Here is a 144,179-nt window from a genome sequence, read left to right on the forward strand (position 1 = left end):
CTGCCAGCGTTCAGTAGGTGTTCTGTAGGAGTTGTTCCACATATCAATGTATTTCTGAGGTATTTGTGGGGAGGAAGGGGATCTCTACGTGTGGAGGGGACCTCCACAGATGGTTCAGTGTTCACCCAACATTTTTCATTCTCTCCCTTTCACCGCAGCATCGCCCAAGCGCTCACCCTGTGAGCGACCCGGGGAGCAGACAAGCCTCACGGCCTCCTCTTTCAACTTGTGGCGGAGGGAGGTAGGGTGAATTTTAGTGGGTTGGCAGCTCCAGGTCTATTTTTTTGCTGGCAAGCATACAGGGTGAGTGAAGAAATTAGGAAACTTTGAAATCTGTCTGCACTCCTGGACTCACAATGAAAGATAAACATTTTTTCCTTAAAAGAAAGAAAGAAATAGAGAGAGATTTGAGCTCTCTCAAGAATAAGTCTAACTTATTATCCGTCTTGTTGCACACTGAAATGCCAGAGAGGAGGAGGGGGGTGGGAGGGGGAAAACTAGTTCCATGTTGAAACAGATCAACAGAGGCAGGCATGAGCAGTCTGCGCGGCTGTTTCTTTCCCTTGTAAAGCGCCGAGTTTCCAGCTGTGATTAAAGATGCCCACCCAGGCTGGGCCTCCACGGATTCTGCAGGAGGCAGGCTGGGTCCACTGCCTGCAGACACACACCAAGGGCTGCCTGCCGCCTGGGCTGAGCTGGCTTTGGTTTGTGCAAGGCTGCCATCGTGTGGCTGCCATGGGTATCTCCCTGGGAAAACTGCCCACGCTCTCTGCAAATCTAAGATCACCGTTTTCTGCCACCAGCCAGAAGGAGGGCTCAAGATATCGATTACGAGGAAAATCAAGTTCTAAGGTTCGCATCCAGGTCTGAATCTTCTCAAAAATACCAGATGCTGAGGCAGCCTAAAACTCTGAGGGAAAATCTGTCTGGGGTGCAGTGCATAGCAATGAGTGTCACCACCGCTGCCAGACATTGAACCCCTAAGGCAAGCTTCTGCATGACCCTGGGTCCTCAACGTCCTCTGCCCACCTTACATCTGGTTTTCTTTACTGAGCAGGATTTTAAGGTTCATCCATGTTGTAGCATGTATTAGCACTTCATTCCTTTTTATAGCTGAAGAATATTCCATTGTATGGATATACCACATTTTGTCTATCCCCCCTGCCAATTGATGTATTTTTTAGTTGATTTCAGTTTTTGATTATTATCAACAATGCTGCTATGAACATATGTGTACAAGTTTTTATGTGGACGTATGCCTTCAGTTCTCTTGCATATATACCCAAGAGTGGGATTTCTGGATCTTACAGTAAGTTTGGGGTGGAGCAGCCCACAGGGCACGGGCCCAGGATCTGGGGATAGCGTTCTGCCAAGTAATGACTTCCCTGTGAATTTTTCTATATATATTCATTGTAGAGTCAAATAACTTCCTCCCCGTTAACTCCCTATGGGAGTAAAAGGACATGCATTTATAAAACACAACTATTACTACTGCAACACTGAAAGCAACCAAAGGAAAAGCAGATAAACTGGACTTCATCAAAATTCAAAATGTCGCACTTCAAATGACATCACCAAGAAAGTGAAAAGACAACCCATGGAATGGGAGAAAATATCAATATTTGCAAATGATGTACGTGATAAGAGACTTGTATCCAGAATATATAAAGAACTATTACAACTCAAAAATAAAAAGACAATCCAATTAAGAAATGGGCAAAGAACTGAATAAACGTTTCTCCAAAGAAGACATAAAAAGGGCTGACAAGCACATGGAAAGTTGCTCCACGTCACTAGTCATCAAGGAAATGCACGTGAAAACCATTATGAGATACTCGTTCTCAAGCATTAGGATGGGGCCATAATCACAAAGATAAAAAGCAAAGAGTGCTGGCTGGGATGGGGAGAAACTGGAACACTCCCCTATTGCTGGAGGAAATGTAAAATGGTGTATCACTTTGAAAAATAATTTGGCAGTTCCTCAAAATGTTAAAAATAGAGTTACCATATGACCTGAAATTCCACACTTGGTTATAGACCCAAGAGAATTGAAGGCATATGTCCACATAAAAACACAATGTTCATAGCAGCATTATTGATGGTTGCCAAAAACTGACATCAACCCAAAAGTCCATCAATCAAGAAATGGATTTGTAAAAAGTGGTATATCCATACGGTGGAATATTCTTCAGTTATTCTGATACATGCTATGACATGGATGAACCTTAAAAACGTTATGCTAAATGAAAAAAAGAAAAGAAAGATGCAAATGACCACACGTTATATGATCCCACTTGTATGACATGTCCACAATAGGCAATTCTAGAGAGAGAAAGTAGAATTTGTGGTTGCCTAGGGCTGGGCAGTAGGTGGAAAGGGAGAGACTGCTAATGGGTACAGGGTTTCTTTTTGAGGTACTGACTGTGGTGGTGGTTGCACAACTCTGTAAACATACTAGAAACCACGACAGTATATACTTTAAAAGAAATAAACTTGATGGATTATAAATTATATCTCAACAGAGCTGTTATATAATAACAGACAAGAACATGGAGGAACGGAATAATAAATTTTAAAACAGTGATTTAATAAAACAACACACCAGAGAAGCAGAGTCAAGATGGCGGAGTGGGAGGACACAGAGTTCACATCTCCCCACAACTAGGGCATCTACCAGACACGGGTGGGGACTCCAACGCCCAAGGAAGAGGGAGGAACCCCTGAGTGACCAGGTAGGATGTGGGGGGGAGTGAGGAGGGAGGAGAAGTGGAGATCAGACAGGACTGGCACCCCTGAGGGGTGGCTGGGAGAAGGGAGGGGTTCCCACACCTGGAGGGACCCTCGGAGGCTCAGAGGATCAGGGGGTAGTGTGGCTAGCGTTTCTCCTGCCCATTTGGGCCCTGAGAAGCCTGCAGGGGTCCCAGGCCTGGTCCTCCACCCTCCGAGACCCCCTCTGGCAGCACGGGTCCTAGGGGCATAGGAGGGACAGAGGAGGGGGAAGAGGAGGAGAGGCAGATGAGGTGGGGGTACCCACCAGGACCAGAGGATCAGGGGAAGTGCAGCTGGTGTTTCCCCCACCCACTCAGGCCCTGGGAAGCCTGCTGGGCTCCCAGGCAAGGTCCTCTGCCCGCCAAGGCACCCTCCGGCCGTGTGAGTCCTAGGGTTGTGGAGGTGTGCAGGGAGAAGAGAAGAGGTGACTGGGGAGGGACCCTCCAGGATCGGAGGATCAAGGGAGATGCAACTAGTTTCCCCTGCCCACTCAAGCCCCGGGAAGCTTGCTGGGGTCCCAGGCCGGGTCCTCCGCCTTCCAGGGCCCCCTCCAGCCCCACTGGTCCTAGGGGCGTGGGAGGTGAGGAGGAAGAAGAGGAGAGGCAGATGGGGAGGAGCTCTCTGGGATCAGAGGATCGGGGGGAACGCGCCTAGCATTTCCCCTGGCCACTCAGGCCTAGGGAGCCTGCTGGGGTCCGGGACCTGATCCTCAGCCCTCTGAGGCCAGAGGCACTCGTGGGCCCCACTGGCTGTGCTGAGCCTAAGCCCCGCCCCTCACCCCCACCCCCAGGGCCTTTTCCTGCATGTGGGTCCTAAGCTTAGACCCCCTCCCACCGCCAAAGCCCTGCCCCCCACAGCCAAGGCCTTTTGCAGCTTTTTGTTTTTTCCTCCTTTTTGCTATTGTGGTTCTGTTTTACCTTCTGGTTGTTGTTTCATCTATATTTATTTTTTCTAACATATCTGTTAGTCTTCTAATCTTATTTTTTACTGTTTGTTATTGTTCTGCTTTTTTTTTTTGGCCGCCCTATGCAGCTTGCAGGATCTTGGTTCACAAGACGGGGGTCGGGCCTGAGCTCTGGCAGTGGGAGCTCTGAGTCTGAACCACTGGACTAAAAGAGAACCACAGACCCCAGGGAATATTCATCACAGTGAGGTCTCCTGGAGGTCCTCATCTCGGCACCAAGACCCAGCTCTACCCAACAGTCTACAAACTCCAGTGCTGGAAGCCTCAGGCCAAACAACCAGTAAGATAGGAACACAATCCCACCCATCAAAAAAAAAAAAAAAAAGGATGACAAAAAAGTATGTTACAGATGAAAAAGCAAGGTAAAAACCTACAAGACCAAAGAAGAGGAAATAGGCAACCTACCTGAAAAACAATACAGAGTAATGATAGTAAAGATGATCCAGAATCTCAGAAATAGAATGGAGGCACAGATTAAGAAAATACAAGAAATGTTTAACAAAGATCTAGAAGAACTAAAGAACAAACAGAGATGAACAACACAGTAACTGAAATGAAAAATACACTAGAAGGAATCAATAACAGAATAACTGAGTCAAAAGAACGAATAAGTGAGCTGGAAGACAGAATGGTGGAAATAACTGCCAAGGAGCAGAATAAAGAAAAAAGAATGAAAAGAATTAAAGACAATCTCAGAAACCACTGGGACAACACTAAAGGCACCAACATTCGAATTATAGGGGTCCCAAAAGAAGAATAGGAAAAAAAAAAGTGTCTGAGAAAATATTCAAAGAGATTATAGTAGAAAACTTCCCTAACATGGGAAAGGAAACAGCCACCCAAGCCCAGGAAGCGCAGTCCCAGGCAGGATAACCCCTAGGAGAAAAAAACCAAGACGCATATTAATCAAACTAACATTATATTCAAAGAAAAAATATTAAAAGCAGCAAAGGAAAAGCAAAAAATAACATACAAGGGAATCCCCATAAGGTTATCAGCTGATTTTTCAGCAGAAACTCTGCAGGCCAGAAGGGAGCAGCAGGATATACTTAAAGTGATGAAAACGAAAAACCTACAACCAAGATTACTCCACCCAGCAAGGATCTCAATCATATTTGACATAAAAATCAAAAGCTTTACAGACAAGCAAAAGCTAAGAGAATTCAGCACCACCAAACCAGCTTTACAACAAATGCTAAAGGAACTTCTCTAAGCAGGAGACACAAGAGAAGGAAAAGACCCACAAAAACAAATCCAAAACAATTGAGAAAATGGTAATAGGAAAATATCGATAATCACCTTGAATGTAAACGGATTAAATGCTCCAACAAAAAGACACGGACTGGCTGAATGGATACAAAAACAAGACCCATATATCTGCTGTCTACAAGAGACGCACTTCAGACCTAGGGACACATACAGACTGAAAGTGAGGGGATGGAAAAAGATATTCCATGCAAATGGAAATCAAAAGAAAGCTGGAGTAGCAATACTCATACCAGATAAAATGGACTTTAAAATAAAGAATGTTACAAGAGACAAGGAAGGACACTACATAATAATCAGGGATCAATCCAAGAAGAAGATATAACAATTATAAATATTTATGTGCCCAACATAGGAACAGCTTAATACATAAGGCAAATGCTAACAACCATAAAAGGGGAAATCAACAGTAACACAACAGTAAGGGACTTTAACACCCCAATTACACCAATGGACAGATCATCCAAACAGAAAATAAATAAGGAAACACAAGCTTTATAAATAAACAGAAAATAAATAAGGAAACACAACAGACCAAACAGATTTAATTGATATTTATAGGACATTCCACCCAAAAGTGGCAGAATACACTTTCTTCTCAAGTGCACACAGAACATTCTCCAGGACAGATCACATCTTGGATCACAAATCAAGCCTCAGAAAATTTAAGAAAATTGAAATCGTATCAAGCATCTTTTCTGACCACAACACTATAAGATTAGAAATCAATTACAGGAAAAAAACTGTAAAAAACAAAAATACATGGAAGCTAAACAGTACACTACTAAATAATCAAGAGAGTACTGAAGAAATCAAAGAGGAAATTAAAAAATACATAGAAACAAATGACAACGAAAACATGAAAACCCAAAACCTATGGGATGCAGCAAAAGCAGTTCTAAGAGGGAATTTTATAGCAATTCAATCTCACCTCAAGAACAAGAAAAATCTCAAATAAACAATCAAATCTTACACCTAAAGCAACTAGAGAAAGAAGAACAAAGAAAACCCAAAGTCAGTAGAAGGAAAGAAATCATAAAGATCAGAGCAGAAATAAATGAAACAGAAAAGAAGAAAACAATAGCAAAGATCAACAAAACTAAAAGCTGGTTCCTTGAGAAGATGAACAAAATTGATAAACATTTAGCCTGACTCATCAAGAAAAAAAGGGAGAGGACACAAATCAATAAAATCCGAAATGAAAAAGGAGAAATCAAAACTGACACCACAGAAATACAAAGGATTAAAAGTGACTACTACAAACAACTGTATGCCAATAAAATGGACAACCTGGAAGAAATGGACAAATTCTTGAAAAAGTACAATCTCCCAAGACTGAACCAGGAAGAATTAGAAAATAGAAAATTCCAGACCAATATCACTGATGAACATATACACAAAAGCAAAATACTAGCAAACAGAATCCAACAACACATTAAAAGGATCATACACCATGATCAAGTGGGATTTGTTGCAGGAATGCAAGGATTCTTCCATATATGCAAATCAATCAATGTGACACACCATATTAACAAATTAAGGAATAAAAACCATATGATCATCTCAATAGATGCAGAAAAAGCTTTTGACAAAATTCAACACTGATTCATGATAAAAACTCTCCAGAAAATGGGCATAGAGGGAACCTACCTCAACATAATAAAGGTCATATATGACAAACCCACAGCAAACATCATTCTCAATGCTGAAAAACTGAAAGCATTTCCACTAAGATCAGGAAGAAGACAAGGATGTCCACTCTTACCACTCTTATTAAACATAGTTTTGGAAGTCCTAGCCATGGCAATCAGAGAAGAAAAAGAAATAAAAGGAATCCAAATTGGAAAAGAAATAGTAAGACTGTCACTGTTTGCAGATGACATGATACCATACATAGAAAATCGTAAAGATGCCACCAGAAAACTACTAGAACTAATCAATGAATTTGGTAAGGTTGCAGGATACAAAATTAATGCACAGAAATCGCTTGCATTCCTATACATTAACAACGAAAAATCAGAAAGAGAAATTAAGGAAATAATCCCATTTACCATCACAACAAAAAGAATAAAATACTTAGGAATAAACCTACCTAAGGAGGCAAAAGATCTGTACTCAGAAAACTATAAAACACTGATGAAAGAAATCAAAGATGACATAAACAGATGGAGAAATACACCATGTTCTTGGATTGAAAGAATCAATATTGTGAAAATGAATATACTACCCAAAGCAATCTACAGATTCAATGCAATCCCTATCAAATTACCAATGGAATTCTTCACAGAATTAGAACAAAAAATTTTACAATTTGTATGGAAACACAAAAGACCCTGAATAGCCAAAGCACTCTTGAGAAAGAAACACAGAGCTGGAGGAATCAGACTCCCCAGCTTCAAACTATACTGCAAAGCTACAGTAATCAAGACTGTATGGTACTGGCACAAAAACAGAAATATAGATCAATGGTACAGGATAGAAAGCCCAGAGATAAACCCACACACATATGGTCACCTAATTTATGACAAAGGAGGCAAGAACATACAATGGAGAAAAGACAGCCTCTTCAATGAGTGGTGCTGGGAAAACTGGACAGCTACATATAAAAGAATAAAATTAGAGCACTACCTAACACCATACACAAAAATAAACTCAAAATGGATTAAAGACCTAAATGTAAGACTGGACAGTATAAAACTCTTAGAGGAAAACATAGGAAAAACACTCTTTGACATAAACCACAGCAAGATCTTTTTGACCCACCTCCTAGAGTAATGGAAATTAAGACAAAAATAAACAAATGGGACCTAATTAAACTTAAAAGCTTTTGCACAGCAAAGGAAACCATAAACAAGACGAAAAGACAATCCTCAGAATAGGAGAAAATATTTGCAAATGAAGCAATAGACAAAGGATTAATCTCCAAAATATACAAACAGTTCATGGAGCTCAATATCAAAAAATCTAACAACCCAATTAAAAAATGGGCAGAAGACCTAAATAGACATGTCACCAAAGAAGACATACAGATGGCCAAGAGGCACATGAAAAGATGCTCAACATCACTAATTATTAGAGAAATGCAAATCAAAACTACAATGAGGTATCATCTCACACCAGTCAGAATGGCCATCATCAAAAAATCTACAAACAATAAATGCTGGAGAGGGTGTGGAGAAAAGGGAACCCTCTTGCAGTGTTGGTGGGAATGTAAATTGATACATCCACTGTGGAGAACAGTATGGAGGTTCCTTAAAAAACTAAAAATAGAACTACCATATGACCCAGCAATCCCACTACTGGGCATATACCCTGAGAAAACCATAATTCAAAATTCAAAAGGACATATGTACCCCAATGTTCATTGTAGCACTATTTACAATAGCCAGGACATGGAAACAACCTAAGTGTCCATCAACATATGAATGGATAGAGAAGATGTGGTACATATATACAATGGAATATTACTTAGCCATAAAAAGGAACGAAATTGGGTCATTTGTAGAGATGTGGATGGACCTACAGTCTGTCATACAGAGCAAAGTAAGACAGAAAGAGAAAAACAAATATTGTATATTAACGCATATATGTGGAATCTAGAAAAATGGTACAAATGAACCTATTTGCAGGGCAGAAATAGAGACACAGACGTAGAGAACAGACATGTGGACACAGGGTGGAAAGGGGAGGGTGGGACAAATTGGGAGATTAGGATTGACATATATACACTACCATATGTAAAACTGATAGCTAGCAGGAACATGCTATAAGGCACAGGAAGCTCAGCTTGGTGCTCTGTGACAATCTAGATGGGTGGGATGGGGGAGGGAGGGGAGGCCTAAGAAGGAGAGGATATAGGTATACATATAGCTGATTCACTTCATTGTACAGCAGAAACTAAAACAACATTGTAAAGCAATTATACTCCAATAAAAAAATAATAAAATAAATTTTTAAAAAATAAAAATAAAACACACCATGCACAGCCTCTCTGACAGTCCTCGTGCACGCCTGCCACTTGGAAGGAACCCTGCAGAGAGCCCCAGGCCGACAGGGCTGTGTGCTGCCAGGGAGCGGCTGCTCTGAGCTCCACCATGCTTCCCTCTAATGCCATGTGATTTGTTCGTACATCTTTAAATGAATTACATCAACACATCAGTTTTTCTTCCTTGGGAGGATTCTCTTATTGATAGTAACTTCATCAAACCCCTGAGCCGCTTTGATCAGTTCATTTCCTCGTAAATAGAAAGCACCAGTGATTTATCTCAAACAGTGAAATGTTCACAGTTCACATCTACACCACATGTGAAAGGTTACGTCTGACGTCACACACAGCAGCCCCTCGGCTACAGACTTGAGACCACTTGTATGGCTGTGCCTCCTTCCCAGAGAGCCTACGTGCACTGCGGGACTTCACGTCTCTGTGTGGAGCTCTAAACTGTTTCTATTCAGTTGGACTCGTCCCTCTTTCTAACGAATGTGAGAGAGACAAGCGTATTGGAAGATTCCAGGACGGACCCTTCCAGAAAAGAATTTCCTTGAGTCCAGGGACCATGCTTCACTTATCCATATGTTCCCTGTGCCCAGCACAGGGCTTGGCCCTGAGCAAGCACACTGAATGTCTGTTGTACAGCAGGATGGATGGATGGATAGATGTGAACAGATGGGTAAATACGTGGGTGGGAAGATGAGCGGAGAGATGGAGGGAGAGAGCAAGAGAGGGACAGGGAGATGGATGGGTGGAAGGATGGAAGGATGGATGGACACATGGGTGCGTAAATAAGTAACAGAGGTCCCACCCCATGTACCCTTTAACCACTCAGGGAAGCAGCAAGTATCTTGCCAGCGCTCGGCAGCAGTCGTCTTCTTCCCACACCCAGCCTCCAGGACGGACTTCACTATGTCCCTAAAAGGTTGAAACTGTCCTTCCACCCACCTCTCCAGGGCCTAGCAGCAGAGGAACAGAAGGAAGGTGTCACCCCTCACTCCTGAGGAAGCTCAGGGAGGCCCAGCGAGTGACCAGTGCTTCGAGGCCACGTGGGAAGGAGGGGACACCTGAGCTGAAACCAGATATGTAAGCAGGAACGAGCCTGATGTGTGTGCGCGTGTGTGTGTGTGCATGCAGGAGGGAGTGGGGAGGGAGGGGAAGGCACAGACCCCCAGCAGACCCTAAGTGAGACTCTGGTGTGTCTGAGGATGGGGAGGCCCAGGCAGCCGGGAAACAGAAGACAGGGCGGGCGAGCCCAGAGGCGGGTGCGGCGTCAGCAGGGCCCTCTGTGACAGGCCCTGGGTGCTGCAAAGACAGTGTTGAGCCACAGTGGGGGTGGGGTGTCCTTGGTGATACAATCAGGTCTGCATTCTCCAGAAGTCAAGGCGGCACTTGGGTTGCCCGCCCCAAGACGACCTGACCAGCCTTCCCTGGAAAGAATCCTACTGACCCTGGGAGAGCCCATGCTGACTGCGGAGAAAGCCCATCCTGCTCTCAGGAGACAGGCTCTGAGACCTCGCGAAGCTGCCTGGACTGTGCCTTACCCTGTGAACAGGCAGCAGCACTGGCCACGGCCAGCCTCGCCTGTCCTCACTGAGGTCCGGGGCGCAGGAACCCTGACAGCGGCTGGACACGTGCCAGAGCAGGGCTGTGTAGGTATGTAGAAAGGGGGGCTGCTGTCACGTGCGGGCCAGGCTGTCACCTTTACAGTCACCTTTATTAGCACAAGCCTGTCCGCTGAAGGCACCAATACTATAGAAGGGCCATCAGCCCGAAGTCCCCTCCGGCAGTTCCCTTGGGAAGTAGGTGCTGCTATATCCTGGCGCCCGCCTGGGGCCCGCTCTGAGCGCCTCCTGCACCAGCCAGACGTGAGCCAGAGGCCTGGGTGTGCACCAGGCAGCCTGGCCCTGCCCTCAGGGAGCTTCCGAGGTGGCTGAAGCTTCTCCAGAAAGAAACGTGTCTCCTTGGAAACCCCTCTGGTGTCCGGGGTCTCGCAGTTACAGCAGGGCTGTCGTGGGCAAACCCCAGAGGGACTTCTGCAGTGTGGACGGGGCAGCCCTGAGCTTTCTTGTGCTGAAGAAAGAGGCGTAGTCATGTGGCTCCGGTGCAGTCTTTACAAATTCATCCTGAGCAAGAGAAACCACGTTAGGTTTAACGAATGGGCTTCTGAAACCTGAGCGTGGGAAAATGATTACTTGCCCCTGTACAGCGCTTTCGGATTAAATGAGGGGCTTCTCAGGCTTCCCATCACCTGAGCCCGCACATCAAGCCTGAGGTAGGAAGGTCTGTGTGGTCATTTGCTCCTCAAATGACAGCACGGCAAGGACAGAGGCCAGCTCCCAGCGACAGGAGCATGGAGTGGCAGGTAGCTCTCAAACCCATGTCCCCTGGACCCTAGGCAAGCCTCTCAGTGGACTCAGCTCAGCCTCTGCGAGTTAGGGGTTAGGAGCTGGGACGCATGTGCTTCCGCCACGACCCTGGGGGCAGCCCGGCATCCACCGCCATGCTCTTGGCTTCCTTCCCCTCCTGCTCAGCCCAGCATGCTCTCCCAAGCCACCCAGCTGCTTCTGTCACTGCGCAATCTCGATCATTCTTCTCCAGTTCTTCTCCACTGATCCTCTCCTGAAATCAGAAAAGAATCAACGTAGCATCCCAATTAACGCTGGCCTGGCTGCGCCCCGCACCGCGAGCTCAGAGTCAGAGCAGGCGAGCCAGGTTCACACGCCAGGCCAGCCACGGGGACACCGTGTTCTGTACATAAGATGCTCTGAGCACAGATTTACTGATGGGAATATATGTTTAGTGGTGGGACATTAAGTCCTGGCCCGGGGAGATCCAAGAGAGAACAAGGCAAGGAGGCACTACTACAAAAGTGGGGAAGCACAGACTTCCCCAGACACACGCCCGCAGGCATCAGGTCACACTGGACACCTCCTGCTTCCTCTAACGGCCTTCAAGGTTTAAAAGGAGAGTCAGAGATTAGCACAGAGGCAAAGCACACACTCGGTTCAGTAGCCTGACAGCCCATCTTTCCACTGTGACCCAAGGAACAGGAAGGCCCTCCTCTGCCAGATGGCTAGAACTGATGTCAGACACCAGTCAGCTTTTCTAAGATAATCCAGCACTTTCTGCGATGTTTTATGCCTTTGATGTTGAGTCTTCTATCCCAGAACCATCTGTTTTCCAAGATAAGCAGCACTCCCCACAAAATGCATTTGTAAGTTTTGGAGTTTAATGTCATTATCGATTCTTTAGGGATTCCAGAGCAAAGGCCCTTCCATGCCAGCAAATGGAAGTCAGCACAATCACCTTGGGTGGACAAGTGTCTGGCTTGGCCTCAGGAAAATACTCGTGGAATCATATCACTCCAAAATCTTATAAACTACTGAACGACAACAGGTCAGCAAGAAATATTCAGGAACCATCCTTACCCATGGTTCTATCTACCATTGCTCTGAACCATCTCATAACCTAATGCCCTATTCCATTTTCTAGCATCTGGGCTTGAGGGGTGGGGAAGGAAAGAAAGATAAATTTGTCCACACATAAGTTCTGCTTGAAAGATACTGGTCCGTCACAGAATCTGAAATTCAGATTTTTCAGTATTTCCTTAACGATGCAAAATTACGGCTCACTCCCATGTGTTCTCTGTTTAGTTTTGGCTTCGTCAGAGCTTGTCTAGCTTAGAGAAGAGGACCGTGAAAAGTCTAATTGCAATGGCCTCTCCTCCCGCTGCAGCTCGGAGATTCTGATCATAAATCAACGGCCTGCTGCCCCAGAGGATCCCAGAGCAGAGGTATTTAGGAAACTGCACTAGCATGACACAATGACTAGTCCTAGAATGACACACATTTGTCACTGTACCTTGCTGTCTTCTCCATTATGGGATATTCCGGGTCCACTGTCTTGAGAAGTGCGCCCATGAGCAGTCACTTCCTCCTTGGAATTTCCTGGGTGAGCTGCCCTCCCCAAGCAAGAGAGCAGGGTGAGCAAATGGGGTGACTCCCAAGGGACTGGACAGTCAAAAGATTAATAATATAATGGGGACACTTCCAAAAGCATGGATCCCCACGACCCAGTTCTATCCTTTTGACCTTCACCCTGACACCTGCTACATGCCCTCCAAGGACAGGAAAACCTTCCAGGTATTGGGAGAGTGGTTCTATTCAAGCATTTCTGAGCTGGAATTTTGATCTATTCTCCCAACTATTCAGGCATTAAATGCAGTCAGATTTCCCATTCTATTCCTTGGCCCTCCTCTTTGCTCACTGGAATTCTTACTCACAAGAGAGACCATAATCACACATGTTAATTCAGCCTCTCTCCCCCACCTCCTACCAAATCAGTACTAACTTGGAAGGGGGTGACTTTCTTATCCTACTGTGCACTTCCCCACACCCCAAAATCCATATGTGGAGGTGTGGTGAGGGGTTCAGATCCCTTAGGAAAAATATATGCAGTTTTCCATTTGAGCTGAAAATACAAATGAAACACATTTTTCGAATAAAGAATAAATGTATTACTTGTTACCTATGTAAGTAAATGTTTAAAGTTTATTTCCAGACTCTATAAATGAGCAAAATTTGGTTTGGCAAAATTGAAACATAAGCATCTAAAAATACCAGCCCTCTTTAGCCCTCTCTGATATGAAAGATTTTATATAATACAGTAGTAGCTGCCCATGTACTTTCCTTCACAAAAGCCATAAGCTCATAAATGAGCTCAGACACTTCTCAGCCAGCCTTATTGACTACTGTATCCCAATCACCTGGACACTTCCCAATGCTGAGAAATGCTCCGTTAACAGTAATCAACTGAATGAGTGAGTGAATGAATGAATGAGAGAATGAAGTAGATAATCCATTATCAATTTTCTCCCTTTCCTGATGTGTGAAACTTTGTTTTCATGTGTTATGGATGGAAGCATGTTAATAGCTATCAAACTTTCCCTTGTACTTTATTCCTAAGCAATGAAAGTGCAATACTTTTTTTAAATTAATGATAATTTGGACTCACAAGGATGAGAATCTGAGAAGCAGCCACACAGGTAGGTCAAAGGCAGATGCCTATGCGTTAGCATCTGATGTTGCAGTAGATAACAGTGGCCACTAGAGGGAGCAACACAACCTTTCAAAGAGCAGCATTAGACCAAAATGCCCATCCAGCACGGTGGTTCTGTTCTCTGCCCTTCCCAGCCTGGCTCACCCCCATATGCCTGCTCTTGCTACTTGTCTGTGTAATGCCCGACTCTCCAGAACAAGCTGAAACAAGTTAGAGCTGCAGTCTGCTAAGCATCAGGCTTTTAGAAAAATGACCCCACTTCCTCAGCTCAAATATTTCACATCTCTTTATGTACATTCCCTCTAGCTTTAAAAATTAAACACAAACAGAAGAAAACTATTTTCCCTGTGGATGACCGTTGAATCTATTAAAAATTCACCTGGAAAGAAAGCAAAAATATAACCTAAAAATGAAAAAAAAAATTCTTTTTTAATCTGTGTGCAATTACTTCCTGCCTCCAGCAACTTTTTCCGTTAAAAAAAAAAAAAAATTCAACTGTTGACATATTCAATTTCATCCGCCCCCCCCCCCAGTAAAGAAACTTAGGCATGTGCAAGCTAATGGGGAAGTCACATAGGACAGAATTCTGATCCTATTCGTCAAGTTTCAAAGGCTTCCTATGTAACTGAGTATAGGAAGAAAAAAGTTTCCCACAAACTCTTTCTCTCAAAAAGTCTGAATAACCCTGTAAATATTTTCAAGGCCTTTATAAGCCACAGATGTTATCAACAGTCAGGACCGTGCAAACTAAAATCCCCAGTCCACAAATGACACTGCTTCATAACAGATTTTAAAACATTTGAAAGGAGAAGTTAATTTCCTGCTGGAATGTTGTGGAATGTTGTAATATGTCCACACCTTAGTTAGAATGTGAAAAGCAACGGGCCCCACCGGGCTTCTGGCTTATAGTTCTATTTCTGTGGCCCATGAAACTGTAGGAAACCTCCTAAATAACAGTCAGAAATAACGGGACAAAAGATAGAATTTGAAAAACAGAACAATTCAAGAAAGCAACTCTAAGAATAACTGACTGATTAAAACTAAAATTAAACTAAGTGGCCTCGTGACATTTCCAGGGAAAAGAAGATTCCAGAATCTTCATTGTTTGGTGATGGGTGGGAAAACCCAGTGGGCTAACATTTGCTGATGTCCGTGAGGAGAGAAACAGACGAAAACAGAGAAACTGCAGAGCATCTGGGCTAATCTGTGATTGCATCTGTGGCCCCCACTCGCCGGCCTGGAAAAAACCTGAGTGTCAGCGCCGACTGACAAAATTGTTACAAAATGAAGCTGGTTGGCGGAAAACCTTCAGGAGTGAATTAAAATCCTGACTGCTGGCCCTGGGGGGAGACAGGAGGTGTGGGTGAAACTGGGAACTAGCCATGATTTACACAGGGAGTGAAAAGACCACAACTTAGAATTTTTCAAAAAATTATAGTTTCGGTAATCTAATTATATCCCTAATTATAATGATGACCCTTCTTCCTTCAAGGGACTCAAGCATGCTTCTGGAACCTTCTCTGTGAAAGTCCCCTCATTTGCCGTTTTAAGGAGAGAGTTGGTGCATCTCAGAGTGAGTTAAAGTGACAGGGCTGGCATCTGAATTCTAGCTCATTTCCTCTGACCAGACCACACCAACTCTCTCAGCTCTTGAAATAACCCCCAGTGGAATACTCCTCAGAGGAAGCCATCTCCCCAATTATGCAAAAAAGTCCTTCCCTGCAAACCCCCTCCAGCCTGTACAATTTCCACATGATTTCCACATTCTGATGGGCAAGCCATTTTTTTTTCCATTTCCAGCCAAGGAAGTGCAACGTCCAAGCCACAAAGGCCGGGAGGCATGGGGGCTGCAGGCTCCTTTGTGAAGCCCAAAGACAAACCCACACGGCTGGTCGGCCAAGGGCCTGGGACCCTGGCTGGCTTCCCATCATTTCCGACTTTCTACGCCACAGGGCAAGTCACTTAACTGCCTCATTAGGATGACAGTCACAGCCCTGCCACAGCCTCCTTCCCAGGCGCCCGGTCACCCCATTAATATCTGTAAAGACCCATTAAGCCTCCTAGCTGAAAGGCACCAGAGGAGCAAAACCTATCACCATCGTCATCAATAAACTCTCAGGCACTCTCCCCTGTCGCCACCTCAGGGGAATCAGTCACCCATGGGAAGAGAAAGCCTGGCACCTCAGCCTGCCCATCCATCCCCTAATGAGCTACCTGCAGCCTCGGAAGTGGCACTCGACCCTGAAGGGAGCTCAGCCATGCTTTCATCGTGGCCAGTGAATTTAAAGAGATGCTCCCTCGCCCCCATCCCCCCTGCAGCGCTGCCCCGGGTTGCACCTCCAGCTGTAGCTGAGGCCGGGCCTCAGTGGGCCGTCCTCCCCTACCTGGGAGAGGTGGAAGGAACGTGGACAGAAAGCAGCCTGGAGACCTAAAGACAATGTGTGTCTGCCACCCTGCTCGCCCCTCCGGCCCTCAGACCCACCACCTGGGCACAGACACCATCCATCAAAAACCCGCCACAAGCGCGTTGAAGACGGCCTGTGTGTCTGTAACAGGGCTGCCCACACAACCAAAAGCTCACCCGTCAGGCTTATCCTGCGCTGCCGTCAAACACATCAAACAGGACAAGAAGGACAAGGCAGGCCCTCGCAGACACAGAACAGGGGGCGCTGCCTCACACCCACGTGAACCCTCCCCGGAGCAGAAGGGACAGAGCTCGCTCTTCCAGCAAACCCTCGTGGGTCTTAGCAGTTTTACCAGATGCACACATTGCCTACGGGAAACAATGCTTTCCAGGGACCTTCTGCTAGACAGAGGCAATTAACCCTCTCGCATGTTTCAGTGATCCTCTCCGACTGGAAACAGGGAACCCTTAGTCCCAGGGAGTCTCTGATTTGGCTAAAGTGGGGGAGATCTATTTGAGCAAGAGGGTCTGGAAGGTATGGTTCGTTCAGGATGGGAGGTGGAGGAAGGCCAGGATGCCACCGCCCGGGTTTCACTCCCTCCTCTATTCCTGCAACGGCAACAAACAGAACGTCTGCGCAGCCTGACTCGATCCGCACCAGTGAATCTGTGCTTCCGTTACCGACACTGGAAATAACCAGACCAAAGGGCATGCTTTCACCCCGACTCACAATCTGGACGCCTTGCCTGTTGAAGCTGAACCTTCAGCCAGATGTTGACTCGCTGGCCCCAGGCTCCTGGGGGCTCCGCCTCCCACAGGCGCCCCCGCTCCTCTGGATGCGCCGCCAGGAACTTCCTACAGACTGAGGGGAAGTTGCACACAGGAGTCAGGGAGGCCCACGCAGCCCTGGTGCACACACGCCGGCCCTCATCTGCGTCCCCAGGCACGGCCACTTCCGTCCTTCCTGCAGCCTGGCCCGGCCCACCCCCAGCTCTCTGCTCTGCCACGGCTCCACGCCAACCCCCCCGCCCGCCATCCTCCTCGCCCGCCTCCCACTCTCATCCATCCCATTTAGCCTGCTCAGGCGGCCACAACAAAACACCACACACCCAGGGCCTTAAACAACAGACATTTATTGTCTCGCAGCTCTGGAGGCTGGAAGTCTGAGATCAAGGTGTTGGCAGGCTTGCCTTCTCCTGAGACCTCTCTCCTTGGCTTGGAGATGGCTCCTTCTTACTGTGTCTTCACACCGTCTTCCTTCCGCACCCTTCTGTGTCCTAGTCTCCTCTTCTTACTGGGACCTCCTCTTACCAGTCCTATTGGATCGGGGCCCACCCTTATGACCTCATCTAACCTCAGTTACCTCCTTATAGACCCCATCTCCACGTACAGTCACCTTGGGGGTTAGAGTTTGGGGGGGACCCAATTCAGCCCATAATGGCACCCCACCTGGTCCTCTCCACAGGCACTGTCCTTCCTCTTGCTGAGCCTCCACAGCCCTCTTCTCCCAGGGAGCCTTCCAGCTCATCCACAGACGCCTTGACTCCAGAACCCCCTCAAGGTTGTAGACTTTTATGCCACGTTCACAGGGTGAGCATTTCCACGTGGCAGGGCCCCGAATCCAGCCGAATGGGAAGCAGCTCCTGGTCCTGCAGGTGCTGGGGGCTCCATCAGGCCCAGGGCAAGAGCACAGATGGAAACCCACAGAGCATGACGCTAAGTACTCAAAAGGTGTAAGCCAAGCTAGCCGAGTGCTAGATAGAATGTTCTGCTCTCCTGTCTTGACAAATATAACTTCTTAACAGCAGGAAAAGCCAGTTTCAAATTTAGAATTCTTAGACTCCTTGGAGTTTTGCACCTGAATGTGGCAATGCCAAGAGCGCTGGCCCCCAGCTGGCAGCCCACCCCTTCCTCCCACCCCAGCTCCCAGCATGTGGCAAGGGGCCTGTGCATACAAATGTACACACCACACCCACACTCCACCTACATCCCACCAGCAGCTGTCCCAGGGCCTAAGGATGTGCAAATTGGTGGCGTCCTCTGCTCTTAGGGGCACAGATCCAGGATGGAGCCCACTTGGGCCCTTGGCAGCCCCTGACAGGAATCCTGGGGTTCTGGTAGCCTGAGCTGGTTTAGGAGTGGCCTGCGCCTAGGCGAGAATGTCCTCTTGGGCCCACAGATTCCTCATCCCGTGGAGAGAGGTGCAGCTTCAAGAGGGTGCTAAAGCATGGGGCCCTGGGCAGGAGGCCCTCTGGGCCATTCCAAGGGCAGGACTGTACCGGATAAAAGGCGGTCAGTGAAGCGTGAAGCAGCCGCACCCGGCCTGGCCTTGAGCCTCCAGCTGCTGCTTTGTCCTGCTTTGTCCACACTCTGCCTGCTCACCCATGAGCCCAGGCACAATCAGGGTGACGTAGAAGCTCAAGGCCCCAGCACCCTTGGCTGGGCAACTGAGACCCCAAGTGTGATTCAGAATCAGTACCTTCAGATCTCCCTTCCCTACCAGGTGGAGATACAGGCCCCTGCGAGGGTCTCTGCAGTGCTGGCCTGCGGGTGGTCCCCGCCCTTTGGAGCCTGCTCCTGCCCAGGGGAGACCAAGGTGGCTGCCCTGGGGGCCAACACGCTCAAACAAAGTCTCAGAGCTGAAATGAGAATGAGGGGAGGGACAGACAGCACGTGGGCATGGACAGAGAACCAGTGCCGGAGTTCCAGAACTTTCCAACACCTCCAAGTGAGCAAACCAGTGCAGCAAGCCTCCAGTATTCTTTGCACAAATTCAGGATCTTCAGAGTTTCGTGAGAGATGGAGAGTTTGAAAATACAAAGAAATGACCAAACCCACTTGAGGAAAATATGTTTTCGCCTGGTTTTCTTATGACTTCCGAGCAACAGAAGTTTCCTTGCCTTTCACAGCTTTTCTCTCCTATCTGTTGTTCTCACACCATAAGGACACTGGAAACTCAATAGTAAGGGTCCAAAAGTATCTGTACGACAAGAAGTGAGGCAGGGCCCAGTGTGGGGTGGGTGTGCTTCATGGGGGACCAGTGGATCCTGGGAGATGCTTCCCAGTATCTCCCACCCTTGCTGATTTGGAGTGAAACATTTAACATCAGGGCTTTCTGAATTTCCTCTGGCAAATACATATTAAGATTTCTTTTCCAGAACCTGGAGAAGGATTGTGGTAGTTCATGTTATATGTCAACTTGAGTGGGCCAGGGGTATCCAGACATTTTGTCAAACATTATTCTGGGTGTGTCTGTGGGGCTGTTTTTGGATGAGATTCACATTTTTTTTTATTTATTTATTTATTTATTTATTTATTTATTTATGGCTGTGTTGGGTCTTCATTGCTGTGTGAGGGCTTTCTCTAGTTGTGGCGAGTGGGGGCTACTCTTCGTTGCGGTGTGTGGGCTTCTCATTGTGGTGGCTTCTCTTTGTTGCAGAGCATGCTCTCCAGGCGTGCAGGCTTCAGTAGTTGTGGCATGTGGGCTCAGTAGTTGTGGCTCATGGGCTCTAGAGCGTAGGCTCAGTAGTTGTGGCACACGGGCTTAATTGCTCTGCAGCATGTGGGATCCTCCCAGACCAGGGCTCGAACCCGTGTCCCCTGCATTAGCAGGCAGATCCTCAACCACTGCGCCACCAGGGAAGTTCTGGGATTCACAGCTGAATCCACAGACAGAGTAAAGCAGATTGCCCTCCCCATCGTGGGTGGACCTCAGCCAATGAGTTGAGGGCCTGACTACAAACAAAAAGTCTGACTCTCCCACAAGTGAGAGGAACTCCTCCTGCCTGACTGACTGAGCTGGGACATTGGTCTTTTCCTATCTTTGGACTTGAACTGAAACACTGGCTTTTCTTGGGTCTCAAGCCTGTTGGCATTTGGACTGAAAACACACCATCAGTCCTCCTGAGCCTCCAGCTTGCTGACTGTAGATCTTAGGATATCTCAATCTCCACGTTGTCTGAGCCAATTCCTTATAATAAATCTCTTCTCCCTCCCTCCCTCCTTCCCCCTCCCTCCCTCCCTCCCTCTCCCTCCCCCTCCCTCCCTCCCTCCCTCCCTCTCTCTCTCTCTCTCTATATATATATATATAGATAGATAGATATAGATATAGATATAGATATAGATCCTACCAGTTCTGTTTCTCTGGAGAACCCTGACTAATACACGGACTCGGTAGGACAAAAGCAGGTGAGGGGAGCCATCTTCTGCAGTAAGAGCTACACAGGTGCCCAGAGCTCAGTGCATTTGGAGCTTGCCTTCCCTCAGCTCCTGGTCCCCCTGGGCCTCCAAGTTGGAAAGGTAAAGTGATGACTACCATCTTCCCGTGCAAGAGCAAAGGCCCTCTGAGGCCCAGCAACAACCAGCAGCACAGTGGGTTCCCTGGATTCTGCTTCTCTCTGACGCTGTGTTGATTTGGTTCTTATTATTTCTAAATCCAATTCTTTCTCAGGGACTGGGAAAGGTTCGCCCCTTGTGATCAAGCTTAAAGTCTCAGTGCTGAAGCAACAGGAGATTTCTCAGAGGAAAGAGAAAACTCACAGGTGTGTCATGGTGCCGGTGGCTCTGAGGGACCTCCCGCCCCAGAATCATCTGGAACCCACATGAGTTACCCATCCCCGTTACCCAAGCGCTCCTCCCGATGCAGTGATTACCTTGGTACATGGCAGGGGAGATGGGCCAGCTGATGCCCAGGGCCTCGTCCTCTCGGAACGTCTGGCAGAAGTCCCTCAGCATGGCCAGGCCCAGGCCCTGGCGGCGATGGTTCCTCCGGACAAACAGTGTCTAAGACAGGCAGCAGGTAGCACACACCCGTGCCATCACCACACAGGCTGCCTGAGGGGAAAGCAAGAGACACGTGCTGTCCCCTGGGCTGGTCTAGCCTGCCAGGACCCGGCGGGACTCCCACTTGCCAGGTCACTGGTACCACCTGGAAGCAGTGCAGCCTCACAAACTAAACCACTGAAGACCAAACAGCAGATAACCCTAAACCACCAGCTCTCCAGCTTACTGGGCAGCCCACACATTGTCAATTGCCGTGAGCAAGGCCACTAGGCTATTGCCCTGAAATGAAATGCAAACCCAGGTGACTGAGCAGAGCGAGGCCGTTGCGCACCCAGATCCTCACACCCCTCCCTCACTGTGCACAGTTCAGAGACCCCCAAAGCCAAGGAGGAGCATCTGGGCAACGTCAAAGTTCTCCCTGATGTGGGCTGGGAGACCCAGCCAACGCATCTCCACAGCATGGACTTGTTCAGAGTTCACCATGGCCAATTATGGCAAAGTACACTTGACCCAAACAGACTAAGTCCTGTTTCCCATAGAACATCAATGACCCTGCTACTGCAGAGCAAGAGAGGCTACAGCTGGCACCTCTCCCACTTTTCTACCCTGAATTTAACTTTACTGCAACCAGCACTAACACCAGCAAAGTTGCTGTTTCTGCAACAGGAACCTACCCTTGCAGTCAGTCACCTCTGTTGTCACCCTAGCTAGAAATGCCACACACACCCAACTATATCGCCTTCCTCACTTCCCAGCTGCACAGTTGCCTGTGCTCTAGATGCACTGGAATCCAGGAAAAGAAATATGTCGCGTAGTCAGTTCCTGTTGGAAGAGGTGGTATTTGTGCCTGCAAAGATTCAAAGGTGAGTAATTTCCCAAACAAACAAAAAAACGATTCTGAGTCTAATTAGCCAGGCTGAATTCAGAGCTACATGCTACTGTAGTGAACTGTTTGAAAAATGGCCACAATTATTCCCCTTCCTATATCCACACACCTTTGCATGTGATTTTGAAGGTCCTCCCATCAAGACATGGAGTCTATTTCCTCTCCCCTTCAATCTTGCTGGCCTGGTGACTCACTTTGAGCAACAGAGTGAAGCTGGCAAGAGCACACCCATTCCGAGCCTAGGCCTCTCGGGGTCCAGGGCCCCTCCATTCTTTCACAGATCCCTATCACTCACCACAAGAACAAACCCAGGCTAGCCTGCCACCAGGAGAGAAACATGGCCCAGGCACCCTCGTGGTCCCAGCCAACATCTAGCTGGTCTTAAGAAACAGGTGGGCAGGTGACCACAGACACATAGGCCAGCCCAGCCTAGGGCAGAAAACCACCCAGCTGAGCCTCACCAAAATCACCAACCAAAAGAATGGTGAGCTAAATAAATAGTTGGTTTTGTGCCCAATATGAATGAATAAATAAATAATCTGTGACCAACGAGCAACCCCAATTCACTTGAGATGGTAATTGTAAAGAATTTGGACTTTACCCTCAATGTGCCTGAAATGACAGCACCAACTGGGTTGGAATTATATAACTTCCAATTTTATAGACAACAAGAACAATGGTCCCCAAACAGTGAAGTCCTTCAAAGCTAAGAATGTTAAAAATTAAATAAAGATACAATTCCACTCACAACAGCATTAAAAAGTAAATACTCAGGAATATATTTAACAAAAGAAGCATAAGCCTTAAATACTGAAAAGCACAAAACATTGTTGAGGGAAATTAAAGAAGATCTAAATAAATGAAGAGAAATTCCATGCTCATGGATTGGATCAGGGTCCCCAACCTCCAAGCCACAGACCAGTACTGGTCTGTGGCCTGTTAGGAACCAGGCCACACAGCAGGAGGTGAGCAGTGGGCAAGCGAGCGAAGCTTCATCTGTATTTACAGCCGCTCCCCATCACTCATATTACCGCTGGAGCTCCACCTCCTGTCAGACCAGTGGCGGCAATTAGATTCTCATAGGAGCACGAACCCTCCTGTGAACTGTGCATGCGAGGGATCTAGGTTGTGCACTCCTTATGAGAATCTAATGCCTGATGATCTGAGGTGGAGCTGAGGCAGTGATGCTAGCGCTGGGGAGTGGCTGCAAATACAGATTATCATTAGCAGAGAGGTTTGACTGCACAGAGACCATAATAAATCAACTGCTTTCAGAATCATATCAAAACCCTATCAGCGAGTGGCAAGTGACAATTAAGCTGCATCTTACAGAATAGACTGGACATAAGCAACACACTTCAGGTGTCACTGTCTCCCATCACCCCCAGATGGGACCATCTAGTTGCAGGAAAACAAGCTCAGGGCTCCCACTGATTCTGCATTATGGTGAGTTGTATAATTATTTCATTATATATTAAAATGTAATAATAATAGAAATAAAGTGCACAATAAATGTAATGCGCTTGAATCATCCCAAAACCATACCCCACCCTCCAGTCCATGGAAAAACTGTCTTCCACGAAACCAGTCCTTGGTGCCAAAAAGGTTGGGGACCGCTGGATTGGATGACTCAATACTGTTAAGTTGCCAATTCTTCCCAAACTGACCTGTAAGTTTAACACTAGTCCTATCAAAATCCCAGCAGGCTCTTTTGTGGAAACTGACAAGCTGAGAGTAAAATTCAGGTGAAATGCAAAGTCTCTAGGATAAACAAACAGAAAAAAAAAAAAAAAGAAGAAGAAGAACAAAGTTGCAGGTTTTATATTAACCAATTTCAAAGCTTCTTATAAAATCAAGGTAATCAGACAGTGTGATAATGGTGCAACGGTGGGCATATAGATCAATGGAGCAGAAGTGAGAGTCCAGAAGTAAACTCTTACACTCCGAATTTCTACAAAATGCCATGGTAACTCAGTGGGGGAAAAGACAGACTTTTCAACAAACTGTGGTGGAATGATTGGACATCCATAAGCCAAAAATTAATTAATTAATTAAAAATGAACAAATTAATGAATGAAGCTGCAACAGAACAGAGCCCAGAATGAGACCCACACAAACACAGTCAACTGATCTCTGACAAAGGAGCAAAGCAAAGTGAATAGAGGAAGGACAGTCTTTTCAACAAGCGATGCTGGGACAGTTGGACGTCCACATGCAAAACCATGAATCTAGACACAGACCTTAAACCCTTCACAAAATGTAGCTCAAAATGGATCGCAGACACAAATGTACAATGCAAAACTACAGAACTAGAAGATAACATAGGAGAAGATCTAGATGACCTTGGGTTTGGCAATAAACAGCATCAAAGGCATGATGCATGAAAGAAAAAATTGTGAGTTGAATTTCATTAAAATCAAAGTTTTCTGCTCTGTGAAGGACGCTGTCAAGAGAATGAGAAGCCACAAACTGGGGGAAAAAAATATCTTCAAAAGACATAGCTGATAAAGAACCATTATCCAAAATATACAAAGAGCTCATAAAACTCAACAACAAGAAAACAAACAACCTGATTAAAAAGTGGGCCAAAGACCTTAATAGACACCTCACCAAAGAAGCTGTACAGATGGCAAGTAACAAATGAGAAGATGTGCCACATCATATATCATCAGGGGATAAAAATTTAAAAACAGTGAGATACCACCTATTAGAACCTATTAGAACGGCCAAAATCCAGAACACTGAAAACACCAAAACGCTGTTGAAGATGTGGAGCAAAAGGAACTCTCCTTCATTGTTGGTGGGAATGCAAAATGGTACAGCCACTCTGGATAACAGCTTGGTGGTTTCTTTTCTTTTCTTTTCTTTTCTTTTTTTAATTTCTGGCTGCATTGGGTCTTTGTTGCTGTGCGCGGCCTTTCTCTAGTTGTGGCGAGCGGGGGTTACTCTTTGTCGTGGTGCGCGGGGCTTCTCATTGCGGTGGCTTCTCTTGTTGTGGAGCATGGGCTCTAGGCGCACGGGCTTCAGTAGTTGTGGCACACAGGCTAAGAAGTTGTGGCTCGCGGGCTCTAGAGAGCAGGCTCAGTAGTTGTGGCGCACGGGCGTAGCTGCTCCACAGCATGTGGGATCTTCCCGGACCAGGGATCGAACTCACGTCCCCTGAATTGGCAGGCGGATTCTTAACCACTGCGCCGCCAGGGAACTCCCAGCTTGGTGGTTTCTTACAAAACTAAACCTACCCTTACCATAGGATTCAGCAATTGTGCTCATTTATATTTACCTGAAGGAGTTGAAAACTTATGTCTACTCAAAAACCAGCACACAAATGTTTATAATGCCTATATTCATAATTACCAAAACTTGGAAGCAACCAATATATGCTTCAATGGGAGAGTGGATAAATAAATTATGGTACCTCCAGATAATGGAATACTAGTCAGTGCTAAAAGGAAATGAGCTATCGTGCCATAAAAAGATATACAGGAACTTGACAGCATATTACTAAGTAAATGAAGCCAATCCACAAAGGCTACATAGCATACGATTACAATTATATCTTCGGGAAAAGGCAAAACTACGAAGGCAGTAAAAATATTAGTGGTTGCCAAGGGGTAGGGGAGAGCAAGGGATGAATAGGTGGAACACGGGATTTTTAGGGCAGTGAAGCTACTCTGTATGATGGTACAATGATAGAACATGTCTTTACACATTTGTCGAAACCCACAAAACGTACAACACAAAGAATGAACCCTAATGTAAACTATGGACTTTAGTTAATAATAATGTATTCTTACGGATTGAATTGTGTCTCCCCAAACCCCCAGTACCTCAGAATGTGTCTGTATTTGGAGACAGGACCTTTAAGAGGTGATGAACTCAAAATGAGGTCTTTAGATGGGCTCTAATCCAATCCACTTGGTGTCCTTATAAGAAGAGGAAATTTGGACACACAGAGGGACACCAAGAACGCACACACACACACAGGAAAACCGTGAGAGGACACACCGAGAAGATGGCCATCACAAGCCAAGACACAGGCCTCGGAAGAAACCAAACTTCCCTACACCTTGACCTTGGACTCCCAGCCTCCAGAACTGTGTGAAAATTAATTTCTGTTGTTTAAGCCACCCAATGTGTGGTGCTCTGTTACAGCAGCCCTAGTCGACTAATACATGCATCAATATTGGTTTATGAATTATAATAAATGTACCACACTAATGCAATATGTTAATAATAGAGGAAACTCTGTGTGTGTGGAGGGGGATGAGAACTCTCTGCACTTTCTGCTCAATTTTTCTATAAACCTAAAATTGCTTTAAAAAGTAAAATCTGCTAATTTTTTAATGTATAAGGTATTTTTAAAAATGAAGCTGGACCCTTACTTCACATCATATAAAAAATTAATTCAAGATGTACCTAGACATAAATGTAAGAGTTAAAACTGTAAAGCTTTTAGAAGAAAACACAGAAGGAAATCTTCACAACCTTGGGTTAGGCAAAGAGTTCTTAACTTTGACATCACTGGACACAACCAACTGGTAAATCTGACTTCATCAAAATTAACTTGGTACTTCAAAAGACACCACAAAGAAAATAAAAAGACAAGCCACAGACTGTAAGAAAATGTTGCAAATCACATTCCTGATGAAAGACATATCCAGACTATATAAAGAACCCTTATAATTCAACAAAAAGAAAATCAACAACCAATTAAAAATGGACAGATGATCTGAACAGACATTTCTTCAAAGAAGACATACAAATGGTTAATAATCAGTGAAAAGATACTCAACATCATTAGTCATTTAAAAATGTAAATTAAAACCACAATGAAATGCCACTTTTAACCTACTAAATGGCTATAATCAAAAAGACAAGCAAGTGTTGACAAGATGTGGAGAAATTGGAACCCTCATATATTGCTGCTGGGAATACATAATGGTACAGAAACTTCGTCAAATAATTTGGCAGTTTCTTAAAAAGTTAAAACATATGCTAACCAAAGACCCACCAGTTCTGCTCCTAGGAACCCACTTAAGAGAAACAAAAACATGTCCATACAAAGACATGTATGCAAGTATTTATACCAGCATTATTCATAATAACCAAAAACTGGAAACCATACTGGTAAATGCATAAACAAAATGTGGTACAGTCATACCATGGAACATTACTCAGCAATAAAAAGGAATAAAATACTAATATATGCTGTAATTTGGATGAACCTCAAAAACACCAAGCTGAGTGAAAGAAGCCAGACACAGAAGACCACATACTGTATCTTTCCATTTATATGAAACATCCAGGAAAGGTAAATTGATGGAGACAGAGAGCAGAGCAGTCGTTCCCTAGAGCTGAGGTGGAAAGAGACTGACACCAAAAAGGCAACTTTTGGGGGTGATGGAAATATCTAAAATCTGGATTGTGGTGCTGGCTATACAACTCTCTAAATTTGCTTTAAAAAAGTCACTGAATGGTACACTTAAAATGGGCAACTTTTATGGGATGTAAAATTATACTTCAAAAAAACTGATTTGAAAAGATACAATGAATTGTATTAAATTGTATTAGAAAGACACAATTAAGTAAGGAAAGGGAAAAATAATAACTTTACAGTATAGAAAGGGGGTAGACACCCCCTTGAGTGATCAGGGTGAATATCACCAGTAGTAATGCTGGCATCTTGTACCCCACACCTGATGTGACCACGTGAGGAGAAGCATGCTTCACTGTGCCCCAAACCCATAACCTTGGTCAAATCATGAGACAATATGATACAAACCTAAATTAATGGACATTCCATAAACCTCCTGACCAGTACTCCTTAAAAGTGTCCAGGTCACGAAAGACAAGGAAAACCAAGAAATGGTCCCAAATTGGTAGGGGAGGCTAAGAAGACCGGAAGATTAAAGACAACAAAGACTCCTGATCAGATCCTACAAGAGAAGGACATTGCTGGAAGATCAGCAAATGTTAGTTTCTCAGTTTTGACCATTGTGCCATGGTTATGTAAGATACTAACATTAGGGCAAGGTGAGCGAAGGGTGTAACAGGAGCTCTCTGTCCTATCTTTGCAACTCTTCTGTAAAACTAAAATTATTTCAAAATAAAAATCTGGGGTGGGGCAGAGGAACACTGCACCAGCCCTTCCTAAAGGCTCATCATACCTTCAAGTTGGTCAAATAAAACCCATCTCAATTCACAAAGCCAACAAATTGGCCTCTTAATAAGAATATTAATGAACTGTAATAAGAATAGTACAGCCTGATTGTGAACGGGGCTGAGACAGTAAGCTGGTTGCACACAAATGGACTCTCCATTCATAATCAGAACATAAAATCCCAGGAAACCTTCCCACATACAATAGCACAGAACAGTTAGTAAGAACCCTAGCCATGATTTCATCCACTCTACCCATTTTATAGACATGGCAGCTGACAGGGGCAAGAAAGGTTAAAAACATAGGACTTGGCTCCTTTTTGTCAGTAACAGCTGCCCAACTGGCTCTCATCAGCTCATGGGGAGTGTTGATACCACAGCAAAGAAATTAAAGGGAAGGAGACAAAAAGGATAGAAATGAATTAAAATGAAAACAAAGATACAACATAAAGTACTTTTTAAAAAATCCAAGAGCTGCTAAAGCCAGAAAGAAGACAATTCATAAAGCACATTAGGAATTAAAATAGACATATCACTATAGATGTGGCAGAAATTTAAAAGGTAAGAGAATACTGTAAATAACTATAGGCCAATAGATTTGAACAGATGAAAAGGACAAATTCCTAAGATAATACAACCCACCAAAACTGACTCACAGAAAAACAGGAAAACTAAACTATCCTATGACCATGGAAATCTGAACACAGTAGTTTAAATCCCTCCCACACTGAACACACCAGGTCAGGTGACTTTAGAGATAAGTTCTGCCAACTTTCCCAGGAAAGCCTTCCAGAGCACAGAAAAAGAGACATTAGTCCCTGACTCAGCCTATGAGCACAGTGTAACCTTTTCAGAGAAAAAGATAAAAAGCAGATGAAGATCAGATAATTAAGCAAATAACAGTAGTTCCTGAACATAAGACAAAAAACTTAAACCAATAGTAGCAAACCGAACTCAACAAAGTTACTCCACTGGTAACTGGTTTCTCTGCTCATGCCCCAGGCTGTTCTGGGGGAGATACAAATGATCAATAAGGTATCCAGGGTGAAACTACCACCCCCAGGCATGAACTAACACCACACAGAGGGCTTTTCCATCAAGAGCCTGGGAGGACCTGAAGAAGGAACCTCTGTGAGGATAAGACGAAGCCCACCAAAGAGTAAAGGAGGGGGCACCAGCAGGCTATCCCCCAACAATACGTACCCCAACAGATCAAAGACAAAGAGGAAGACAGTTACTCTAGGAAGAGAGGAATATATTCTTAGGATACCTAAGACAGACGGTGCACCATAGGGAAGTGATAGCAGCAGACAGCCAGAAAGTAGTGGAAAAAACCGTATCTGCTTCAAAAAGATTTGTCAGGAAGGAAGACGACATAAAAGACAAGTGGCAAGACAAACGCCATAGTGTATTTCCACTGCCCGGATGTCTTGACACCCAAGACCTGGGCACCAGGAAAGTTAAGGTGTGGGTGCACAGAACGCAAAAGAGCCTAGTGCCCGGCCAAAGCTCTCTTCACACTTCCTTTTGCAAAGCTGCATTGGTGCGGCTGTGAGCACCCGTCCGGTTTGTACTGCTAATTCCCAAAGGCAATATGCTGACAGTAGCTGCTGCAGACACTTGGCTCTGTGGAGCATTTTAAGAATAATTGCTCTAAAAATCCAAATGCAGGCCAAGTAGTCACGGTTGCCAGTCCAAGAGATTAAGTGCAAACTATAAAGCTATTTGGGATACTCTTAAACATGGGAAACTCAAAACAGTAGTAGCTAAAAGTGTTAACTTTTGCTAACCGTTGACACTATCTTTTCGTGACAGTCATACTGCATGCCTGTCATGAGCCCGCTTCACAAGGTTAGAGCCACACTCCCTGGGCACCTGGGGCAGCTGAGCATCTATTGACGATACCAGTAAATGGTCTGGATGTTCCCGAATTCTCCCCACCGAGGAGCATTACTAACATCAATGTGGATAAAATCATTTTTTTTAATATGAGACATTTAAACCGTATTCTCTAGAACAGGAGCTGGCAAACTTTTTCTGTAAGGGTCAGGTAGAAAATACTGTAGGCTTTGGGGACAACCACTCACCCCTGCAGTTGTAGAGCAAAATCAGCCATGCACAATACAAATGCGCGAAGCTGTGTTTCAATAAAATTTTATTTACAAAAACAGACAACAGGCAGAATTTGGTCTACGGGCCATAGCTGCCAACACCTGCTCCAGAAAAACATCACTTTTAACAAGCAAGACTAAGTGTTCAGAATCCTATTTGTATAATAATCGTCTTTTCTCAAAAACAACTGAAAATAATGCATTAACATGAACCACCCCAAAACTAGATATACTTGGAGATAAGCTTTAGTTATATTGTTTCCTCTTTGAAAAGTATCATTTCTTTCTATATGTTTGACTATTATAACAGGAATTTATTTATAAGGTGACATAAAATTAGATTCATTTTTAAAATATTGAAGAAAAACTTATTTGCTTAAAGGAAATAACCTTGGCCAAGTTGGATTTATCCAGGTGGTTTAACGTAAGAAAATTTGTATCAGTAATTCATCTCATTTGTCAATTACAAGAGAAAGAACTGCTTTGGTTTAATATAACACTGGACTCTGCACATTATCCAGTTCATATGACACAGAACATAGAAAAAAATTTTTAAAGCAAAAGAAACTACCACTGAAAATGCATGCCTTAGGTGAGTGGGTTTCAAACTCTAGAATGAAACATGACAATCACCTGGAGGGCTTGTTAAAACAGAGATTGTTGGGCCCCATTCCAGTGCCAGGTGTCTGGTGCCTGGGGTCTGGGGCAGAGCCCAAGAACTCCTGTGGCCCAGGACACAGAAGCAGCACAGAGTGTGCTGCTGGAACATTCTATCCACTAGGCATTATCCATTGTGCAGCAATGAAGGGCTGCCTAGTGGTCCTGACTGGAGGTATTCCAGCCCAGGCTGAGACTTTATCAACTGGATCCTCCCATGGATGATTATGGGGTGTCTACTCAGCCACGGTTTTCCTTTAAAACTGCCCCTACCACAGCCCCAATTAAAGAGCTGAGGCTAGGTGGCCATATCGGAAGCACGAAAGCCTGCCCACCAAGGTGGACCCATGATCCACAAGAACTCAATCCGCAGGCCAGCTGGACCAACTTGATTCTTTCAAGAGGTTCTGAATGAAGTGAAACTGGGACTATAATAGGTCTCAGCCCTTTAAGGCGGTACAGGTAGAGCCGGGTGGGCATCACGGCAAACTACAGTCAAGGTTACGAGGAAGCAGGAAACATAAGTGAGCAAAGGAAGCTGGCTTGCAAAGGTGAGAATGGAGCAGCAGCTGGGTACCCATCCCAGCATAGGAAGCCGGTCTGCGCCCCATGAACTTCCCCTGCACCCTTCCAATACGCCATCTTGCAAGCCCTTCTCTTCCTCGCAACAGCAACCCCTTTCTCATCGGACAGCAGAGCTGGTACCTGAACCTACACCACACTCCCACTACTCCACTTTTGCTGCTTATGTCTCCACTAAAGTCCAGAAGATGCATGAAGGCCCCCTGCTTGAGAGGACAACAGGGTAGGAGTGGCCTGTGACATGGAGTATCAGGGGGAGCGGAGAGCAGAAGGCCCTGGTGACCAGCAGGGCAGCTGAGGCCACTTCAAGGCATCACAGCCATCTCGCAGGTCACACGCTTGTCTAGATGGCAAATCACTTAATTGAACACTTTTAAGTGCCATTCCTGTTTTCATGATTTGCATTAGTGTTGGGCTTTCAGGAATCTGAAACACAAAGCTGTTCTTTATATTTTTTTATACAAAAGCAAAATACTTACTAGCTCTGCCTTAAATCGGCCGACTCTCCACTTAGCAGTCCAGTGTTTTCTTCCCTTGAATGCTGTCTTGTGGACTAATGGTTTGAGGGCAAAAGTAAAACCCCACTAATTTTGATTATCTAGGGAGAATTTCAGCATAAAATAATGAAATGATTAAAGTGTCAATATTTTGTAAGAAAGGCAATTATGGAACTATCAAACGAAGGAAGAAACTCAAACTGGCCCATTAACAAATGTTCCCAAAGAGAGGTCTGCCTGAAAAGATCTCATTCATTCTATACCAAGGCACCCACTTGTTTCAAAACTGAATGCTCTCCTCACACTAAAGAGGCACAAACTACTGACAGACACAATGATGTGGGTGAGTCGCAAAAGCATCTTGAAAAAGTGAAACAAGTCAGTCTCACAAGGCTACATACGGTATGATTCCACTACATGACATTCCAGAAAAGATAAAACTACAGTGATAGAGAAGAGATCAGTGGTTGCCAGGGGTTATGGGTGGGGGGCAAAGGGGTGGAAAAGATTAGAACAAGAAAGAGTTTTAGAGGGGGGTGGAGAAGTATCCTGTATTTTAATTATGGTTGTGATTATAAAATCCACAGAACTGAAAAGCCAAAAAAAAGATCAATTTTACTGTCCGATAATTTTTTTAATAATACTTAAAGTCACACACATACAAAAATGAATGTGCTTAGAAACAACGTATACTCTTAAAAAGGTGCAACCTGCCCCCCATGATACAGTTTATGCAATGAATCTGCATATTTTCTTTTCCTCACAGAATGAAATTATAAGCTGCAGCCTAGCTGAAACTACATTAACAGATATTCTGAATCATGTGGATCTAAGCTAATGAAGAGAAATTGTACTGCTGCAAAGTTGGGAAGCATGCCACGTGCTACGCCCATAACCTAGGTATCAACACAACATTACATGAAGCTGTGACAAGCACCAAGGACAGGGCCACGACTGAAGAAACACCATTAACTGTTCTGAACTTTTGAACTATAAACTCCTCCTATAGTCAATTAAACCACAAGTACTCACCAGTAATTTTTTTCACAAATCATATGTGTAAAATAATAAAACATTGTAAATAATATCTATTCACTATCTAAATTATTTTTTGCTTAATTTACCGGCATGTTGCTCATATCAACCGTTTTTAATTCATCAAAGCAAATCCCTCTCTCAACTTATAGAAAGGGATGGGAAAGCAAGGAATAAAATTCTATGATTCATCCCTGGACAGAGTCCCCATCAGATGATGATGGTAAATTAAGTGGTCATGCAGAGTCTCAGATATAATAACTATTTTAAAAACAAAGTTTTAAAAATCACTCACAGATACCATAAGGCATTCAAAAGCACATAGAAACCAGAAGAAATTTTAATTTCAGAAAACTGCAAATGAAATAGGTTAAAACCTGTGAGTTTGCAGCTTACTGGCCACAGGGTATAACTCAACCCACAAGGCTACAGAAAATATTGGTGGGAAACGCTGCAGCCTTACCAGCTAAAGGCGTCAAAGATCAAATTTTAGGACTAGGAAAGTAGCTGGAAATTTAAAGGCTCGGTGGCAACATGGAAACCACAGAATGAATGAAACCTTAATTCAGAGCAACTGCCCAAATCCCTGGCTCATAAATAATCTACACATGAGTGAAGGAGAACCCAGAGGACTCAACCAAAAGAAGTCAGAAACCAGAGAGATATCCACCCTTGAAAGATGGAACTACACATGATCAGATCTGTGACTCTGGTGCTTTTCTTAATCAAGTACATTCTTCAACTTGGGCAACTCAACTGGCAGAAAGCTGAAACCAAATGGGTTTGACGGGTAAGGGTACAGAGCCCAAAACCAGCAGACACAAGGAAACCACAGGGATCAGCAACGTCCATACCCAAATCTTTGTCGGGCCATCAACTTTGCAGGCACAGGGAAGACCTCTACAGAGCCAGGCTACAGAAGCAGCCATGAGACATCGTACTAACACGTGTCAGCAGCTACATATCAAAGGAGACAGAGTTTGTGATTTCAATCCAGGCAAGCTAAATACCTCCCAGATCAAAAATCCTCAAAAACACACACATAAAAAGTCAGAGTTGCTGCAATATATCTGCAACATCTAGTCTTCAAACAACACATGCAAAGAAACAGGAAACTGTGACCCACACTCAGGAAAAAAAAAAAAAAACCAGATATAGTCAATATAACTGATTTTATCTTTTTCTTTTTTCTTTAGATTTATTTTTTATTGAGGTAACATTGGTTTATAACATTATATACATTTCACATGTACAATATATTTATACTTTTGAATACCCTACACTGTGCTCATCACCAAAAATTTAGTTTTCATTTGTCACCATACAGTTGATCCCCTTTACCCATTTCACCCTCCCCCTTCCACGCCCTCCCGTGGTAACCACTACTCTGTTCTCCGTATCTAGGTGCTTGTTTTATTAGGTTTTGTTTGTTCATTTATTTTGGGGGTTTGTTTGTTTGTTTTTATATTTCACATATGAGAAATCATGCAGTATTTTTCTTTCTCCATCTGACTTATTTCATTTAGCATAATGCCCTCAAATTCTGCCCATGTTGTCAGAAACAGCAAGTTTTCGTCTTTTTTATGGCTGCATAGTATTCCATGGTGTATGTATGCCACATCTTCTCCATCCATTCATCTGCTGATGGGTATTTAAGTTGTTTCCATGTCTTGGCTGTTGTAAATAATGCTGTGATGAACATATATCTTTTTGAATTAGTGTTTTCATATTCTTTAGAAACTCAGATGTAGGATAGCTGGATCATATAATAGTTCTATTCTTAATTTTTTGAGGAATCTCCATACTGTTTTCCATAGTGGCTGCACCAGTTTACATTCCTACCAACAGTGTATGGGACCATACAAAGGTTCCCTTTTTTCCACATCCTCGCCAACACTTGTTATTTCTTGCCTTTTTGAAAACAGCTATTCCAACAGGCATGAGGTGATATCTCACTGCAGTTCTGATTTGCATTTCCCCAAAAATTAGTGATGTCAAACATCTTTTCATATGCCTGTTGGCCATCTGTATGTCTTCTTTGGGAAAATGTCTATTCAGATCCTCTGCTCATTTTTTTTAATCAAGTTGTTTATTTTTCTGTTGTTGAGTTGTATGAGTTCTTTAAATATTTTGTATATTAACATTTTATAAGATGTACATTTACAAATATCTTCTCCCATTTGGTAGTTTATCTTTTCATTTTGTTGATGGTCTCCTTTGTTGCATGGAAGCTTTTAAGTTTGATGTAGTTTATTTTTGCTTTTGCTTCCTTTGCCTGAGGAGACAGATCCAGAAAGATATTGCTAAGACCAATGCCAAAGAGTATACTGCCTATGTTTCCTGCTAGGAGTCTTATGGTTTCAGATCTTTCATTCAAGTCTTTAATCCATTTTGACTTGATTTTTGTGTATGTTGTGAGATAGTGTCTAGTTTCATTTGTTTGCATGTGGCTGTCCAGATTCGTCAACACCATTTATTGGAGAGACTATCCTTTCCCCATTGTATGCTCTTTGCTCCTTTGTTGTAAGTTAATAGTTCATATATGTGTGAGTTTATGCCTGGGTTCTCATTTCCATTCCATTGATCTATGTATGCTTTTCTGCAAATACCATGCTGTTTTAATTGCTATAGCTTTGTAAAAGAGTGTGAAATTAGGGAGTGTGATACCTCCAGCTTTGCCCTTTTTCTCAGGATTGCTTTGGCTATTTGAAGATTTGAAGTCTTTTATGGTTCCACATAAATTCTAGAATTTCTTTAATTTCTATGAAAAATATCCTTGGTATTTTGATAGGGATTGCATTAAATCTGTAGATTGCTTTAGGTAATATGGATGTTTTAACAATTTTAATTCTTCCAATCCATGAGCACAGACTATCTTTCCATTTATTTTTGTCTTCTTCCATTTCAGGTCTTGCACCTCATTGTTAAATTTATTCCTAGGTATTTGATTCCTTTTGTTGCAATTGTAAATGGTATTATTTTCTTAATTTCTCTTTCTGCTAGCTCATCGTTAGCATATAGAAACATAACACATTTTTGTATGTTGATTTTATACCTTGCAACTTCACTGTATTTGATTGTTATTGCTAAGAGTTCTTTGGTAGAGTCTTTAAGCTTTTCTCTATATAAAATCATATCATCTGCAAATAGTTTTACTTCTTCCTTTCTAATTTGGATGCCTTTTATTTCTTGCCTAATTGCCCTGGCTAGGACTTCCAATATTATATTAAATAAGAGTGGCAAGAGTCAGTACCCTTATCTTGTTCCTGATTGTAGAGGGAGAGCTTTCAGTTCTTCATGACTGAGTATGATGTTAGCTGTGGGTTTGTTATATATGGCCTTTATTATGTTGAAGTATGTCCCTTCTACATCACTTTATTAAGAATTTTTATCATAAGTGGGCGTTTAATTTTGTCAACTGCTTTTTCTAGATCTACTGAGATAATCATATGTTTTTTATCCTTCATTTTGTTTATGTGCTGTATCATGTTGACTGACTTGTATATGTTGAACCACCCTTGCATCTCTGGAATAAATCCCACTTCATCATGGTGTATGAACCTTTTAATGTATTGTTGGATTTTGTCTGCTAATATTTTGTTGAGGATTTTTACAACTATGTTTATCAGAGATATTGAACTATGTTCATCATAGACATATAACTATTTTCATCACTGTGTGTGTGTGTGTGTGTGTGTGTGTGTGTGTGTGTGTGTGCTGTCTTTGTCTCATTTTTTTATCAGGATGATGCTGTCCTCGCAAAACAAGTTAGGAAGCATTCCCTTCTATTACATTTTTTGGAAGAGTTTGGGAAGGACAGGCATTAAAGCGTTGAATATTTGGTAGAATTCACCTGTGAAGCTGTCTGGTTCTGAACCTCTGTTTTGGGGGGAGCTTCTTGACTACTGTTTCAATCTCTGTACTAGTGATCAGTCTATTCAGATTTTCTGTTTCTTCATGATTCAGTCTTGGACAGTTGTATGATTCTAAGAATGTGTCCATTTCTTCTCAGCTGTCCAATTTGTTGCATATAGCTAGTTGTTCATAATATTCTCTTGTAATCCTTGGTATTTCTGTGGTATCTGTTGTTATTTCTCCTCTTATGATTTTATTATTTCTTTCCTCCTACTGACTTTGGGCTTTGTTTGTTCTTCTTTTTCTAGTTCCTTTTAGTGTAAGTTTAAATTGTTCGAGATTTTTCTTGTATCTTGAGGTAGGTCTGTTTTGCTATAAACTTCCCTCTTAGTACCACTTTTGCTGCATCCTATAAATTTTGGTATGTCATCTTTTCATCTTAATTTATCTTCAGGTAATTTTTTACTTCTCCTTTGATTTCTTCATCAATCCAATAGTCGTTCAGTAGCACTTTGTTCAGTTTCCATATATCTGTGATTTTTTCCAGATTTCTTCTTGTAGTTGGTTTCTAGTTTCATACCATTGTGATCAGAAAAGATGCTTGATGTGATTTCAATCTTCTTAAATTTACTGAGACTTGTTTTGTGTCCCAACATATGGTCTACCCTTGAGAAAGTTCCATGTGCACTTGAGAAGACTGTGTATTCCGCTGCATTTGGATGGAATGTTCTGTACAAATTTATCCAATACATCTGGTCTAATGTTTCATTTAAGACCTCAGTTTCCTTGTTGATTTTTTTGCCTGGACGATCTATCCATTAATGTAAGTGGGGTGTTATAGTCCTCTACTATTATTATGTTGCTGTCAATTTCTCCCTTTAGGTCTGTTAATAATTGTTTTATATATTTTGGTGCTCCTATGTTAAATTCATATATATATATATATATGCATTATACATACATATATATATCAATCACTGAGTTTTCTTGATAAATTGTCCCCTTTATTATTATATACTGCCCATTTTTGTCTCTTGTTACCTTTTGGGGCTTTAAGTCCATTTTGTCTGCTGAGTATGGCTACACCCACTTTCTTTTGACTGGTATTTGCTTGGAGTGTTATCTTCCATCCCTTCACTTTTAGCCTATGTTTGTCTTTAGAGCTGAGGTGAGTCTCCTGTAATGTATGTTTGTTTCTTGTTTTTTCATCCATCCAGCCACTCTGTGTCTTTTGATTGGTGAATTCACTCCATTTACATTTAGGGTAATTATTGGTAAATGAGGACTTACTACTGCCATTTTATCTTTTGTTTTCTGGTTTCTCTACATCACTGTTGTTGCTTTTTCCTTGTGTTTCAGCCTGTCATCTTGGTTTGGTGGTTTTCTATGATTTTTTTTCAGTTTCCTCCTTTTTTATGTTTATTGTCTCTGCTCTAGATTTATGTTTTGTGGTTACCATGAGGTTTGTATAAAACGTCTCGTAGATAAAATGGTCCTTTTTCTGCTGATTGCATCTTATCTTCATTTACCTATAGGGTTTCTGACCTTTTCCCCTTCCCCTTCTGCATTTTTGTTGTCTCAAATTATCCCTTTTCATGTTGTGAGTTTGTTGCCAAATTGAAGTAGCTATAATTATTTTTTCTGATTTTCCCCCTTTAACCTTTATGCTATAATAAAATGTTTAATACCTATTCTGATAAAGAGTTACAATTTTCTGATTCTATGTATCACCTTACTCACAGTTTTGTGTCCTTTTACCTTCTCATTTCTGGTAAAAGATCTCCTTTCAACATTTCTTGTAAGGCACATCTAGTGTTGATGAACTCCCTCAGTTTTTAGTTACCTGGGGAAGTCTTTATTCCTCCTTTATATCTGAGTGATAATATTGTTGGATAAAGTATTCTTGGGTGACGGGTTTTTTTTTTAATATTTATTTATTTATTGGCTGCGTTGGATCTTCGTTGCTGAGCGTGGGCTTTCTCTAGTTGTGGCGAGCGGGGGCCACTCTTCGTCGTGGTGCGTGGGCCTCTCACTGCAGCGGCTTCTCTTGTTGTGGAGCGTGGGCTCTAGGTGTGCGGACTTCCGTAGTTGTGGAACAGGGGCTCAGTAGTTGTGGCGCACGGGCTTAGTTGCTCCGCAGCATGTGGGATATTCCCGGACCAGGGCTCGAACCCGTGTCGCCTGCATTGGCAGGCAGATTCTCAACCACTGCGCCACCAGGGAAGTCCCTGGGTGATGGTTTTCATCTTTCAGTATCTTAAGGATGTCATTCTACTCCCTCCTGGCCTGTCGACTTTCTGTTGAGAAATCTTCTGATAGCCTCTGTGGGTTCCCTTGTAGGTTACCATCCTTTTTTTTCCCTGGCTGCCTTTAAAAATTCTTTCTTTGTCATTGACTTTTGACAATTTTAATATGATGTGTCTTAAAGAAGGTCTTTTTGCACTGAGGCAATTAGGTGTCCTCTTAGCTTCATGGACATGTATATCAAGTTTCTTCTGCAGGTTTGAGAATTTCTCAGCTATGATTTCTTTAAATAATCTCTCTGCTCCCTTTTCCCACTCTTCTCCTTCTGGGATACCCATAACCCTAATATGCACCCTTCTTAAAGGGCTGGATAGCTCTCATAGAATTTCCTCATTTTTTATATCTTAATTCTCTTCCCTCTTCTACTTGCATCATTTCTAGATTTCTGTCCTCAAGCTCACTAATTCTCTCTTCCATGTGGTCTGATGTATTTCCAGTGCTTTCTAATGCATTCTTTATGTTGTTTATTGAGTTCTTCAGCTCCAGAATTTCTTCTTGGTTCTTTCTTAGAGTTTCAATATCTTCAGTAAAGTATTCCTTCTGATCATTAATTTTATTCCTGAGCTCACTGAACTGTCTTTCTGAGTTTTCTCATAGCTCAATGAATTTCTTCAGGACACCTATTTTGAATTCTTTGTCAGTTAAATTGCAATATTCTTTGACTTTAAATTTGGCTTCTGGAGAACTGTCATTTTCTTTTCGTGGCATGGTGTTACTTTGGCTCTTCATGGCACTTGATGAGTTGTTCCTCTGCCCGTGCATTTGAAGTAGCAAATATCTTTCTGCTTGATTCTAATGATTCAACAGGTTAGAAATTAGAGGTCTTTCTTCTGTTTTCCAGTAGGTGGCGCTATAGCACAAGTTAATGGTTTTCCTTACCTGAGCTGCCTCCAATTATGTTTGAGAGTTGGCACATTCTACCCTCCACCACCTCTGTCAGAGGTGTGGCCCGTGTCCTCATTATTGCTTCTTTTGTCTCCAGGGGTCAATGATGCCTTCCTGCTGCTAATGTCACTGGGATGATGGGCTCTTCCCTGGCATCCAGGATCCCCTGAGTTGTAGACTCTGCTGCCACAGGGGGAGGATGAGGGTGGGCGGAGCAGGGGTTGCACAGGCACCTGTGCTATGCCCAGTGTTGTAAGGTTCACAGACTCCATCACTGTGTGTGGAGGAGTAGGGGGCCTGAGTGTGAGCGCGTCAGTGGCTGGAGGAATGGGGTCTCAGGCCCCACTGCTGCTGCTGCCCAGTTACCTGTGGCTGCAGGCACCACTGTGGCTGGGAGGCCAGAGTTGTGCTCACTGCCTCCCCTGCTGTTATGTGTTCTCTGGGGCTATGGGCTCAGCTTCCATGGCCAGAGAGCTGGGCTGCTGTTCCCTCAGTTCTGCCTCCCCTATGTGTTCCAGTCCACCCACCTTTAAATGTGCAGATATGTGGAAATCTCTGGCATCCCAGTGGGTTGAGCAGAGGCACCTTTGTTGAGCTGTGGATGCTTTACTGGTTGTAGACTGAAGGGGAGCTTTTCACTGTGTCATGTTGCTGATGTCACTGTAATATAACTGATTTTAAATAGGCCCAGATGTTGGATTTGGTAGACAAAGAACTCAAAATAGCTTTACAAATATGTTCAAAGAATTAATTTTTCAAATTAAAGGGAAATATATGCTCAATGAATAGAGAATCTCAACAGAGAAACAGAAACTATACATAACAGAAATTATACAGCTCAAAAGTACAGTAACTGAAAATTTTAAATAGGTTCAACAACAGTTTGGAGATGGCAGATAAAGTTGAATATGGTTCAACAGAAATTATCCAGCCAAAAAAGAGAAAAACGTTTGAAGAAAAATGAACAAAATTTCAGAGACCTGCAAGACAATGTGAAGTGCCCCAAGATACATATAACTGGAATCCCAGAAAAAGAAAAGAGAAAATAGCACAAAAATTTGAAGAAATAATGGCAAGAACTTCCCGAATTTGGTAGAAAACTTTAAAGATTCAGAAAGCTCAATAAACTCCTAAAAAGATAAACAAAAATAAAATCACTCCTAGACAAATCACAGTTAAACTGCAAAAAAAAGCTAAAGAGAAAGTCTTAAAAGCATTCAGAGAAAAATGCCACGTCATGTATGACAAACAACAATAGATTAATTGCTGACTTCTCACCCAAGACTATGAAAGCCGGAGGATACTGGAACAACGTATTCAAAATTCTGAGGGAAAAAAACTAACACTAATTATTCTACATCCAGCTAAACAACCCTTCAAATATGAAAGCGAAATAAAGGCATTTTCAGTAAACAAAACCTGAGAGAATTTACTGCCAGCAACTCCACTACAAGAAATGCTAAAGGAAGTACTTTAGCCTGAAGGGCAACTGGGACCTATACAAAAAAATTGTAATGGTAAATATGTGGGTAAATATTTTTAAACTATTTATTTTTTCTTAACATCTTTAAAAGATATAACTACTTAAATTAAAACTTATAAGTCAGTAGCGACAGATTTATAACAAACAGATCTAATATATAACAATAGCACTATGTAAATAAAATGATGGGTACATAAAAATACACTATTGCAAAGTTTCTATATTTTACCTTAAGTAATTCAATATTCACTCTAAGTTAATATAAGTTTAAGTTTAAGATGCATATGTAATCTCTAGAGCAACAACTTTAAAAAGTACAAAAATATAAAGTTAGAAAGCCAAGAGAGAAATTAAAATGGAATAGTAAAAAATATCTGATTAAAACAAAAGAGACAGGAAAGGAGGAACAGAGAAAAACAAAAAGAAACAGAAGACACAAAACAAACTGCAGCAGAGAAGATCTAAGTACAATCATATCAATAATTAAATGTAGGGGACTTCCCTGGTGGCGCAGTCATTAAGAATCCGCCTGCCAATGCAGGGGACATGGGTTCAATCCCTGGTCTGGGAAGATGCCACATGCTGCGGAGCAACTAAGCCCACACACCACAACTACTGAGCCTGTGCTCTAGAGCCCATGAGCCACAACTACTGAGCCCACATGTCACAACTACTGAAGCCCGCATGCCTAGAGCCCATACTCCACAACAAGAGAAGCCACCACAATGAGAAGCCCGCGCACCGCAATGAAGAGTCGTCCCCACTCGCCACAACTAGAGAAGCCCACGAGGAGCAACATAGACCCACTGCTACCAAAAATAAATAAATTTTTAAAAATTAAATGTAAATAGACTAATGTTCCAATCAAAAGGCAGAGATTATCAAATCCAGATTTAAAATCCAAGACCCAGTTGTATGCTGTCAACAATATACATGCTTTAAATATAAAGATATAGACTAAAAGTAAAAAGCTAGAAAGAATATATTCTGTGCAAACAGTAAGCATAAGAAGATGAAGTGGCTGTATTAATAACAGACAAAATAGACTTCTTAACAAGAGATATTACTGGAGACAAGTGGAGGGACACTTCATAATAACAAAATGGTCAATACATCAGGCAAATATAGCAATTATAAATTAGATGTGACTAATAACAAAGCTCCAAAATACACAAAGTAAAAACTGAAAATTAAAAGAAGAGATGAGTCCACAATCATAAAGACTTTAACATACTTCCCTCAGAAATTCATAGACTTAGACAAAAATATTAGTTAAGAATATAGAAGATCTGAATGACACCATCAATCACTTTAACCTAACCAACATTTCCAAAACGTGAAACCCAATAGCTACAAAATACACACTCTTTCAAGTCCATATGGAGTGTCTACCAAGATAAACCATATACAGGGCCGTAAAACAACTCTCAATAGTTTTCAAAATATTAAAATGTTACAGACTATATTATCTTATTGCAACAGAATTAAATTAGAAATCAACAAAAAATAAAACATCTGGAACAGCTCACAAATACCTGGAAATTTAAAACTCACTTTTAAAGAAACCATAGAAATCACAAAGTAAATTGGAAAATATTTTGAACTGAATTATAATGAAAATTGGTAAATGATAAATTAGACTTCACTAAAATTTAACACTTCTGCTCTTTGAAAAAATTATTAAACCAAAATGAAAATGTTTTCAAAATATATCTGATTAAGAACCAATATCTAAAACACATAAAGAATGCTCAAAGCTCAATAATAAGAAAACAAATAACCCAATAAAAATAGGCAAAAATATTTGAACAGACACTTACCAAAGAAGATATAGGACCATAACAAAAGCACATGAAAACATGATCAATATCATTAGTAAAATGCAAATTAAAACCAAAATTAGATACCACTTCCCATCTTGCAGAACGACTAAAATTAAAACTACAACACCAAGTACCGGCAAGGATGTAGAGTGATTGGAACTCTCAAACATTGCTGGTGGCAAGGTCTATATAATTATTCCATGGAAATGCTTTTATTCTGTCTCTCCAAAAATAAGCTAATCCAGAAACAGGCAGTAAAAAAATGTTTTTAATTGGCAACGTATACCTGAAAAATATATTTTATTTATTTAACTTTCTCATTTGATACTTTTTTAATATATTTATTTATTTATCTATTTATTTATTTTTGGCTGTGTTGGGTCCTCATTGCTGCGTGTGGGCTTTCTCTGGTTGCGGCGAGCGGGGGCTACTCTTCGTTGTGGTGCAAGGGCTTCTCATTGCAGTGGCTTCTCTTTGTTGCGGAGCATGGGCTCTAGGCACGAGGGCTTCAGCAGTTGTGGCACGCGGGCTCGGTAGTTGTGGCGCACAGGCTTAGTTCCTCCACAGCATGTGGGATCTTCCCAGACCAGGGATCGAACCCATGTCCCTTCATTGGCAGGAGGATTCTTAACCATTGCGCCACCAGGGAAGTCCCTCATTTGATACTTTTTAAACTAACTCAGTTGTTGAGTAACTAACAGTCAATTGCCACTTAAAAAAAATCAGTTCATGGATGAAAACAACAATACCTAGTAAGCAGCTTCAGAGAACTTTCCATCAAATTCGTGGAATTCGTCAGAAAGGAAGAGGAGGCAGAAATCCAAGCACCTAGACTGATCTGCCTCAACTCAACACCGTAATATCCTCCTTCCACTCCAAGATTCTGGCTCTGCCTTGGGAAGAATGAGGCGGCCACATCCAGCCTCTGCTTAATTCTCACAGAACAAAGTCTGGGGTATCGCTGCAACCAGGAGCGACAGCAGCAGTGGGCGAGACCAAGGTCAAGCTCTTTCTGCCCTTAGCTGTGGTTCTCACACATCAGGTTGGAATCTGTTAACAGTTTTTGTTTCTATTAGTAGGACATCTACAGCACAAATGATTTAGCTACAGATTTAAGACAAGCCATTTGGTAGAAAATGACAACAAATGAGTCTCCCAAGAAAGAGGAATTACAAAAATACTTCCATTTCAAGTATTCTCCAGATCCTTGGTCTATCTAAATAATGACTAAAGAATACAGCCACCCCAAAAAGTGAAACAGTACATCAAAACAAAGGACAAAGGGCTTTCATGACCCAAGACCCAAGGAGCTGAAAGACACAGGCGCTTCAGCCTCTATGACTGACCTTGATGAATAATTAATTACATGACTTGCTTGCGTGGGAAACTGGTCACCTCACACCACACCGAGGGAAAAATTGAAACGCAGGTTTACTCCATCCTGGACAGGTGGAACACGTACACAATGTGAACACAGCTCAAAACCATAATCATAGCCTTTTTACCCCCAGAGAAAAACACTCAACTCAGACAACAGCATATCTATGGTGGTGTACCTGGAAATTTTATTTTTGCTAAAATTCAGAACTTTGTAAGAATTAAATGATGGGGCTTGGACCAGTTGGGTCAGAGATGTTGACAGCCTTTCAAAATCAAAGAAGCTATTAAAGAAAGCAACGTTAAAGAAGAGACTGATCTCTTAGACAAAATAGTACAAGTTCCACACTCCCTGCTCATCACAGCCCCTAAAAATAAGTCCCAGGATTTTACCCTAACCTCGTTATCGCGGCCGACCTCCCTCTCTTCTGAGGTAATGTCTATAAATCTTGGCATCCAGTGTGCCTTTGCACCACATGTCAGCTATTAGCAATGGCATTTTTCCTAACAGCTAATTGGTAACATTAAAGAAAAGAAACGAAAAGCATTGTGCTTGCAAAGTCATTTTACAACCATTAACAGCAACAAGTATTTTACAGGGGACATGGCACTGCCTGGGAATCCAAGGACCATGATGAATTTTCATTCTGTTTGCCAGTAAAACGAGCAATGTGGTGAAAATGAAATCCATACCTTCGGCTTATTTACATGACAGCTGAATTAGTGATACTTCTAGTGCCAGAAGATTCTCTCCAAGTAACATTTGGGCTCAGGGAGTCCTCCAAGGCAGGCAGACACCCAGAAGCCTCCCCACCGGAGCCTGAAGTGGCAGTGACCCCACACGGCCGAATGGCCCTTACCTTTCCTTTTGGTTGTGTAAAATCCAACAGCTGCTCCGTCTCTCCACAGAATTTTAGCCTCCTCCTTCACAGAGTGAGGTAAAAAAAACATGTCATCATCATCCAAATTCCTCTCCAGTCTTCCAAAAATAACGACGTTTAGAATGAAAAGCACAATCCTTTCCCCAAATGACTGAACCTTTGAAGGAAAAACAAAAAGAACATCTAAGTGAGACAAGAGGGGAAAATCAGACACAATAAATTCTATGCTTGGAATCAACCCACACGCCGGGGCCAGGTGTGGGCTCCTCCACCATACAGTTCTTCTCATGCTCAAGATCCAAAATGCGGACCATAGTTTCTCACGGAGGTTTTCCCACCCCTGACCTTTCACATGCACTGGCCTCCAGGAGCGAGGAGCATGGCCAGAGGGGCCTCCTGGGTCTCCAGGACCACAGACATGGAATGTGAAGAGACAGAGAACAATCAGTCACATGCCAGTGAGACAGGAGGTTACATAGAGGCAAGCCATTTCAGCAGAAACCCTGGATGTGTCCAGAGATAAACCCAGTCTGCCATTTTTAACAACAGCCCCAGAATTCTGACCCTCAGAAGGAGGGTAAATAATTGGGTATTATTATTGGTGTCCAGTTGCTACACCAAGAGCAACTGATTTTCAACGGCTTGTGACAGATTTTGAGCACATACTAGAGTCCCAACCCCAGAGAGTTACTGGGACTCAAGGCCTAGCCCATCCTAAGGCTACAAAATGGAACTGTCTCTCACCCATTGCAATGTCATGACAATTGAGGAAACTGTATTCTGGTCAAGGTCAGGCCCACAAAAGAGCTTGACCATTATTAACAAGTCAAAATGATTTCCTGCTCCTGCGTGTTCATATTCTCTGCATTCGTATAGCCCACAGATGGCACAGGTGTGGCAAAAATGAAGGCCTCCCACTCCTGCACCCACAGCAGACATAACTAATCCATCCCCACTCTATGTGGCTGAGCCTGGATATGGTCTCAGGATCCTCCTAAATGCAGTCTCCCGGACAACTACAAGCAACCGCTAAAATGTGGCACTTGAGATGAAACCTATCAGCTAGTGACAAAGTGACGGTATTGTTTTATTAGCTTTTACTTCAACAACATTGCTGTGTGACAGCCTAAGGGTGTGGGTGTTTGTCGCCCCTTCCTATGCAGCACCATGAAATCAGCAAGAGTATTACCTGGGCTGAGACTGCCACCCACCTGCTACCATTCGATTCTTACCACCCGCCAGAGAGGTCCTGGTTTACAGGTGAGGAAATTGAAGCTCAAAGAGGCTAAGCAATTACATGTACTGATTTCCCTGCCTTGTTCCAAAGAGGCCTTAAGACAGCTGGACAAGGGCTCTATCAAAGGCAGGCAGGTTTGCAACACCAGACCAGGACTTCTGAGTCCCAGGCCAGGGCACCTGCTGCAGCCCAGCCAGTGGCTCCCTTCTGCATTTTCATCCATTAGAGGTTTGGAAAAGGGAACTTTGATATAAATATGAATGTTTGGTTTTGTATTTAATACTGGACCCTTAAATGTTTATTATCATCACCATCATCATTGTGGTCATGGCTTCTTGGCCTAGATTTGCTGGGAGACCTTCAGCAACTCACAACGCCTTTTCAGTTTCAGTTTCCTCCACTAATCAAGGGAGAAGACTGCCTAAGTGGTCTCTCAGACACTTGTATGTTTTTCAAATGCTCCAATAATAAAAATAAGTCAGCTTGCAGCCCTCTAGCAAATGGCACAAAGTGTTCAGTGCCAATAAACTTATTAATTGGCCCAGAATGCAAAATATTTCACCTTCATCTGGAGCCAAATCTTAGATGAGAAAAAGATTTGCAAAAGCCACACCAGCTTAACTCTGAGAAGCCACCTCAATTTTGTATCTCAGACAGTAGCAGCCAAATCAAGTTCAGACTTTAAGAATAACTAGTTCATCACAAAACCCAAGGGGTGTAATGTGGGAGGCTATATTTTTCAACTTATAAAACCAAAAAGTTCAGAGGAAAGCCAGAAGAGAAAAACAGATTGCATCTGGCAGAAGGGAAATATCCAATCAAAAACTGGCAGGAGAAAAAAGGAGAAAAAGAAAATGCACTTAATTTGTCCAATTTCATTACAGGGGGAAAAAACTGTGTGACATGTGATTCTGACTTAGAAACGTTTCTGAAAACACAAAACTAAGAACCAGTTCTAATCCCTCAATTAGGACCACTAATTATGTTAACAGAAAGAACACTAAGAAAGTTGGTTTTTTGTTTGGTTTGGTTTGGTTTGGTAATTTGTAAAGAAGAGCTGGCTAAGAAACAGAATGTAATTAAAAGAAAAAAAAGTCAAGACACCAAGTTCTGTAAATGGAGAGGGAAACTATCCCTACATACAGCTGGGGCAGATAGATCTTTACATCCTGGTTCATTAAGTGGAATTAACATCCAAGTATCTCTCTGTTCACAACATAAGCCACATTTTCAGAAAATGTGAGGGTTTTCCTCACCTAAATTTAGAAGAATTGATACACGAGGGAAGTGACCACTCTTGTTCTAAAAAATATATATATATTTAAAAAGCAAATCAAACTCTTCCTGGGATTCAGAACACCCAACCGCTCATACCACCTGCTTCATCCACAGACAATGACACACACAGGCAGATGTGTGTGTGTGTATGCCAGGCAGCACCCATTTGCTGAATCTCCAGCCATCGTTAACTTACTGGAAGAAAACCCTTTTCAAAATAATATCTATCGGGCTTCCCTGGTAGTGCAGTGGTTAAGAATCCGCCTGCCAATGCAGGGGACACAGGTTCGAGCCCTGGTCTGGGAAGATCCCACATGCCGCGGAGCAACTAAGCTTATGCGCCACAACTACTGAGTCTGTGCTCTAGAGCCTGCGAGCCACAACTACTGCAGCCTGCATGCCTGGAGCCCATGCTCTGCAACAGGAGAAGCCACCACAATGAGAAGCCCTCACACTGCAATGAAGAGTAGCCCCTGCTCGCCGCAACTAGAGAAAGCCCACGTGCAGCAACAAAGACCCAATGCAGCGTAAAATAAATAAAATAAATAAATTTTTTTTAAAAGTGGGCCAAGGATTTTAATAGATATTTTCCTCAAAAGGACATACGAATGGCCAATAAGTACATGAAAAGATATTGAACATCCTTAGCCACAAGGAACCATCACCCTTGTCATCCTAGGTCTCTATAAAGCCACAGTGCTTCAAAGACCACCAGGCCTGCTGTCGGAGAGACTAGCATTTGTGTCCAGTTAAATCACTTACAAGCTGTGTGGCTCAGCTTCAATTTCTTTGTCTGAAAAACAAATACCTTAAAGATTCTGAAGTCAGATAATCCCTGTAAAAAGTCCGGGTAATACACAGGCTAGCATCTAACATAATATCTACCTCATAATAAGTACCAATAAACATTACTGGAATGCAATAAACAGAACTTCCCTACACCCTAGAGAGAATGATGTGGATTAAAGTTTCAAAATTAAGATGTGAGAGGCCACTCAGGAAGGTAAGAGAGATTTACCAATAGCCAGGTATCTGTTGCATATAACCATTTACTACTATTTTCCTTGCTGGCGGGGTGTTATAGATTGAACTGTGTCCCCCAAAAAGATGTTAAAGTCCTAACCCCCAGTACCTATGAATGTGATTTATTTGGAAATAGAGTCTTTGCAGATGATCACGTCAAGATGAGGTCATTCGGGTGGGCCCTAATCCAACATGACTGCTGTCCACATGGAAAAGGGGAATTTGGACAAAGACAGACAGACACAGAGGGAAGAGGATGGGAAGACACAGGGAGAATGCCATTGATAAGCCAAGGAAAGTTGAGGCCACCATAAGTTAGGAGAGAGGCCTGGAACAGATTCTCCCTCACGGCCCTCGGAAGAAACCAACCCTGCCAACACCTTGATTTTGGACTTCTAGCCTCTGGGACTGGGAAATGATACACTTCTGTTGCTTAAACCACCCAGTTTGTTGACATTTTGTTACAGCAGTCCTAGAAAATGAATCCACAGGGGTAGACTGCTTTAAATTATTAACATGATAATAAGTACACTGACCTTTAAAACCTGTTTTGCAATGTCCACTTAAATTTGCAATACCTCACCTTCATCAGACCTTCTCTTGCAGGATCAGAGGTTCTTAGTACATCTTCAGTGGTCCACCAGGACTCCTTCACGTAAACAGCCACAACTAAAGAGGAAGCCAAGAGAAAACAATGTTGTACACATGGCCAACTGGCCACCAAAGGGGCAATTTTAGCAACATACAGCCACTGTGAAGGTGCAAAGGAAAGTTTATGTGCGGCAAAAGCTAGGCGATGTTTCTAGAGCTGAGTTGTCTGAGAGCACTGACCAGGACAGAGTGACCACTGTCACCTGAAAGGACTTCACAGCTGTCTGCAGAGATGGCCTGTTGTTGACCCCAACACAGGATGTACCCCAATGCTATTGAGCGCAAGAGGCTACACACCAATATTGACAAATTCAATGGGTGAGAATTATTTTTTTTTTCAAAGCCCAACTATGTGACACAACTTGGAACTCCGCAAATTTAGTCAAACCCAACATTATCTAAGGGCATGGAACAAACCATCTTCTTATCACCCTCGGTGCTGGGTTTGGCGCTGGCTTCTTTTACATGCTTTTCTTTCATTCTCACGATGAAATTGTCATCTGCATTTTTCTGAGGACGCTAACATTCTGAGAGGGGAAGGCAAACAGCTAGGAGGGCTGAGGTCGGGTCCAGCCCTCGGCCACTGGACTCCAAGTTCAGTGCTCTTTCCAAGAGGCCAGAGATGGGTCAGCTGTTGATGGGGCAAATCATGCAGGGGTGGTGGGGGGCGGGGTCTTTGGATAAGAAGACTCTGGGGCTGGGACCTGCAAGAGAGGAAGGGTAGACACATCTCTCCTACCCCACTCATGCCCCACCCTTGTCTAGACAGTCACTGAGGCCTGTTGATTCCACCCACTCTGAGTTTAGACATGGGTCCTGCTGCTTAGTAGAGGTGATCCTGGAACACTCTCAACCTCACCAAGCCCCAGATTCCTCATCGGAGCTGCCCAAACTGATCACCCAAGGTGGCTAACAGATTCCAATGAGGATCAGGTGTGAAACACCCAGCACAGGGCCAGGCAGGTAGGATGCCCTCAGCACCTGCTAATTAATGCGTCAGTTCTCCCCTGCTCATGCTGCAGTTGCCAGGTCCCATCATTCCACCTGCTGCCCCAGGACAGGATCCACTCCCTCCCCAACCCTGAATGCCACTGGTCCATCTCCACAGGTGACTGTGAGCACTCCACCTGGTCCCCTGTCCCCCAGTCTCCCCTGCCAATCTATCCCTCCCAAGGGGCCACCCCAAAGGCAAATGCAATCATGGCCTCTGCCTCTTGTCTCTCCTTTCCTTGCTTAAAAATTACATTTTAGGGGCTTCCCTGGTGGCACAGTGGTTGAGAATCTGCCTGCCGATGCAGGGGACACGGGTTCGAGCCCTGGTCTGGGAAGATCCCACATGCCGCGGAGCAGCTGGGCCCGTGAGCCACAACTACTGAGCCTGCGCGTCTGGAGCTTGTGCTCCGCAACAAGAGAGGCCACGACAGTGAGAGGCCCGCGCACCGCGATGAAGAGTGGCCCCCACTTGCCGCAACTAGAGAAAGCCCTCGCACAGAAATGAAGACCCAACACAGCCAAAAATAAAATATTTTTAAAAAAAAATTACATTTTAAAACACTAAAGTCACTTTGGTTATTTTCTGGTGTCTTTTTTTTTTTTTTTTAAGACTGTTTTCAAGAGAAGTTTTAGGTTCATGGCAAAATTGAGAGGAAAGTACAGAGATTTCCCGTATTCCCCCTGCCCCACACACATCCCCCACTATCATCATCCCCCACCAGAGTGGTACATTTGTTACAACTGATGGACCTACACTGATACATCATATCACCCAAAGTCCTAGTTTACATTAGGGTTCACTCTGTGGGTTTGAACAAATGTATCATCACATGTATCCATCACTATGATATCATACAGAGTATCTTCACTGCCCTAAAAACTCTCTGTGCTCTGCCTGTTCATCCCTCCTCACCACCCCTTACCCCTGGCAACCACTGATCTTTTTTCTGTCTCCATAGTTTTGCCTTTTCCAGAATGTCATATAATTGGAGTCATCAGATTAGTTTCTTTCCCTTAGTGAAATGCATTTAAGGTTACTCTATGTCTTTTCATGGCTTGATAGCTCAAAATTCTTTTCAGCACTGTATTTGGTACTAAAATATTCCATTGTCTGAAGGTACCATAGTTTAGTTCTCCTCCACTATCTTTTTATACCCCTTTAATTGCCATTTTTATACCTGTTTCTCAAGCCAGGTATCTGAGCCCAAGGGGTCCAAAAGCCACAGATAAAAAGATACATCTTCCCAGTCAAATCTTTTTGGCTGAAGAGTTGAAGGAAAATAACACAGAGTAGAAAACAAAAGTCCCTTGAACATTTAATATAAGGCTCAAGACTTTAAAACAAATTTTGTGGGGCAATCAAGTTAAGCTGCCACCACCTTCTTCCCTATTCCTCTCTGCTCTTTGAGGAACTTTCATAGAGGACCCTGTGAAGACCAGGTGATGACATTAGCTATTGTCAAGCACTAACTCTGCACAGTCCCTCCCTCCTCTCCAAAGACCAACAGCATCTAACTCACTGTCAGTTTCATATCATTGGTGAATTTTGTCTTCTCCAACAATAGTTCCAAAATTGATACAGCCGACTGAGAGAGAAGTGCCAATTAAATGCCTGACATCTGCCTTCACTTATTCAACTAAATTCATGTTCCAAATGGCATCTACTAGAACTTGCAAGAGGCTTATAAAACCATAAGGATTATTTCCCTGCTTAACAAGGTGAATCAATAAAAGATGTTCAATTTACTAATACAGTGTATTACTGCAATACAGATGTTCAATTTACTAAGACAGTTTCAAACAGGAAATGTGTTATGATTTGGTGTTTGTGTGGTGACTTGCAAGTTTCACGGTGCACTGCAGAGCATTAATTAGCCACACAAGTTGTCACAAAATAGACTGACTTTTTTTCAAAACTAATCTTAAGCTGTTAAGTGTACATAACAATGAAGGTGAAGTCTGATCAAATGTAATAGGCTTAAAATGAATTGTCCTCAAAAACAACTCTTGAAAAAGAGTCAGCCTTCCAAAGAATAGCAGCTTTTGATCAGAAAAGCCTGCTACCTAGTCAAGAGGAAACAGGCAAGAGGAATGGGGCCAGAGTCCTCGGAGAGAGGCTGTTTCCAGCTCAGCAAGGACAAAAGATGGACCTGGGGGACAGGCAGGCACTGAAGAGCCAGCCTTGGGGCATCGCTTCTGAGACCCTGGAGTCAGCAGGTTCCAAGAGTTAGAAAGTGGAAACTGGGGCCTTCCCTGGTGGTCCAGTGGTAAAGAATCCGCCTTCCAATGCAGGGGACGCAGCTTCGATCCCTGGTCGGGGAACTAAGATTCCCACATGCAGCAGGGCAACTAAGCCCACGCACCACAACTACGGTGCTCGCATGCCTCAACTAGAGAACCTGCGTGCCACAAACTACAGAGCCCACGCGCCCTGGAGCCCACGTGCCACAACGAGAAAGAGAAAATCCCGCACGCCACAACTAGAGAGAAGCCCACGCTCCACAACGAAAGATCCCACATGCCACAATGAAGATCCCATGTGCTGCAACTAAGACAGCCTAAATAAATAAAAAAATAAAATAAAATAAAATGAAAGTGGAAACCACACATCCATACTTTTAAAAGAAAAATACAATCCTGATCAGTACCCTCTGGCTCTCCACCATCTAGGACCTGGGAGACTGGACCCCTGCAAAAGGCTGAGCAGTGGTGACAGCAGTCGACGGGGCATTGTGGGTCACAGGCCAGCCTTGCTTCACTGACTTAATTCCCCTCTCCCCCTGAGTGACATGTAACCACAAAGAAGATGCCAGTAATGGATTTTATTCTATGACACCCCAAGGTTTTCCAAACAAGTTAAGACAGTGAGGTCCCTAAGGATAACTCCCAGTGGCCTGGCTTCATCAAGGCTCAGCAGGATGAACTGAATTCAACTACCTGGGGCTGAGTTCCCGAATGCATGAATGGCCCTGTCCCAGGTCCCCAGAGGCTGATGAATAAGTCTCCATCCTTGCCCCTGGGAGTTGGTAGCCTGCAGAGAAGAGAGAGCTAAACAAGCTGATGTGATATAGGGCAGGACATGATAGGTGCAGGAATCGAGCTCGGAGCCAGAGTCCAGAGGACCCAGAGGAGGGGGTCAGTTCTGCTGAGGGGTTTGGGAAAGCATCCCTGGGGAATTTGCCAGCTCGGGCTCTGGATCACTGTGTAAGGCTTCAAAACAGGCAGAGATGACATGCGAGGGCAGAGTAACCCATGAGCAGAGGCACAGAGCCCTACAAGTCCAAGGCCACACTCAGGGTACCCCAAGCATTGGGGGTAGCTGGGCAAGGCTTAAACAAGGGAGAGGCAGAGCTGCAAACATCGATTATAGCAAGGTTGCAGGATACACAGCTCATATGCAAAAGCCCACCACTTCCCTGTATGCCAGCAATGAACAAGTAGAATTTGAAATTAAAAACAATACCATTTACATTAGCACCCCTCATAAATGAGATACTTAGGCTTATACAAAATGAAATACTTAGATTTATACAATCTAACAAAAATATATGTAAGAGCTATACAAGGAAAATTACAAAACTCTGATTAACAAAATCAAATAAAAACTAAATAAAGAGATATTCTATGTTCTCGAATAGGAAGCCTCGATATTATCAAGATGCCAGTTCTTCCCAACTTGACCTATAGGTTCAATGCAATCCCAATCAAAATCCCAAGAAGTTATTTTGTGGATTTCACCAAAATGATTCTAAAGTTTACATAGAGAGGCAAAAGACAACACTGAAGGAGAACAAACTTGGAGGACCGACACTACCCAACTTCAAGACTTACTATAAAGCTACAGTAACCCAGACAGTGTGGTATCAGTGGAAGAACAGACAGATCAATGGAACAGAATGTAGAGCCCAGAAATAGACCCTCGTAAATGTAGTCAACTTCTATTTGGTCAACTTTGACAGAGAAGCAAAGGCAACACAATGGAACAAAGATAGTCTTTCCAACAAATGGTGCTGGAACAACCGGACATCCACACACATAAAAATAAATCTCAACACAGACCTTTCACTCTTCACAGCCATCTCAACAAACATAAACCAGTGCTGGTGGAGAGCAAGACAATATAAGGCATTTTGGATATGTCCCTATGGACCTGGTATAGGGAGAACACAGACTTCAGAGCCAGGTGGGGTTCAGATTCCAGCTTCTTCAAAGCGTGACCTTCACCCTTCCCCCACCTCGAGTCCCCCACCTGTCACATGGAGCCCATGACATCCTCTCACCTGGCCGTTATGCAGATTTGATGAAAGAGCTCATTTCACCAAACTGCTTTGCCCAAAGGGGAGGTTTTCCAAAAGCTTCCTCCACCTGCTTCAAGTGTCGCTCTGGGATTCTAAAAAAGTATGAAAAGCCCTTTGTTATTTGCTGGCTTTTGTCAGTGACACAATGGAAGCTGCTTGCTAACACTGGGTTTCTTCCTGGGAGCTCCCTCTCCAAACCTTCTGCTCCGGTTTGCAGGGAAATGTCTGTCTTTCTTCACCAGCTTGATTGCTGCCACCCTATCTGCTACCTCCCAACGTGAGTGGGGACACATTCCTACTCACCACGTTTGCTCACGACTGGTCCTTTTCCATCAGGGTGCATTAAGCCACCCATCATGTTCCTCACTTCCTCCTTCCAGGGCTGTGGGGAAGCATCACGCCTGATCAAGGCACACACTTTCACCTGCCCAGAACCTCCCAACAAGATTTTTAAACCTTTCATCTTGCCTAAGATTTCTTAATGGAGCTAATACCTTTTTTATTTAAATATTTTTAAATCAATCAATACAACAAACATTTTTTAAAAGTTAGTGTGGGGCTTCCCTGGTGGTGCAGTGGTTGAGAATCTGCCTGCCAATGCAGGGGACACGGGTTTGAGCCCTGGTCTGGGAAGATTCCCACATGCCGCGGAGCAACTAGGCCCGTGAGCCACAGTTACTGAGCCTGCGCGTCTGGAGCCTGCGCTCTGCAACAAGAGAGGCCGCGACAGTGAGAGGCCCGCACACCGCGATGAAGAGTGGACCCCACTTGCCACAACTAGAGGAAGCCCTCGCACAGAAACGAAGACCCAACACAGCCAAAAATTAATTAATTAATTAATTAATTAATTAAAAAAAAAAAGCTAGTGTGATTTTTCCAAAGTACAGGTTCAGGAAGAGCTGATTGTCACCCGTTACCTTGGATGGGTGGGCTGTGGCAGCGGGGAGCTGTCCTGAGAAGGACTTAGAGGCCATCGTCCAGCTCAGCAAGGAGGAGCACTGCAAGGACCCACACCCAGCGGGGGACAGTGGCTTGTGTGGCCGTGCTTGCCATCCCTCCTCATCTGCCCAGCACCAAGGATGCAGGAGGCAGCAAAGTGGCTCAGGACCCTGCAGAGGTCACAATTCTGAAGCACACGGTGCTCATCCAACCCACATGCTGAGCAGCTATTATGTACAGAGCACATGATAAATCCACTGGAGGAATTAAATTTAGACTCTGGCTTAAGACACTTACAGCTTGGAGGAGGAGACAGCGCCTGGGATGCGAAGCACCTCTGGCCAGGGAGGGGTTGGGGGCCGTACCCTGCAGACCACCAGCGGCCACCATGCTTCAGAGGAGAGGGACATGACCCGATTACTGTTTTAAAGTAATAATATTCACCAGAACCACATGTCCAAGCATCCACCAAGCGTCTGGCTGACTTTTTTTCAGGTGAGGCTCAGAAGGGTTAAGAAACTCAAGATCAAGTGCCTGTAAACAGCAGTGTTGGGACTGGATGTGAACCGGCTCTCACTGACTCCAGAGCCCCTGCTCTAACCTCTATACTCCAGGTGAAGAATGGACAAAGAGACAAGGGGACAGAGCTGGGCCCAGACTCCATGAAGGCCAACAGAGTAGGGAAGACAAAGATGAGAGGAGAGACGAGGAGGCAACAAGCCAAGACACCGATGAGAAAGGAGAGGCCAGCACGGGAAGACCTGAACAGAGTGGACCTCGTTTTGCGCATCAAGACGGGGAGGAGGGCTGCCATTTATTCAGCAAACACTGACAAGTTCAGGCACTGTACTTGGCACCAGGGATCTAGGGCAGAAGACACTGCCCAGCAGAAGTGAGACAGGCCACCAGGCCAGGACCACACAGACCATGACCAGCGCCCAAGACGTGAGCAGCATCAGGCACCTACTCAAGGGCTGTGTCTTCATCCATTCATGATGCTGTGACAAAATACCATAGTCTGGGTGGCTTATAACAACACAAATTTACTTCTCACGTTTCTGGATGCTGGAAGTCTAAGATCAGGGTGCCAGCAATGGTCAGGTTCTGATGAGAGCCCTTCTGGGTTGCAGACAGCTGACTTCTCACGGTGTCCTTATTCGAGGGGACTCCACCCTCATGACCTAAGCACCTCCCAAAGGTCCCACATCCCAACCCCATTACGTGGGCTTAGGATTTCAACATATAAATTTGGTGGGTGACACAAACATTCAGACCATAGCAAGCTGTCTGGAAGGGCTAGGCAGAGTTCCAAGAATGGGCCTGAGCCAGACTGGGCTCCGGTGCTGGGGTCTCTGGGAACCAGGTTGAGGTACTAGCTTTGTCAGTCTCTGGAGGAGTCCAATCAATGCGAGACATGATCAGAGTGGTGGTTTAGAAAGAGAACAGTTGGGTTATGCCCAGGTGGGAAGAATTAGTCCTTTTGAAATTAACAAGAAAAAAAAGAAAAAGGTTATTTGAGAAAGATCACACTGGATTCGGGTGCGGGTGAGGCTGGAGACAGGGAGGGCAATGGGAGCCTGTGGTCATCCAGCCAAGAAGTGAGGAGGGGCTGAGTGAAGCAGTCATGCTGGCAGGGAGGGAGATACTCGGGGGGCAGAAAAGACCACCTGGGTATCAAACTGGTCCTAAGGCAGAAGAGGGAGGGAAGGCAGGACAGCAGCCAGCTCCCAAGCTTGAGAAGAAGGAAGCAGGTGTCTTCACCAGGAGGAAGTGAGGACGAGGAAGAGGTGTGAGGGTTTCAGTTTCGAAATGCCTGTTAGAGATAGCAAGGTCAGGGTGGCCAGCAGGTGCCTGGATACACAGCCCGAGGTGAGCAGGGACAGAGAAGGCCCATTCCCCACACCATCACAGCAACCAAGGAGGGAGGAGCTCTCATGCGCACGCGCGCGCGTGCACACCACCCCCCACACACACACACACACACCCTACCTCCCCACAATAACTGCAAGCTGTTCACATACTGGCCCATGGTTTACACACTTCTTCAATCACAACCGAAGGAGCTTCAGGTCTGCCTGTTACCCCCCACCAGCCTCCCCCACTTGCTCCCCTGGAGTCTAAGCCACCACTGCCCTGTTACAAATCTAAGAAATATGTACTTCCCCCAAAAAAGAGCACAGTTAAACCAAAGTGACAGGCCATCTTCCCAAAAGCAAAATACACGTAGGAAAAAAATGCTGAAAAGTTCTGGCAGAGGACAGCACATAAACACATTCCAAGGCATTGCATGACTTTTATGCAACATTGACTGAGCCGGTCAATAATTTAAGGGGAGGGGAAAAATACGCAAGTTGACATAGCAACTGTCATATCGCATTACTCGGGCTACCATTTCCATACAGATGTCTTCCTTAGAGGAAAACGCTTCCCCAGATGCCCTGTGAACTTGGGCACCTCTTTGCCGGGGAGAAGGAAACATCTGGTTTGTAGTATATCTGCATCAACTTCCCTGTGGTTCTTAGGCCCTTCTTGCCTTCGGCGACTTTGTTACCGTGAGTGGAGATTTTAACTCCAGGAAGATCAGGTGAGATGAGGTGCCTGGATCCTGAGGCACAGCTGGACGGCAAGGTGTTGGAGGCAGAAAGAAACCCACACCAGAGCTAGTCTATCTAGGAAAGGCATCTTAAAATCACAGGCCGCAACAAGGCAAGTACAGCAAGTTTCTCAGGGTTGGGGGAAGCAGAGAGAGGTGCAGACAGCCCAAGCTGCAGTGGTAAAACCCTAGGATGCCTCAAAGAAGCACCCCCATCCCCGCACATCCGTGACGCTCGGAATATTTTCCTTGGAGCTTCTCTGTTTTCCAAATACCATTAGTCCCTTGGTAAGAATGACATGTCTTTGTTTGTGGGATGCTGTTTTCCCCTACATTGACATCCAACTCACAGTAAGTGTCATAAATTAATAGGGAATAAAGAAGGAAATCCCAAACAATAGCCAACATGTGCTCCCAAACACACAGTGCTGTCACTGCAAATAGCTCTTCAATCTGCATCCGTCACGGCCCACGGAAAACAGAACTCTCTTGGTTTCTAGCATGGAGCTCTCTTAGCTTATGTGAAGTCGGATCCTACTCAACCTGGGGGCCACCTGACACCGGCTGAGCTTGTACAGCCACACGGGCACCTTAGCCACCAGAAGAAGCAGGTATTTACATCGAGGCTGAATTTCTGGCCAGAACTCTTTTCCCCTAAACTGTCAAACCCACTTAAGCGGGACTCCCCCATGTAGAAGGGGGGAGGATGGGACCCATTTCAGGCTAATGTCTACCTCTCCTTTATTCAAAACGCAAGCACAGACTTAAACGTAAAGATTCAACGTCCATGGGATCACGGGAGGCTGCACCAACGAGGCTGCTGATCAGGTGGTCCCTGAGCCCTTGGGGCTCGTGAGTCCACGGGGGTCATCACACTTCAAAGCCAGGAAAACTGTAATTACTTCTCCACATGCTGAAACTCAGACTTCACCAGGGCAACAAGCCTCTCCTCCACTCCTGCCATATTAGCTTGATTTTTACCAGAGATACAAAAACCACTTCACTGACTCAGGTCCACAGGTTCATCCTGCTAAACAGAGCTGGGTTTAGCCCCATCCATCCCACTCACCGGGAGGCCTGACCTCTCCCTTCAAGGCAAACAGGGGACCAGGAGCTGCTCTAGCTGGGTGCCCCCTTCCTGAAGGTCAAAAATTCACAGCGCCTCCCCCTACCCCATCTTCTGGCCTTTCCCCCAACCCCTCCCCCAAATCTGGGCAGCCTTCTCAGGGGTGAGGAACGTCCCAGAAAGGGCCTTTCAGTTCTGCAGAAGTTCTCTGGGCATCTCAGGGCATCTCACTTTCCACCCACCCACCCCTCCTGAACCACCACCCACCTGCCCCAAACGCAGCCCAGAGAAGGCCTGGCCCCGGGCCCGCTGTGTCACAATCACCCCTCAGCCCACGACAGCCACCAGGAAGGCGGCTACACAGCGGCTCTGGTTTCAACTGAATGTTTGCCTTGGCTCTTGCTGTCACTGCAGGCCTAGAATGGGCACGCTTTTCCAGGAAAAAATCATCATTTTTTGATTCCCTGCTTGTTTTTCTCAGGGTGCACATGACACGCAATCACCAAATGCCATAAATAAATTAGCAGCAATTTGAAGGATGAGTGTTATGCTTGGTCACAAAACATCCTGGAAGCAAGCTGGGGGGATAGATGTTCCAATCAGGGAAGCCAGCATGTGGTAACAAACACAAACAGCCGTCCCCCTGTCCTCTCTCTCCGCAAGGACCCTGCTTTCTGTTTCTCAGCCTCGCCACTTCCCCTGCACAGGGAATTCACAACACACCCTCCAGGAAGAAAGAGCCAGGAACGGCTGCAAAGTGATGTACACCTGGGGTCCAGGTCCCTGCCCGGACCCCTCCTTCAATTTGACAGCCCACAGACCCTGCAGAGGAGCTCAGATTGCCCTCGCCCCAAGCTTCTCCTTTCAGATCACCCAGCACTGTTGGCCCGGCCAGAACCCCAGTCATTCCCAGGCCTCCCTCCCTGGCCCCTCCAATTCATCCCAAATCCTGTCGTTTCCACTATTTCACCAACCCGAGTTCTCCCCACCGGGCGAGGCCTCAGCATCTCTCCTGTGGGCGCTCCCAGACTCCTGGACACTCAACACTTGTCCTCCCTTCTCTCCATCCTTCTTTCCGATCATGACTAAGGCATTCTTCAAAGGGCTGAGATCCAAAGGCGCACCCCTCTCCAGCCCCAGTCCCCACCCATCCTCCATAACGTCACCAGGCATCTGGCCAGCTCCCCTCAGCATGGCCTCCCCACCAGGCAGAGGCCAGGAGTGTAGAGAAGGCTTTATGAAAGGAAACTTCAAAACGTTCAGAGAAGGGGTCAGTAAGACTCAGGGCCAGAGTCTGTAAGGTGGGGCACTGCCTGGGATGAGCGGGCCTACTTTCCAGGTTCCCTGTGCCTCCACGGGTACTGCTTCATGTCCAGAGCACCCAGCCCTGCAGGGCAGAGGAGCAGCTGTGTGACCACTGTGTGACCACCAGTCAGCCTGGACAGTGGGAGAGGAGACTAGAGGTCCAGGTGAGTGGGCAGTGGAGAACTTCTCAGGCCTCCTACCCCGTATGCTAGCCAGACGGGCACTTCCCTGCCAAGAACTCGTGCTCCTCCTACACCCAGCAATACCGAAGAGTCCCCTTATTCTGGAAACTTCCATAGCACTGTGGCATTAGGTCTCTTACATTTGACTCAATTATAAATAGACATTTTAAATCAGCCTCTGGACACTCATTGCTCTGCCCTCTGATCATCAACCACTAGGTTTTATGGAAGAAAAAAAAAAAAGATCAAACAGATATTTTCATAAGGAGAGCTGAAAAAAACCTGACAAGTTTCCTGACAAGGAAAGCAGGAAGAGATCATCTAGGAAAAGTATCCACGTGGCCTAGGAGCTTGCCGAGAGGGCTTCCATCAGAAAGGGTCAGATGTTAAAAGGACGAGTGCAAAGGGTGGAAGAGGCCTCCCCACAGCCAAGGTCCCCAGGCCGAGCACCATCCTGTAAGACCAAAGTAGGAAAAGCCGGGCACTGAGGAAGTTCAGGCAGGCTGGGAAGACGTTCAAGGAAACAGGACAGCTGCCTGGGTAGGCTGGTGGGACTCGGAGGGGAGAGCCCGAGGAAGAAATACAACTTAGCCAGAGGCTCTACTGGCCACAGAGAAGGCAAAGGGCCTCCAAATTAGGAGCAAGCAGCTGGAAACAGTGGAAAAGCAAAGGAGTGCATTAGCTACTTTTAGAGAGGCATAAGCCTCAGTGAATGTACATCCCAGAGGCCAGAAGACCTGCAAATGTGATCCTGAAGTTGTAACCTTTAGTCACTGAGAGCATGAGATGCCGGAAGGGGCCAGAAAGACACATGAGCCAGTGCCATCCTGGTGTGTGTGGGGAAGGTGCAGGTCTTGGAACTAATGCCTGGTTCCCTGAACATCCCTTCCTAATGGTGGCCTAGAGTGAATTATGAAAGATGATCTGTAAGTACCCTAGAAAAGAAAGACTGGACTTAAAATCAGCATGAATTCACCAAGACCAGAAGAGACAAATTGGCCTCACTCCCTTTTCTGACGAGTGTTCTAGCTAGTGTTAGGAGAATAGTTAAACATAAGTCATCTTAATTTCAGCAGCCAGATTTCCCTCCATTCTTAACTGTAGGCATGCATTTCATAAAGTCTCTTGACTTGCATTTTATGAAAGTCTCTTGAAATCTCCAGAAATGTATGCTAAATAATGGGTTAGGTGTGTGTTTTGTGGTATAATAATTGCATGAATTTTTTTAATAAGCATTTTTAAATACTTGTATTAAAAATAAAGAATGCACACCTTCAGAACTTCAAATGATATTAACTACATAGCCAGAAGGAAGAGTTAACATAACTGGATGAAAGGACTTACTCTTCAAACAGGCAAAGTTTTCTTAGATTTAACACCAAAAGCACAAGCAACAAAACAACAACAGATAAACAGGACATGATAAAAATTTTAAACTTTTGTGTTTCTAAGGACACCATCAAGAAAGTAAAAAGACAACCCACAGAATAGGAGAAAATTTTTATAAATCTGATAAGGGATAGTATCTAGAATATATAAAGAATTCTTACAACTCAAGAAGACAAATAACCCAATGCAAAAATGGGTAAAGGATCTCAATAGATAGTTCTCCAAAGAAGATATTAAAATGACCAATAGACACTTGAAAGGATGTTCAACATCATTAGTCACCAGGGATATGCAAATCAAAACCACAAGGACCCCTTGACATTGGTCTCGGTGATGATTTTTTTGGACTTGACACCAAAAGCAAAGGCAACAAAAGCAAAAATAAACAAGTGGGACTACATCAAACTAAAAAACTTCTATACAGCAAAGGAAACTGTCAACAAAATGAAAAGGTAACCTACTGAATAGGAGAAAATGTTTGCAAATCATATATTTGATAAAAGATCCAAAACATATAAAAACTCATATAACTCAACAGCAAAAAAAACAATGTGGTTAAAAAATGGGCAGAGGATCTGTGTGATACTGTGATTTACATTAAGAAATATATATATTTGGTCTTCTTCCCATTTCTGGCATAGTACTCCTAAAACCCTTGGAATTTCTTAAGTGATGAGAGCAGGGAAGGTGTCTCTTGTTATGTTACTGAGGTGATTTTTGGACCCACCTAAGGATGGGGGCTGGCTGCCAGGAGAACCAACCACGTGATTAGAGGGTAGGAATTTTCAGTCCCATCCCCCTGACCCCTGGGGAGGGGCGAGAGCCTGGAGGTTGCATCAGCTGCCAATGGTCAGTGATTTAATCAATCATGCCTTTGTAATGAAGCCTCCATAAAAATCCAAAAGGACTGGGTTCAGAGAACTTCTGGGCTAGTGAACATGTGGAGGTACTGGGAGAGTGGTGAGCCTGAAGGGGGCACAGAGTCATGGGAACCTCTGATTTATAGCCAGTTGGTCAGACGTACAGGTAAATCGTGGGCTTGAGACTGGCATCTGAAGTGGGGGGCAAGGGAGTCTGGTAGGACTGAACCCCTAACCTGTAGAATCTGATGGTATCTCCAGGTAGTGTCAGAATTGAGGTGAATGGAAGGACATCCAGCTGGTATCTAGAGAACTACTTGGTGTTATGGGAAACCACCCCCTTCCACACATTGGAAATTGAATCTCAGAATACATTTACTCTGAATAGACATTTTCCAAAGACATATGGATGGCCAACAGCTACATTAAAAAGTGTTCAACATCACTAATCATCAGGGAAATGGAAACCAAAACCACAATGAAATATCATTTCACATCTGTTAGAATGGTTATTATCAAAAAGACAAGAGATAGCAAGTGTTGGTGAGGATGTAGAGAAAAGGGAACCTTTATGCACTATTGGTGGAAATGTAAGTTGGTGCAACCATTATGAAAAACAGTATGGAGGTCCCTTAAATGTTTTTAAACAGAACTACCCCTACCCCATGATTCAGCAATCCCACTTCTGGGTATTTATCTGAAGAAAACAAAAACACTGACTTAAAAAGATATGTGCATATATATCTACACAAAAACCTGTACAAGAATTTTCACAGCAGCATTACTCATAATAGCCAAAAGGTGGAAACAACCCAAATGTCCATCAATCGGTAAATCGATAAACAAAATGTGGCAAATCCATACAATGGAATAGTATTCAGCCATAAAAATAAATGAAGTACTGAAACATGCTTCAGAATGGATGATTCCTGAAGGCATTATGCAATGAAGGAAGCCAGACACACAAGTCCACACACTCCATGATTCCATTCATAGGAAATGTCCAGAACAGGCAAATCTATAGAAATGCAAGAGACTGCCTAAGGCTGAGGAGGATAGGGAAGTGGGGTTGGTTTCCTCTAGGGGTAATGAAAATTAGGTGTGGTGACAAACGTACAATTCTGTGAATATACTAAAAATCACTGAATTGTATGCTTTAAATGGGTAATTGTATGATATGTGAATTACAGCTCCATAAAACTGTTTGTTTATATATATATAATGGGAATAATAGTTGTCCTTCCTGTGGGTTCAAAACATTGGAGGACAGAGCCATGTCTTGATAACAAGTTTGTGATAAAAGCCCAGGGGCCGGGCATGCATGGTAATGAGCTGTCAGCTAGAGGTGAGTCAGCCTTGGGCTGGTTCTAAGGAAATGCCAAGGTAAACTGAGGCTAACTTTGTGGAAACAGAATGTCCAAGAAAAGTGAGGAATGCTCTCACCAGCCACCACTCTCCTCTCACGGTTCTCTAGAGCGCACTTCTCAGATGGCTTCTGGAGATCTTGTTAAAGGACAGATTCTGACTTAGTGGGTCTGGGTGGGGCGCAAGCGCCTGCATTTCTAACAAGCTTCCCGGTGCTGGTGCCGCCCACGGGCCACACCCCTGAGTAGGAAGACAGGAAACTGAAGCTCAGAGGTGCTAAATAACTTAACCCAGGCCACCCACTCATAAAGGGCAGAAGATCTGAACTCAGGTCTACTTGACTCCAAAACCCAGCTTCTTTCCACCAGACCATCCATGACGTGGTGTCTGCACGCCATGTTCCAAGAGAAGCCAGATCTGAAAGAAGGATCCGGGATGTGATGGGCTCTGGAGCCCACAACAAAGGAGGGACAGCTAGAGAATGAGAAACGTGTGAGTGATCTTAAAAGAAGACTCAGGGGGCTTCCCTGGTGGCGCAGTGGTTAGGAATCCGCCTGCCAATGCAGGGGACACGGGTTCGTGCCCCGGTCCGGGAAGATCCCACATGCCGCGGAGCGGCTAGGCCCGTGAGCCACAACTACTGAGCCTGCGCGTCTGGAGCCTGTGCTCTGCAACGGGAGAGGCCGCGACAGTGAGAGGCCCGCGCACCGCGATGAAGAGTGGCCCCCGCTTGCCACAACTAGAGAAAGCCCTCGCACAGAAACGAAGACCCAACACAGCCATAAATAAATAAATTAATTAAAAAAAAAAAAAAAAAAAGAAGACTCAGGAAACATGGCAGCTGGCCTCAAGCCTAGGAAGGTCTGCCCTGTGGGGCAGCCATGCCCACCTACCTGGATGGCCCCTGTGGGGGCACTAGGCCAATGAGGAGACACACGAGCATATCAGTTTGGGCTCCTTAAGAAGAACGTTCTAATAGAGCTGTCCCGGAACAGACCAGGCTCTCCCAGACTAGAAGCCAGTGCCCCAGACAACACCTTCGTGATTCTGATATATCTCTATACTACCTTCTTAGCCCTATCATAAAAGAGGCATCATTTGCTATGATTATAAAAATAAATCTTACTATGATAGATCTTTAAAGTCTAGCTAAGTGTGCTCAGCTGGGAGACCTATTTTCTTTCTTTTTTTTTTTTTTTTAAAGGAGATTAACAAGTGTTAGCTAAGTGTTAAAGCCATATTAGTAGGAAACAGAATCTCTTTCCTTGATATATTTAAAATTGAAATAAAATTCAAAAGATCATCCTTTTTCTCCTTCTGAAATTCAGCTGTACCACCTAAAATCATCTTGGAAAGCACTGGACCTAATGATCTAAACACCCTTTCAACTGTGAGCTTCTGGACCCTTGTCTCCCTTTTCTAAAGATAAATAGCCCTAGTTTCCTCGAGCCTTGTTCAAATGGTTTCAAACCCTCTCAACCCCCATGGCTGCTCTCCACGGATAAGCACCAGTTTGTTTCAGCTGCATCCTGAGCAGCAACCAAAGAGAATGGGGCTGTAATTGAGCTGGAACATTATCCTTCCATTAAGGCAGCCCCAGGTTCCATGTGCTTTCCAGCAGCCCACTGCAACGTCCAGGCTCACTGCGCTTCCAAGGATGAGAACTGCCACCTGTTTCTTTTTATCCAGGTGGTGTACAGGTGCATCCTCCCCGGCCCATCCTTGATCTCTGGCTGCTTTTGGATGGACTGCATGACATTATCCAACGAGGCAGTTTTGGATTAGTAGAAAGAACAATGGTCTTACCATTAGAGTGGTTCAAAAACAGACTAGATTGCCCTAGTGTGGTGTTACCTTCCTCTCCAAGAGGTTTGCAAGCAGAATCCATCAGGGAGGTAATTCAGCTGCCAAAGTTTGGCCAGCAGTTGACAAGAAGGTCTCCCATTCTAAAACCCTGTGCTTCTATAACACAGCACTCAGAGACAGAGAAGAACATGCAAAAGTGCACCATGATGGAAGAATACTTCTAATTTCATGCCTACTCTCTGCCCTAGATGGTCCAAAGCATCAGATTTTCTGCCACAAATCATTTCATCCTCACAACTACCTTGTGAAGTAGCTAAGATGCCCCCATTTTGCAAATGACCAAACTGAGACTCGGAGAGGCCAAATCACTTATCCGGGTCACTCAGTCAGTTGTCAGAGCCAGGATGCCAAGTCTGTTGAATCTGATGCCAAAGTCCAGGTTCATCTATTCTATTCTGCAGGTCCCAGGAAGAAATGAGAGAAGCAAAAGGCCATCAGTTGATGGGAATCTGGAATGCCAGGATAAGCAGTTTTGATTTAATACAGGAGGTAAGAAAGGACTACTTTTTTGATGAGGGGAGTTATTTTTTTAATCTTTGTAAACACTTGAATTCAGTTAATAATTTAAAAATAAGAGGAATAGTAAAACAAGGGGAAATAAATGAAAGATAGGGCCGTGGGGAGGTACAAAACAACTTAGGAAGGGAGGTTCTTGGCAGGCTTCGGCTGTGTCCCCTCGGTGACAGAAACCAGCCACTGATTAGAGAAACAGTCAAGCATGAGCCCCGCAGGGAACAGCCAGACAGAACGAGGGCACGTACTTCACAAACCACCTTCACGGAAGGCACATCCCCAGTTTCGTACAGGGGAAAGCTGGACAGCTGCATTGCAGGCAGACCTCATTTTACTGTGCTTCACTTTACTGTGCTTCACTTTATTGCATTTTTTTACAAATCGAAGGTTTGTGGCAACCCTATGTCGGCGTCATTTTCCCAACAGCAATTGCTCACTTTACGTCTTTGTGTCACATTTTGGTCATTCTCGCAATATTTCAAACTCTTTCATTGTTATTACATTTGTTTTGATGATCTGTGATCAGTGATTTTTGATGTCACTATTACAAAAAGGTTACTATGACTTGCTGAAGGCTCAGATGATGGTCAGCTTTTTTAGCAATAAAGTATTTTTAATTAAGGTGTGTACATTGTTCTTTTAGACATAATGCTACTGCACATTTAACAGACTACAGTATAGGGTAAATATAACTTTTCTATGCACTGAGAAACCACAGAATTCGTGTGATTCTCTTTATCGCGATATTCGTTTTACTGCAGTGGTCTGGAACCTGCGCAATGTCTCTGAGGTCTGCCTGAACTCACATCCTCACGGTAGCCCACCGGGAGTATTAACTACTTGCCGCCGGGGAATTCACAACTCCAGGATGTTTTTCATTTGCTCACAGGGTTATTGGAAGTTATTATGATGGATTCAATCAGCTTACCGATAATTAACTCATACACAGGCTTATCAAACAGCTCTGATCCCTTTAGCTTCCATCTAACCACACATACACACAAACACAAGGCCTTCACAAATATAATTGGAAACTTATAAAGGAACCAGGGACAGCCTTCTCAATGGTCACAGCTAAGCACATGACTGAAGTGGCACATGTGTCAAAGCTGTGAAGAGGCTCTATGGTACCACCAGCTGCTTCGGAGTCCACATTTTCAAGCCACAAGAGGTGCATTTACGTATCGTGCCTGCTTCAAAATACCAGACTAAAGAGCATGAGGTGTGGATAACACCTGAGCGCTTTTTGGAAATCACACAAAATTGCAGCAACCATAGAGCCCCAAGAGCAGGAAAACATTTGGAAACTTTATTTAAAGCTCTATGAAATATAAAGAAAGGTCCAGAGTGAGATTTCTTGGAGTTTATGAATATTTATTATAATACATTCTTGAAAACAATCAAAAAATTAAGTACAATAGAAATAGGAAACAGATTTATAAGAGTCAGTCATATATTTACATTATGCAAATTGCAGTTAAAGACCTATAACCAGAATATTGTTAAATGCCAAAAAAAAGGCAGAGGAGAGGGCTGCTGATATTTGGACATTTTCTTAAAACTGGCAAATGATATTTTCAGAGTTTTTTGACAATCTGTTTCCCAAGGAGTGCACATCCTGTTACTTTCACTAACCTTGTGCCAGCTGGAGTCGCAAATTCAAGGCAATGTCAAAGGCCTGGGGTTATCATAGTCCCTTTGTTCAACCAGGGCTTGACCTGACAGGAATAGGAGATGTCCTGAACCTTGATCAGAAAGCTCTCACACACAGCTCAGCCACTCCCAGCCCTGGAGCAAGGAGGCGGCTTCGCCAACATGCCCAAAACTCCCAGACAGCTAGCTAAGCACATTCGTGTCTCAGGATTAGTAACAAGAGAAGCGTTAACAACAGTCTACATGGTGAATAACGTTCCCCAGTCAAGGAGGTCACCTTGGGCTTTGTGACACCCATCAAACAGGGCATCCTCTGACTACAAACCCCAGATGGACATGCGGTGTTTAGGGCAAAAGTCCATCTCCAGGGGAGCTGGAGAGCTGAAGGAGGCCCCTTTGCAAATTGTAGTTAAAGACCCATAACCCCAAACTTTCACCAGACACCACAACATTGAAAGAGGGCTAACTCACTGAGGGTTTGTTTTTTTAATTTCTTATTAGGAAAGCAATATATGGGAATTGTAGGAAATCTGTAAAACACATTAAAGTATAATAAAGGAGTAAATTTCTAAATAGGATTGAATTTGAATTGGGACTCCCTTGAGGTCAGAGACGAGGAGTTTGCTTCCAGCTCACTGGTGGCCTGGGCTCCAGGTGGACTGATAGGCTGGAACGCTCTCCAACCTCACACTGCTCACTGCCAACAGCCCCAGACCCCTGCCCTATATGCAGCTGAGCACGGCCATCCACGTGCGCTCAGAGCACTCACTCCAAGAAGCTGAAATTGGTCAAAAGCAGGCTCTTCATAATGCAGAGGGAGAATAAATGAGTTACAGATTACATAAATTTCACCACCAGAAACAAAACCCCACCGGATAATCACCTTGCAAAAATCCCCTACCCTACACCAGCTGACCATCAGAGGCCTCATTTCCTCACCTATCCGGCAGGGATAAGAATGGTCCCTGTGCTTTGCAGGGCTGCGGTGACACTCCAACAAAAGGGCTCCACCTTGTGCATACAATGTCATTAATAAGAACAGTAAGTGTTACCCTTAAAAGCAGCTCTGAGTACTGTCACTATGGGCAAGAAGGTGTCTGGTGTCTTCAATACAACAATCAATATGTGTGTCAATAAACAGAAATGATAATGCCTTACCAGATCTCTAAAAGCTGAAAATAAATCAGTTCTGCCTTGATGTCCTTCTAAGTCCAGCCGAAGAGTACAACCATCATTTCTGAGGTGTTTGATTCCATTTGTTGTAAACAAATCAGAATCCTTGTTTATTAAATTGATTAATAGCTACCAACCTGTCTTTGTGTCCTGGGGATTAACCAAGACCAAGATTTTATGTTGAGGTTCATCACAGTGCACAGTGCAAAAGCAAACAGACGAAGCTTCAAGTTTAACCTGAAAAAATAGTAAAATCACCATTTTGTTCTGTTACCACAGTAAGGGCACAAGAAATTGCTTAACAATTAAATTAGCACAATATTCACTGAAAGAACACTGTTGCACAGAAGTTAATTTGACAGGACAGGGCTTCCCTGATGGCGAAGTGATTAAGAATCTGCCTGCCAATGCAGGGAACACGGGTTCAAGCCCTGGTCCAGGAAGATCCCACATGCCGCAGAGCAACTAAGCCCGTGCACCACAACTACTGAGCCTACGCTCTAGAGCCCACGAGCCACAACTACTAAAGCTCGCGTGCCTAGAGCCCGTGCTCCGCAACAAGAGAAGCCACCGCGATGAGAAGCCCGAGCACCACAATGGAGACCCAACACAGCCAAAACTAAAGTAAATAAAAATAAATAAATTTTTTTAAAAAATTGACAGGATGGAGGCAACATGAAAATGGAAACCTTACCCACTCTGAGCTAAACACGAGGGCAATCTGACAACGGCCCTTCCTCTATCTCCCACCCAGCAAACCTGCTCTTCCCCTTGCTCACCTGTCTGTCTATCCAAGTAATGACTGAACATTTCCTCAGCTGACCCCCTTGCGGTCTCTGCTTCCATTCACTTCCTGCCCCAGCAGCCTTCCCCACCCGAATCCCCGTCGGGCCTCCGCCTGCCAAAGCAGAAGGCCACATCCCAACCTCAGGCTGCACCTGCCAAGCCAACCTCAACTGTCCCCCTGCAGCCACTCTACGCAAACAGCCTAGACAAGCCTGCGTCCACCCGCAATGCCACTCAGGCTGCCTGCTGCCCTGGCTCGGATCCCTGCAAGCAGCCTCAAGAAACCCACACCCTCTCTGGGCCCTGTAGTCTCAGCTCTGGCTCTGAGGCAGCCCCGGGGTGAAGATCCTCAGTGCCCAGCACCTGTTTGCTCATGACCACAAGGAATACCAAGCAGCACATGCGGGGTCTCTGATGCTGGGCTGCCCCAGAGCCTTCTCTCAAGCACCCACTTGCCAAGTTCTGTTCCCGGCCATCGAACCCACTGGCCTCAGCTCCCAAAGCAAAAGGACAACACGCTCCACTCCGAAGTCTGTTTTGAAAACCGAGGAGAGTGTAAGAAAATGAGAAAAGGACGTGTCGGCTGAGTGAGGCAGGCAGGCTGCTTGTAAAAGTTTACAGCAGGCCTCCGTGGTTTCAGAGAATCGTTTCTTAACAAATCCTGAGACCCATAAACATCTTGGTGGCTCCCAGTCTTCAAGTCACCTTAACGAAGAGTCCCCAGCTGGCTCTCCGTGGTGGCGACATGAAGCACAGTTCACCCATCAGACGGCCACTACAAGGCCATTAAAAACAATATGTAAAAAGCATTGTATCAACATGGAAAGATGCTTATTATAGACAATATTGTACTCCAAGTGTGATCTGAATGTTAAAAAAGCATGCCCAGAAATAAAATCCAATGGAAACACATCAAAATGTTCATAGCAATTAACATGGGTGATTTTATTTTCTCTGTCCTTGTCTACAGTTCCCAAATAGTATCCCCTGAGCATATACTGTTCTATAACCAAGAAAAATCAGTAAGTATTATTGTATTTTAAATATGATAAGACAATTTCAAGACTGAAAACAGAGTTAATTATGAAAAGACAAGACTTTGAGGAGGACCAGAGTGATGTGGTGTGACACATCCTTGTCTTTTTTGTTTGTTTAAAAAAACTTCTCTGGTTTCAAAAAGAAAAGTTAAATTTGCTAAAAGCAATGAGGAGGTCCATCATCACCGCAACTCAGACTATTTCAAAACCTGCTAAATGGTAGGAAACTGCTACTATTTCTTAATTAATTGTTAAAATCGTAGGAAACCAAACGATTACTTTCAGGACTCTTTTTTTAGAAGGGGGAGAAGCAAATAGGTAGAAAGACATTTCAGCATTTCTATCACATTAAAACAACTTAATTTTAGTAACTGTCTTATTTTATTATGTTTTTGCTAATAACACTAAAATTATTCCCTCTGTGAGCATACTACATATTGGGGGGTTTTGTTGTTGTTAAATGACGTAATCCATAAATAAATGTGAAATAAAATCAGATAGATGACTGAAACTGCACCCTAAAGTACTTCAGCGCTAACTCTTGTATTTCACCACACTTCTCAGATTACCTAGCATTCCCCCCGACTCCGTCCAACAACCCTGCAGCCCACCAGCCCCGCAGTCCCCCAAGAGTAAGCCCCTAGCCTTGACTGAGAGCTTGCTTGCTTTCTGGTTTAGCTGTCACTAGGGGGCGCTGAAAGCGTGTGAGTACAGCCACCTCCCTCGGCAGATCAACAATAAGTAATCACCCATGGGAGCTGGATTCTTCCAGGAGTTGATTACAAACTAGCATCTCCAAAATCTCAAGGAAGCCACACTATATAAACTGTACAAGCCATTGTTTTAATTAACTCTGGATCAACTTCAATACAGCAAAATAAAACCCTGTCTTCCTCAACCAACTTTGCCTGCCAGAGAGCAATGATTTCTGTTATGAGTGAAATCTTATTCGTATAAAACAAGAAAATTTTGCCTCTTTCAACAGATCAGCCTCAAATCTGAAAAAAAAAGGTAACAAATTTAGATACAGCCCAAGATTCACATATTCTTTTTATTTACTTCAGGGGAGGGGGGAAGGCCTTAAAAACAACACAATTATTAAATTTCACCCACAGTCCCACTGTCCTAACAAATAGTTTTCATTTCTGTTTTCTTCCAGTCCATTGAATTCAAAATTCAATCTTATCATTGCTAAAAATCGTAATTGATATAACTTCATTCCCAGTCAGAAACTTTTAGGACTAAGTCAAACCTTAGAGACTAAAGGTCAGTCAATCCCCTCACTTACAAATGGGAAAACTGAGGTCAGTCAGGCAATACACACAGCATCTCATTTAATCCTCATAACAACAATATGAAGTAAGCACTGTTATTGTCCCAACTTCTGAGATGAGAATAGCAAGAGCAGAGAGGTAAAGACGCTTGCTCAAGGTCACACAGCTATTAAGTGGTAGGCATGGGATTCACAGCAGGCTATTTGGCTGACTGCTTTATAGAACTGGACTTATCCTCAAGACCTCAGAATCCCAATCCAGGATTCCTTTTGCTTCTCAAAGTGGAATTATTCTAGTATTCACTCCAGAAGGATTTTTTTTAATCTGTAATGCTCTTTCACTAACATTCTCCTTTTTAATAATTTAGATTTTACAGAACTCTCCACCAATGAGGAAGATCACACATACCTGCTCCCCAGTGGGAAGAGAGATAACCTCTGGTGAGGGCCATGCTCCTTCCCCAAGAGTGGCACAGTAAGCCAGAGCCGCTTCCCGATGCCCAGCAGGGTCATCTTCCAAAATATCCACTGGGTAAATGCCTGCTAGGGGAAAAAGAAGGCAAGAAATGACATGAGCTTTACTCTCTCATTGAAATAAAAGTCACTTATTTCTTGAATATGAAAAGAAAAAAGCAGCCAATTGAAACTTGCTTTAAAAATTATGTTCACCTATTTTTTTTTAAGTGAAAAAGAAAAGAGCAGTGTAGCAGCAGGAACCAAAAGAAAATTGAGGACATTCCTGATGGTGGGGTTGGCACCAACCCTAAGGAGACATGAGGTTCAATGTGAACCCTCTTAGACCACTGCAGAAACTTCCTTTCATACCCCCTATCAAATGGTTTCCCAAGTATTTTCTAGTAGTGTCCGCCACCGCGGCCACATGTACAAACAGGTACCCTGAGAGCTGACCCCAGCTGCTTAGAACCTTGCTAACTTTGACAAAATCCAGCCTGAGTTTTTAGTTTGCCAGCTTACATTTGCCACGAAGTTAAGATTTGTCAATTCTTCTCCTTTAATTGGACTGCTTTATTGTAAGAGAGTTTAAACGTACTAGTTAGTATGAACTATAAAACTACATGTGTAAACCGACATGGCCATTCACAGATAGACTATTTTTTTTTAATTAATTTTTGTAAGTGAAATAGGGAGCATTTTCTTTTTTCTTTAATTTTATTTATTTATTTTATTTATGGCTGTGTTGGGTCTTCGTTTCTGTGCGAGGGCTTTCTCTAGTTGCGGCAAGCGGGGGGGCCACTCTTCATCGCGGTGCGCGGGCCTCTCACTATCGCGGCCTCTCTTGTTGCGGAGCACGGGCTCCAGACGCGCAGGCTCAGTAGTTGTGGCTCACGGGCTTAGTTGCTCCGCGGCATGTGGGATCTTCCCCGACCAGGGCTCGAACCCGCGTCCCCTGCATTGGCAGGCAGACTCTCAACCACTGCGCCACCAGGGAAGCCCCACAGATAGACTATTGCACAGATTAATTTGCAAGTTATCTCCCAGCTCTACTCAGCATCTCTTTCTTAACAGCGCACTTTTAGAGGAAAATTATATCCTCGAATAATCATACAAATTGAGAGCATCCAGTTCAGCTTGGAAATGGCAGTTGGTTTTCCCTTGAGATGCTGGCTCATCTCTGGCTGGCACATCCCTAAGTGGGAGGGGGCTCTGTAGCTTCTGCCCTTCCGTGGTCCCCTCCTCTGATGCATTTCTGGGCCTCCTATGGTGGGAAGGGTGCCAAAGCAGCTGTCTTCTCCCCCTCCCCCTCCTCCCCTCCCCCTCCCCCCTCCCTCCCTCTCCTCCTCCTCCCCCCTCCCCCTCCTCCCCTCCCCCTCCCCCTCCCTCTCCTCCCCCTCCCCCCTCCCTCCCTCTCCTCCCCCTCCCCCCTCCCTCCCTCTCCTCCCCCTCCCCCCTCCCTCTCCTCCTCCTCCCCCCCTCCTCCTCGTCCCCCCCCTCCTCCTCATCCCCCCCTCCTCCTCCTCGTCCCCCCCTCCTCCTCCTCTGCCTCCTCAAGGAAGATAAGCCTGCGCATAAACACCCACTGAAATATCAGCTTCCTACTTTCTCTCAGAATCTCCATTCCTTCTGCAGTCACTTTTCAGGGAACAGAGACTGCTCCTAGCAGCAAAAAGTTTCATGTCTCCAGTTCACCAAGCTTGCCTATGCTGAATTTTACTGCTGTTGATCGGGGGCAGTGCTCATAGAAAACAGAGGATGTCAAGAGCAGGGGTGGACTAGGCCTCAGTCCTGCATGAGCCCCTCCCCCTGCCCCTGACTTTTCATGGTGAAAACGTCACCAGCACACAGAGTGGCAAAGAGATGAGTAAATACACTCTCCCGCTATTCAATTTTTTAAGTATTTATTTGAGTGTGAAATGCATACCAAAAAATTACAACTATAAATGCACTGATTAAAATGTTTCAAATAAAGACATGAAAAATTAACAGTCCATTCAGTGACAATGAACAGTCAATGATGAACTCGGGGGTCTCTTTCTAAACAAGGTTGTGCCTCTAGGTAGCAGGGATATTCTGCTGTTCAAGGCACACACTTGTGGTGTGTGTGTGCATGTGTGTTTTCTCTCTATACACACACATTCAAGGAAGCCCAGGCTCCTTCTCACTGTGATGGGCCAGGAAGACCCCAGCAACTGATCAGACACAGCCCTCAAGCTGAACCTCTACGCCCTCCCTACTCCTTACTGGGCCCTCCAGGCATACAGCTCAAAGCCGATGGATCCAAGACAAGCCAGATGGTTCCTTGCTCAGGGACCACTTCAAACCTGCCACCAAACCCTCAGCCTGCATCATCTCTCTCCAATCGTCCTGATGCTCTCAGTTCAAGGCCTCAGCATCTCACAATAACCTCTGGCCTCACCCCTTTCCACCCATCCTTCCTCCATCTGTCACCAATAAAAATATTGTAGCTATTCCCTGGCCCCAGGTGCCAGCAGGTTGCTGAGTGCTCCACACCTCTTATTTCACTGAGTCCAGCCTAACTCCAATTTACAGATGAGAAAACTGAGGCCTGAAGAGGAGACCATTTGGCTAGTCAGTGGCAACACCAGGGCATGAAGGTCCATCTGATTTCAGAATGTGTAAAACACTCAGATAATGTTAGTGACCCCATCCAGACAGTCTCCTCTACCAAGCCTCGAAGGCCCTTTACAATCCCATGCCCCCTTCCTCTGCAGCACCCCTACTCCCCAGCTCCTTCTGCCTTGCCATCTTCAAGGCCCATCTCAAACTCTAGCACACCCAGGGGCCTTCCTGGAGCCCCAAAAGGCAAGGGTTCTGTGGGTTACTGAGTCCCGTGTTCGAATCCAGCTTGGCTTAGGATGGGAATTGATACACCTTGGCCACTTCCCCTGTGCTGCAGGGCCTTACTCACCTGAACTCGGCCTTTCACATTGGTCAGCAGGTGAGGCAGCCTCACCCCACCAGGAACGTGAAGACTCCCTCCAGGCACACTTGAGTTCTTGTTCTCTCCTCTCCTGGCCCCAACACCCCTCGCCAACAAAGGCCTCTCCCTATGTCTTTCTCATCCTGAGCACTTCGGAAATGTGGGTGGTTGTTTAGCTGAGCTCTCTGTTCAAACTGCTATTCATCCAGTTGGTCTAGTGGCTTCCCACAGGTATGAAAAAAGATTCAGTGCACGTTCAAATAAATTAAGAAAAACATACTGGGAAGTGGGCTGCTTCAGCCCTAGGGCACCTGACTCATGCTGCATGATTCTCCCATGAAAGCAACTTCAATAGCTACCTTTTCTCCAGACGCCCCCAGGAATGCCATCTTAAGGAGCAAGTAAAAATCCCACCTGGACTTTTACTCTCTGGCGCTGGCCCTGTGTCTTGGGACAGATATTTGTCAGAGGCAAGCCTTCAGTCCACTCCAGTGAGGTTGAGGGCTGACTGACAAGCCTTATCAATGACCCCCCACCACACACACACACACACACACACACACACACACACACAAGCTGAGACCTCTGGTGACAGGGGACTGGGAGGACAGCGTAATCGTCCACGTTTTGCGGAGGGGCACAGGGCAGGGTACCTCACCCAAGACCACTGGGCCTAGGGGCCTCTGCCTGGTTCCCCCAGAGGCTGCCACAGCTTGCCTGGCATTGGCTCTGGCCGAGTGTGGTCAGAAGAAATGCAGTGAATGTATTTTGCTCCTTGTACACCATGAAATCATCTCCCTGGCCGGGTATGCTGCTGGAGCTGTGAGAGCCCCTCAAAGAACCTGACGGACAGTATCCCCAGGGCACCCTGGCCCCTCAGGGCTCTCCTGCCTTGCAGCCCAGGGGCGGGTCCCTGGGGGTCTTCTCAACAGAAGCCCAGCAGAATCCATCAGCCCGATAGCGTGAGCATGGGGGCTGCATCAGGCCTGCCTCTGGGGATAAATTAACCCTCCACGAAAAGGAATTTCCAAAGATCTCTTAAAGGTTCCCTTTTAAAACCTTTAAGCTGGGCCAGACCCCTGCACCCCAGGGAACGGGCCCCCCAAGCTGGCCAGGGACAGGAGGAGTATGCTCCAGCCTTTGGGGTTTTAATTCCTTCTCTTCTCTCTGGGGAAACTGCCCCATCAGAAAAGTTCGGGCCAACTCCTTACACGGAAAATGTTTGCGTTAGCGTTCTGGAAAACTGGGTGGGAGTGAAAAAAAAAGGGAGCTGCTTAAGGCAGGAGAGGGGAGGGGGCATCCAATGCTGGTTGGCAAGGGAGACCCCCTCCCCAACCCAGGACGGACACACACACACACACACACACACACACACACACACACACAGAGACACACACAAGACCCCGCCTCCATTGCAGAGAGGAAAGAAGCCCCGCCCCCGCCCCGCCCCGCCCACCCGCCAACCACAAGGGCACATTTGGGCCTTGCAGAGGGGCCCTCGGGAAGTAAACAAGTCTGGGGCGTCTTCTGCACGCGCCGGAGGCCAGCCTGGCCGCCGAGCTGCTGATGGAAGGCAGACTCGGGCAGGAGCTTCCAGATGTGAAATGCTAACAGGCTTTAATGGTTTGAACCCAACAGGAAATATTTTTCCAAAGCCAAAAGAATGTAATCTTTTCAGTACAATGCAAAATGCTTTTATGAAAAACGGCACACAGTTGAAATGATAATTCATTGCAGACAGTAAAGAAACTGAAATCCCCCAACGAACCCCGATTTTAAGAATTCACTTTAAGGATAAGTTGGTTGTGGTCACCCGAAAAACAAAAGCAGAGGTCTATCTTAAAGCATTCTTCCAGGGAAAATGCTGAAATCATTCAGGATCTTTGTACCAAATCTTGAGTTTCCAGGGTACAGAATTTTTTTATTTTTGCTTTTCTTTTTCACATAAGCTATCTGGTTGTTTTCTTCACAAAGTAATTTGCTTCTAAAAGGAAATTATTAGAAGAAGGAATCCTTATTATAGAAGAAATATGCTGAGGAGGGTTAAGCGCCTAATTCTGAGCTTAGCAGAGAGCTTGGAGCCTAGTTTCTAACCGGAGAGAGGGCATCAGACAAGAAGTATCTGAACCCAGGTGTTTTGCACACCCACGGTGGTACGGTAGTGCCTAAAGGGAGATTTCCAAACGCCACCTCAATGGCTCAGAATTCAGCACCAGAAATTCATCAGGGTCCCTGATTTCCAGTGAGGCACGCACTTCAAAGCTGCCTGCTTTAAGAAAATTCAGTATTCACAAATGCAAACTTCATCCTGACCCTCCAAAGCATTCACCACAGGATGCCTTAAAACTGAGAACTATCTTAAAGTATGATTACATTTAATTTTTTTTTTTAAGAGCGCCAAAGAATCCAAGGTTCCTGACTTCCCTTGTATCATGCATTTTCACACATATATTCTGTGGAACACTAGCTTCACAAGATATGCTGTGGAAGGAGGTTTCTGAGGTCAGCAAGTTTGGAAAAGGGGACCTGCTGTGACGCTCAGAGCTCACTGCTGGGGGTTCTATGTGCCTATCAGCAATCTGGACATTTAGAAACCCTGCAGCAATGAGATTTGATTAATCCAGCATTTATTTCCCAAACTTATTTAACTAGGGACCCCCGTCCCAGAACACTGATGGACAGATGACAAACAATATCTTAAAGAAGAGTGCTTTGACATAATGTCAGGGCAAAAGGACCCATCACTATCAGACAGATAACAAACATGCAAATACCTGGAGCTCAAGGACCACAGGCAAGGGGGCCGTGGTGTCAGCAGAACAATCCTCCACATAGAGGAGGAGAGAACAGAAGGTGAAGCAAATACACACTTGGATATTTTTGTTGGTTTTTGAAGAGCATCTGATTGCCAAAATATTCTTAGCAAAGAATTGAAAAAAATGTTGGAAGACAGAATGTAGAAAATGTTAGAATTTCTGAGCAGATGAGCAAAGTTGTCAGGGAACGGAGGAAGCGCTGGGAGAGGTCTGCAGGTGGTGGCAGGGTAGGTTTCTTTACTGGTAACTGACAGGGAGCCTGTTGCTCTGTTATCACAGATTTAGTACTGGCCAACTTGCAACTTGTCATTGCCTTGGCTGAGAATAAATCACTTGTCCCAAATCTAAGATGGTAAAATATGCAGATGACTTTGTGTGCCACCCACACAAAGATTTATGTAATCCTAATTGCTTTTAATATGAAGGTCTCATAATCTGAGCATTGGTGCATCTTACCCTTAGGCAAATGATACAAAGATTAAACTATTTTTCCCCCTGAATCATTCAAAAGGATATGAAGTGGGTCTGAAACATACTGTTCCTTTTGCATTCAAAGAGGTGTCATATTTGGGGACAAATGTGGAGCCCTATTTGGGGCAGACAGGAGGAAACAGCATCTCAAATGTCTGCTTCCTCATGAATGGTAACAGAAGAGGGGTCCTCATCTGATACAGCTGCAGGAAGCTCTGGCCTGCCTTGAACTTGAACTCCTCCACCCCATGTGGTCATCATTACGGTGCCCTATTTGTCTAACCTTTACCAGAAGGAAGAGAGCTTTGGCACATACTCAGAAGTACATGGAGAGCCTGACTCTTTGTATCCTGAATTTAACTGACCAGGAACTTGTAAAAATATCAAATCCCAGTGTCAGTAACACCACCACAAGATGTGGTGGTCCTTAAGCTGGTGGGAAAAGGCTGGGCGGGGTGGGGGGGGCAGTTGACCAGCAAGGAAGCAGAGCCCTAAACCACACAGCACACGAGAGGAAGAAAAATAACTCATCACCATGTTTTACCCATTAGTCACAGAATAACATTTCTCAGAACTTACCCAAAAACTGTGGTTGTTAATAGACTTTATAAACTTTCATCCAGAAATCACATCCCTATATGTCCATCTATTACACTGCTAACAATAATATTTCTAAAGAGGACAAAAATTAGGTCTCTATCTGGCATGCTCAGCCCTGTGCAAAGCAACAAGGAGAGCTGAAAGTAGACTAGTCCTCAGTCTCCATGACCCAATTCTAGATTAAGCTGGTGCCCCCTGTTTAAGCACTCAGCCTCATCACCCGGACTACCCCACATGGAGAATGAATGGAGAAGAATGGGATTACCTTAAACCTAGACAATGAGTCGCTTAGGGAAAGTGTAGTCACTTCCCAATATCTAGAAATGTGTTGAGAAAACTACATTTTATAAGGGCACTGGTCTCTTCTGGGTAAAACTGAAAAGTAGATGAAGAAGTACCTGCCGAATAGAAATATTTGCATCCATGTTAGTACCAGCCCAGTTTTAAACTGAAGGCATATAAAAGAAAGTTAACATTCTGCCTTCTGTGGATAAACAAAGTTTCTCAAGTACTAGTTGGGAGAGAAAGCATTAGAAAAATAGTGATACGTTCTCACATTAAAATGTACCCTTTTATACCTTACATTTGTACAGTATTTTCCAGATAACAAAAGGGCTGTCACACTTCCTCGTTTGTTTGAAACTTACATCAACCCTTTGAAGTCAAGAAAGAACAAAGAACTGACCCCATTTTTCAGAAGTGGAAACATTCTCAAAAATGGAAAGTTAGTAATGGGGCTGAGATTCAAACCCAGATCTTGAGATTTCCAGAAGTACTTTCACCAATTTGTGTACTTACTAATTTATATTGTGTCAAGGACCACACATTGTGTACCAGCACCAAAAGGCAGCTAGTGCTCAGTATAGTACTGTTTAAATTACCTGCCTTTTTAAGGCTGAATAATACTCCATTATATATATACATACATGCCATTTTGCTTATCCATTCATCTGTTGATGTTCACTTGGATTGCTTCCACCTTTTGGCTATTGTGAATAATGCTGCCATGAATATAGATCTAGAAATATCTCTTCTAGTCCCTGCTTTCACGTCTTTTGGGGATATACCCAGAAGTGGAAATGCTGGGTCATACGGTAGTTCTACGTTTAATTTTTTGAAGAATTGCCATACCCTACAGTGGCTGCACCATTTTACACCAGCAATGCACAAAGGTTCCAATTTCTCCACATTCTCACCCAACACTTGTCATTTTCTGCTTTTTCTGATAACAGCCATCCAAATGGATGTGAAGTGGTATCTCACTGTGGTTTTGATTTGTATTTCCCTAATGGTTAGTGATGTTGAGCATCTTTTCACGTGCTTACTGGCCATTTGTGTGTCTTTGGAGAAATGTCTATTAACTCTTTTGCCCACATATTCATAACTTTTAACAACTACTTTGAAAGCCTGTAAGAATTAGAATGACATGAATTCACAAAGAGATAAGTGGCAAGGCTGATGTGGTCTAAATGGGCTACCTACACAGGATTCATCACAGCAGCTGCATCACAGGGCAATGATGCCACCTCTGCCCACTGTCCATCTGAGCCACACTCCCAAGAAAGAGGCAGAAGCTGGGAGGTGGCAGCAGTGAAAAGAGGACAGACTGAGTGCGCATTGTCATTTGTACTTTAAGGCTTGGAGGAAAAAAACTACTTTTTAAAAAATATATATATATATTTTTTAAATAATAATAGTAGTAATAGTAAAATATAATAATAGTAGTAATAGTACTGTAGTGGTGGTGGTGGTGGTGGTGGTAGTAGTAGTAGTAGTAGTAGTAGTAGTAGTAATACCCTGAGGCTTCTATGATACCTGCTCCCAGGGTCCCTGCCCAAGGGTGACCTCAGCTTAGACCAAGGTCTTCCTGATACCCTATGGTCCTGGAAAGAGGTCTCATCAGACCCTGATCACATTCAATACCAACACCACAGCAAAGGTTTGAAAAAACTTTCTGCTATAAAGCTATTTTATAAATGTATAATATAAAACAATCATGGTCATCATTTAGGAACTTTCCTACTATTGCCAGAGACTGTGCTAAGTGCTAGTCGATACAGTGGTGAAAAAGCAGAAGTGGCCTCTGCTCTTATAGAACTTACCGCCTGGGCGGGAGACATAAAAACAGTTAATACCCCCATGGCATGGAGGGAGGCGAGTGACAAGGGAGGTGGGAGACAGGACAGGATGACCAGCGAAGGTCTCTCTAAGGAGGTAACCTTTAAGCAGAAGGACTGAAGAATAAAATGTTCGCCTCATGCAGAGCAAGATCAAGAGCCACCCAGACTGAAGGTACAGCCCCTGCTGGAGGAAGAAAGGAGCGGAGGGAGTCCAAGCGCTCACGGGTGGCCAGTGTGCCTGCAGCATGGCTGGCCAAGAGGAGAAGGGCAAGGTCACAGGAAGCAGGCAGACAGGGGCTGGAGTAATAGGATGCTGGCCAAGTTCCAACTTCAGGTTTCAAGAAGAATGCAGTAGGAGGATGCTGAAGGGTCCCCAGCAGGGCATGATAACTGGAGTGTGTGTTTACTGCCTCCTCCAGATCACACTGCAACAGGAATCCGAACCAGGGGCAGTGCAAGTTGAGTCAAGTGATGATGATGGCTTAGGCTAATGGTGGCAGTTTAGATGATGAGAAGGAGATGGCAGGCTTGAGCTAGATGTTAGCAGTGGACACGGCAGAACCTGCTGCTAGATGGATGTGTGGGGTGAGGGGCCAAGCTGACTTTCTACTTTAACCCCTCCACTTCATATAAGTCAATGAAATTCAACTAGTAGCTTTCATATTGTGACATTTATAAACTAACATTGGAAACAGTCTAATTTCTGTTAAGATCCCAGGTCTTTCCAAAGGGGGAAATTGATGAACCTGCCAACAGAAGAATAAGATGTACATTATTCAAAAATACGATTTTCCTTGAGGTATTACAAACTGAACCAGAATAAAAACACAGATGAAGCACCCACAAAATGATGCCACCTCATCAGACCTCCCCAACATCAGGCCACATAGAGAATGAGGTTTGGGCACGAGGGCAAGAGCTTTGGGGTCATTCAGACCTGATTTCAAAAATCTCTAACATATGATGAAATAAACTGCCACAAAAGAGCACAAACTATAGACTCAGACCCATTAAGACTGCAGATATTGAAATTATCTAATACAGAAGATAGAGATATGAAATATGTTTAAAGAACTTTAAATAGGGAATATAAAGGGCCAAGATTTTTTAAATTGCCCAATAACATTCTAGGGGGAAAGAAAGTAGAGCTTCTAGAAATTTATGTTTGAAATAGCCAATGAACAGAAAAATAGATCTGAAGAAATTACCCAGAAATGCAGCACAGAAAGACAGAACAAGTGGAAAACATGAAAGGCAGGTTAAGAGAGATGGAGAGTAGAATGATAAGGTCTACCAACAATGTAATTGAAGTTCCAGAAGGAGAAAAAATAGTAAGGAAGAGTCAAGATTTGATGAAATTTGTTTGAAATTTTTCCAGAATTAATGAAAGACACCTGTCCTCTGACTTTGGGATCCCAACCAACCCCAAAGGAGGAAAAATAAAGAAAACTCCCCTCCTAAACACACTGTGGTCAAGCTGCAAAACAACAAATATTGGGTTGGCCAAAAAGTTCCTTCAGTTTTTAAATAAAAATAAAAGACACATTTTTCATTTTCACCAAGAAATGTATTGAACAACCTATACACCGTTTTGTTCCACTACCTTCTGCCATTTTTCAGGCAACTTCATAAGTCCATCTTTCCAAAATTTTTTATCTTTTTGAGCAAAGAACTGTTCCAGGTGCCTTTTACAGTCTTCCAGGGAATTGAAACTTTTTCCATTAAGAGAATTTTGTAAAAACCGAAATAAATGGAAATCTAAAGGTGCAGTGTCTGGTGAATACAGCGGATGAATCAGAACTTCCCAGCCAAGCTGTAACAGTTTTTGCCTGGTCATCAAAGAAACATGTGGTCTTGCGTTATCCTGATGGAAGATTATGCATTTTCTTTTGACTAATTCCAGATGCTTTTCATCAAGTGCTGATTTCAGTTGGTCTACTTGGGAGCAGTACTTGTTGGAATCAATCATTTGGTTTTCCAGAAGGAGCTCATAATAGAGGACTCCCTTCCAATCCCACCATATACACAACATCATCTTCTTTGGATGAAGACCGACCTTTGGTGTGGTTGATGGTGGTTCATTTCGCTTGCCCCACAGTCTCTTCCATTCCACGGTTATTGTACAGTATCCACTTTTCATCGCCCGTCACAATTTGTTTTAAAAACCGGAATGCTTTCGTTACATTTAAGTAGAGAATCACATGTGGAAGTACTGTCAAGAAGGTTTTTTTCCGCTTAACTTATGTGGAACCCAAACATCAAAGCCATTAACATAACCAGGCTGGTGCAAATGATTTTCAATGCTTGATTTGGATATTTTGAGTATGTCAGCTATCTCCCGCATGGTATAATGTTGATTGTTCTCAATTAATGTCTCGATTTGATCACTATCGACTTCAATTGATCTACCCGACTGTGGAGCATTGTCCAGTGAGAAATTTCCAGCACAAAACTTCACCAACCACTTTTGACACGTTCAATCAGTTACAGCACCTTCTCCATACACTGCACAAATCTTTTTTTGTGTTTCAGTTGCTTTTTTACCTTTCTTGAAATAATAAAGCATAATATGCTGAAAATGTTGCTTTTTTTCTTCCATCTTCAATATGAAAATGTCTATACAAAAATTCACCAATTTTGATAAGTTTTTTTAAATGCATGCTGGTACCACAGCTGTCACAATACAATCTAACAAAATTGTTTCAAATGAAGTTAAAGCCAACTAAGTGCTACTAGAGCCATCTTATGGAAAAAACTGAATGAACCTTTTCACCAACCCAATACAAAAAGATGACCACGAAAGCAGCCAGAAGGGAAAGACACATCCTCCCAATAGAAGGACAGCTTCATTGACAGCTGCCTTCTCAAAAGCAACTATGGAAGCCAGGAGACAATGGAAGAACATTTTTAAAGTGGGAAAGGAAAATAACTTTCACCCTCCATCCAGCAGAAGTAACTTCCAACAATGTGAGTGAAATAAAAAACATTTTAGAAAAATAAAACCTGAGTTTACTACCAGCAGATCCTCCCTAATGTTATTTCTAAAGGATGCCTATTATCAAGGGAAAGGAAATTGACCTCAAAAGGAAATCAGTCAAGAAGGAATGGGAGGGACTTCCCTCATGGCTCAGTGGTTAAGCAATGCAGGGGACATGGGTTCGAGCCCTGGTCCGGGAAGATCCCACATGCCGCGGATCAACTAGGCCCGTGCGCCACAACTACTGAGCCTGTGCTCTAGAGCCCATGAGCCACAACTACTGAGCCCGCGTGCCACAACTACTGCAGCCCGCGTACTTAGAGCCTGTGCTCCACAACAAAGAGAAGCCACTGTAAATGAGAGGCCCGCACACCGCAACAAAGAGTAGCCCCCGCTCACCACAACTAAAGAAAGCCCATGCACAAAAACGAAGACCCAACATAGCCAAAAATTAAATAAATAAATTTATTTTTAAAAAAAAGGAGAAGAAGGAATGGGAGCAAAGAAAATGAGAAACATGTGCATAAAAGCCAAGCCAAAGCTGACCATACAAAACAAAAACTTCTAATTTAAGGAGATTAAAAAAAAAAAATCATAATAGAACTAAGGTGTTACATAACACATAGCACAGAAATTGGGAAGGAAGTAATTTGAGTGAAGGCATTTCAAGGCCCTTATATGATTCCAGAGAAAGTTTAAAACTAATTAATTTCAGAATTAATTAGAATTAACATGCACATTAAAATGTCTAAGTTAGCCCCTAAAAGAATAGAAATATAGATATTAAATTTCAAAATAGGAGAGAGAAAAAAATGGAATTAGGGCCAGGGTGGGGGAAATCTCAATTTAAAAAAAGGCAAGAAATGAAAACAAGATGATCTGTCAGTATTCATATTTAATTCTTATGATTAAAAACATATTCATCAAATTTCACAATTTGTATGGAACCACAAAAGACCCCGAATAGCCAAACCAATCTTGAGACACAAAAACAGAGCAGGAGGAATCAGGCTCTCTGACTTCAGACTATACTACAAAGCTACAGTAATCAAGACAGTATGGTACTGGCACAAAAACAGAAATATAGATCAATGGAACAGGATAGAAAGCCCAGAGATAAACCCACGCACATATGGTCACCTTATCTTTGATGAAGGAGACAAGAATATACAATGGAGAAAAGACAGCCTCTTCAATAAGTGGTGCTGGGAAACCTGGACAGCTACATGTAAAAGAATGAAATTAGAACACCTGCTAACACCATACACAAAAATAAACTCAAAATGGAGTAAAGACCTAAATGTAAGTCCAGACACTATAAAACTCTTAGAGGAAAACATAGGCAGAACACTCTATGACATAAATCACAGTAAGATCCTTTTTGACTCACCTCCTAGAGAAATGGAAATAAAAACAAAAATAAAGAAATGGGACCTAAGGAAACTTAAAAGCTTTTGCACAGCAAAGGAAACCATAAACAAGATGAAAAGAATGGGAGAAACCTCAGAATGAGAGAAGATATTTGCCAAAGGAGCAATGGACAAAGGATTAATCTCCAAAATATACAAGCAGCTCATGCAGCTCAATATCAAAAAAAAAAACAACCCAATCCAAAAATGGGTGGAAGACCTAAATAGACATTTCTCCAAAGAAGATATACAGATTGCCAACAAACACATGAAAGGATGCTCAACATCACTAATCATTAGAGAAATGCAAATCAAAACTACAATGAGCTATCACCTCACACCAGTCAGAATGGCCATCATCAAAAAATCTACAAACAATAAATGCTGGAGAAGGTGTGGAGAAAAGGGAACACTCTTGCACTGTTGGTGGGAATGCAAATTGATACAGCCACTATGGAGCACAGTATGGAAATTCTTTAAAAACATAAAAATAGAACTACCATATGACTTAGCAATCCCACTACTGGGCATATACCCTGAGAAAACCATAATTCAAAAAGAGTCATGTACCACAATGTTCATTGCAGCTCTACTTACAATAGCCAGGACATGGAAGCAACCTAAGTGTCCATCGACAGATGAATGGATAAAGAAGATGTGGCACATATACACAATAGAATATTACTCAGCCATAAAAAGAAACAAAATTGAGTTATTTGTAGTGAGGTGGATGGACCTAGAGTCTGTCACACAGAGTGAAGTAAGTCAGAAAGAGAAAAACAAATACCGTATGCTAACACATATATATGGAATCTAAAAAAAAAAAAAAAAAAAAAAAAAAAAAAAAAAAACATGGCTCTGAAGAACCTAAGGGCAGGACAGGAATAAAAATGCAGACATAGAGAATGGGCTTGAGGACAGGGGGAGGCGGAAGGGTAAACTGGGACGAAGTGAGAGAGTGGCATGGACATATATACACTACCAAATGTAAAATCGATAGCTAGTGGGAAGCAGCCGCATAGCACAGGGAGATCAGCTCAGTGCTTTGTGTCCACCTAGAGGGGTGGGATAGGGAGCGTGGGAGGGAGACGCAAGAGGGAGGAGATATGGAGATATATGTATATATATAGCTGATTCACTTTGTTATACACAGAAACTAACACACAATTGTAAAGCAATTATACTCCAGTAAAGATGTTAAAAATATATATATATATTTGCCAACAAGTAACTAGACTATGCTTTTGCACAAGGACAGATTTTTATTAGTGTTTTGACCAAGCATTTTTGAATATCTTAATAATATTTTTACTCAATTATCATGTATTCTGAAGAAACACAGAGCAATTCTTTTCCTTCTGCATAGCTTACAAAAATGTTTTTCCAGGACGTTCTAATAGCCCAAACGTGGGCAACACACATGCATTAAAGAAATCACTTGCTGGAAAACATAAAGGTCAAAATGAACAACCAAGTATAATTCACTGTTTGAGCCTATATGCCTCTCCCCACATACATACACTCACCAACCCTGGTCCACTAAGCAGCATTTCACAGAGCACAGTGGGTGGGGAGACAGCACTGTGAGCAGAAGTCTCTGCAATGATGGCATCCCCACAACTTTGACTTCTCAAGCACTTACCACTGAATGAAACACTCAGGGACTCCAATTAGGGGTTATTTCAGCAAAATGCACTGAGTAAATGAATACAGCTTTCTCTCTGTCAGTGGAACTTGCGAGTAGTGGTTAGAGACTCGGTTTCCAAGAAAAACACATTTGTCTTAATTTCTGCAAGACAAGGAAACCAAGCAGTCTAGGAGGGTTTGGGCCTTGGGAGCCCCCAACACACACATGGACAGAAGCTTCCCCTCTGCCCTCCCCGGGAGCCCCCAGCCCTCAGCCTCAGGCCATTCCCAGTGGCCCCCGTGGCTGCCCAGATTCGGAGGAGCAAAGAAGCATCGAAATGATTCTGTGCCTCGACAGATAATAGGCACTGGTTTAAGCAGGAAGCGAAGCCACTGCCTGGGCACAGGGCATGCAAAGGGTCTGCTGCGAAAGGGTTCCCAGTGGTCCAAAGAAGCAGGGAGAGAGACATGCCTGGATTTCAACAGACAGTGGCCTTTGGATACACATGCTGTGCGTCCCACCCCCACTGAAGCTTGCTGATCATCGGCCTTGGAAAAGGAAACACCCACAACAGAGGATGGGTGCACTAAAAGGCATGGAATTTGTAAACCACAGCTGTTACATCCTAACAAACGTTATTCAAAGGCCCTGGACCTTCAGTTGCTACTGACAGTCACTTAACCCCCACAATAACCCTGACTTTAAAAGTCACGTGACACCAGGGGCATCTGACCAACAAGTGTGCTTGAATTTTGCCCTAAAATTGCTTTCTATACCACACAACACAGCAGAAAACACAGCCCTTTTCTATAATCCTCTGTTTGGAATTTCCCAGAGCTGAGCTACAAATAAGAATGTCATCAGAGGAGCCAGGAGCCAGCTGCTGTCAGGAACTCAGCTAAGGCCAGTCAGCCGGTCACCAGACTAGGGTTTCAAAGGTCAGAAAGACAACACCTCAGTGCCCACTCCCTTCCCACTGCCCAGCCCGAGTCCTGGACGCCTGGTCATTCACTCCATCCTGCCAGGCCACGGCAGGAGCCGGAGGTCAGGACACCAGCCATCTCTGGCCTGGCCTAGTATAGCAGAGATCCCTGTTTAATACAGACATAATACACCCCTTGATGTCTAGAGATGGGGGTGAATGACGACCATCTATAGGATGGATTCCATTATATGGCAAAGAATCACAACCAACAGACAGGGGACATACAAAATGCCCAGGCCATTAGGAGGACCCACTGAGGACCAGGCCTTCCCAAGAAGAGTGGGACCCCTAGAAAGACATTCCCCAGGGGATGGGCTGACCAGTGGCACTCATCCCAAGGGTGGCAGGCCAGCTTGAATCACCCCACATCCTAAAACACACAATCTGCAAAATCCTCCCAGCAACCCTTCCTGTAGCCAAGGAACCAACAAAGGTCTTCACCAGCACCTGAAAGGAAATGATTCCTCCATCCAAAGCTCACAGGGCTCCGACCATGTGCCACCAGTGAGCAGGGCACTAGGACAGAAAGATCAGTAAGGGTCCTGCCCTCAGTAGGATTACAGTCTGGTTACAGTGACAGGAAGTAGCTGACAAACTTCATGGCCGAGTGGAGTTTTTAGAGACCATCTTATCCTTTCCCCTCCCTCCTGATGAAGGAATGGAGACTCACCTGGGGCACAAAAGCACTTAGTGACAGGAGTCCTAGTGCCCAGCCCAGCCCTCTGTCATAACCCCAGTGAGGCCCTGCCCCTCAGGAGCTGAGATTCCCCCAAGTTGCCAGGTCCCTGTTCCTCCAAGAGGACACTTCTACACCTTGAACTAGAGAAGATCCAAAATGGCTGATAAATATTTGATTTTTTTTTTTTTGAAGTGTTATGTTAACATGAGGTCATCTCTGAGGAGCTAGCTCATGGATTATCACCTTCCTGAGCCTCCACTTCGGTTTGGGGCAGGGGGAAGGGGGGCGCGGACATCACCCTCATTATAAGTCCCTTTCTCTGGGGAGTCAGACCACCACCACCAATCACCCCCCAATTGAAATCCCAGCACTACCACTTACTAGCCAGGTGATCTTAGGCAAGTTACTATATCTCTGTGCCTCAGCTTCCTCACCAGTAAAATGGGATAATAATAGTATCTACATTTACTATTTACTATGAGGATCAATTAAGGTAATGCTTAGAAAGGGTTTAGAGCAATACTTGACAGGCAGAAAAGTGCTCCTAAGGGTTAGTTTACTAAAAGTGTCTTCAAGTCTCCTCCACCAAAAACGCAAGGGAAAATCCACCTCCCCACACTCATACCACTACCTTAAGCTCAGCCTTCTCCCTCTTCTTGTCCCTGAAACATCAGCTATGCTTGACCCCCTTCAGGGTCATGTGACATGCCGACCCCCTTCCCTTCTGGCCTCTCCCTGACCCTCTTTCTGAGCCCATGCAGTCAGCACCTGCCTAGGCCTCCCTCAGCCCCAGGCCCTGCCCCCATGGGCTTCTTTTCTTTTCAGTCTCTCCTCCTTGGGTCTCAACATCAGGTTCTCAGAGCTTCTCCCTCCCTGAGCCTTTGGGCTGTGCCCTCAGCTCCTCCCCACCTCCCATCTCCCAGGAGATGCCCTCGCCATGCCTCCATCTGCTCTGCTCCTTCCACTCAGTAAAAGGGGTCCCCAATAGAGCCCCAAAAGGGCCAGCACTGGCCTTTCTAGATTCCTCCTCTGCTCCAGAGTCAGTGTTTCTGACGAACTCTTCAGTGTCTCCAACGGGAAGCTACTGAAACATTTTGAAGTCACTGTGTTTAGACTGCATCATGTTTTCCCCCTCCCAGAGTCAGTTTCTTTAGTGGCATCACCACTGTCCCAACCCAAGCTTTGGAGTCATCCGGATTTTCCTCCTTGCTTGCTAGCTTTCCTGTCTATAAAGCTCTGCTTGTATTACCACTGCAAACTGTCTGGCCCTAACTTTTCAAAATTGGAACACTAAACTGACTTCCTAAATGGAGATCATAAAACAGGTAATTCTCACAGACGCTTCCATTTGCTGTGTAAACAGAAGCAGGGGGGTGGGTGCAAAATAAAGGGCCTTCTCTGAGTCTACTCAAAATTTCACAAGGGGCCCAGTAGTCCGCTCTGATGAACACAAGGTCTCATCTAATCCTTATGAGGCAGGTCAAGACCTTATTTTATAGATGAGGGAACTTCAAGGTAAAGGATGAGAGGAGTAACAGAACTGGGTCGTGTCTGACTTTCTTCTTCCTTTCTACTATACTCCAAGCTGAAATGACAGCAACTGATGGTCTGGTGGAACCTAAGACAGTCTTCAGTATCAGGAAAATTAAAAATACATACAGACTCAGAGAGAGAGAGAGAGAGAATGTGTGTGTGGCCCTGGGGTATGTTTTGAATTATTGAGGGTACCCCCGCCCAGACACACCAATATTGAGGAACCTCATCTAGATACAGAGGCAACTCCCACGGGAATGTCATGTGCCCTTTCCCTACCTTTTGGTGCTAGAACTAAGTGGGGATCGGGACACAGCCTTACCTGAAAGCACAATTCTCAGTTTCATGCTTCCTTGCTGAAAGAAAAAGGATTCCCACGTAGGCATGGTTGGCTGAAGCCCTTTTTGGAAATGGGCTATCAAAGCTCAGGCATCGATTCAGCTATGTAAAACTCCCATCCATTAGGATCTAGCACATGTGGAAATGATTAATGTGCAACTGCTGTGTGTCATCTGGGCCATCAGCAACCATGAAAGCCACAGCAAACGCCGACATAAATACAGGAAAATCCTGAAACCGTTTAGGCCAACTACACTTTTCCAGAAGATGAAATTACCATTACTTTTCCCATTAAAACAGAGTAAAGCTGGGTAGAATAAGCACAGCTCTAAGGCACTAGTTGGGAGGAACTTTCTGACTCATGGTACCACTCTGAGGGGGAGGGGAAGGGAGAAAGCTAAACTGAGCAGCTTTGTGTGCAGACCAGCTAAGTGTTTAAAATATATGAGATATTTCTGTACAGTAAGTCCCGAAGTGGGCAAAGTCTTCTCCGTTTTGCAGGTGAGAAAGGTGATAGCAAAAGAGCAAGTCACTTTTTCTTCTTGCCCCAGTTCTCAAACAATAAACTGGCAACAGCACCCACTATTAACCAACTTTCCAGAAACGACCACAGAAAAATAAAAATCGAAATAGTACTTCTCCCTCTAAAACTAGAGACAAAACCCTTTCTCAATCCCTAGACCAATGAAAACTTTGACGAGGAATGTAACTAATTCATACAAGTGGCAGTGGCCACCTTCTCTCCTTAACTCCCTCACTTGAAATCGGGAAAAACAACTCAAAGTCACAGTTTTTGAATGCAGATCACAATAACAAGTAATCCGCCGTCGTTGGCTTCTAATAAAAGGCAGAGGAGCCTCTGTAAGATTGAGTTTTTCCTTAGAGATGAGTGGTGGGAGAAAGTGGCCAATCTGCGGTTTGACCGCACGTGGGCGCAGGGCTCTAGCGAGGGCCCTACTGGACGTGAGCACCCAGCCAAGGGGCCCTACGTGCCGCGGGTCCCCGGGGGAACAAAGGAAAGATGCAGGAGGGAAGAGGCACTTTCTCGGCATCAAACGCCCCTATGCCTGCTCCCATCCAAATACTCCTTCCTTTGCAGGACTGGTGGAAACTCTTTCGGGGTTTTGTCCCACGTGCTTTCAAATTCAGAAGTCTCACGGTTTCACCCGGTTCTCCGGAGAGGGGGCAGGCAAGGGACGTGAGGGAGGTGGCGGGCTCCCGGGCGCGCCCGCAAACCCAGGCTCCCCGGCTGGCCTGCAGGGCCCGGGGCGGCACGCCCGCCGCGCACCGGGCCGGGGGCCAGAACTGGCAGTCCCCGAACAGGGGCAACAGGGGCACCCGCCGTCCCCCGAGCTGCTTTACTGAACCCTCCCCACCGTGCGCTTCCCATTTCACAGACAAGACCACCAAGGCTAAGGGAAGGCAGGGAGTTCGCCAGGCCAGGCCAGCTGGTCCCGGTTGCCGGGGGCCCTAGGGACGGCCGGGAGGGCGGTGACCGAGACCCCTCGGGGGTTGCCCCTCCCGGGGGTGGTCTCGCCCCTGACATCCCGGGCCGCCCACTATCTCGTTCCCTGGCGGCAACAGGTGCGCGGCTCGCGGCGCCTTGGCGCCGATTCCGGGGGAAGTTTCCCTGGCCGCGGCGCGCTATTTACAGTCTCATTTTGCAGCGCGGGGGCCCGGAGCGTTCAGGCCAGCCCAGCCATTGAAACCCGACACGTGGGGTGGGGCCCGCGCGGCTGACCGCGAGGGAAGCGGGCAGGCTCCGGGCCGGCCTGGCCCCAGCTCCCCTTACCTGCAGTCCGGCCCGCGGCCTCCGCCTCCATGCTCCCGCTTTCTGGGCACCCAGCCCCGCCCCGCCCCTCTGCCCCGCCCGCTGCCCCGCCCCGCCCCGGCCCCCTCCTCCAGGAATGGCCCTGCACCAGCAGCGCGGCTGCCCAGCCCGCGCCCCGGTGTTTTCCCTGCCCCGCCTCCCCCGCCCCGAGCGCCGGGGTCTCCGCCCTGCGGTCGTCGCTAGCGACCCCTGCTCCCTGTAGACAGTTTCCAAAGCGAGCTCACCACTTCCGATGAGTAGTTAGTATTTCTCTTACTACTCCTGTTGGAAGAGAAGCTATTCGCAGCCCGACGCCCTAGCCAACGCCCCTCGGCCTGGCACCCCACTCTCTACGCCCCTTCCCACTTCCTTCTATTATTTCTGTTTCTATGGGCAAGAATCGCTTGTATTATCCCTTTTCGAAAACGTATACAGTTGAAAACTAGCTCAAAGACAACGAATGGCCCCCATAACGCAGGGCCCCCAGTAATCTTTTCTGCCCATTTTTTCAGTCTTTTCAGTTTTTTTCCTAACAACTGTAAAGTGCTTTTTCTGATAACTAATACCTTTTTTTATTAAATGTTCAAGCTTTTACTCACTTGAAGTAGCAAAATTCAATGAGAAGCAATTGTTTCTCTACTATTTCTTTTTGGCCTGTTTCAAGGTGTTTTTTACAGGGGAGAGAGGGAGCAGGGGTAGTTTTAAAATGCCAATGGCCTTGGAACCCAAAGGCCTGTCAGCTGGCACCTACCCTCTTTGGTTGGCAGCTCTGAAGTTTGCCCTTCTGGACCGGCTCCCTCAGAGCTGCATCCTCAGCCCTTCTGATCGTCTGCCCCCAGGATGGGTGTAGAATTCATTTGCCTGCTTTCTCCCTGCACCCCAGCAAACAGTGGCTCAGGGGAGCCTCTCAACTACTCCCCATCATACAACCTCACCTTTGAAGCAACCCACCTGAGGAAGACCAGGGCACCCCCAAGCAGAGGAAGAAAAATGCTCCCAGTTTCACTTCCATGGCGCATTGCTGCAGTATTTACTGTGTCCGGAGCTGGAGGCTCCCCTTAGAGCTGAAACAGGAGGGAAGGGGGCAGGGCAAAGCTTTTGAAAGAATGACATAGCCCGAGGACATGACATAAACTGATTAGAACCAAATGGGCCCAAGATGGCAGACAGGTCCACTTCCACTAGAACTTGAGGCTCAGTATACGCTCACTGTAACGCATCTGCAAGCTAAATGATACACCCACAGGCGCCATGACAGTTCCAAGGCCTACCATAAGGATCAAAAAGTGGGCGGGGGCTCAATTCCTGGAAATCCCCACCCCTTCCTGAGATAGCTGGAATACTCCTCCCACTCAGTCTATGAACTTACCACTCCTATAAAAACTGACAACCCCATACCCTGGTGCCTTTCTCACCTTCTGAGATGGCCCACACTCTGCCTGTGGAGTGTGTTTCTCTCTAAATAAGTCCACTCCTTACCTATCACTTTGTCTCTCACTGAATTCTTTCCACGATGAGACATTAAGAACCTGAGCTTCATTAAGTCCTGAAACCAGGGGTGTGATCTCAGTTGGAAGACCATAGGTTTTGGCCGGGTTTGAGTCCCGGCCATGTGGGTTCAAGTTCCAATCTGAGGTGCACGTTTTCAGAGCCACCCTGAGTCATCTCTTGGAAGTGTGAGATTTCATTTTCTACAGTGATAAAAACACAGAGCTCCTTGGGTGATAGCATTCCAGACACTTAACTCCTCCAAACACCTTATTTTCATTCAACACATATTTGTTAGCTTCCTACTATGTGCCCTATATGTTCTAGATTCTAGGGATTCAGCAGTGAACAAAATGGACAAAACCTTGCCTTCATGGAGGTTACTTTCTGGGCAGGAGTGGGCAGGAGATAAAGAGAACATAATAGTATGTTAAATAACAGCTAAGGAAAAAAATAAAACAGAGAAACGGGATGGGAGGAGGCTTTTATAATTTTAAATAAAGTGTTAATTGTAAGCCTTGTTGAAAGGATGACATTTGAGGAAAAACATGACGAAAATGAAGGAGCTAAACATGTGGGAAGGGAAAATGGCCAAGGCTACAGCAAGTACAAAGGTCCTGAGGTGGGAGGAAATCTCTTTTTTGGCCCCTGTGCCTTTGTGGAGCCCCTGATAATCGAGGGTGCTACTTAAGCTGTTGGCACATAGGGCTAAAGATTTATTCATCTCTGCTGCAAAACATAATTGTTCAAAGGCCTTGATACATTTTTTTTTAATTACTCACATGGTACCTGAATACATGTTCCTTTTAAAAAAAGAAAGAAACAGCAATAGACTGAAAAGTTCCTTGCTTCTCAGCTGCTTATTCAACTCCTGTCCCAAAGTCAGAACTTTGTCAAATACTTCTTCTTTTCCTTTATAGTTTCTGGGTTTTCTGTCTTGCTTGGGTAGTCTGAAACCACCCCCAAATTAGAACTAAACCCTTCTACTTTTGCTTTCAGTGTTTGTAGTGTTTTGGTCTTTAGATTTGAATTTAAATCCAACTAGATGGACTTCCCCGGGGGTCCAGTGGTTAAGACTCTGCATTTCCATCACAGGGGGTGCGGGCTTGATCCCTGGCCAGGGAACAAAAATCCCACATGCCACATGGCGTGGCCAACAAATAAAAATAAATCCAAATAGAATTTATTTATGTATACTGCATAAGGAATAGATCTCACTATAGCCAATTATCCCCACACCATCAAATGGTCCATTCTTTCCTCCACTAATTTGAGTTACTTCCTTAACCATATTTTAAATCCTTCTATACATTATGGCTCTTGTTTTATTGCCCTATTCCTACAATACCACACTATTTGAATTACCACAGCTTTATCATATATATGGAAATATAGGAGGACAAACCACCCTCATCAACTATTGGAACCAACTAATTAAGGATATTGAGGTTTCATTGAGATTCTGTCTAGTTTTAAACATTAATTTGCAGAATATTAACATCTTTAAAGTTTTGAGTCCTCCCATCAAAGAACATAGCACACCTTGGTTTAGTCAGGTCTTTTCTTTTTTCTTTTTTTCTTTTTTCTTTTTTTTTAAACATCTTTATTGGAGTATAATTGCTTTACAATGTTGTGTTAGTTTCTGCTGTAAAACAAAGTGAATCAGCTATATGTATACATATATCCCCATATCCCCTCCCTCTTGCACCACCCTCCCACCCTCCTTATCCCACCCCTCTAGGTGGTCACAAAGCACCGAGCTGATCTCCTTGTGCTATGCAGCTGCCTCCCACTAGCTATTTTACATTTGGTAGTGTATATTTGTCAATGCTACTCTCTCACTTTGTCCCAGCTTACCCTTCCCCCTGTCACCATGTCCTCAATTCCATTTTCTACATCTGCATCTTTATTCCTGTCCTAACCCTAGGTTCATCAGAACCATTTTTTTCAGATTCCATATATATGTGTTAGCATACGGTATTTGTTTTTCTCTTTCTGAATTACATCACTCTGTATGACAGACTCTAGGTCCATTCACCTCACTACAAATAACTCAATTTCATTTCTTTTTATGGCTGAGTAATATTCCATTGCATATATGTGCCATCTCTTCTTTATCCATTCATCTGTCGATGGACACTTAGGTTGTGTCCACGTCCTGGCTATTGTAAATAGAGCTGCAGTGAACATTGTGGTACATGTCTCTTTTTGAATTATGGTTTTTTCAGGGTATATGCCCAGTAGTAGGATTGCTGGGTCATATGGTAGTTCTATTTTTAGTTTTTTAAGGAACCTCCATACTGTTCTCCATAGTGGCTGTATCAGTTTACATTCCCACCACAGTGCAAGAGGGTTCCCTTTTCTCCATGCCCTCTCCAGCATTTATTGTTTGTAGTTTTTTTTTTTTTCAGGGTGTCCACCTTTTATTTTATTTTATTTTTTTTAACATCTTTATTGGAGGATAATTGATTTACCATGGTGTGTTAGTTTCTGCTTTATAGCATAGTGAATCAGCTATACATATACATATATCCCCATATCTCCTCCCTCTTGCTTCTCTCTCCCACCCTCTCTATCCCACCCACCTAGGTGGTCACAAAGCACCGAGCTGATCTCCCTGTGCTATGCGGCTGCTTCCCACTAGCTATCTATTTTACATTTGGTAGTTTAAATATGTCCATGCCACTCTCTCACTTTGTCACGGTTTACCCTTCGCCCTCCCCATATCCTCAAGTCCATTCTCTAGTAGGTCTGTGTCTTTATTCCCGTCTTGCCCCTAGGTTCTTCATGACTTTTTTTTTTTCTTAGAGTCCATATATATGTGTTAGCATATGGTATTTGTTTTTCTCTTTCTGACTTACTTCACTCTGTATGACAGACTCTAGGTCCATCCACCTCACTACAAATAACTCAATTTCGTTTCTTTTTATGGCTGAGTAATATTCCATTGTATATATGTGCCACATCTTTTCTTTCTTTCTTTTTTTTAATGGCTGCATTGCGTCTTCATTGCTGCGTGCGGGCTTTCTCTAATTGCAGCAAGTGGGGGCTACTCTTCATTGTGGTGTGCGGGCTTCTCATTGCAGTGGCTTTTCTTGTTGTGGAGCACAGGCTCCAGGTGTGCAAGCTTCAGTAGTTGCAGCTCGTGGGCTCTAGAGTGCAGGCTCAGGAGTTGTGGTGCATGGGCTTATTTGCTCCGCAGCATGTGGTATCTTCCTGGACCAGGGCTCGAACCTGTGTCCCCTGCATTAGCAGGCAGATTCTTAACCACTGTGCCACATCTTCTTTATCCATTCATCTGTCGATGGACACTTTGCAGATTTTTTGATGATGGCCACTTTGACCAGTGTGAGGTGACACCTCATTGTGGTTTTGATTTGCATTTCTCTAATGATTAGTGATATTGAGCATCCTTTCATCTGTTTGTTGGCAATCTGTATATCTTCTTTGGAGAAATGTCTATTTAGGGCTTCCACCCATTTTTGGATTGGGTTGTTTGTTTTTTTGATATTGAGCTGCATGAGCTGCTTGTATATTTTGGAGATTAATCCTTTGTCCATTGCTTCATTTGCAAATATTTTCTCCCTCTCTGAGGGTTGTTTTTTCATCTGCTTTATGGTTTCCTTTGCTGTGCAAAAGCTTTTAAGTTTCATTAGGTCCCATTTCTTTATTTTTCTTTTTATTTCCATTTCTCTAGGAGGTGGCTCAGAAAGGATCTTGCTGTGATTTATGTCATGGAGTGTTCTGCCTATGTTTTTCTCTAAGAGTTTTATAGTGTCTGGCCTTATATTTAGGTCTTTAATCCATTTTGAGTTTATTTTTGTGTATGGTGGTAGCAGGTATTCTAATTTCATTCTTTTACATGTAGCTGTCCAGCTTTCCCAGCACCACTTATTGAAGAGGCTGTCTTTTCTCCATTGTATATTCTTGTCTCCTTTATCAAAGATAAGGTGACCATATGTGCGTGGGTTTATCTCTGGGCTTTCTATCCTGTTCCATTGATCTATATTTCTGTTTCTGTGCCAGTACCATACTGTCTTCATTACTGTAGCTTTGTAATATAGTCTGAAGTCAGGGAGCCTGATTCCTCCTGCTCCATTTTTCTTTCTCAAGATTGCTTTGGCTATTCGGGGTCTTTTGTGTTTCCATACAAATTGTGAACATTTTTGTTCTAGTTCTGTGAAAAATGCCAGTGGTAGTTTGATAGGGATTGCATTGAATCTGTAGATTGCTTTGGGTAATATAGTCATTTTCACAATGTTGATTCTTCCAATCCAAGAACATGGTATATCTCTCCATCTATTTGTATCATTTTTAATTCCTTTCATCAGCATCTTATAGTTTTCTGCATACACGTCTTTTGTCTCCTTAGGTAGGTTTATTCCTAGATATTTTATTCTTTTTGTTGCAATGGTAAATGGGAGTGTTTTCTTAATTTCACTTTCATATTCTTCATCATTAGTGTATAGGAATGCAAGAGATTTCTGTGCATTAACTTTGTATCCTGCTACTTTCCCAAATTCACTGATTAGCTCTAGTAGTTTTCTGGTAGCATCTTTAGGATTCTCTATAGTATAGTGTCATGTCATCTGCAAACAGTGACAGCTTTACTTCTTCTTTTCTGATTTGGATTCCTTTTATTTCTTTTTCTTCTCTGATTGCTGTGGCTAAAACTTCCAAAACTATGTTGAATAATAGTGGTGAGAGTGGGCAAACTTGTCTTCTTCCTGATCTTAGTGGAAATGGTTTCAGTTTTTCACCATTGAGAACGATGTTGGCTGTGGGTTTGTCATATACGGGCTTTATTCTGTTGAGGTAAGTTCCCTCTATGCCTACTTTCTGGAGGGTTTTTATCATAAATATGTGTTGATTTTTGTTGAAAGCTTTCTCTGCATCTATTGCTATGATCATATGGTTTTTATCCTTCTATTTGTTAATATGGTGTATCACATTGATTGATTTGCGTATACTGAAGAATCCTTGCATTCCTGGAATAAACCCCACATGATCATGGTGTATGATCCTTTTAATGTGCTGTTGGATTCTGTTTGCTAGTATTTTGTTGAGGATTTTTGCATCTATGTTCATCAGTGATATTGGCCTGTAGTTTTCTTTCTTTGTGACATCTTTGTCTGGTTTTGGTATCAGGGTGATGGTGGCCTCGTAGAATGAGTTGGGGAGTGTTCTTCCCTCTGCTATATTTTGGAAGAGTTTGAGAAGGATACATGTTAGCTCTTCTCTAAATGTTTGATAGAATTCGCCTGTGAAGCCATCTGGTCCTGGGCTTTTGTTTGTTGGAAGATTTTTAATCACAGTTTCAATTTCAGTGCTTGTGATTGGTCTGTTCATATTTTCTATTTCTTCCTGGTTCAGTCTCGGCAGGTTGTGCATTTCTAAGAATTTGTCCATTTCTTCCAGGTTGTCCATTTTATTGGCATAGAGTTACTTGTAGTAATCTCTCATGATCCTTTGTATTTGTGCAGTGTCAGTTGTTACTTCTCCTTTTTCATTTCTAATTCTATTGATTTGAGTCGTCTCCCTTTTTTTCTTGATGAGTCTGGCTAATGGTTTATCAATTTTGTTTACCTTCTCAAAGAACCAGCTTTTAGTTCTATTGATCTTTGCTATCGTTTCCTTCATTTCTTTTTCATTTATTTCTGATCTGATCTTTATGATTTCTTTCCTTCTGCTAACTTTGGGGTTTTTTTGTTCTTCTTTCTCTAATTTCTTTAGGTGCAAGGTTAGGTTGTTTATTTGAGATGTTTCCTGTTTCTTAAGGTAGGATTGTATTGCTATAAACTTCCCTCTTAGAACTGCTTTTGCTGCATCCCATAGGTTTTGGGTCGTCGTGTTTTCATTGTTATTTGTTTCTAGGTATATTTTGATTTCCTCTTTGATTTTTTCAGTGATCACTTGGTTATTAAGTAGTGTATTGTTTAGTCTCCATGTGTTTCTATTTTTTACAGATCTTTTCCTGTAATTGATATCTAGTCTCATAGCGTTGTGGTCAGAAAAGATACTTGATATGATTTCAACTTTCTTAAATTTACCAAGGCTTGATTTTTGACCCAAGATATGATCTATCCTGGAGAATGTTCCATGAGCACTGGAGAAGAATGTGTATTCTGTTGTTTTTGGATGGAATGTCCTATAAATATCAATTAAGTCCATCTTGCTTAATGTATCATTTAAAGGTTTTGTTTCCTTTTTTATTTTCATTTTGGATGATCTGTCCATTGGTGAAAGTAGGGTGTTAAAGTCCCCTACTATGATTGTGTTACTGTCGATTTCCCCTTTTATGGCGGTTAGTATTTGCCCTATGTATTGAGGTGCTCCTATGTTGGGTGCATAAATATTTACAATTGTTATATCTTCTTCTTGGATCGATCCCTTGATCATTATGTAGTGTCCTTCTTTGTCTCTTGTAATAGTCTTTATTTTAAGGTCTATTTTGTCTGATATGAGAATTGCTACTCCAGCTTTCTTTTGATTTCCATTTGCATGGAATATCTTTTTCCATCCCCTCACTTTCAGTCTGTATGTGTCCCTAGGTCTGAAGTGGGTCTCTGGTAGACAGCATATATATGGGTCTTGTTTTTGTATCCATTCAGCCAGTCCGTGTCTTTTTGTTGGAGCATTTGATACATTTACATTCAAGGTGATTATCGATATGTCCCTATTACCATTTTCTTAATTGTTTTGGGTTTGTTATTGTAGGTCTTTTCCTTCTCTTGTGTTTCCTGCCTAGAGAAGTTCCTTTAGCATTTGTTGTAAAGCTGGTTTGGTGGTGCTGAACTCTCTCAGCTTTTGCTTGTCTGTAAAGGTTTTAATTTCTCCATCAAATCTGAATGAGATCCTTGCTGGGTAGTGTAATCTTGGTTTTAGGTTTTTCCCTTTCATCACTTTATTTATTTATTTATTTATTTAACATCTTTATTGGAGTATAATTGCTTTACAATGGTGTGTTAGTTTCTGCTTTATAACAAAGTGAATCAGCTATCCTTTCATCACTTTAAATATGTCCTGCCACTCCCTCTGGCTTGTAGAGTTTCTGCTGAAAGATCAGCTGTTAACCTTATGGGGATTTCCTTCTTTGTTATTTGTCTCTTTTCCCTTGCTGCTTTTAATACTTTTTTCTTCATATTTAATTTTTTATAGTTTGATTAATGTGTGTCATGGCATGTTTCTCCTTGGATTTATCCTGTATGGGACTCTCTGTGCTTCCTGGACTCGACTGACTATTTCTTTTCCCATGTTAGGGAAGTTTTTGACTATAATCTCTTCAAATATTTTCTCAGACCCTTTCTTTTTCTCTTCTTCTTCTAGGACCCCTATAATTCGAATGTTGGTGTGTTTAATGTTGTCCCAGATGTCTCTGAGACTGTCCTCAGTTCTTTCCATTCTTTTTTCTTTATTCTGTTCTGCAGTAGTTTTTTCCACTATTTTATCTTCCAGGTCACTTATCTGTTCTTCTGCCTCTGTTATTCTGCTATTGATTCCTTCTAGAGAATTTTTTATTTCATTTTTTGTGTTGTTCATCATTGTTTGCTTGCTCTTCAGTTCCTCTAGTTCCTTGTTAAACGTTTCTTGTATTTTCTCCATTTTATTTCCAAGATTTTGGATCATCTTTACTATAATTACTCTGAATTCTTTTTCAGGTAGACTGCCTATTTCCTCTTCATTTGTTTGGTCTGGTGGGTTTTTACCTTGCTCCTTCATCTGCTTCATGTTTCTCTATCTTCTCATTTTAATGTACTTACTGTGTTTGGGGTCTCCTTTTCACAGGCTTCAGGTTCGTAGTTCTTGTTGTTTTTTGTGTCTGCCCCCAGTGGGTGAGGTTTGTTCAGTGGCTTGTGTAGGCTTCCTGGTAGTGGGGACTGGTGCCTGTATTCTGGTGGGTGGGGCTGGATCTTGTCCTTCTGTTGGGCAGGGCCACGTCTGGTGGTGTGTTTTGTGGTGTCTGTGAACTTAATATGACTCTAGGCAGCTTCTCTGCTAATGGGTGTGGTTGTGTTCTTGTCTTGCTAGTTGTTTGGCAGAGGGTGTCCAGCACTGGTGCTTGCTGGCCGTTGGGTGGAGCTGGGTCTTAGTGTTGAGACAGAGATCTCTGGCAGTGCTCTTGCTGACTGATATTATGTGGGGATGGGAGGTCTCTGGTGTCCAATGTCCTGGACTCAGCTCTCCCACCTCGGAGGCTCAGGCCTGACAGCCAGCCAGAGCACCAAGAACCCCTTTTATGTAGAGATGAATTGGAGTCTTTCTTTGATAGTAGGTAGTCTTCCCTTACGGTCTCATCAGTGCAGCTTTTTTTTCACTTTTCCTTCCTGCTTCGTCTAGTTTCATAGGGTGTAACATAGAGGCCTCTTACCTGGTGCTTCAGACCAGAGTTCCTAGTGCAAAATGGCTGCACTGGCACCTCAGGTCAGCGGATATGTGAGTTACTTTTATCTTTTTTTCTTTTTTCTTTTTTTCTTTTTTTTGCCAAAGTTCTACAGTTCTTACAAATGGATCTCATATATTCCTTGCTAGGTTTATTCCTATATATTTCTGATATTTGTTGGCTATTTTGAATGGCTCTTTCTTTTCTTCAATTACATTTACCAATCAGTTATTGCTGGTATATAAGAAAACTGTTAGTTTGGGTCAGTGCCAGTCTTACATTCAGCCACTTTTATGAGGTCCAGTGATTTCTAAAGTCAATTATCACAGAATTTCTAGGTAGACTATCAGATGGTCTGTAAATCAGTTGTTGGATTTCTAAATCTTGCTCAAACTTACTCAGGCACATGGCACTCATTTTTGACACCAAAATTGCCCTGAACTCTAACAAAGAAAAAATGAAAAATATTGTTTATATATATAAACCGGAAAATAGGGGCTTGGAGCATGTTTTCAGTATGGTCCTCTCTTCATTCCAGGAGGTTGTTAAGTGCTGTGATGCGTCCTCCATCTGGCCTCATTTATCTACACAGGAATTTCCTCAGTGTTAAGAACACAACTGTTCTAGCCATTCCCAAGATATTTGTGAAATTCGAAAGAAAAATCCAGTATTTAAACAATAGGGCTAGCAAGCTACTGGATTTTAATAAATAAACCAATTCCTGTAGCTGCAGTTGTTACTTTTCAGTCACGGAAATGTAGTCCTCAAAAAAAAAAAAAAAAAAAATCAAGACAGCAAAAGTCAAAGGGAAAAATACAAGACAGAAGAAAAATATGGGCAAAACTTTCTCCTATAAAATGTAAGGAAACTATTACCTATGATGTATCACAGCAGACTGCCAGAAAATTTAAAACACTAATTTTTCAAGCTATTAATTGATATTGTGTAAGTGAAGTTATAAAAACTTGTATCTTCTTTACCAGTTTCCCATGGAATGCTAAAGATAATCCCAGCATTATTGTATGGTCTCTCACAGACCAGTTCCCTCATTGTTTTAAACCAGTTTTAAATGGTTGTTTCAGAATGATATAAAAGTCTCAAATTTTTTATATTTAAATAAGTAAATGTCATAAGCATTTGAGAGAGAGGCTTTAGTAAGAAGATGAATATATGGCATGAATAAGGCATGAATATATGGCATCTGAAACCTACAAAAAAATGAAGTACAGCTTCAGGATCATTCCTTACCTGGGTGTTGGAGCCTAGTCTCGCCTAGGACAACTAGCACTTACACATAGATGGGTGAGAAAAAATAATTGATAACTGCTTCAGTGAGCTAATTCCACAGTGGTAAAAATCATAAATACTATCATTTTGAACACAAAACTGTCTACCACATTTATTCAGAATGCTCTTCTAATTTAACACCGGGTGAACCTAATGAAAAAAAGGAAAGCAATGAGGTTTTTGATGGAACATTCTGAATTACTTAATCCTTGTTTTTATTTTAATTAAAATCTACTCATTTAATTGAAAATTTGTTCATGTATACCACAAGGTCACTTTATCACCAGCTCTATCATGTTCCATACCAGAGAAAAATTATATTCTAGGGCAGGGTTTGGCAAACTACAACCCACAGCCCCAACCCAGCCCACTGCCTATTTTTGTGTAGCCTGTGGACTAGAATAATTTTCACATTTGTAGATAGCTGAAAAAAAATTAGAAGAAGAATAATAGTTTATGACACATGGACATTCAAATTTCAGCATCCATAGATAATTATTGGTACACTGCCACGCCTGCTTATATGCATATTATCTATGGCTGCTGGAAAATCCACATGGCCCACAAAGCTTAAAATATTTACCATCTACTTATTTACAGAAACTGTGTATCCACCCCTGTTGGACTATTAAGCTGAAAAGGCAAAGTAATAGGAGAGGGCGATTCCCAAAGTCTACCTTAGAAGAGTGACATTTTTGGAGAACTTGTTAGTGCTTTAACAAGAGGCAGTTTGGCTAGGAGTTCTATGTTTTATGGTAGAGTAAGTAGCTGATTTGGAAGCAGTGATGTTTGACAGGGGAGTGTTGTTGTTGTTGTTATTATTATCATTTTAACCACCAGTACTTCTTGCTGATTTATATTCTCCACCTCCCAAGAGGAATTTGACCAGTTTGATTACATCTCATTTATGTGAAGTGTACAAAATGTGTTGCAAGAATTGTTTGTGTCAAAGACAATAAACAAACTTTTTAATCCTTCTTCCTTAAGCAGGAAGTCACAACTTGCCAATAAGCAATTTAAAACAAACCCCGCAACGTTGTATGTTTGGTTCAAAACAAGAAATATTTTAGGCCTTGGGATACTGTCATCTTGGCAACCCCATTTGTCCTCCCTGGTGAGAACACGTGCACACTGCTGCTTGCTTTCCGGTTCAATGAGAGAGGGTCACACCTTGCCCTCTTAATCCCAGAGTCAAATATGATTACAAATTTTTCCTCCCGGGAATCTAACTTGTAAGGAAGATCACTGTGCTTTTTGTTAAACAAGACATCTCTCTTTAGTTGCCCTATTCATTCTCAGGCTTACTATATTTCATCGGCCTAAAGATTATGTTTGACATCGGCAATTGTTAGAGACCATTTGTTTTTCCAGTGGAAAAAGAAATAAAAGTGCAAATGTCAGACCTCAAAATCCATACTTCTCTGAATTGTTCTCATTTTCGAGGATGAGAATGTGTGTGTCTTTCCCCCAAGTGGGGAAAATGTCACTGTGGCTAAGTCGAAATAGCTTATGTCTCTCATTTTCTTTTTCATTAACTGCAAAATTAGAGGAAATTTTAGGACATAATAAGTGAATTATGGGAAAGTGAAAATTCTAGGACACATCCCAGTTGCAGTTAAAATAGGAATGGCTCGTGTCAAATCCTGAAAAAAATAAAAAAGTAAAAATTGCAGCTTCATTATCAGAAAAGTAGCACGGGTAAAAACGGACAGCCTTAGCAGTTGAGGAGTCTGTTTTGAGGCCTCATAAGTTAACATTAGTAAACTAGTAAGTAACATTAGTAAACTAGTAAGTAACATTAGTAAACTAGTTAGATACCCAGACCTCGTTAGTTATGTTGATACCAGAATTTGACCTTAGCAGCAACCAAATTAACAAATGTGGGCATTTCTAGTGATCTAATCTCCTCATTTATAACTGTGATGAACAAGCAAAGCCCTCTTGATAGAAGGACTAGGTGAGTGACATGAACTAGGGGAGCCATTTACCAGAGGTGGTGGTGGGGAACATCAACCGTGAGAATATGAGAAACCGGTTAATTGCTCTCAAACTTGTAATTTTGTATTGTCTAATCTCAAAATAGGGTGAAATGCAAAGCTCTCTATATCCTCTGCAAAACAAGCTGGCCCCATCTTCCCAGAGCAGGCACGGGAAGGCCACTGGGGGCAAATGCCACTTCCCACCTGTTCTCTGCTGTAAATAAGCCTGCAGCCCACACCAGGGGCCAATTAAAAGGAATGGCTGTTGGTTCAGTGGCCCAGGAAGGCATCAGGTGGACTCTAGTTCCTTGGCAGCGATCCCAATTAAGGTGTACTGTTTATCAGGGGGCCAATTAAGAAGATGGAATTAAGAAGAGGTCACGCCCTCTATTAAGGAGTAGTCTGAACCTGGGGAAGCAGTATGATGCTGGGGGTGGTGGGGTTCTCCTGGCCGCCCCTGGATGGAGCCTCTCATGGCCATGCCCAGATGGGGAAAGAGAATGATGGTTTTTGTACCTCTTATTAGACTTTGTAAAAAGTATTTTTAATTTTAAAAAAGGTGTTTGTTTAAGTAGTATAGTCTGAAAGGTCAAGATGTCGCATAACTAGCCCCAAATGTTAGCTCTTTTGGTTACTGTGACACAAAAAGGAGGAGGAATGGACTATAGAGCCAGGTGACATGCGAAAGCATTTAGTGGTGCGTGTAGCTAGTCAAGCGCCCTATTCAGCACTGATGCAGGCAGAATTGGGGACGGTGAGAGCACAGCCAGGGAAGCCCACGCAGACACTGCTGGCCGAGTGAGTCTCTGCCTCCAGGGCTGTGGGAGGTATGGGGACAGTGGGCTGGGGTAAGACTCCACCCAGGAAGCGGTGCTGCGATCATCCCCATTTCGCTGCAAGAAGAAGCGGGTGCGGCACAGGTTAACTTCCCTGCGGAGCCGCAGCTTACAGGCAGCAGGTGATTTCAACCATCACTTTTAACTATAAGCTTCATCTGTGGTTTTGGTTTCTTTTTCCTTTTTTTTTTTAAACATATTTTGCAAAATCGGTTTCAAGAGCTACCAAATTTCATCAAGCCAAGGTCTAAACGAAACAACTTGTAAGGTCCCCACCATCCTGACTCGCTGGGGCTGTACGGGTTTCAGCACCTTTTAGCCCCCGTCCAATCCCAGTCCCAGGCAAACTGGGACAGTTGGTCGCCAGACTCGTGGCTCACGTCCGAACATACCGACCAACAAAATGACCCCGCCCCCAAGTGGCCAGAAAGACCCTGATGGCGCTCCGACCCTCTACTTTTCTGTTGCCGCAGCCTGTGCGTCCTGAGCTGGCTATTTCTGCTTTCGGAGGGGGTTGTCTTACACCCTCCCCCACGCCTACACCCCACAGTCTTCAGTCTTTCAGGGCCCCCAAAACGCTGCGAGGCGGGGTGGTTGGTCCCCACCCCAGCGGGAGGCCCGCGACCAGCCGGGAGGGGCGCACGGCGCTCAGAGCGCCCAGGGCCGGGCCTCTGACCCGCGCAGGCGCAGAAGCGCGCTCCCAACTCCGGTTTCATGGATTCCCAGTCCAGCTGCGTGGTGGTGACTGGTAAGACGACTTTTCTGCTTTCCCACTTGCTGCTGCTTTTAGCCTGACCATGGAATGCGCACTTGCCTGATCCTGGTCATAAACAGTTCCCTCATGGGGAAAAAAGAGTGGCAACTGGTGGTTCCAATAATTCCAGATGGAGCTAACTTCCTGCTATGCCCTATTAAAAAAAAAAAAAAAAAAAAACAGGGGACGGAGAGGCTTTTCTGTTTCTGTCCTGTCATTCACTTCAAATAACTCTTGAATGGCATACACAGTAGGTGCCCACATGTGGCTTAGGCTCAAACCTTGTCCTTCAGCCCATCAGGGGGGAGGCAGAGGCTGGCGCCGGCTGTCCGAGTCTGGGGCCCATGTGGCATCCACTGGGGTACAGCTGCATAGCAAGGAAGGGGGAGCAGGGGACTCAGAAAGAACGGAGCCTAATAAGGCTGAGACAGTCCATCTACAGTGCCCACCCCGGCAGGGGCACATAGCTCCCCCCCAAAACTAGAGAGCTTTTAGCCACCCAGGGAACTCTAAGCACCCTCTGAGAGCCACCAGTTAGAGACTTGGAAACCCAGAAGGTCAGCTCAGAAGGAATGGTAGCCACCCACTCCTGCCTTTCACCAGCACATTCAAAATCAACCCCAGACACCCCCAGTCGTTGTCACAGCTGGTCCCTGGAGGGCTTGATTTCTTCACAAAGCTCTTTATTTTCAGTCAGACACATTTGGCATATTTTAAGTTTTTTGAATTGTGTTGGATGAAGGAAACATTGAAGAGAGACGTGTTCCTATGTGTGTGGAAAATTGAAAGTTACCTATCTTAATATTTTCAGACTATAATCAAACTCCTGTTAACCTTCTGAGAAAAAGAAAGTTCTTTCGAAAACCTTTTATCTCCCTTGTTCTCATTTGTGTTATTTTGGGTATTAGAGATTGGTTCAGATTACCCTTGAATTCCTAAGGAAACTGTACCCCTGATAAATGTGACACTTATCACAAATGAAATATGAATATTGAAGCACCAGGGCAAGCCTTAGACTCACATCAGCCCCTGCCTCTGTCCTGTCAACTTGTGGTTTGCTGGCAAACTCTGGATTGTTTGATGAAGTACCTGATAATCAGCTGCGATTTGGGAATGCTCACTGGCTTCCAGAGTGTGGCCTTCTTTTATTAAAAATGCTCTGAGCTGCTAAGGGCAGTCTTTTCATTTAATTGGATTTGCTTCACGTGTAAATCTCACCAAGACAATTGGCACGTAGACAGATGGTGGGGGAACAAGGACTCTGACAAACTGCCTTAAGATCAAGACATTTGGACTGGCACCAAACAATGACGATGGGAGAGTGAGAAAACCTGCCTCCCTCCAGAGGGCCTCTCTTGATTCCAAGAGATTTCTCCAGCCCCTTTTCACAAGTTCCACTCGAGGGCCTGCCAAGTTTTAAGTGTAAGGTTTGACCCTGCAAAACAAGAGCTTCAAACCTTCATTTGCTGAGTTGTTTTGCCTAATTGAAAATAGATAAGAGATGATCTGCATGCACTGATCTGAATATGATTCTAAAGCAGCATGTGATTTTTTCTGGTGTCACTGCATTTTTAGTATTCCTACAGTCATCCCAGGAGGTACCTGATTTCTCAGTGATTTTTCCTTAATCTCAGTATTTTCCTTTTTTTTCTTTTTTGCTTGGCAACTCCAGTCTTATTTATTCTATAAGATTCAAAGTCAGAAAACACCACTAGCTTCCTGGGACATCCTGTCCCACACTTTTCTATTCCCTGAGAAAGTTTTACCCTTTGTGAGTCAAACTTGCTAGTGCTCTAGACCCAGAGGTTCCAGAATTTCAGAGGCACAGCCCTCTCCAGAACTGACTCCTGCTCTAAAGACCTGAGGTCCGGGAGTTGGGGTGGAGGTGAGGTTTCAGAGGTAGGTATTAAATCATAGCTCCTCTCCATCTCAGAATCTGATGATTTGAGAAATACATCACGGGAATCAGATAGATGGAACTCAAAACCTCAGCTGGGTTCCAGGTAAAGCTGAGTTGGAGAATGCCACCTCTAGCTGCAGCCCAGTGCCCACCCTGAAGTGAGCCCACCAGACAGCGGCTGACCTCCCCTACAGGGGCCAGGCAGGAACTGTTGAGCTCTGCGCATGGGCCACACTGAAGGAGAGATGAAGGAAGAGGCCCCCAGGGCCCTGGTCCCTCCTCCTAGCCACACCATCCTAAAGGGCTTGTGATGGTTAATTTCATGTGTTAACTTGACTCGGCCACGGAGTGCCCAGATATCTGATTAAACATTATCTGGATGTGTCTGTGACGGTGTTTTTGGAAGAGCTTGGCATTTGAATCGGTGAGCTCAGTAAAGCAGTGCCTTCTCCAGTGTGGGTGGGCCTCATCTAATCCATTAAGGGTCTGAATAGAATAAAAAAGCAGAGGAGGGTTGAATTCTCTGTCTGAAGGCATGATCTGGCACATTAGTCTTCTCCTGCCCTCAAACTGGTGCTCCTGGTTCTCGGGCCTTCAGCCTTGGACTGGAATTTACTCCACTGGCTTTCCTGGGTCTCCAGCCTGTAGATGGCAGACAGATCTGAGGACTTCTCCGCCTTCATAATCACATGAGCCAATACCTTATAATAAATCTCTTTCTATATATATGCAGATATATATATACACACATACATACCAGTACAGGCCTCTCAATTTCTGGAGAGAGAAATAGAGGCCTAAAGTACACATGAAATCTCAACATGGAAAAGTAAGGATAGGGCCCCTGACTGATAGGCATGGTGGCCAGGCAGGGGATTTGGGGCTGAGAAATGGTGGCATCAAGTGATCAGAGAGAATCAGGGCAGAGTGAGGGTCTAGCTGGAGCCCATCCCACGCTGCCCAGAGAGACAGTAAAAAAGGATTTAGCATTTGTTTAGCATCTACCAGCTTCTGGAAACAATACGTGCTGTACATGGCATTGTTTAATCTGTCCAGAGGTCCCAGGAGGTATGTAACTATAACAACAATGAAGGAGAACGCTGACACTGCTTCCTGTGTTTGAGGCAGTATTGCAAATGCTCCGTTTCATTCATTTAATCTGCACAACAACCCTATTAGATTATTATAATTAGTGTGCATTTTACAGATGAGAAAATCAAGGCCCTGAAGCTAAGTAACTTGCTCAACGTCACCCAGATGCTAAGTGGTGGGGCTGAGATGCAACAGCAGAAGCCTGAGCCCAAACACTGAGGTCTCTGACCACTCTTGGCTGCCGTTGGGCCACGGCCTGAGCTTTGGCGGGGTCACTGCATGGTGTGGGTGCCGTAAAAATAAGCAGCTGCAACATTGAAAGGGTGACGGTGTCCTTCTCCCCAGGCAGCAGGAAACGTTTCCTAAGCTAGTCCCAGAGGAGGTTTGCTGTCCTCCCCAAAGCAAAATTCTGTTTAACTGCCTTTTATTAGAAATCTTCATTGCAATTAAATTACGTAATAGTACACAGTATAAATAAGTGTTCCCAGTTCTAGAAACAAGCCCTTCCGTCCACACACCTCATCCAGAAGCCTCTTGCTCCTTCCCAGAGTGAGGCCTCTCCTGGGGCTCACCTTACCCAGGCTCACCCCCTCCAACTGCTCTGCCTCCTCCTCCCCCATGAAGTCCTGGGTCACCGCCACCTCCTCCAGGAGACTTCCCTAACCACCCCCACCCATCTTCTCTCTCCCCTCTGTATCTGATCCTAGTTGTTGTTCAAAGCCTTGCTATTCCAAGTGTGGTCCAAGGGCCAGTAGCATCAGTACCACTGGGGAGCTTGTTAGGAATTCAGAATCTCCAGCAGCACCCCAGACCTGCCCAATCAGATTCTACATTTTAATAAGATATACATGTGTTTTAGCATTTGAGAAACGCTGGACCAAATCAAACACTTTTTAAAACTTCTAATTTTGAAATAATTATAGATTCACAAGAATTTGCAAAGAAATGTATAGACTGGTCCTCTGCATCTTTCACCCAGCCTCCTCCAATGTTAACATCTTCAATATCAAAGCTAAGATACTGACATTGGTATAACTCAGTGTGTATGTGTGTGTGTGTGCGTGCACATGCATGCATAACTCTATGTGGTATTATCACATGTGTAGCTTTGTGTAACCACCACCGTCAAGATAAATAACTACCAACATCACAAGGCTCCTTTGAACTACCCCTTTATAGCCACACCTACCCTTTTCCCCCATCTCTAACTCCTGGTAACCATTAATCTGTTCTTCATCTCTATATGTTTATAGATGTAAATTATAATTTACAAATATTGTATTGGGTTGGCCAAAAAATCCATTCAGGTTTTCCCATAAGAGGTTACGGAAAAACCCGAATGAACTTTTTGGCCAGCCCAATGTAAATGGAATCATGCTGTATGTATCCTTTTGAGATTGGCTTTTTTTCACTCAGCATAATTCCCTTGAGGTTCTTCCAAGTTGTTTATACCAATAATTCCTTCACTTTTAAAGCAATTTTTTAACGGCTTTATTGAGATATAATTCTCATGCTATACAGTTCACTCATTTAAAGCATACAGTTCAATGGCTTTTAGTAGTCACAGAGTTATGCGTTTCTCAACACAGACAATTGAGAATATCTTCATTACCCCAAAAAGAAACTCGACTCCCTAATCCTCATCCCCACTCCCCTACCACACACACACACACACACACACAGACACACACACACACACACACACAGAGTCAAGCTGTAGGCAACCACTAATCTACTTTCTGTCTTTATAGGTTGCCAATTCTGGACATTTCACATAAATGGAATCATACAGTTTTGTGACTGGCCTCATTCACTGAGCATGTTTTAAAGGTTCATCCATGTTGTAACATAACACTTCTTTTTATTGCCAAATAATATGCCATTGTATAGGTAATACCATATTTTGTTTATCTATTCATCAGTTGATGGATACTTGGGTTGTGTCTACTTTTTTCTTTTCACTGCTGAGTAGTATTCTGTGATCTAGATGAACCACAGTTTATTTAACCATTCACTCATTGAAGGACATTGAGGTGGTTTCTAGCTATGGGCTATTACAAATAAAGCTGCAGTGAACATTTGTGTACAAGTTTCTGTGTGAAAATAAGTTTTCATTTCTCTGGGGTAAATGTCCAGCAGTGCAAGTGCTTGGAAGTCCACTTTCAGTTTTAAAAGAAACTGTCAAACCATTTCCCAGAGTGGCAGTACCATTACATTCCCACCAACAATGTATGTGTGACCTAGTTCCTCTTCATTCTTGTCAGCTTTGGGTGTTACCAGTATTTCTATTTTAGCCACCCTGATAGAAGTGTAGTGACATCTTATTGTGATTTTATGGCTTTTTAAAAAAAATTTATTTATTTATTTTTGGCTGTGTTGGGTCTTCGTTTCTGTGCGAGGGCTTTCTCTAGTTGTGGCGAGCGGGGGCCGCCCTTCATCGCGGTGCGCGGGCCTCTCACTATCGCAGCCTCTCTTGTTGCAGAGCACAGGCTCCAGATGCGCAGGCTCAGTAGTTGTGGCTCACGGACCCAGTTGCTCCGCGGCATATGGGATCCTCCCAGACCAGGGCTCGAACCCATGTCCCCTGCATTGGCAGGCAGACTCTCAACCACTGCGCCACCAGGGAAGCCCTCATTGTGATTTTAATTTGCATTTCTCTGATGGCTAATGATGTTGAAAAGTTTTTCATGTGCTTATTTGCCACCTGTATATCCTCTTCGGTGAAATGTTTCTTCATGTCTTTTGCCCATTTTCTAACTGGACTGTCTTTTTTTTTTTTAATTAATTAATTTTTTATTTTTGGCTGCGTTGGGTCTTCATTATTGCGTGCGGGCTTTCTCTAGTTGTGGCAAGCGGGAGCTACTCTTCGTTGTGGTGCACAGGCTTCTCACTGCAGTGGCTTCTCTTGTTGCAGAGCACAGGCTCTAGGCGTGCGGGCTTCAGTAGTTGTGGCATGCGGGCTCAGTAGTTGTGGCTCGTGGGCTCTAGAGTGCAGGCTCAGTAGTTGTGGTGCATGGGCTTAATTGCTCTGTGACATGTGGGATCTTCCCGGACCAGGGCTAGAACCTGTGTCCCCTGCATTGGCAGACGGATTCTTAACCACTGCGCCACCAGAAAAGTCCCTAGACTGTCTTTTAAAGTTGAGTCTTGAGAGTTTTCTTATACATTTTACATACAATGCCTTTGTCAGATATGTGATTTACAACTGTCTGCAGAGTATCTTTTCATCCTCTCAGCAGGGTCTTTTGCAGAACAAAAGGTTTTCATTTTGATGAGGTCCACTTTATCAGTTTTGACTTTTATGGATCATGCATTTGGTGTCAAGTCTAAGAACTCTTTGCCTAACACTAGGTCCCAAGATTTTCTCCCTTTTTTTTTTCCCAAAAAGTTTTATAAGTTTACTTTTTACATTTAAGTCCTTGATCAATTTTGAATTAATTTTTGTACAGTGCAGGCTGAGGGATCCATTTTTTTGCCTATGGGTGTCTGATTTTTCCAGCCCCATTTGTTAAAAGGCTGTCCCTCTCCATTGAATTGCTTTTGCACCTTTGTTAACAAACAACTGGGCATATTCACATGGGTGTGTTTCTGGTCCCTCTACACAGCATGCATTTTAACTGGACATGTGTGCTCACACCTTCTCGAGCCCTCCTACTTGGCGGTGGATCAGCCCAACATTCCTTTAGGGCCCCCCTACAATGCCTCACACAAGAGGACTTGGAAAATGCTTCCAGATGGGCAAGGTTGCAAGCCTCCACAAGAAAGGGGGTGTGTGGAGTCCTTGATGGCCCAGGGAATCACAAGAGGTCCCTGAGGAGGTGCGGGGAACAGCACAGAAGCAGAGACACCTTGGCCCAAGGCATGGCCTGAGGAAACCAGCCTTTCTTTGGTTTCAGGTTTCGGGCCCTTCCGGCAGCATCTGGTGAATTCCAGCTGGGAAGCAGTAAAGGTAAAAACCCTCTAAGCCCAGACCCAGGAGTGCAGGACCCAGCTGGTTCCTTCTGTGGTTCTGAGAAAATCCAGCACATAGGCTCCTTGGTGACCAGATCCACACGGGAGGGGAGAAAACACACACTGGGTGCCCTGGGACACGAGCTAGCTTTTTGTCCTTGGGCTGTGACTCACCTGCCCATAGGGGGGCCATCTGGCTCAGTGGTAAAGAAAACAGACTAAAGGGACACCCCTGGGAAGGATGGGGAGTGGCCCAGGAAGGCTCTGCTGCCCTGAGAGCTGGGAACCCCTTCTGGCTGTGGAGTGTCGGGAAAGTCACTGCCCCCAGCCATGGTGTTCTCATTCATGACATGGGGGAATAATAGTGCTGATGTTACAGGGTCGTTCTGAGGAGTAAAAGAGGTATGTGTGTGAAGCAAGTAAGTATATAAGTCTGTAAAAGCAGCTTTTTTAAAGCATAGCGCCTGGCACAGGGTAAGAGCTTAATACATGGTTATAATTATAAACAACATGGCTTCATTTTTAAGAAAGCAGCCAGGAGAGAGCATGTCCTCAGACAGGGCGTGAAGAGGGGTCTCATCCGTAGAACAGAGCTCTCCTCCCTGAAGCAATTGCCCCACTCCTACCAGTCCCCACACGGTGTCATTTAGAGGCTCAGAGCACAGCTGGCTATTTATTCACACTTGACCATCAATTTCATGCTTCTGTTGGATCAAGCCAAAGGTAGGGTCTTGAGTCTGTTCTCAGAGTTACCCAGTCAAGCTGAAAATGCAGCAAAACCACTTGAATCGTGCATTTGCAGCCACTGTAGCATTCATTTTTTAGCCTGTCCACACAGATGTGGTCAAGGAAACTCTCCACTCTTGAGTTAGAACTTGGATTTTTTTCAACCAGCAAAAAAACTCAGAGAACCCCAGACTCACTGCCAAGCCTCACTGCTGCACACAACAAGCCAAAAGGCCAGGTCAGGGCTTTATGAGTTCCTGGGTGTTTGCAGCCAGTTCCTCGAAAAACAGGACTATTTCTGCTGAATCCCAAATGGGCCCTGAGTCCTTCTTTTTGTGCCTCAGTTTTCTTATCTATAAAATGGGAAGGTTAAAAAAAAAAAAAATGGGAAGGTTGTGATGACTACAGGAATTAACACACATAAAGCCCTCAGAGCATGGCAGGGCAACTGCTGGTTCTCACAAATTTCATTCTTATTAGTAAGAAGCTATTCTACCATTCAGTTTTCTCAGTTGTGGGCAAATAGAATTGGACTTTGGAGATCCACACAGGAAATGGAATGAGGGAGGGGATTATTTTGTAGACTCAAGATTCACCAATAAAGCTGGAGAATCAGGGCAGAAGGGCAGAAACAGAAGCAGGCTGGGGGTTTCCAGGAAGAGGTAGTAGAATGGCAAACTAGGTGCTCTGAGCGGCCCTTCCCCTGTAGATAAACTAGATAAGATAGAACTTCTGTGCATTGCTGGACACATAGTAGTAAAGGAAAGCCCATATACGTCATGCCATGCACATAAATACATCACACATACTCAGCGCTGCAGCCTGAAGGGGTGAGGGTCAGCACCCCCACCCTAACACACAAAAGGCAGGGGGGCACGTGCCATTATCAACATTGTTTTTAGCAAAAGGGATAGAATGAAACCAAGGCTCTTACTGTAAACCAGACCCTTGAAAGGAGATCCTGTGGTCTCTAGCACCCCTGACTCCCAGCAAAGCATATGCAATTTCTCTTGAGGATTTAAAACCTCAGATTTTCCACTAAGATAAACTAAGATAAACTAAACATTTATTTCCAATCAAAGATCACCAAATATTCAAAGAAACAAACTACCCTGAGTAAGAATGAGCAGAAGCAGATTTAGAACCTCAAAAACTTGAGGTTCTAAATCATTCGGCTAGATATTATCAGAAAATAGCATAATTATATATGGAATGTTTGAAGAAGTAATGATAGAATCACAAAAACTAAGCAAAAACTATCAAAAGATAAGGCAAATTGAAAAAGGGAGTAATAGAGCTTATAGAAATTTAAAACACAATTGTTGAAGTGAAGAATTTAACAGATGACTTAAAAGACAGTTTAGAATTATGCTAAGTGAAAGATACCAGTCACCAAAGACCACATATTGTATGATTACATTTAGATGAATGTCCAGATGAAGCAAATCTATTGAGACATAAAGTAGATTAGTGGTTGCCTAGGGCAGGTGAGTGGGGGATTGGGGAAAATAGGGAGTGACTGTTAATGGGTATGGGTTTTTTTTAGGGTTGATGAAAAGGTTCTAAAATTGACTGTGGTGATGGTTGCACAACTCTGTGAATATACTAGAAGTCAACGAATTATAGACTTTAAATGAGTAAATTGTATGGTATGTGAAATACATGTACATGGCAGTTTAGAAACAGATAAGAAAAATTAATGAACTAGAAGATAGCTCTGATGATATTGTTTAAAGGGCAGCATAAAGAGATGGACAAGGAAATGAAAAAAGAAATTAAGAAATATGGATAATAAAATGAGATATTTGAACATATGTTTATTTGGAGTTCCATAAGGAGAGAATGAATGAAATAAAGCACTAGCCAAAGAGATAATGGTTGAGACTATTGCAGAATTGGATGAAAGACATAAATCCACAGAGATAAGAAGTATAAAATATACCAAGCAAAAACAAACAAAATCAATACATATACACATCATAGTAAAACTGCAGAAAACCAAAACAAGGAGATTTGAAAGTAGTCGGGGGAAAAGACAGGTCACCTACAAAAGACAATACAATTAGACTGAGAGTAAATTTTTCAAAAACAACAATAAAAGCTAGAAAACAGTGGAGTAACATCATCAAAATGCTAGAAAAATATTGTCAACCTGAAATTGCTTACCCAGCAAAATTATTTTTCAAAACAAGGATGAAATGAAGCAAGCATAAAAGCAAGCATCAAGAGTTTACTACCAACAGGCACAACCCTAAAGGAGCATGTAAAGGATATCATTCAGAAGGAAGGAAAATTATCCCAGAAAGATGGTGTGAGATGCAAAGAGGAATTGTGAGCCCAAAGGTAAAATCTAAACTAGCATTATTTTTTAATAATGATAATAATAATAAATGGCTAATTGTAAGTTTAAAAATAAAGGATTGAACTAAAATATAGGACAATGAAGGCATAGAAGTTAAGAGGAGTGATTGAAGTATAAGTCTTCTAAGGCCCTTGTATAGACAGGCATCCTGATATCAAATTCAGACTTTGTTAAATTATATATATTTATATTTATATATAATATATATATTAATTGAAGTATAGTTGATTTACAATGTTGTATTAGTTTCAGGTGTACAGCAAAGTGATTCAGTTGTATATATGTATATATATATAGCTGAATATGTATATATATATATATTCTTTTTCAGATTCTTTTCCATTATAGGTTATTACAAGATATTGAATATAGTTCCCTTTGCTATATACAGTAGGCCATTGTTGTTTATCTATTTTATATATATAGTGGTGTGTATCTTTTAATCCCAAGCTCCTAATTTATCCCTCCCCGCCTTTCCCCTTTAGTAACTGTAAATTTGTTTTGTCTGTGAGTCCATTTCTATTTTATAAATAAGTTCATTTGTATCATTTTTTTAGATTCCACATATAAGTGATATCATGTGATATTTGTCTTTCTCTGTCTGACTTACTTCACTTAGTAGGATAATCACTAGGTCCATCCGTGTTGCTGCAAATGGCATTATTTTATTCTTTTTTATGGCTGAGTAATATTCCATTGGGTATATGTACCATATCCTCTTTAACCATTCATCTGTTGGTGGACACTTAGGTTGTTTCCATGTCTTGGCAATTGTGAATAGTGCTGCTATGAACATTAGGGTGCATATATCTTTTTGAATTAGAGTTTTCGTCTCTTCCAGATATAGGCCCAGGAGTGGGATTGCTGGCTCATATGGTAACTCTATTTTTAGTTTTTTAAGAAACCTCTGTACTGTTCTCCATAGTGACTGCACCAATTTATTCCCACCAACAGTGTAAGAAGCTTCCCTTTCTCTACACCCTCCCCAGCATTTATTATTTGTAGACTTTCTGATGATGGCCATTCTGACCGGTGTGAGGTGGTACCTCATTTTAGTTTTGATTTGCATTTCTCTAATAATTAGTGATGTTAAGCATCTTTTCATGTTCCTGTTGGGCATTTGTATGTCTTCTTTGGAGAAATGTCTATTTAGGTCTTCTGCCCATTTTTTGATTGGGTTATTTGTTTTTTTGATATTGAGCTGTATGTGCTGTTTGTATATTTTGAAAGTTAATCCCTTGTGGGTTGCATCATTTGCAAATATTTTCCTCTAGTCTGTAGGTTGTCTTTTCATTTTGTTTATGGTTTCCTTTTCTGTGCAAAAGCTTTTAAGTTTAATTAGCCATTTGTTTCTTTTTGCTTTTATTAACATTAGGAGATGGATTCAAAAAATATATTGCTGCAATTTATGTCAGAGAGCAATATGCCTATGTTTTCCTCTAGGAGTTTTATAGTATCTGGTCTTACAATTTATAGTATCTGGTCTTATATGGTCTTTAATCCATTTTCAGTTTATTTTTTTATATGGTATTAGAGAATGTTCTTTTTTTCTTTTCTTTTTTTTTTCAGCCACGCCGCACAGGCGGCATGTGGAACTTCCCCAGCCAGAGATCAAACCCACACCCTCTACAGTGGAAGCATGGAGTCTTAACCCCTGGACCACCAGGGAAGTCCCAGGAGAATGCTTTAATTTCATTATTTTACATGGAGCTGTCAAGTTTCCCCAGCACCACTTATTGAAGAGACTGTCTTTTCTCCAGTGTATACTTTTGCCTCCTTTGTTGTAGATTAATTAACCATACGTGCAGGGGTTTATTTCTGGGCTTTCTATCCTGTTCCATTGATCTATGTGTCTGTTTTTGTGCCAGTACCATACTGTTTTGATTAATGTAGCTTTATAGTATAGTGTGAAGTCAGAGAGTATGATTCTTCCAGCTCCATTCTTCTTTCTCAAGATTGTTTTGGCTGGGAATGTAAATTGATACAGCCACTATGGAGAACAATATGGAGGTTCCTTAAAAAACTAAAAATAGAATTACCATATGACCCAGCAATCCCACTACTGGGCATATACCCAGAGAAAACCATAATTCAAAAAGACACGTGCACCCGAATGTTCATTGCAGCACTATTTACAATAGCCAGGTCATGGAAGCAACCTAAATGCCCATCAACAGACGAATGGATAAAGAAGTTGTGGTACATATATACAATGGAATATTACTCAGCCATAAAAAGGAACGAAATTGAGCCATTTGTTGAGAAGTGGATGGATCTAGAGACTGTCATACAGAGTGAAGTAAGTCAGAAAGAGAAAAACAAATATCGTATATTAATGCATGTATGTGGAACCTAGAAGAATGGTACAGATGAGCCAGACTGCAGGGCAGAAGTTGAGACACAGATGTAGAGAATGGACATATGGACACCAAGGGGGGAAAACTGCAATGAGGTGGGGATGGTGGTGTGCTGAATTGGGCGATTGGGATTGACATGTATACACTGATGTGTATAAAACTGATGCCTAATAAGAACCTGCAGTATAAAAAAACAAACAAAACAAAACAAAACAAAACAAAAAGATTGTTTTGGCTATTCAGGGTCTTTTGTGTTTCCATACAAATTTTAAAAAAATTTTTTGTTCTAGTTCTGTGAAAAATACCATTGGTAATTTGATAGGGATTGCATTGAATCTAGATTGCCTTGGGTAGCATGGTCATTTTAACAATATTGTTTCTTCCAATTCAAGAACATGTTATATCTGTCCATCTGTTTGTGTCATCTTCCATTTCTTTCATCAGTGTCTTATAGTTTTCTGAGTACAGGTTTTGTTTCCTTAGGTAGGTTTATTCCTAGATATTTTATTCTTTTTGATGCAATGGTAAATGGAATTGTTTCCTTAATTTCTCTTTCTGATCTTTCCTTGTTAGTGTATAGAAATGCAACAGATTTCTGTATATTAATTTTGTATCCTGCAACTTTACTGAATTCATTGATGAGCTCTAGTAGTTTTCTGGTGGTATCTTTAGGATTTTCAACGTATAGTCATTGCAAACAGTGAAGTTTTACTTCTTCCTTTCCAGTTTGGATTCCTTTTTTTGTTTTTCTTCTCTGATTGCTGTGGTTAGGACTTCCAAAACAATATTGAATAAAAGTGGGAAAGAGGGGCATCCTTATCTTGTTGCTGATCTTAGAGGGAATGCTTTTAGATTTTCACCATTGAGTATGATGTTCGCTGTGGGTTTGTCATGTATGGCCTTTATTATACTGAGGTATGTTCCCTCTATGCCCACGTTCTGGAGAGTTTTATCATAAATGGATGTTGAATTTTATCAAAAGCTTTTTCTGCATCTATTGAGATGATCATATGGTTTTTATTCTTCAGTTTGTTAATGTGGTGTATCACATTGATTGATTTGCAGATATTGAAAAAAATCCTTCCATCCCTGGGATAAATCCCAATTATATATGTGCGGCAAAATTTCAAGAGTAACTATGAAAGAGTAGAAATAGAGTATATGGTTTCCAAGAGAGCAGGGAAACAAAACAGAATAAGAAAAAAAATGAACAAAACTTTAATCAGAGGGACCAAAAAATCACCCCATAGGAAACAAGGTAGATGAATACACTGTTGCCGTCCAGCTGAATACTAGTTATTGTAGCTTGTCCCAATGACACTGGCTGCTGCATACTCCCAGTGGCATTATTGTTACCCTGGGAAGATGGATGTTTCTTCTATCAGAGAGATTTGCTCCTGATTCAGCGTCAAAGATGAGCGCACCTGATTGGTTGATCCTGCCCTGGCCACAGTGAGACTGACCTTTTCAGCATTTGTGGGGGGAGCCAGGCTCTATCTTCCACCAAGACCCCCATATTAGGGGTTGCCCCAAATCAGAGGAAGGCCAAAGAAATAACAATGTTGATATGGATATAAAATATTAAGTCAACTCTTCTTAGTTCAACCTATATTTATTCAGTTCCTGATTTGGAAGACAGTCCACTAACACATGAATCTCTTCCTGTTCCTATGCCACCCCAGCCAGGTGTACTGCAGTACAACTCTGACACTAACCCCCTGGAGTACACACAGACTTCACAGATTAAGGGCAAAGTTCTCCACAAGACTGCCCCCACTTCAGACACCAGCTGCATTTCAGGGGTCCTCAGGTCACCTGTGCTTTGGGAAAATTCGGGAATTTTCATGACCCCCACAGTTTTGATAATTTGCTAGAATGACACACAGAGCTCAGCAAAGCACTAAACTTACGATTTTTTAAAATAAAGGATACATATAGGTTGAATTCTGGATGGGTCCCAAATGCAGAAGTTTCATGCCCTCTCCCCATGGAGTCGGGGCACGTCACCCTTCTGGTACATCAGTGCATTCATCAACCAGGAAACGCCATGGAACCTCCACATGCAGAGGTTTTATTGGAGTTTCATTGTGTAGGCAAGGTTGGTTAAATCACTGGCCATGTGATTGAACTCAGTCTCCAGTCTACTTCCCCTCCCTGAAGGTCAGGCAGCTGAAAGTCCCCGCCCTCTAATCATGTGGCTGGTTTTTCTGGTGACCAGATCCCATCCTGCAGCTATCAAGGGACCACCATGAGTCACCCCAGCAGGATAACAAAGATACTCCTGTTGCTCCGGAAATTCCAAGAATTTTGAAGCTCTCTGCCTGGAACTGGGGACAAAGACCAGATATACTCTTTCTCATATCACAGTTCCCTGGAGGGGTTCCTGTGTAGGGAGAGGAGATGGCTCATGAATAAGATAGTTATAACCCAAAGCAGATTCTGAGAAGTGCTACATTATGAGACTCTGAAGAGGAAAAGATTAATTTCATTCTGGAGAACGTATGAAAGAAAGGAACCTAAATCAAAGTGAGAAAAAGCTGCACCCCTGGGAGGTCACTGGGAAGGCCATCTGGTGGAAGCAGCAGTGAAGGACAGGATACATTCTGGCACGAGGGAATAAATTCTCTAAACCACCATGCTCTGGGTGCTCCAGACACTTCATGCAGAGTGGTTTGCTGAATTCTTGCTACAGTCCAAAGGGGTCGATACTGTTATTCCCATTTTGCAGGTGAGGAAATGGGTGCTCAGAGGTTGGCTATCTGGCCTGGGGACATGTGCCGTGAAATGGCCATGCCTAAATTCCAGTCTCAGGTGGTCCTGCTGAGTGAAGTCCAGGTTCAGCTCACTTGCCTCGCTCTTCCCCTGGGGGAAAATAACACTTGGTTCAGAAGAAGAGGACCTCTTCCAGCACAAGAATGGCTTTTAGGGAATTCCCTGGCTGTCCAGTGGTTAGGACTTGGTGCTTTCACTGCCGGGGCCCAGGTTCAATCCCTGGTTGGGAAACTGAGATCCTGCAAGCCGTGTGGCATGGCCAAAAAAAAAAGGAATGGCTTTTAAACTTCCTAGAACTCAAGAAATATCAAGACCCACTACCCATGACCCAGCGGTGAGCAAAGTGAGGCTATTCACCCAAATGCCTCAGCCCTACATCCACGTCATCATGGCTGGCTTTCTGCCATGAGTTCATCTTTGCCGTCTTTGAAGCTCTCCCACCAGTGCCTGAGACACAGACAAGATGATCTGCTGCTTGGTCTTCTTGCTCACAATGTGACCAGAACAGAAACCTTCTTACCAGCTGATGAGGAAGCAAACCCAAGCCCAGCTTCAGTGCCCTCTGCCACCCATTTGCCTTCTCCACGGGTCCCTGCTATCCATCTCTAGCTTCTGCTTTCTCCTTCTTTCTGGTGTTTTTCTCCAGGGCAGAGGCACTGGCAGTCTCTTTAAAGGCTACTTCACTCTCAGTCCTCAGACCAGGCTCTCTTCCTGCACCATCTACGGTTATTCAGTGTCCTCCACTAATGTGTGTGTAGACTCCGCTCAGTGTTAGACCTTCTGATCCTGGTTTGGGACTTCCCTGGGAGTATCCACTGAAAGTGCCAGCATATGGCCAACAGAGCATCTGTTGTAAGGCTGATCATCTAAGTGGGGTATTAAGACAAAGGTCCAGGCTAGTTCAGATATATACATTGGACCCATTATACAGATATAGAAACAGGCTTAGATGGGCTAAATAATGCACAAGAGGGCACACACCTCCCAGAGTCAGTGTAAGCAGCACACTGTCTGTGGGGACTGGCATCAACATACCCCCATCCCCATAGAGGGCCTGGCCTGAAGCAAGCCTTCCAGTGGCTATGTGTTGACTGGATACATGAATGATTGTCATTCTTTTCTATCCTCCTGCATCCTCCCACTGGAAGTCAACCTTGTGAATACCATGGCAACGTCTCATGAGTACCTACTCCATGCCAGGCATTGTAAGTGGGGATGTATGAAATGATAGAGAGGGAAAAGAGTGCAGTTCTACACTCAACAGCATTTCACCTCTGAGATGATTGCACCTCTAAATAATAACTTGAATGCATTTTTGTTGTGGTTGCTCTTAAATGGGAGAAGATTGTTTTAAAAAGAAGGAAAATACAGAAAAATAATATAAATGCTAAAAGTTCCCAATGAACAAAGGCATCTCCTATAAACTCCCAGAAGGGTGACTTAATGCTGTTTACCAACAGCATTTACCAAAGACTTTAACACTAGGCTGGCCTCTGCTGGGCACCCTGCCCTCCCCAGTCATAAGCCTCATCCACTGACTGAAGCAATGGCTGAGCATTACCTCCTGGTTTCTGAACACTTTCATTTTGGAGCCAGTACCACCTCATATTCTTTCAAAAGAAATTATGTCCTGAACTCTTTTAGAAGTGCCTGAGCCTGGAAAGGCAGCAAATAAAACAAGGGTTTTGTAAAACACACCCTGGGTCAGTTGGGCTAGGATATTATATAACTGCACTTAAAATAAACCCAGCCTGGGGGGCCAAGAGGTCAGAGCTCTTGCCAGATTTGATCAACTTGATATGCAGAATAACTTCTCTATACTCCAAAGATGAGGTGGCTTTGTGCCTTTATTACATGTTGCTTTAAAAAAGCATAATAATAAAGAACAAAAGGCAGTGAATCAGAAGAGAAAAAGAAGCACCAAGCTGAAGAATGCTTTAGAATGAAGGATGAGTTGTGCAGACCACACTCAGGGACAGGCAGGTAACTGCTTGCCTTTCCAAGTAGAAGTAAATTGTTTCTTTTGATTCTGCTTTATTTTCTTTCCTAAAATCCCATGATAAAACTTTTTCCAACCTAGGGGAAAATGGACCATATGTATGACAGACAGTTTTGGACATTTTTCCAGTCTGGCCCACAGTGGGGTTTGTTTTGTTTTCTTGATTAATACGGGAAGGCCTGGGATAAAAGTCACCAGCATGAGGATACAAGGAGACCCCAACATCTCCCTGTAACGTGCAGGGACCTCACCTGTGATAGCAACCAGCTCAGTGCCAAGCATTTCCGGGGCAACCGCTTGGATGGGTTGTGTGGAATTTGACCTCGAAGGCTGGATAACCCCAACTCACTTGAACCCTTTTTCATGATTTCTTACACCTTATTTCTTTAATCTGGTGACTGTGTAGTGTGAACCCATCTTATGGGTTGGAAGAGAAGTAGCCATATTACTGTCCCCAGTTCATGCTGGCCCCTGTACAGCCTGATGTAAGACTGTCCTTGCATCCTCATTTTGAAATGGCACAAGGATATGGGGAATATGTGAGCCCATGACGAAGAGCCTGGCCCTGGGCAGAAGGCTTGCTCCCATAGCAGTGGGAGCCCACCCAAGCAGCCTGGCTGCAGGGGGCCCCTAAGGATGAGGAGAAAACCCACACCTCGGTGGAGGAAGCTCCTCCCGGTCCGTGTTCATGAGGAGTGTCTGCTGTAGCTTCACAGCCCTCCCTGTAAACCGTGCTTTTATTAAGCACTCAGGCAAATGCATTTAGTCTGCTTATCTGGAGGAAAACCTGCCATTTACAGACAAGTGATTCAAATGTCTACTTCTCATTACACCCTAAATCCATCCCCACACTGACAGGACGACAAATCAGAAAAAGCAGAATAAGATCTTTTAAAATGACACCAGCACCTTTCCAGAGCCTTACTGGGGGTCCCCCTACCCCCACCCCTGCCCCCAGAAAATGTGGAGTCCTCAACTCCCTCCCGGTGCCAAAGTAGAGCAGACTCTCTGACTGGTGTCCTGTGTGTTTGTTTTAAATTATGTTTTTTAAAAAAATACATTGAGATGTACAGAAAAGTTGTGAAGATAGTACAGAGAGTTCCCATATACACACACCCCCCACCACCAGTTTCCCCTATCATTAACATCTTACACATCATACATTAGTATGGTACATTTGTCACAATGAACGAACCAGTATTAATATATTATTATTAACTGAAGTCCATAGTTTATTCAGATTTCCTTAGTTTTCACCCAGCATCCTTTCCCTGTCCCAGGGTCCCCTCCAGGATGACACACTACACTTAGTCCTCATGTGTCCTTAGGCTCCTCTGGTCTTTGACAGTTTCTTAGAGTTTCCTTGTTTTTGGTGGCTTTGACAGTTTTGAGGAGTACTGGTCCGGTATTTTATAGACTGTCCTTCAATTGGGATCTGTCTGATGCTTTTCTCATGATTAGACAAGTAGGTTTGTGGAGGAGGAGTACAGAGGTCAAGTACCATTCTTATCCCATAATAATCCACATACTGTTGACGTGACTGATCACCATTGACGCTGACCTTGATCACCTGGCTGAGGGAGTCCTTCCCAGTTTCTCACTGTAAAGTTGTTTTCTCCCCCTCTTTATACTTCACTCTCTGGAAGGAGATGGCTCTGTGCTGCTCACACTCAAGGAGTGAGGAATTATGCCCCCTTGAGGACAGAGTATCTCCATAAATTGTTTGGGATGCATCTGCTTGGAAGATTTGGCTCTTCCTGCCTCACCGGTTTATGTATTTATGTAATCATTTCTTTATGTCAGTACGGACTCATGGATAATTATTTTATACTTTGGGTTATGGCTTGCTTCCTTATCAAAGTCCATCTTCTCCTGAAACCTTTCCCACCTCCTATACTATCCCTGCTTACTAACACACCTCTTCCAAGGGAAACACAAGATCCCACATTTCATTTTCCACCATTGAAAGTTAGACTAAGGTGGGCACTTTTTTTAATTAACTTCATTCCTTTTATATATAAATCTTCTTGGGACTTCCCTGGTGGCGCAGTGGTTAAGAATCTGCCTGCCAGTGCAGGGGAGATGGCTTCAATCCCTGGTCCGGGAAGATCTCACATACCGTGGAGCAGCTAAGCCTGTGCACTACAACTACTGAGCCTGCACTCTAGAGCCCGCGTGCCACAAATATTGAGCCCTCGTGCTGCAACTCCTGAAGCCCACGTACCTAGAGCCCATGCTCCATAACAAGAGAAGCCACTGCAATGAGAAGCCCATGCACCGCAAAGAAAAGTAGTCCCCATTCACCGCAACTAGAGAAAGCCCGTGCACAGCAACGAAGACCCAGTGTAGTCAAAAAAAAAAAAAAAAAAAAACTGCTTGTACTCCTGTCCTTATCACATCACTTATCATATTTCATTGATGCAAAGAGCCACTTCCATTTTTTTAAACAACATTTTGGCATCCTGAAATCAGACGAATCTTACAGTCAATTCTATCTTACGCTTTGTTACAGTCGAGCAGAGCTTTTGCTTTCTTGGTGGTTTATACAATAATGCTTTGCGTTCACTCTCTGGGCTCAGATTTGATGAAATACATCATGTCCTTTCTGGATTACACACTCTGTCAGCATAGGAAACACTCTGGCCTATTTATCTTGCTCTGTGGAATCCACACCAGAATCCTGAGGGCATTAGGGTTGTATTTGTGTTGCCATAAATAGGATGAAAATATATCCTGCAACACACACAGTCTAACACCAGAGAAAAGTACACAAACAAGTGTGACCCTGGAGATCAGGCAGCAGAATGTCAGCTTGAACTGGGATTCAAAGGCAACCCTTAGCTCCTCTGGGGAGGGACAGAGCTTTTGGAGAAACAAACAAACAAACAAAAGAGGCTATTAGCAATGGTTTTTCTCATCTTCATCCTCACATCCACATTAGAAGCACGTTTCACATTTCGAAAAAATGTTGGCATTACATTAGGGATGCTACACCTGGGATTCCAAAACCCATGGAGGCCCTCGTGGGCCTGAAGGTTGCGAACCAATTTGAGACACAATTGATGGGTCCCAGGCCTCTGAAGTGACATCCAAGCACAGGTAATTACGCTGCACCCCCGACCAGCCTTGGTAAGGTAGCACTTCTCTGGGATGCTCTGACTCTCCCAGCTTTGGGTCCCACCCCGCCTCACAAGCTGCACCTTCTCTCTGGGCAGGAAGATGTGCTGATGCAGTGTTTCCTCTCTCGCAGGCATTTGCAAAAATATCTAGACAGGGACTGTTGAACCCAAAGCATCTATGGAGGTGAGATTTCAGGCCCTGGGTTCCACAGAGATGGGGATATGGCTGGGGAGCCGTAAGATGCATTCGGGGTAGCAGTCCTCAGGCAGCATCCTGGCTGGGGTCATCCTCTCTTTTGCCCATTGTAAGATCATTCCTATCCTTTATCCGTCTTGGTAACTATGTTCCGAGAGCTCATAATTTGGAGACAATTACGTAGTAAGCAGCCAGTTAATCGAGACGACATAGCCCTAAACATTTTTGTTGTTGTTGTTGTTGTTGTTGTTGTATCTATTTATTTATTTATTTTTGGCTGCATTGGGTCTTCGTTGCCACACGTGGGCTTTCTCTAGTTGCGGCAAGCGGGGTCTACTCTTCGTTGCAGTGCGCAGGCTTCTCATTGCAGTAGCTTCTCTTGTTGCGGAGCACAGGCTCTAGGTGCACGGGCTTCAGTAGTTGTGACACAAGGGCTCAGTAGTTGTGGCTCACGGGCTTAGCTGCTCTGCAGCATGTGGGATCTTCCTGGACCAGAGCTCAAACCCGTGTCCCCTGTATTGGCAGGCAGATTCTTAACCACTGCGCCACCAGGGTAGCCCAGCCCTAAACATTTATGCCACTAATAACAGTGCCTCCAAAATACCTGAAGCAAAAACTAATAGAACTCTAAGTCCTATTATTCCACAATTATAGAGATCTTAATGTTCCCCTTTCAATAATGGATAGAACAGATAGATAGAAAATCAGCAAAAAGATACAGAAGACTTAAACTATCAACCAACTTGACCTAATTGACATTACAGAACTCTCCACCCCAAGCAGAATGCAACTCTTTTAAGTGCATGTAGAACATTTACCAAGATAGACCATATCCTGAGTCATACGACAAGTCTGAATAAATTCAAAAGAATTCAAAATATACAAAGTATGTTCTCTGACTGCAGTGGATTTAAATTAGAAATCAACTACAGAAAGATATCTGAAAAATCTGCATATATTTGGAAATTAAATAATACCCTTCTAAATAAGCAATGGATCAAAGAAAAAATCAGAAGCAATATTATAAAGTCTTTTGAAATAAGTGAAAGTGAAAACACAACATATTAAAATTTGTGGCATATTGCTAATGCAGAACTTAGGGGGACATTTGTAGCACTGAATGACAATATTAGAAAAGAAGAAAGGTCCCAAGTCAGTGAACTCAGTTTCTACCTTAAGAAACTAGAAAAAGAGCAAATTAAATCCAAACGAAGGAGAAAAAAGGAAATAATAAAGATCAAAGTAGAAATCAATGAACTAGAGAACAGACAGATAATAATGAGAATCAAAGAAACCAAGAGCTTGTTCTTTGAGAAAATCAATAAAATTGATAAACCTCTAGCCAGGGGATCAAGAAAAGAGAGAGAGAGAGAAAGAGAGAGCATAAGTTCTGTTAATTTTTAAATTCATTTACCACTGCCTGGCTTCTAGCCCTGGTTCCACATTCAAGCTACTCCCATCAGTCATTAAAGACCTCTTTTTCTTTGCCATTTTACTTGACCTCCCTGGGGTCCTAATAATCTTTATGATAGACACAGTATTGTTATTGTTCCCATCATACAGGTGAGGAGACTGAGGCCCAAGCTGACCAGATCCTCCTTTCTTCTCCCTTTCTTGGCTCGAAAGGTTGCTGTTAGGATTTAATCAAATAAAATAATAACCTGTAAAGTTTTAGCTCAGCTCATATCCTTACTAGTTCCTCAAAGATACATCAAATAAATACCATTTAATCACAAGCTTCCCCTTCCAAGACCATACCCTCTTCCAAACAGCTCATATCCTCAGACCCTGGCCACCGGAAAAGTCTGTACTCACCACTGTCCCTGCCTCTTCCCTAGTTCCTGGTAAAATAACCACATTTAGATTGTTCTGGATTTGCAATACAGAATTTTTGTGGAAATAATTGCCATCCAAAATTCTTCTCTTTAGAAGAAAAGAACTTCTCAAATCCTGGGACTCCTTCAGTAGACCGGAAGCTCAGACACTGTCACCTTTCAGATTCCCTTGCTGTCATCTGAAAGACAACTTCTAGATCTTGATGCCACAGAACTCCAGAAGGCTTTTGGATATGGAAAATGGGAGGGACTTCCCTGGTGGCACAGTGGTTAAGAATCCGCCTGCCAGTGCAGGGCACACAGGTTCAATCCCTGGTCTGGGAAGATCCCACATGCCGTGGAGCAACTGAGCCCGTGCGCCACAACTACTGAGCCTGCGCTCTAGAGCCCATGTACCGCAGCTACTGAACACACATGCTGCAACTACTGAAGCCCACGCACCTAGAGCCCGTGCTCCACAGCAAGAGAAGCCACCGCAATGAGAAGCCCACGCACTGCAACAAAGAGTAGCCCCCGCTCACCACAGCTAGAGAAAGCCCGCGCACAGCAACGAAGACCCAATGCAGCCAAAAATAAATAAAATTTTAAAAAAAAGAAAATAGGAGACTGTTAAAATCCCTACCTAGTTATTAACCCTGTCTGAAAGATGGAGATGTCAGCCTGACCTAAGTGATTTACTGTGAATTTAGTCTTTCTTCAGACTGTACTTTTTAATCATGTTAAAAAATATTGGTGGAAAAGAGTGATGGGGAATCGACACATATTTTTTAACTGTGGTAAAATATACATAACATATAACTTAACCATTTTAAACATACAATTCAGTGGCATTTAACACATTCACATTCTTGTGCAGCCATCACCACCATTCATCTCCAGAACTTTCCACCATCCCAAACAGAAACTCTGTGCCCATTAAACTCTAACTCCCCATTCCCTCCTCCCTGGTAATCACCATTATACTTTCTTTCTCTATGGATTTGACTATTCTAGCAACCTCATGTAAGTGGAATCATACGATATTTGCCCATCGTGTCTGGCTTATTTCACCATAAATCTTTATTTCTGCACACATTTGCCACTGAACCTGGCCACCTTCCCTCCCCCATTACATTCTTCTCTGTATCTGTTGCTTCTCTCTTTTCTGTCCTGGTCTCCAGTTTGTCTCCAGCACCCAGCACAGGCCTAGAACTTGGCAGGGACAATTAACATGCGTGAAGGAATATCATTGTTAATGAAACTACATTCCCAAGGAAGCGAAAAAACGTACATCTCACTTTTAACAATGTGCTTTGTTCTGTTTTCCAGTTACTAAGGAGCAATTACATAAGACCTCCAAAGATCACAGAGAAACAGAAAATTTCCCCATTGTAATTCCCCATCTAAAAAGAACCCCAAGTATAGTGCATGTCCTCTCAATCTTTACTGTCATGTTCTGGGTTGGGTATCTGTTGCTGCAATCAAGCCAGCCCAGAACTTAATGGCATCAAACAACCACCATTTTATTATCCTTCCTGGCTGTGTGGGTCAGCTAGGCTCAGCTGGGCAGCTCTCCTGCTGGTCTTGCTTGGGTCTCTCTTGTGGTTGTAGTAGGAAGGAGGCTGGGACAGGATCACGGAGCTTGGCTGGGGTGCTAGGACAGCAGACCTTGCCACAGGAGGTCTCCCCACGGGGTAGCCTAGGGGAGAAGCTGCTAAGCCCTCTTATGGCTTAGGCCCTGAACTGGCTGAATTATGGTGGTAAAATGAGTTCAGGCCAGCTTGGGCACACTGTGGGAGGAGATGACCAGGCTGTGAATACCAGCGGCATGCTCCACTGGGGACTGTCTTAGCTCCAGCTGCTATAGCAGAATACCGTAGACTGGTGGCTTAAACAATATCTATTTCTCACAGTTCTGGAGGCTGAAAGTCTGAGATCAGGGTGCCAACATGGTTGGGTTCTTCATGAGGGCCCACTTCCTGGTTATGACCTCACAGAGTCTTTCCTTGGTGTGTGTATGCAGCATGCAGACAGAGTTCTAGTCTCATCATGCCCTTATAAGGATGCTAATCCCATTGTGGTGGCCCCAACTTCATAACCTTATCTAGACCTAATTATCTCCCAAAGGCCCTATCTCTAAATACTATCACGCTGGGAATAAGGGCTTCAACATATGAATTTTGGGGGGACACAAACATTCATTCCATAACTGAAGCCACTGAAATCGAGTAGGACCCTGCTGGGCACTCTCCAGTACAAAAGCCTCCCCATGTTCCGTGTTTCTTGTTTGTAGAAAAAGGCTTTCATCTCCTAGGCCTTCCCAGAGTTCCAAAGAGCAGATTCAAGCAGTTACTAATTAGGAAAGTGAGGGAATGCAGAAACAAAGGAAAAGCAGTCAAGCACAAAAACTAATAATAGCTTAAGCAATAGTTCAGCAGTAACACAGAGTCCTAGTTCCTCCTCAAGGGGTATACGTAACAATCTGACGCAAATCTTTGTGCTGTTCTGCAGAAACTAAGACTCCCCACCCAGGTGGAGGATGGTGACTACACACTGACCACAAGCCTGTAGACCCAGACTGGCTGGAACCAGAAAGTTAATAATTAAGATTCCTGAAACACCACCCTGTTACCTCACCACCAAGCAATCAGAAGAAATTCATGCCCCCTGCACCCCTGACCCCAAATGTTGCCTTTAAAAATCCTTCCCTGAAAGCCATCAGGGAGTTCGGGTCTTTTTTTTTTTTTTTTTGAAGGAATTATATAAAGATTTTGTTTATTTTTTAAAAAATAAATTTATTTATTTATTTTTGGCTATGTTGGGTCTCTGTTGCTGCGTGCGGGCTTTCTCTAGTTGTGGCAAGTGGGGGCTACTGTTTGTTGCAGTGTGCGGGCTTCTCATTGTGGTGGCTTCTCTCTTTGTTTATTTTATTTTATTTTATTATTGTTGGCTGCATTGGGTCTTTGTTGCTGCGTGTGGGCTTTCTCTAGTTGCGGTGGCTTCTCTTGTTGCGGAGCACGGGCTCTAGGCACACGGGCTTCAGTAGTTGTGGCATGAGGGCTCAGTAGTTGCGGCTCGTGGGCTCTAGAGTGCAGGCTCAGTAGTTGTGGCGCACAGGCCTAGTTGCTCCGTGGCATGTGGGATATTCCTGGGCTGAAACCTGTGTCCCCTGCATTGGCAGGCCGATTCTTAACCATTGCACCACAAGGGAAGTCCAAGTTCGGATCTTTTGAGCATGAGCTGCCCATTCTCCTTGCTTGGCCCTGCAGCAAATGCTGTACTTCTCTTCACTACAACCTCGTGTCAGTACCAAACTGCCAAGTTCGGTTTGGTAACACCATCTTGGAGATATGTTACCACATGAGCTAATATTACCCTTCTGAAGGGTTATACCAATTCCCCTTTGCAGTAGCAGTGAATGAGAGTACATGGTGCTTCATTACACACCCCAGCACTAGGGTGTTATGGTTTCTAAAACCTTTGCCAGTTTGATTAGTACCACAGTGTTAATATAAATCCTATTAAACCAGCACCCTTAAATCAAGACAAAGGTCATTGAAAGGAATGGAGAGGTATCATTAACTCAATTCCTTTGAATTTCCTGACTGGTCACTTTTTTTTAGGAACTGAAAATAACCTTAATAATAATATATTGCATCTGTATATTTGAACTTTTTTTCCCAAGATTTTTACAGATGTCATCAAGTGGTCTGGCTTGACTAGAATTAATGACCAATATAACGCACAGGCAAAAATATCTCCCACATTCGATTTTGAAAAATAAACTGAAAATGAAATTAAACACCCCACTCCCTCATTTGGACAACAAAGACTCCTGCTTCTCTATTTAGTACGTGCCCCACAAGGCACTTTTTTTGTCAGTCAAATATTCAAATCTAGGTGATTGGAAAGTTTGATAAGATTCCGGAAGTCTAAGTAGACAGAGTTATTATTATGTTTTGTTTGGGATAATCCTGGAATCCCAGTGAAGAATGCAATCATGCAGGATTTGTGGGACAGATCATTCCATGTCATTCCACAACATCTGGAGCACACCACTCCGGTGGTGCTGGTCCTCCGTGGTGGCAAAACTGACAAGAAACGAAAAACTGAGCAAGAGAATGTCAGCAAGTCCTATGGGCCACGAAGATTATAGGGCACAGTGATGTGTTGGATGGTGACTTGGGAACTCCTCTAGCAGATGTGGGCCAGGAAGGCCTCTCTGAGGATGTGACATTTTGACTGGGACCTGAGTGAGCAGGAGCAGCCTCTCTGGCAAGTGGTCCAGGCGGAGGGAGTAGCCGCTGTAAAGGCCATGGGTAGCATCACAGGACCACGGGTATCAGAGCTGGAAGAGGCGGAGAGGAAATTGGATGTGACAGGCTTGTACCTCGACTTTCCAGACCCAAGTTCCTTTGACTGCATGCCTCTGGGTAATTAGAAACCAGACCAGCAGGAGGAATGTTCTTTTGGGCTGAGATAATTTTGGTTAATTGTTCCATCTGTAGTTCACTGGGAAAAAATCAGATGTGCTGAATGGATGAGGATGCATTTCCACCCAGTTGCAGAGACAGGGTAAGCTGAACAGACCTGAGGTTGAGGTCCTCTATGGCTCGTAAAGTCTGGGGGGATTGACACTCAGAGAACACTTTATTTATTTATTTATTTTTAATTTATTTATATTTATTTATTTATTTATTTTTAGCTGTGTTGGGTCTTCGTTTCATGCGAGGGCTTTCTCTAGTTGGGGCAAGCGGGGGCCACTCTTCATCACGGTGCGCGGGCCTCTCACTATCGCGGCCCCTCCCGTTGCGGGGCACAGGCTCCAGACGCGCAGGCTCAGTAGTTGTGGCTCGCGGGCCCAGTTGCTCCGCGGCATGTGGGATCCTCCCAGACCAGGGCTCGAACCCGTGTCCCCTGCATTAGCAGGCAGACTCTCAACCACTGCGCCACCAGGGAAGCCCGAGAACACTTTATTTTGTAAAACGTCTCCCTTGCAAGAAAGATCATGTGACTAATGACTCTGCACTCCTCAGCTACCCAGCCCCTATCAAGAGCATGAACTGCTGATCTTATAGCCTAAACAGTACCTCCCCTCCAACACCCTTGATTTTGCTTGTTATGGATCAGGTAGCTGTTCTGGTTAAGCTTCTGCTCCTGGCTGCCTGGGGCCTCCATAGGTCTGGGAGCCACAAGCAGAAGCCTGAATCTGCCCAGGCTCCCAGACGGGGACCCACTGGAGCTGAGGGCACTGTTGACAGACAATGAAAGTGTAGTGTTATTCTTGGGACACAAACCACTGGAGATCAATTCAGAGATGAATAACATCCAACCGTGTCCCTCTGAAAAGCAAATTCCAGTGGCAATCTCTACCTGCCTTCCTTTCTAGCCAGGTCTCTGGACATGGCAGACTCCCTATTGCTATTCCATAGCTAGACGTGTGATTCCTTTCCGTCCTTTCTCTTCCCCACTCAGTCCTGTCCAGTCCTCGCAGGGCAAATACAGCTGATAAACTTCTAAGTTGAAAGGCAGTATCCCTGACATATAAAGAGCTTCTATAAGTAGAAAAAAAAAAAGGTGACTGACCCTAAAGAAAAGTAGGCCTAAGATATGGAGAGTCACTTTATAGAGAAAGGAATGCAAATGACTCTTACCCATGTGAAAATATGTCCAAACTTGCTCATAAGAGGAAAGCAAATTAAAGCCATGCTAAGATCAGATTGGCAAAAATCCAAAAGTTTGACAACTAGTGTGCAAGGCTGTGAGGCTGATGGGCACTGTCATACTTTGCTGGAGGGAATGCAATGTGGTACAGCCCCAATGGAGAGGAATTTGGCAATCCCAGCAAGATAATATATGTGTTGCTCCAGCAATCCAGAAAATTTCTAGAAGCTCTCCCAAAGGTACACTGGCAAAAATAAGGAAGGACAGCTGCACAAAGATAGGGAAAGTATATATAAGAAGGGAGGGGTGCCTAAATATATGTCACATATTTGTTTATGAAAATTAAAAATGAAGGCTAAATCATAAAACTAAAAAATAGTTTCTTATGGAGGGGGAAAAACAAAGGAACTAGACTTCTTCAAGTAAAGCTTGTTCTGTAGATTTAACTATGGAACCATGTAGCATATTTTACATACTAATAAAGCAACGTTAAATTTTTTAAAAAGGAATCCATAGAAATTATGAGTAAATTGAGTTAATGAGCCTAACAGTGTGTCCAGTTAGTGACACAACCACACAGAGAGGAACTATGATGAGTAGTTTTGAAACCCAGCAATTTACTTTAAGGACAAAAGACCAAATAGAAAACAAAAATATCTCAAACTTTTGAGTCATCATATTGTTAAAAGTGTAGTTAGTATTGTTATTCTGAGACTATCGTGTGTAGAGTGTGGGATAAAGTGAAATGTGCATTGAAGGATATTTAGCATCTCAGCCTTTGAGGCACTGTCAGTAGCTTTCCCTTAAACACTAAGAGCACTCCACATATGTTCAAACACCCTCTGTGGGGACAGTATCACCATGGAGAGCCACTGCAAGGGCTCTCAGTTTTACAGATGAGACATCGAGGCTCTTAAAGTCTAAGTCATTTTCCCAAAGTCAAATGCCTGAGGTGGTGTACAAGGGGCAAATCTGGAATTGAACTGCACCCACTAGACTCCAAGCCTGTTCTCCTGACTCCTACAATGAGTTGTGACCTCCAGGTTGACCCTAGTAGTACCATCTCTCCTGCCCGCCCTCTCCCTGCTCTGAGGACGTTTACTTTCCACAGGCATTTCCCACCCATGGTAGGAACAGGGCAGCACAGTGCTTGGACAAAGGAAAGACTTGAAAAATGTTGAAAAAAAAATGAATGAATGAATGAAAACAGAGAAAATTGCCTTCTTTTCTGCTTGGAAAAAAAGCTAGTAGGAGAAAATAAAGAAGAAATGATTCTTAAGGAGAGGCCAGGATTCAAGAGTCATTGAGATACCTCTGTGTCAGGGGGTTTCCAAGACCACCCTCAGGCTCCAAGATTCACCTGAATCAGGACTCAGAAAAGCTGTTATACTCACGGTTGCAGTGTACTACAGCGAAAGGATCCATATTGAAATCACCAAAGGGAAAGGTGCATGGAGCAAAGACCAGGAGAGACCAGGTACAAGCTTCCAAGTGTCCTCTCCCAGTGGAGTTGCATGGATACATGTAACTCTCCCAGCAATGCCATGTGACAACAGGTGTGAAGTGTTGTCAACGTGGGAAGCTTATCTGAGCTTTGGTGTCCAGGGTTTTTATTGGAGTCAGTCACATAGGTATGCAGTGCCTGCCTGCCTGACCTCAGCTACTCAAACTCCAGAGCAAAAACAGGCATCCACCATAAATCACACAGTTGGCATAAACTCTAATAAAAACTAGCACAATGTGACCCAAGGCCACAGGCATACAAGCAGAACATGCCAAGGGCTCAGAGCTCTTTCTCCCAGGAGCCAGCCAAGGGCCAGTCCTGAAGACAGGTGTTTCTTGGAAATGTGCAGAGTTTGAGCAGCCACAGCCTGCTGGGTTAACCCTTTCCTGCCCAACCTCCTAAGCAGAGGTGAGAGGTGTGCAGGCCCACCCACCCCTTGTCCTCCAATACTTCCTACATCAGCACCTTCTTGAGGATCCAAAATCATTTCCAAAATGGGGTTTGCAAGTTGATCCGTTGGAGGACAGGATGAAAATATCAGGGTTTCCATTTCTATGGTTTTTTTAAAAAAATTGTGATTAAAAACACATAAAATTTACCATCTCAACCATTTTTAGGTGTACATTTCAGTAGTGTTAAGTATATTCACGTTGTTGTGCAGCGGATATTCAGAACTTTTCATCTTGCAAAACTAAAACTCTGTATCTGTTGAACAACAACTCCCCATTTCCCCCTCCCCCAAACCCCTGATGACTGTTATTCTACTTTCTGTCTCTATGAGTTTGACCACTTTAGATCCGTCATATAGGTGGAATCATACAGTATTTGTCTTTTTGTGACTGGCTTATTTCATTTAGCATAGAATGTCTTCCAGGCTCATCTATATTGTAGCATGTGCCAGAATTTTCTTCCTTTTAAGGCTGAATAATATTTCATTGATTGTATAGATCACATTTTGTTTATTCATCCATCAATGGACATTTGGGTTGCTTCCATCTCTTGGCTATTGTGAATAATGTTGCAATGAACATGAATGTACAAATATCTCTTTGAGCTCTTGCTTTCAATTCTTTTGGATATGTACCCAGACATAGGATTGCTAGATCACATGATGATTCTATTTTTAATATTTTGAGGAGTGTCCGTACTGTTTTCCACAGCAGCTGCACCATTTTACATTCCCACCAACAGTGCACAAGGGTTGCAGTTTCTCCACATCTTTGCCAACACTTGCTATCTTTTTTTTTTTTTTTTCATAGTGGCCATCCTAATGGGTGTGAATCTCTATGTTTTTAGTCTATAAAACTAAATTTCATAGCTGGACCAAAGCTGACCTGGCTTTGTACATCTGCAGGTCCTGGGACAGGCTTGGTTTCCTGAGGGAAGAGGGAACGTGTCACCCTTGGAGCAAGGGACACCATGGTGATAGGCCCTCCGTCTTTGAATCATTTTTATTTTATTACAGAGTATTTCAGCCCAGTTAATGGGTTTCAGAATTATATTATCCAGTTTTAATTAAACTAAGCCTCAAATTATGATCACGGAATCCTTACAAAAATGATCTTCAAAAACCCCACAGATATAAGATAACATGGTGCAAACCTGAACAAACATGTGAAAACAGCCAAGTGACCCTTTTCCTAACCTCATCTGAGTTCTCTCCCAGACGCATTTTGATGTAAAAACAAGAACAATCTAATAAGAAATTGGCCAAAAAAAGGGAAGAATTAAGAAAACCACCGAAAATATAGATATACATCCACTTATTAACAGTGAAGCCCACATGCAGTGTGTATCATGCCTTAAGACATGAAGACATCAGCTAATGATAGTGTGTGTGTGTGTGCACACTAAAATCTTTTATCAATAGGGGCATACAATCAAAAATATTTGGAGACAACTGCTCTAGTTAGAGGATTAGGAATTACGGGGTCACTGTTTTTCATACTGGATTTTTCAGGCAAGAGACCCACTAGTTTGGAGGAATAACCAAAAGATATTGGGCGCAGTCTGGGACAGTCGTCACATATAGAGAACGGAACTTGGCTTTGTTAAGGAAAGGAGAGTGACCTGGGAACTATCCCAAGCCCTAAACAGTTGACCCCAATGTTGTGGTAACATCTCCTTTGTGACTACTCCCTGGAAGTCCTCCCTTCTTTTAAACTTATCCTCGGTTTTGTCATCTGTAAAATGGTGACATCATCGGGGGACTGGGGTAGGGTGCTGGGTGTAGTGCCTGCACACAGCGAGGATGCTCCAGGGGCAGCTAGTCTGATTACTGGACTCTTTGTTAAGCTTTTAGAACCAGAAAAATATTCCATACAAAAATATTCCATTGTGAAAATGTTATGACGAGTATAGAAAGAAATAGGAATCTCGCCTAATTCTCCCCTTAAGGGATGACCATTTTCAGTATGTTTACATTTCCATAAATGGCTGCAGGAAACAGTCTGAGATCCTGATTTTTAAACTTACTTCTTTTCATGGGTATTCCTATGTCAATAAATTCTTTGTAAAATCATTTCGAATGGCTACATTATGCTCCACCGGTGACTGTCCTATACTTAGTATGCTAAGCCTCCTGTCACCTCTATGGGCTTCTTCCTGTGCCTGGTGAGCCCCTCCCCAGCTCTGGCCTTAGTTCCTCTCTCCCCGGAGCACCTCCAGCCTGATGAGGTCGGAGGGAGCCCAGGCCTGGGTCTCAGCACCCGATGGTTCCCAGGTCCCTTCCAGCCCTGCAGGTCAAGAAGAACTAGCTGTCATTTCCTCTTCCATGGTCAGCCCCCGGACATGCACACACAGGCACACCAAGACCCTCAGCCAGAGCCCAGCACAGAGGCTGCACGCAGGAGTGCCTAGTCCACATCTGATGACTGATGGATAAGTGAACGAGAGAAGAATGGAAGGAAGAGGGAAGGAGGGAGAGAGGGAGGGAGGAAGGGCAGAAGGAAGGAAGGAAGGGAGGGAGGGAGGGTGGGTGTTTGCACATACCTCCAAGCTCCCGCTATTCCTTTCCCTCGAACAGTCTTTTAATCCTCCAAGCCCCAGTCAGAGCCCCCTCTGTGCAGCCCTCTTAGGCTGCAACTCCATGTGCACAGTCTTGCTTAACCTTCACAGCAACCCTTGCGAGGGAGGTCCTGTTATTACTATGTTTTGCAGATCAAGAAACTGAGGCTCAGCAAGTTTTAATAATTTTCCCAAACCCACACAGTAGGGAGAGGAAAAAGCAGGGTCTGGGCCCCTTCCTAATGCCCTAGTCGGGGGTCCTCACCTTCAGGCTTCTGCAGCTGGCGGGAGCCAAACACAGCCCTTGGAACCAGAACCAGGACTCTTGTGATCACGTCCCGTTCCTGGTCTGCGTCTCCTCTGAGAATGTGACCCTCCAGGACACGCCAAGCCCTGGCAGAGGACCGCATTGCACGCACTCGGGGAGTTTTTCTTGAATGCCTGAGTGAAGAAATGCTTTCCTGTTTCCTGGTACTAGCCCCAGACTCTCATTTGATCAGGGAAGAATCAGATTTTGGAAAAACAGCAAGCGCTTTGCAACACCAGTTGGTGCCACAGTCTCGGTGGATTTTAAAAACAATTCAGAGAGCAACTGGTGTCTTTTCTCCTTCTTTCGGTTCCCTTTGTTAAACTGCCATGTGTTCCTGGTGACCAGATCTCAGATGACATGGAGGCAAGAAGAAGTGGGAGAAAGGCAGAAGGCGGGACTCTCTGATTCCTGAGGACCTTTGTGACTGGTGGGGTTCAGGCTTTTTGCGGGATTATGGGCCTGGCATGGGCACCCAGCTCCCTACAGAGCCTGGTGATTCCTGTGGCTAGAACAGTACCCTGGATTCCACTTTGGTGACGGTTATACCAGGCTTTGTCCCTGCCCCCTTGAGCACAAAACACTCTGCAGTTCTAGCTGGGAAAGTGTGCCAGTCTGAAAAGCACAAACCCCTGGCTCTCTCTGGTCTGCGCAGAACGGATACTCTCTTTGCTAAAACAACCAACCCTCCTTGGCAGAAAGGGTGGTGGCAGCCAGTGGCCTGCCGACTGCTTATGCAGAATGTTCTACTCACTGCTTCTGACAGGCCCAAGCTCATCAAATGCTAATAAATATCACTTTCAATAAATCCCTCTTGCATGACTTTTTCAAATTAATATGGATTAATTATAAGCATCGATCCCTCATATAAAGTCCCAATTGTGCCAGATGCTGTGCTGGGCACTTTTTGTGAATCATTTAACATTTGTGAAAACCCCTCTGGCTTTTAATTATGCCCATTTCACAGATGAGAAAACTGAGATGCACCAAGCCTAAATAACATGCCCAAGTTTGCCCAGTGAAAGGTGGCAGAGCCAGATCTCAAACCTTCGTCTTTCTGACTCCAAAGCCCATGCCTTTCCCTGTAGCACTATAGTCGGGGTCTCGCTTTGCATGTGCCCCCTTCTGCCCTGTTCCCTCCTCATTCCAGGCTTAGGCTGCTGATGACCACCAGCTTGGCCTGTTTTTTGTAAAATGCTATTGTCTGCCATGGGTCACAGTGTAGATGGCCCAGGACACCAAGTGTGTGTCTGTGAGACAGAGACAGAGAGAGAGCGGGAGAACACATGCTTGAGGGAGCAGAGTGTCCACATAAGTCAGTGCCTGGAGACTCTTTCCATGATTGCAGGTTGGAAGGAGTTCCTCGATATCCCAAATCAGATTCTGACTTCAGTCCCAGGTTGGCTGTGTCACCTTCAAGAGTTATAATGAGTTGGATGGATGAACTGGCATGTATCTGAAACTCAACCAGGCCTCATCTCATTACCAACTGGAAGCTCACCTGTATTAGTCAGCTTGGGCTGCTATAACAAAATACCATAGGCTGAGTGGCTTAAACAACACACATGTATTTCTCACAGTTCTGGAGACTGGAAGTCCAAGATGAAGGTGCCTGCAGATTTGGTTCCTGGTGAGAACTTTCTTTCTGGCTTGCAGATGACTGCCTTCTGGTTATGTCCTCCCTCACATTGCAGAGATAGAAAGGCTCTGGTCTCTTCCTCTTCTTATAAGGGCCCTAATCCCATCACGGGGGCCCCACCCTCATGACCTCATCTAAACCTAATTACCTCCCAAAGACTTCATCTCCAAATACCATCACATTGGGGGTTAGGGTTTCAACATATGAATTTGGTGGGGGAGGGCATATTTTCAGTCCATAGCTCCCCCTCCCAATACCAGTACAGCTTACCACACATACTGGTGACCTCAGGATGGTTGCAGACTTCCCATAGCCATCCAGGCAGCTTGGCCAAGGCCCTGGGAGGCCTGCAGCCAGTGCGGTTACCCTCCTGTCTGCCCTCTGTCCTCAGTGGCGGACGTCTATTGGCTCCAATTGTTCCTCCCCTTGCTGAAAGTACTCCAGGGGAATCAGCAGGCCCCAGGACTTCCAGCCCCACAGTGTGGGCGACAGTGGTCACCTCTTTCCAGGGGACGCTGGCTGCCCCTTAGCAGAGTCCCTGGAGCTGGTGACAGGGCAGATCTCCCAAGCTGCCAGCTCTCTCTGTAGGGACAACTGGGAGGGAAAGAGGAAGAGGGAGACATTCTAGTTAGGGAGAGAAAATATGCCAGGAAGATACTGGAGAATAATTCCATGGTAATACTTGAACAAGTTCAAGTTTATACTGGTCCACAATCCCTTATCTGTAATTCTGACATCCAAAGATTTCTAAATATTAAAAGTTTTCCTTAACCTATTTGATGGCAAAACATGACCTGAGCTGATGTGAGGCAATGTGTGACATCTGTATTTATTCTACCTAGAGTGCCTATTCCTATTTCCTGCACTGAAATGTCAAGGTGGCTGGTTGTGGAGTGCAGCCCTAGACCAGGAGTTCCACTAGAATCCAACAGTGGAGGGATTCTAATGTCAGCCTCTAGTCAAGGCTGTTTGAGCATCAGATTAGAGGCTTGAAAGGAAACAGCTGATAAGCAGAAGCAGGGCCTTTCAGTC

General features: G+C 43.8%; 2 protein-coding genes across 10 annotated transcripts in view; one reads left to right on the top strand and one right to left on the bottom strand.

Moving 5' to 3' along the window:
• Positions 1-8,269: 8,269 nt before the first annotated feature.
• Positions 8,270-94,036, bottom strand: FAM169B (Protein). The gene is given in 11 exon segments (XM_057541881.1): positions 8,270-11,113; positions 11,464-11,609; positions 12,852-12,946; positions 17,183-17,314; positions 21,105-21,229; positions 21,231-21,285; positions 45,749-45,926; positions 49,891-49,976; positions 70,291-70,390; positions 73,659-73,792; positions 93,998-94,036. Coding segments are annotated over 11 exon segments (1,095 nt in total). The 5' UTR covers positions 94,029-94,036; the 3' UTR covers positions 8,270-11,100.
• A 14,416-nt stretch (positions 94,037-108,452) lies between these two features.
• Positions 108,453-144,179, top strand: part of PGPEP1L (pyroglutamyl-peptidase I like) — a 64,794-nt gene continuing 29,067 nt past the window's right edge. Inside the window, exons 1-3 of one of the 9 annotated variants that reach the window (XM_057543133.1) lie at positions 108,675-108,733; positions 115,628-115,680; positions 118,601-118,751. In XM_057543133.1, the coding sequence (XP_057399116.1) occupies positions 118,725-118,751 (27 nt within the window). In that variant the 5' untranslated portion in view covers positions 108,675-108,733; positions 115,628-115,680; positions 118,601-118,724. Of the gene's footprint in view, positions 108,734-115,627; positions 115,681-118,600; positions 118,752-135,535; positions 135,603-144,179 lie in introns of those variants that run through there. The other 8 variants (XM_057543134.1, XM_057543130.1, XM_057543135.1 and 5 more) reach the window with 8 other exon arrangements.

Source organism: Balaenoptera acutorostrata, chromosome 3, assembly GCF_949987535.1.
Source record: "Balaenoptera acutorostrata chromosome 3, mBalAcu1.1, whole genome shotgun sequence".
Lineage (NCBI taxonomy): Eukaryota > Metazoa > Chordata > Mammalia > Artiodactyla > Balaenopteridae > Balaenoptera > Balaenoptera acutorostrata.